The sequence below is a fragment of the Botryllus schlosseri genome, chromosome 4 (genome assembly GCF_051294905.1).
Source record: "Botryllus schlosseri isolate E-star chromosome 4, Bs_hap1, whole genome shotgun sequence".
NCBI lineage: Eukaryota > Metazoa > Chordata > Ascidiacea > Stolidobranchia > Styelidae > Botryllus > Botryllus schlosseri.
Genome location: NC_137239.1, coordinates 24,085,788 through 24,205,780, shown reverse-complemented (window position 1 = coordinate 24,205,780; position 119,993 = coordinate 24,085,788). Strand labels below are relative to the sequence as shown.

At 40.5% G+C, this 119,993-nt stretch overlaps 5 protein-coding genes and 1 long non-coding RNA gene across 9 annotated transcripts; 4 read left to right on the top strand and 2 right to left on the bottom strand.

The window, feature by feature from the left end:
* Positions 1–39,740: 39,740 nt before the first annotated feature.
* LOC145438323 (lactadherin-like) lies at positions 39,741–50,674 on the bottom strand. The gene is made up of 6 exons (XM_080315722.1): positions 50,526–50,674; positions 50,408–50,466; positions 50,204–50,345; positions 43,508–43,681; positions 41,929–42,095; positions 39,741–40,118 (listed from the first exon to the last, which is right to left on the bottom strand). Exons 1-6 carry the CDS (start codon positions 50,584–50,586, stop codon positions 39,951–39,953), a joined length of 771 nt encoding a protein of 256 aa, XP_080171848.1. The 5' UTR covers positions 50,587–50,674; the 3' UTR covers positions 39,741–39,950.
* Positions 44,141–48,111, top strand: LOC145438335 (uncharacterized). 2 transcript variants are annotated; one of them, XR_013914910.1, is made up of 7 exons: positions 44,141–45,559; positions 45,619–45,848; positions 45,910–45,984; positions 46,042–46,225; positions 46,540–46,682; positions 47,037–47,131; positions 47,965–48,111. It is a non-coding gene; the product is annotated as an uncharacterized LOC145438335 (long non-coding RNA). The 2 variants fall into 2 exon arrangements; XR_013914911.1 differs by having other exon boundaries at positions 44,144–45,553.
* A 5,202-nt stretch (positions 50,675–55,876) lies between the features above and the next one.
* On the bottom strand, positions 55,877–60,713 carry LOC145438307 (uncharacterized). Of its 2 annotated transcripts, none has more exons than XM_080315700.1 (7): positions 60,565–60,713; positions 60,372–60,494; positions 59,017–59,124; positions 58,496–58,607; positions 58,223–58,430; positions 57,444–57,582; positions 55,877–56,931 (listed from the first exon to the last, which is right to left on the bottom strand). In XM_080315700.1, the coding sequence occupies exons 1-7, from the start codon at positions 60,659–60,661 to the stop codon at positions 55,988–55,990; spliced, it is 1,731 nt and encodes a 576-aa protein (XP_080171826.1). In that variant the 5' UTR covers positions 60,662–60,713; the 3' UTR covers positions 55,877–55,987. The 2 variants fall into 2 exon arrangements, with proteins under 2 accessions (XP_080171826.1, XP_080171827.1); XM_080315701.1 differs by having other exon boundaries at positions 59,017–59,121.
* Positions 60,714–73,325: 12,612 nt separating this feature from the next.
* LOC145437518 (monocarboxylate transporter 9-like) lies at positions 73,326–85,066 on the top strand. 2 transcript variants are annotated; one of them, XM_080314782.1, is made up of 10 exons: positions 73,326–73,601; positions 74,078–74,133; positions 75,083–75,290; positions 75,725–75,868; positions 75,974–76,137; positions 76,606–76,834; positions 77,728–77,857; positions 83,511–83,649; positions 83,721–83,934; positions 84,478–85,066. In XM_080314782.1, exons 3-10 carry the CDS (start codon positions 75,101–75,103, stop codon positions 84,603–84,605), a joined length of 1,338 nt encoding a protein of 445 aa, XP_080170908.1. In that variant the 5' UTR covers positions 73,326–73,601; positions 74,078–74,133; positions 75,083–75,100; the 3' UTR covers positions 84,606–85,066. The 2 variants fall into 2 exon arrangements, with proteins under 2 accessions (XP_080170908.1, XP_080170906.1); XM_080314780.1 differs by lacking the exon at positions 73,326–73,601 and having other exon boundaries at positions 73,625–74,133.
* Positions 85,067–89,989: 4,923 nt separating this feature from the next.
* LOC145437517 (monocarboxylate transporter 14-like) lies at positions 89,990–100,010 on the top strand. The gene is made up of 8 exons (XM_080314779.1): positions 89,990–93,589; positions 93,790–93,933; positions 95,225–95,388; positions 96,637–96,844; positions 97,868–98,003; positions 99,161–99,299; positions 99,362–99,575; positions 99,646–100,010. Exons 1-8 carry the CDS (start codon positions 93,400–93,402, stop codon positions 99,792–99,794), a joined length of 1,344 nt encoding a protein of 447 aa, XP_080170905.1. The 5' UTR covers positions 89,990–93,399; the 3' UTR covers positions 99,795–100,010.
* An 8,700-nt stretch (positions 100,011–108,710) lies between these two features.
* LOC145438317 (monocarboxylate transporter 14-like) lies at positions 108,711–116,464 on the top strand. The gene is made up of 8 exons (XM_080315713.1): positions 108,711–109,005; positions 109,460–109,603; positions 111,262–111,425; positions 113,162–113,366; positions 113,961–114,096; positions 114,724–114,862; positions 114,927–115,140; positions 116,164–116,464. Exons 1-7 carry the CDS (start codon positions 108,816–108,818, stop codon positions 115,077–115,079), a joined length of 1,131 nt encoding a protein of 376 aa, XP_080171839.1. The 5' UTR covers positions 108,711–108,815; the 3' UTR covers positions 115,080–115,140; positions 116,164–116,464.
* Positions 116,465–119,993: the final 3,529 nt, after the last annotated feature.

The following is a 119,993-nucleotide window of genomic DNA, read 5'->3' as shown; positions in this document are numbered from 1 at the left end:
GTACTCAAATAAAAGTAAAAGTAACTTTTTATAAGTATGAAAAAACTAAGTATTCTCGAGTCCTAGTTTTTGATCTCAGTGTCAATTTATTAATCTTTTCTTGCTTTCAAAACGTCACAATACTGCGATACAATCAAAAGATAGGAAACCGTCGAAACGACTTGGAGTGGTCTTTGAAATCAGACACCCCCACTTGGGCCTGGGTGAGGTAAAGAAGAGGAATTCACAGCACACTGAATGACAAATAAAGCGACACTGAGGCTGTGAAGCATTTGAAAACAAAAATCTTTAGCATTTGTTTTGCCAAAGATTGGAGAAAGCCGCATGGACATGGATAAGATTGTTACTTTTGATCATGTGGTTTTCTTTAGGATTCAATGTCATAAATCAGCATAAAATTACATATCCAATTTGACTTGCGTAAAACGACCGATTCCTCATGGGCCAGATGTCACAATTCCATGGCCTTCAAAGGTCCTACCAACAGCAGAAGAAGATTCTTTCGATGAAGAGTCTTTATCTGAAGAATGTTCCCAGCATGAGTGTGATGGTGAACAGCAGCTATATGCAGTTGAATCAAACTGAACTAAATAATTTTGTCATACATATGAATTGCCAAATTAGGCTGTTCTTATTGTAGGTTTCAGCTTGAAAGCCAAACATATACCTAGCACTGATACCACTGTTACTTGGTATATGCATCGTGATATTGAATACACACGCTTTATTGCCTTCGAACCCTCTTTAGCCTATTGTGGCAATTTTCAAGGTCTCATAATTAACATTCCATTCGGAACTGTGAATTGCGCCTCTTTACTTATGCACCAAGCCTGGAAGCTGTTTTGTGCTTCTATTCCTGTAGCTGGTACAACTGGCATCAAGGGGTCTTACGAAAATATGAGACTTTTGATTTCAAATTTGGAATATAGTACTCGAACTAATCAAACGTGTAAACTTTTCGTTGATTTTGAATTCATAAATATGCTACTGGCTCATCTGTCTAGAACTACAAGGTATCCTTGTTTTATGTGTGAATGGGACAGTGGAAATCATTGAATTAAATGTAAGTAGCCGATGAGGGACTAGTATCTTACACGAGGCTTTGCAATGTTTCTGAGCTTGCTCTTATCGACAGAACTGATGTTGAATTTACACCATTATATATTAAACTGGATCTCATGAACAAGTTTTTGAAGGCTCTGATCACAGAGAGGGCATGTTCTAAATACATTCACGAAAGGTGTTACAGTATAGGGTGTATTAGTAGGACCTCAAATCAGAACACTCACTAAAAAAAACTATTTCTTATTAGGAAGGCGGATTTGGAAAAAAATACATATGGACTTTTTTCATTGAAGTTGCATCTAAATATCTTGGAAATACTAAGGATCCTAATTATTTGGATGGTTTAGATATTAACACCTCAAATCCAATAAAGTAAGTTAAGAGCTTTGTAGGGTGTGTTTCGTACGGACCTAACTGGGCATAAGCGCCCTTAATACAGCCGTTTTTGAATAAAAATTTGATTCGATTTTTGCGAAAAATTGTGACGTGATCAGTGAATTCTTACGGCAAATTCGGAATCAGCATCGTCAAATTAGGTAAACTCAATTAAACGTTCTAAAACAAAAACAAAGTTTAAAAATGTCGACCAGTGTTATCGGCCAACTTTTATATAAGCTGGTACGATCTCGTATATTCGTGGTGTTACTTTCTCGATCTCACTATACCCTTTTTTCAATCTTTCATCATTGTTCTAGAAAGAAGTCACATGCATATAAAAATCTAATTCTCAATATGTGTCAGTGCTTATTTGCTATTTATAGCTAGAGATAGTTCAATACATTAAAATGTACAAAAAATCCAAAATGCAATCTGACAAATGAGAAAAAATGAAGATTTTGCATGTATAGTGTGTCATGTCTCTATATTTGATGTGATGTATGGAAATAAAAAATCCAATTAAAAACGAAATGAAAAAAATATAAAATATGAAAAATATTTGAAAAATAATAAAGCAGGTAGATTATGAATTCCAATGTAAAAGTCAATAATTTAGGATTCTATATACCTATACCTACATAATTGGTCTTTCCCACATTCTGAGCTCTTTTGTTGTCTCGTTATTATCTGAAATCGCAATAACATGATATACTAGGACAGTGAACCCATAATATTGCACAATCTCAACACATAACAATTGGAATTTCTGATGAATAATGGTATGAATTTGATACGTTGTCTCTTTCCACTGAAATGTAATGATTCACCAATGGCAGTTTATACATCGTTGTTGTTGACAGAATCTCATCTACTTGACCCCTTGTGATTGATCTAGAATAACTCTGAGCATTATCCGCAGCTCATCATGATCCAGTAGAATATTGTGACTATTAATTACATTTTACCGTGGACCAATGTGGTTGATATTTTGGTGTTTTATTGTAGTTCACAGACTAAGGTTACCATACGTCCTCTTCTAAGAGAATCTGTCCTCTTTTTGAGTTATTTGAAAATGTCCTCGGAGGACGCCCTTTTGTCCTATTTTTTGAGCATTTATAGCAAAATCCGACTGAGATGCCGTAAATCAGCACCAAAGTGACGGAAGAAGATCTGAGCCAAAAGTTGACTTCTTTTTTCAGTCAACCGCCCGACAATGTGAAGGAAAAAATGGATTTTGGGTATCGAGCGAAAAAGATTACCCTTTGTTTTAGTCAACTGACCACCATCTTTTTAGAATACTCCTCCGGTTTTGCAAGTCTGAAAATTCTGAAAAAATGTCCTCTTTTTAGTTTTCCAAAATATGGTAACCCTGTAATGACTGCATTGTCATGCTGTGAAATGTGTAGAATTGAATTTTAAAAAAAAACATTAATCAGTCGTTTGAGTTGAGTTTGACGATTTCGTTGGGTTGTCGTGGTGTGAGCAGATTTTTATTTTACCTAGAACGTAGAAGGCCACCAGAGGCAACGTAGCAATACGGAGGAAAACATGAACAATGGTATGTGCCAGAAATCGATTCACAGTTGAGAGGTAAGGGCGTATTTCAGATGTGAGAATAGGTATCGCCATTTGTCAGTCATACAATAGCATATGTTAGGCATACGCATACCAACAAATTCAGTGAGTACTTAAAGTAGATAAATCTACTCAAGTATTCCGATATAGTAGATATACTTAACGATGAACTGAGCAAATTGCCGCGACGCGAGCTATTGGGTTCAACGTAAAAGATACGCGCTTTATCGTCTGTTATCATCTACTACGTGCATTAATTCTTGTTTGCTCCATACACCGGAAATATCGCGCAACTTGCCGGGATCCAGTATAACGCATCGTGCTCGGCGAGACAGCGTTGTGATTCACAGCTGCAACACCAATAGGTTGCGGGTTCGAGTCCGATCAAGGTCGACTCCATATTGGAGGTATATCTTTACATAAGATCCTATAGTAGGGTTACCATATTTCAGCAACCCAAATTCCGGACACTTTTTAGCGCCCCCTGGTGGATTTCAAAATGAGTTATGACGTCACACTAGCAAAGCTTTGCTCATAGACCATAGAGGTGGTCACGATCCGGTTCAGGAGTATGTGGTTATGAGTGTTAACGATAGGCGCCTACGAATCTGGTGGCACCGGTTCGATTCCTATCGGAGGCTCATCCGGGTCCCGCTTTCCCCGGCGTCGCGTCGCCGTTCTTACGGCGATAAAAAAGCCCAGAAAAAGACCCGACTAAAGAAAGCACTCACGAGGAATGGAAAGAACTAGAAAGGGCCGCGGCTTTCAAAGATCAACATCGAAAATACCTCTTATATCGGGCACTCTAGGCCGAGGTGGATGTCAGCCTAAAAAGGATCGCAACTGCGTGTCGTTTGATATCCTTCCTCCTATCTGTTCATTACATCGAATTCTGTCTTATCGCATTGTACATTGTGTGTGACTTGTTCAGATGAAAATTATAACCAAACGATTAGATACTACTCTCCGCCCACATGATCAGAGTTAGCGGTAGAGCTGGTGGAGGATAATGAGTTCGAAAATGCAGGGAGCGTAATTGCACATTAGGGTTGTCCAAAATTTGGAAAATCTTTCAAACACACCGTGATTGTGTCTTATTCTATAGATTATTGATAAAAAACAACAATGAGCCTGAAAGAAGCTCACAGGAAAGCCGTTAAGATTTCACTCAAAGCGTTTGAAAGTAGCTGCCCGGGAATAGGCGTTAGTAGTGTAATCGCCCGCTGGTGATTCGCAAAATACCGGAAGTCACAAATGTTGTATTTCGAAGCCAGAAACAGTGCATTTTGAGCTAGCTAGCGGTCGAAAATCGGCCTATGGAGCTTCGAAAAAGCGTCATTGTGCGCTTCATGGACGCGCATTGTGTATTTCGTCGAACGAAATTACATTGTATAACGTGCATATGGTTGATTTTCCGCGATCGGTTTTGAAAACAGCTGTTTTTAATGTGTAGTGACCTACATATTCCGCGGGGACAAATGACTATGGTATCCTGTCCACTGAATCACTATAGTGGTACCGCGAATTGTTTCCCGTGGAACAGGTTGGTCTAAAACAGGGGTGGGCAAACTACGGCCCGCGGGCCGCATGCGGCCCGCAACACCGTTCTGTGCGGCCCGCGAGAGTCTAAAGAAATTTTTAAAAAATATTGATAAAATGCATACTAGAAATCGAATTATTGCAGGGACTTGATTAACTTTTTCTTAGTATATTTCACCATGATAATTCTAAGACAGTGGTTCTCAAACTGGTGCGCGCGCCCCTTGGGGCGTGAAAGCATCTGAAGGGGGCGCGAAGCTGAGCTCAACTGAAAAGAAAATTCGCGATCCGCGCGATTTACATCCAATTCATTGTTATTGCTCTGTATTTAGTGTCAATTACATATTTAAAAATCTCTCATCCACAGCCGTAACCGTCCATACCATCAAACTACCCGCTAGGTTGGCTAGCATCCTGGTTTCACCATCATAAGGAGAGGGGCGTGTCCTAAAAAGTTTGAGAACCACTGATCTTAGGTAAATACTTAATAGTATATCACAATGGGATAGCTGCAGCGTGATTGACATAATTTGGATCATGAATGGGATTTTAGATTGGCCACTCCTTTTTTAATTATTTCAGTGATGTGCTTATAAAATTACGATTCGGGCGTGTCGTAGGTAGATTCGTTGTCTGTATGCGTAGAATAGGGATATTTATATTTTATCTGCACATAGTATAAGCGTATTTGAGGCTAACATGGTTATGATGCTGTCTGTCTGCCTTGTGCGTTCTGGGACTGAACCAAAAGTGGAATTAGTAAATCTATGAACAAATCGCTGCTCACAGATTTAAATTTCAATCCTGTTCTAAGGATCGGGCCAACCGACTTTCATCTCTACCGGTATAGTTTTGATAAATTGGTGATTATACACATATATTATCTCCATGTTCTTACTATAGAATCAAATATCAATGTTGCGTTTTGGGTTATAATCAGGCCACTTTAAATTGTACTTTTGGGTCTCAAAAGTACAATTTAGTATAAAATAAAATTTCTGTCGAGTATAAAATAAGGATTTTTTTGTTTACCGTTTTTCGGTGTTTGTCAGTTCACCGGAGTCTCTAAGAACGCATTGGCGGGTTTATCGCTTCTGTTCGGGCCCTACTGGCTCCCACAGGTGCTGCCTGGTGGTTGGGTGGGGAGACCGTAGCGGCGGGGTGCAGATGCCGCACTGCACTGGGGTTCTTCCTGCGCAGTGCTGTGTGTGTGGCTTTACTCGCACGGCGGGATTGATTTCCGCTTCATTTCATTCCACGCTCAGCTCCTTTTCATCTTCCTTTGTTCATTTTGTTTTCTGTTTTGTGATCTATCGCAGCTCAAATTAAATTGCCATAATAGGGTTCCAAATTTCATATTTCTCGCTCGCTATAATCTAAACTCTAGTGAGTGAGTGAATTATCTGAACTCTAGGTTGTAACTTGGCAAGGCTGACGATCCCTGCTGAACTGGACAAGACCGGAATATACTGTTGCAGTGTATATAACGGCAGTAGGTTGCTTGGTTGAATCAGTTCTTAAGGAGGGAAGGTCCGCCCAGATCATCAAAATGTTTCATACTTTTTTATGGCAGAATTACAAAGTATGAGACTGGCTCTTTCATAAAATATAATCATCTTGTAGGATTTCAAGCAATAAGTAGGTTATAATTCCATTTAAAATCTTTTATTTTCGTGAAAAATCGAGAATCCCCCCCAATTTTTTTTAACTAGCTCAAAATTGTCACCAAACACTCTGTCCTTGTAATCGCCGGAGAGGTCCTGAAAGTGGTCAAGTCCCTGCAAGGCAAGAAAACTCTGGTCACCGAGCAGCACGACAAGCTGATGAAGTTGCGTGACAACCTGAAGGACTTGTGTTCTGTAACTACAGAGCTTTGTGAGGAGTATGGCTTCCAGGGTGAATTAGAATACGTCAGATTGGAATCAGTTTCTGTTTCCATGACAAATGTTCAGGAATTCATCCTCGACTTAGGACTTTTTGTGCAGGCCAAACTTGATGAAATCTTGGAGGCTACAAGGAAAACTGTTCAAAGGGGAGTCGGCCTTCTGGTTTGCACCCTACTTCATGGCGTCTGTGATCTCCTGGCAAACAACGCGGACATCAAAAACAACGAGATACCACCGACGCTCCCAAAGGAACTGGTTAAGTTGCGTCGTTCAGCTGTCTCTATGACTTGGTTCGCGAACAGTCAGGACGGCTTCGAGCAGCTGGGTGGGCCGAAGAAAAACTCGAGGATGTCGAGACGGAGCACGCTCAACTGCGGGACTTTTACAGAGACCATGACAATTTCCGCATTACGTTGGAGAAGGAGGGCCCTGACAGCAGCTTCAGGGACGCTTGGGGTGTCCTCGAGGGTATGAACATACACCTGTCCACCCTAAAGGACTTCTGCGGAACGCTCTCGACCGTGTTTCCAACGACGGCACCAGTGGAGGTGGATTTTTTCGCCATCGGAATTGAAAAGGATGACTACCGGGAGAGCCTGACCGATTTCTCGCTCGAAAGCTGCCTTCATGCAAAACAGTTTCAAGAGCTGCAGAAACTTGTGTGATTTTTGGTTAGATCATTAAACTTGAAACACCGGTAGGTGGAGTAACGCAAAACACGAGCTTGTTTTCACATAAAAGTCTAAGTATGGTACCCTCCTATGCCAGGAAAGAGCCATTTTTCATAAAAGTATAATTAAAATTCTGTTCGAGTATAAAATAAGCTATTTTTGCTAAATTGTACTTAAGTTCCATTTATAGACCCCTGGTTATAATCCCAATTTTATGTAGTGCGGCCCGCGAATGGATTCAGATGTTGAATGCGGCCCGCGAGCTCAAAAGTTTGCCCACCCCTGGTCTAAAAGCAATCGTGAGCGTATACACAAGACACACCGAATACAATCGCTCAGCACCCAACTATCCTATCGAGTGTAACGAATCACTGTTGTAGTAAAGCCATGAATGTGGATATTGTTTCACGTTTCTATGTCACGTATAGATTTGAAACAGGCTCTCGACCGCTTGCGTCAACGGGGTCATAACTATATCTGATTATTGTCGTGTCGCGATTGAGCTTGGGTAAATCCTAACAGATTTGAATATCTGATCAATGACAGATTGCGTGAATTAATTTTCTGACAAGCGAATCCATGTATTATACTGCAAGATATCGTGATGCTGTACTCCAGAATGGTATTATGTCATTATCAGCAAATATTTCACAAACCTAATCGTTTACACCAGTGGTTCTTAACCTTGCCTCCAGCGCCCCCCAGGGGGCGCTGGCGATTTTGAAAGGGGGCGGAAACGCTCAGGGGGCGATATGGGGGGCGCTGGAGAAAAATGGCTTCGCAGTAGATGATGTGTTGGTAGGACATATCCTTAATAAGTATTCAGAGAAAATGAACACCGAAAACTTCGTTATATATAGCCTACAAAAGACATATAGGTTTAATTGTCCATGGGCGCCTAAATGACTGGCACCGAATATTCCTATGTTGGCAATCTGAACCCCAGAAAACGAGTTCCATCCGGCAGGGAAAAATTATATGCCAGTGAAGAAATACCAATTTGAAATCGGGTTCGTCTTTTAGTTTAGTACGATTGGGCGACAGGGATATCAAAAACTAGATATTCTTGTTGGGCGATATCCCTGTTGGGCGATTCTATATTTTTGATATAGCAGACAGGAGGTCACGAAATAAGATCATGCAACGAAGTCATACCAACGGGTTCGCCCGCCCGAATATGTTCAATTATTAGTTACGGGCCCTACAGTTTCCAAGACAACTAACATTGTTCGCTCCACGTTTTGATGAGTCTGCGCACACTCAATAACCTCACTGCGCAGACCCTTGGACAACAGTGCGTAACGACAAAAAAAAGGGTCAAAACTTCGGATTAGTTGTGCGCAACGTAGATTTTCTGTGCACAGATACCATGTCAGCACTGCGCACGTGAGCAGCTTAGACGGAACATTGCACCTCACTCAGCTCTACCGGTAAATCTGGTAACGTGAGCAGAGAGGACAAGAAATTAATAGCAATATATATGCAATTCCCGATCTTACTGACCGATTTTATCATGAATGATCGAAAGTTTTCGCACTTCGCACTGGCTCGCTAAACAGTACAGCTGATTTCGTGGCAAAACGAACAACGTGATGGGGGCGGTCGGTTTATCACCCTATGGGAGCCCAAGACCCAAGTTTTTTCGGGGGGCCTGACGAAGTGCTGTTTCGTTCCTGCCAACGAGTATACGCCCGAAGATGTATAATTATTATTGAGGGGTCCTACCTTTTCAATCACACATCACTCAGCTCTACCGGTAAATTTGTTTACGTGAGCAGAAAGAGGATAAAATTTGATATCAATATACATGCAATTCCCGATCATATTTACCAATTCAATCATTAATTATTGAAATTTTTCGCGCGTCGCGCATCTAGGCGGGAATACCTGGCTCAGTAAATGGACACCCAATGTAGATGACTAGTATCAGCAAATAGTGGATAGCCGAAAGGGGGTCTGGGGGCGATGCCCCCCGGAAGTTTGGTTTATCACCCGATGAGGGGGGGGCTGACGAAGTGCTGTTACGGCCCTGGTAACGAATTAATTGTATCTACGGGCGCGCCCGAATATGTTTAATTATTAATTACGTGCCCTCCATCTTCCCATACAACAGCTCAATCAGCGCTACTGGTAAATCTGATTACGTGGGCTGAGAGGATAAAAACTTTATTGCGACTTATATATGTAATTACCACCAATTCATTCATGCATTATAGAAAATTTTATTACCTAGGACGACCATGCCACACAAACTTTGCTGACCATCAAAATCACGCTACGGGGTTCTTGGGGGCGAAGCCCTCGGAAGTTTGGTTTATCACGCTATGGGTGCGCAAGGCAATCATTTTTAGGGGGGATGACGAAGTGCTGTTACGGCCCTCCCTCTTACTCATTGTCTTTATTACATTCCTTACAATATGCGGTTGGGGGGCGCTGGAGCACGATAATTTTTGAAAGGGGGCGCTGGAGGAAAAAAGGTTAAGAACCACTGGTTTACACGAATCAAAGCTAAAGGTTAAAAAGCATATATCTCGCAGGAGAATCCATGTGATATGATGTAAGATATCGTGATACCAGTATCCTGTCCACTATAGTGGTTGTATCGTGAATTGCTTCCCGTGAAACAGCCGCTACAGTATACTGAATCTATCGTAATATGGTATCGTAATATGGTATCGGAGTATTACAGTAGTCTGTCAAACCCTTTCATGAATTCAGCAGCGACACGAGAATATTCATGAAACATTGTGTATTGTGAAACAGTAGACACACATAGGCCTACCTATTAGGGATGGTGTGAACGTGAGGTTCACGTTCGTGTTCTGTGTGTGAACCTCGGAAATTTAGAGGTTCGCGTTCACAACAGAACCTTGGTAGGTTCTGCACTGTGAACCTTTTTGGTAAATTGTAATTTGCACCTAATTATAAGATCTTTTGTTCAAGTTTATTGCATTTCAACTGTGGGTCACTCTATGCATGGCGCTGGCAGCATAAAAAATCAACACCAAACGAGCATGCACCATGACAACCTTAAATGTTCTACTTGCATTTTTGTTACCAAAAATTTCTCGAAATATCCAGCTTTCCGTTTGTGAATAATTAGTGACTCTCTGCCGTGAGCTTGACCCGCAATCACACAACATCACGAGCGATATACGTAGTCAGCGAATGATGCCTATTAAACCAATCAATGACATTGATATCGTTTTCTGATGTAAAAAATCGAGCGGGCGTATGGGGTCAATCTCGACTTCATATCTTTACTGTATCATAAAATCCAAATCCGTGCGATTAAGGTGCTGGCTACTGCTATATAACTTGTTGTTTATGGTATCGGTAGCGAGTATAGAAACCCGTTTTATACTCTGCTCAATATCAATGTAGCAATACTCAGATTCCGAACACATTGTCCGGTCTGGCTAAGACCATTAAGGCGTAAGCTTATATTTCCTGGTAAGTCCTCGTCGAAATTGTTGGCAAAACGACGAATGTATTGATTTTATGAGATTATTATATCCTTTGATAACCGCGGTTGATACATTTAGCGACGTTTAAAACGCCAATATGTACTTCAGCAATGCGACATTATGTGGCCCGAGTCTTCGCTAGGCATCGTGTACAATAATATAGGCTATCACTTCATTGAAAGATAGGGTTGGAATTCGCAACATGACGTCACGAGGTTCACGTTCGTGTTCACACAGAACCTTTCAAAAAGGTTCGCGTTCACACGAACCCGAACCTTTCAGAGGTTCACACCATCCCTACTACCTATCATTCTTGTATTTCTAGAATTCGACAAGCCGAAATCAAGATGGTTTTATCTCGAGCGTCGCGGGTTGAATAATGCTTGAATTCTTTCGTACTATCTAACGTGCCCTCTGTAAAACATTCTGGGTCTACAGATTTATCAAAAACACTTCAATCATCGCAAAACCGATTCATAAAATGATTATTACATGCGATCTAATCAGGTGGACTTACCTTATATGTAGAATGCAGAACGGTAAAGTAATCGGAGATATAGACTCCACTGTATTTTGTCTCGATGTTCGTGAGTAGTATTGATGCATTTTTTCATTTCTATTCTCCAAAATAACTGTCATTACGAAATCTAGAACACTAAACAGCGTTGCTTGGATAATATGATTTCGAGTTGGTATTAAATTCCTAACATTTTACTACAGGGTAGGCTCAGGCTGCAACAGTTCTGATTTAGCAGACGCTGGTGACAAGGGTCTCGCCCACTCAACATAACACACGTATTTAAAAGTATCGCACACTCACACCGAAAGCACTGACAATAACGTTTACCCCAAATAGTGTTCGCCGCGTTATTATTTCCACGATATCACTCATTAAATATTACATTTATGTTTTTGTGTGACACGAGGTAGAATTGGATCACACCAAACTCGACGTTGCATTCTTTTGCGTCATGATATGGATACTGGCCCGCCGCGTATCATTGGTGTGGATCTATATCATACAAAATATATTGTTTTCCCCGAAAGCGGTGTTTACTCACTTGGTTGATAGCTGCGTGATTTGGCATACCACTGATTGGTTATCACTCAATTCCGTGCATCCTCTCTACGCCGCGCTGTTTCTCACAATCTTACCACTGTTTTTACAGAATGGCATTATGTGATTATCAAATAATATTTTACGAACTCAAGCGTTGTAATAGATCTTAAGATAAAACAGTAATATGGTTAATGTCGAATGCACCAACTCACACAAGTCATATTATCGGTACTTGTGATGGGAAGCTAAACAGATACTCGTAGCGTCGGTACATGGCGATGTGCATCGGTTCGTATGATCACTATTCGAAGCGCGTGAGATGTGACATATGGTGGCTTGATTAATGCTTGAGTCTATTCGCAGCACCATCCAACACGCTCAATGTAAAATATGGCGAGATACAGAGATTTCACAAAGTTTCATGATCATAAAACAAATTTGGATTATGCTTAAACTAGTTGGGTAAAGTTATTGCTTTATATGTTAAATTCGGAACATCAAAGAAATCGGAATTGTACACCGTAATATGATGAATCTGGTAATCTGGTGTTTTGTATCACTGTTCATTCGCAGCGATGGAACCAAATATTATCACAAAATCCAAATCACCGAAAGGTATTTTTCGGTTAATATGAATTTGAGTTGTGATTGAATTACTACCAATTTACCCACACATAGCTAAATTCAGCAATGCACAGGAGCATCACTGAGCTTTCAACTTAGCGTGCATATCCACAATAGCACTTACTCTAATAGTCTAATTCAGTGCTTTTCAACCTTTTTGCGCACCATTCGCACTTTTTTTTGAAAATTAATTTCATTCGCACCAGTCAGCCGAAATTTAGCACACGAAAAGAAAATGACGAAACTTATCACTTTTGTATTCGAAAAGCTTCTTGGAGGTACAGAGCTTCATTATTTTGTATTCAACGTATCGTATTATTGACTAATCAAGCACTAAAATCACAGATATCGCACTCTCGTTGTTCGCAAGAAGCTCGTTGCATTTTCCGGGGGTATCGTGCAGTGATTTCCTTGGAAGCTTGAAGGGCGAACCCAAGAACAATATTCACTCGCAACAATATCACTTAGCCACTAAATCCACATGTTGCGTCATAGCGTTGCGAATGTGTTTGTCCTCCTTTTTCGGGTTTTTGAAAATGTCCTCCGAGGACGCCTAAATGTCCTCCTTCTTGAGATTTTGTCCTCTTTTTTAGGAATTTTGGTCAAATTTATAGCAAAATTCTACTGAGATGCCGTAAATCAGCACCGAAGTGGCGGTCCGGAGGGTATTTCGGGAGCTGAGCGAAAGTTGACCTTTTTTTTTTATTTTAGTCAACCGACTACGAAGTGGTAAAAATTGACCAATTTTCAGGATTTTCCACCGGTATGCTGTGTTTGAAAATTTTGAAATAGTGTCCTCTTTTCCCGATTCCAAAATATGGTAACCCTAATGTTAGACGATTGGATGGTACGGTGAGCGTTAAAATCAGGAATGCATTGCTATACAAACCCACACAATCCGAGTAATTGATGACTGTTGTTTATGGATAAGCTTAGGCTTCATTCACTTCTTATCTATGCAGTAGGCTACACAAATCAACATATCTTTCAATAACAACGTTCAGCATCCTTGTTTTGTCAAAGCCAACAATTTCACCTTCTTGAATAATTATTACACAGATAAGATTCATGATTAACACACAGTTATATCGGCCCGGGTAGCCAACTGCGGGATGGCTCTTAGGTGAATCGTACAATATTGGAAGACTGACTGAAATAATGTCAAATTATCTTTACTATCCCACATATCCTTATACATAAAGAGTAATAAGGTTCAACAGTCTAATTAAGCTTAAATTAGGCTGCATATGGAATATCGTAAGAAATACGACTTGGTGGATTTGATTTTGCTCTGCAGAGGGTGCTCACTGCTCAAGCGAAACCGGTAGAGTTTGGAGTATTACAAAGTTTCTAGTACAAAGGCGGTACGAACACGAACCAGGCAAACTTTTCCTATGGATCAGCAAGCTTAGTGGAATCACCAATATGTTATATATAGGCCTGTGCCTTTACGATCTAAACTTGGCCTGAGATCATCAGTCCGAGAACAGGAAAGCGTGTCTAAGCGTAAATTGTGGAGTTCGCATTACAAACAGGCCATTGCACTGGTCAGTATAGGTAAACTGCCCAGTGACTAAACAATTCGATGTCATTCAAGATAAATATTCATTGGACGTAAGACGCTAATGTGCCTACACTAATTTTATTTACAACAGCCTCTAATCCTTGGTTAGGTACACGAGTAAACAACACTTGTTATAGATCTAATTTGCTAATTGTTATAGTTGAAGAAACGCTAAATTCAGCTGTTAACCAACATGAATGTGTGCCAAAATTCCAATATTTGGCATTCAAATATGCCAAATGTCAACACTGGCATCAGCTACTATTAACTACATTCCGAAAATAAGGTCCGTATACAACATCCATTATCCATACACGGTGGATGCTTCCGAGCAAGTGAGCAACTGATACCGATTGAACTCCTTCTTTTTTCCACGCAGTGACGTAATCCTCTCGCGCGGAAATATTATCTCAAACTTTGCATTATACACGCATCGGGAGCGTTCCTCACTTGTGAACTAGAAAAGCCTAGCTACCAACAAGTTTTTAGAATTGCTTCCAAACGACAAAATTTACGGGCTCACTGTACTTAATATCGTGTTTATTTGAATTATTCCACATCGGAAAAAGTGATAAACATGGTCAATTTTCATTCGCACTCATCCGGATTTTTCATTCGCACCATTCGCACCACGCTTGCCGTTCGCACTCATCTGGATTTTTCATTCGCACCATTCGCACCACGCTCGTCATTCGCACTGAAATTTTTTTCATTCGCACTAGTGCGAACCGTCACACAGGTTGAAAAGCACTGGTCTAATTCATCAATCAACACCTAAAGCACCGAAGAACGACCAACATAAATTATTAATCGCTGTGTTGTTATTTTTTCGATATCAAAATCATATAATACAATTGTTATTTTCGATATCGCACATCATATAACACAATAGGAATTTTTTCGATATTACACTTATAATATAATTGATGTTTTTGTGTGACGCGAGGTTGATTTTGGTCAGATCAAATTCAATGTCCGTTTTACTCACTCCCATAATGCAAATGCTTATCACACATTACCATTTTCATATTAAACAGTTATTTACAAGATACCAAAGGTACATAAAAATTTTGGTCAAGATAAATTATTAACTTGATTTTGCATACCACTGATTGATTAATACTTAATTCCGTTTCATCCTCTCTACCCAGCGTGCTAAAGTTTTAAAAAACACTTTGATCACCACGAAAGCAAATAGAAAAATGTTTGCAACTTTGAGCCTAGTCGGATAGACTTGAGTTATATGTAGAATGCCGAACATCAAATAAATCGTAATATGGACTACTCCAAAATCGGGTTAATGTGTTCTCGATCCACCGATACATACTTTTTTTTTCATTTTATCTACGAAAATAATTAACTTCACAAAATTCGAACCATTAAAATAACTTGATTTCCTAACATTAATTCGATTAGTTTAGCAACTTGTTGGATCCGCCCCGCGACGTGATTTTGAGCGACCCGCGGACAGATACCTGTTTTGTTTGTTTTGGGGTATGAATGGTGTTTGTCGACTACGATGGTCATTTACACCAGGCCGATATTCTTCTTATTTTCTGTAACTGCCGACTTATAGCACGGCTTTTGTAAGACACCGCTGACACGGATGTGGTGGCGAGGAGGAGCCTAGGTAGACCTCCAACACTTAGGTATCGAAATTCGGAAGTCGACCTCGGTCGGACTCGAACCTGCACCCACTGGTGTTGTAGCCGCGGATTATACCACTGCGCTATCTCGCCACTGACAGATACCTGTCTTGCATGACAATGTGCCCCGCGACACGAATCTGCATGGATTTGCGTGAAACATTTTCTAGTATAAACATTAACAAGACGTTCCAATCTAACTTATGTTCACGTACAGTCTAACATGTGTGCGTCTAACATGCAGCCAGAGTTCAAAGAACTTGTCCACAACTTTGATCGACCACAGATGTTTGATTGACTTCAACAGCTATTGAAGTACATTACGTTAATAATTTTATTGACTAGTGTCTTGGTATCTTAACCCTAACATTAAATACGATTCCTTTCTGCTATCGGTGGATAAATACGCGATTAATGTATCAATTCAGGAATCCGCCCCCCTACAGTAAATCGTTTTCTCATATCCACCCCGAAGACTGGATAAGTTACCCGACCCCTGTCTTACCCTATGGTTGTTATAACAACCTGGATTTGTTCCGAAAATAGCACATACAATTATACCTTTAATTAGTCGAGAGGTCTAATAGTGAATTCCCAACCCGAAACCGGACTTCGACCATTTACCCATTGTTTTTACTACAGTCCTTAAAATAGGGCCGCCAGACCCAGGCAATTTTTTGAAAGGGGGTGCCGGAGAGAAAAGGTTAAGAACTACTGATCTATACCTAAAGCACAAGCAAACGAATGACTTAAAGTATAGCTTGTTAGGTTTTTAGTTTCGTGATGCCGTCGGTAATTAATACAATTCATGTTTTTGTATGACATGGAATTAATTCGGATCGCGGAAAGCGCGTTGGAAATGACTTTCATACAAAACACGCTCAATGGCTAACGCTCTCCTCTGTATTCGAATGTGGTCAATGCATACTTCATGTATTCGGATTCATTTCGAAAAGGTTAAACATTCAACTGCGACAGATACGAATTGTCATACTCAACTGATTTTTATACCAAGTAGTTATTTAGGTCACAACAACGAAGGTACAGAATAATGTATGTGTCTCTAAATAGTCGTGTATACGATATATTACAATATTGCAAAACCGTTGCTTGGTTGGTTATGAAGCTACTCCGCATATCTTTCTCCATTCGCGTTTGACAGCTACCTTGTTCCCATATGAATAATATGTTCACTCTCCTGTTAAATAAAATCAACACTCTGCGTAAGACACACACATCCTGCCACTCACAATAATAGTTCATACTAACGACAACTAATACGCAACTTGATGAGTTGAAAACACTGTAGCCTATACCAGAATCTGTGATCCTACAAAATTTAGTTATCGTAATATTAAATTTTCATGGGGGTCTTTTTGAAGCATGGTTTTTGTGTGGATAAACTAACACCGACAACCATGATATACACCTACACGAAAAATGTGCTGTTTCAGGTTTAGCCCGACGGATAACATTCATGTACATGGTCCTAAAATTATCATTTTACATTCACGTCGGCATTTTGTGAAACAAAAGCCATAGCCACTGGTTGACAGATCTGTCAATGTAATCGGAGTCATCTCTACAAAAGAGTATAGGTATGTATTCGACTCATAACTTACAAACCTAACACACAAAACAAGTTACTTTACTAAAGGAAGGTAGAGAGTTATCGGATGATTGTCCTCGCATCAAAACAACCAGAAGACAGTTTCGTTTGAAAAAAATGTTGAGCTTCATTTACACACTCGCGATAAATCGTACAACAGTATGTAGTACAGTATTTATGTTGTGTTAATTGAACTGGTGAACAACGTGAAAGTGTTTCTTGAGCGTCAAGTCCCTATGTGGATTAAAGCATACATCAAAGCGTCACAGTCACAACCTAATTTAAACCACGAATGTATTACCTTTATTTTATCACAAGCTTTCACGATGTTGAATATTTAATTTTCTTCACCAACCTTGAAGCATATGTGTAATCCATCATTTTCATCGAACACATAACTCAATAAGAGTAATTACTCGTTGAAACCAATATTATGATTTTGTTGAACAGCTTCAGGTAATGATTATTTTTATTGGTATCATTATGACATCAATATCATCGAGACCTGTTAGTGATTTTAGTGTGTATGGCATACCCAGGAACCCGTATTAAAATTGTGTCGATTTGATAGAATGCATAATGAGTTGAGATATTTCGATTCTATTTACATGTGGTATTCTATGGAGTTTCGTAGAACGAAGTATACAACGCGATTTCCTAAAAGGTCCATCTCTTTTGCGTTGCTTTAGACCGAACGCGTAATATACACATTTGCATTTGAATAATGATCTTGTTTCATCACATGAACAATATGTTCAGTGTTCACCCACGCGATAAAGCAAATCAGTACTATGCATAAGACGTGCAAATCTGTCTCACACTCATAATAGTATACTAACGGCAACTGTAGTCGGCGATATATTGCAGATTTTGATGTGATCAGCAGACCAATAAAAATAGCGCATAGCACTCACATTCTGCTCAATAATTGGCTTCAGGTGTTTATAGGTATTTCATTTCGATGGAAGCATGTGAACCTAATTTTTAGTTGTGATTGGTAGTGACTGAGCGGTAAAATGGTGTGAAAACTGTGTGTAAATAACGTTTGATAGATGCTACCTCGTTCTGGAAATATTTTGATACTATCATCATGTAGGCCTATGCTAGAAGTCACCGACATTAGTACGAAATACTTGAAGTTGTACAATTGTTTTACAGTTGATAGTTTACTGTCTGTCATAATTAGACGATATGGTTGCACCTGAAACGATAGCCGCATTTCCACTAACAGTCTTGTTAAATGGTTATTCGATAAGATATATGCCATAGAGGCTATCGATACAGTGAACAGCACAAGAGCGATATATTCACAGTCAAATATGGGAACCATGAACAATAATGAACCCCGATTTCCGTTGAATATTCACAACACCGACAAATTGATACATCTGTTGAGAACGCAGTGTCTCGCTTATATACATCAGCATTACGATTTGGTAATGTAATCCAGGTCGGGGTGTTTCTGCGAGATGAAGACTGATATCGCGTTCATCATCATCATCATTGGTTTATTAGCAATTTTATCAGTTCAATACACCACAAAAAATGCGATACAATGAAAAGAAAGGAAGATATGTCGAAGCGACTAGGAGTTGCCTATGGAATCGGACACCCACCTTGGCCTAGGTGATGTAAAGAGGAGGCATGCACACTGAATGAAAGTAAAGAAGATAGTATAGAAAAAGGAAGCGACAAGAAATAGGGCGTCATGTCATCGGAAGCGAGATCGATAGGTCAGTCGTTAACGCCGCAAGAGAGCGCTGTCTCGTAATTTCACACAAAAAACAACTATAAAACCTGTCATCAAAAGTTTTGGTCTAGTTCATCCAGCAGCTACATTTCGAAACTAGTCATCACCACACATCTATCGAGTGAGTTAATCATATCAACGGGATCATGACAATACGTTATTCCGTACACCGTTTTCTCTGGCCTCACACGGTAGTGCTGAAACACAGGCATGATGCCTCTGTACAGATCCTGAAGTCAAGAAAGCACACCTTGGTGTTATTTGATTTGGATTTCACGCCTGATGAGCCTACCATTCGAACTGTGCATTGGGATGACAATTGTATCGTCGATGTCAGTGGTAAACAGATGTATCGATTTGTCGGTGTTGTGAATATTCAACGGAAATCGGGGTTCATTATTGTTCATGGTTCCCATATTTGACTGTGAATATATCGCTCTTGTGCTGTTCACTGTATCGATAGCCTCTATGGCATATATCTTATCGAATAACCATTTAACAAGACTGTTAGTGGAAATGCGGTTATCGTTTCAGGTGCAACCATATCGTCTAATTATGACAGACAGTAAACTATCAACTGTAAAACAATTGTACAACTTCAAGTATTTCGTACTAATGTCGGTGACTTCTAGCATAGGCCTACATGATGATAGTATCAAAATATTTCCAGAACGAGGTAGCATCTATCAAACGTTATTTACACACAGTTTTCACACCATTTTACCGCTCAGTCACTACCAATCACAACTAAAAATTAGGTTCACAGCATGCTTCCATCGTAATGAAATACCTATAAACACCTGAAGCCAATTATTGAGCAGAATGTGAGTGCTATGCGCTATTTTTATTGGTCTGCTGATCACATCAAAATCTGCAATATATCGCCGACTACAGTTGCCGTTAGTATACTATTATGAGTGTGAGACAGATTTGCACGTCTTATGCATAGTACTGATTTGCTTTATCGCGTGGGTGAACACTGAACATATTGTTCATGTGATGAAACAAGATCATTATTCAAATGCAAATGTGTATATTACGCGTTCGGTCTAAAGCAACGCAAAAGAGATGGACCTTTTAGGAAATAGCGTTGTATACTTCGTTCTACGAAACTCCATAGAATACCACATGTAAATAGAATCGAAATATCTCAACTCATTATGCATTCTATCAAATCGACACAATTTTAATACGGGTTCCTGGGTATGCCATACACACTAAAATCACTAACAGGTCTCGATGATATTGATGTTATAATGATACCAATAAAAATAATCATTACCTGAAGCTGTTCAACAAAATCATAATATTGGTTTCAACGAGTAATTACTCTTATTGAGTTATGTGTTCGATGAAAATGATGGATTACACATATGCTTCAAGGTTGGTGAAGAAAATTAAATATTCAACATCGTGAAAGCTTGTGATAAAATAAAGGTAATACATTCGTGGTTTAAATTAGGTTGTGACTGTGACGCTTTGATGTATGCTTTAATCCACATAGGGACTTGACGCTCAAGAAACACTTTCACGTTGTTCACCAGTTCAATTAACACAACATAAATACTGTACTACATACTGTTGTACGATTTATCGCGAGTGTGTAAATGATGCTCAACATTTTTTTCAAACGAAACTGTCTTCTGGTTGTTTTGATGCGAGGACAATCATCCGATAACTCTCTACCTTCCTTTAGTAAATTAACTTGTTTTGTGTGTTAGGTTTGTAAGTTATGAGTCGAATACATACCTATACTCTTTTGTAGAGATGACTCCGATTACATTGACAGATCTGTCAACCAGTGGCTATGGCTTTTGTTTCATAAAATGCCGACGTGAGTGTAAAATGATAATTTTAGGACCATGTACATGAATGTTATCCGTCGGGCTAAACCTGAAACAGCACATTTTTCGTGTAGGTGTATATCATGGTTGTCGGTGTTAGTTTATCCACACAAAAACCATGCTTCAAAAAGACCCCCATGAAAATTTAATATTACGATAACTAAATTTTGTAGGATCACAGATTCTGGTATAGGCTACAGTGTTTTCAACTCATCAAGTTGCGTATTAGTTGTCGTTAGTATGAACTATTATTGTGAGTGGCAGGATGTGTGTGTCTTACGCAGAGTGTTGATTTTATTTAACAGGAGAGTGAACATATTATTCATATGGGAACAAGGTAGCTGTCAAACGCGAATGAAGAAAGATATGCGGAGTAGCTTTATAACCAACCAAGCAACGGTTTTGCAATATTGTAATATATAGTATACACGACTATTTAGAGACACATACATTATTCTGTACCTTCGTTGTTGTGACCTAAATAACTACTTGGTATAAAAATCAGTTGAGTATGACAATTCGTATCTGTCGCAGTTGAATGTTTAACCTTTTCGAAATGAATCCGAATACAAGAAGTATGCATTGACCACATTCGAATACAGAGGAGAGCGTTAGCCATTGAGCGTGTTTTGTATGAAAGTCATTTCCAACGCGCTTACCTCGATCCGAATTAATTCCATGTCATACAAAAACATGAATTGTATCAATTACCGACGGCATCACGAAACTAAAAACCTAACAAGCTATACTTCAAGTCATTCGTTTGCCTGTGCTTTAGGTATAGATCAGTGGTTCTTAACCTTTTCTTTCCGGCACCCCCTTTCAAAAAATTGCCTGGGTCTGGCGGCCCTATTTTAAGGACTGTAGTAAAAACAATGGGTAAATGGTCGAAGTCCGGTTTCGGGTTGGGAATTCACTATTAGACCTCTCGACTAATTAAAGGTATAATTGTATGTGCTATTTTCGGAACAAATCCAGGTTGTTATAACAACCATAGGGTAAGACAGGGGTCGGGTAACTTATCCAGTCTTCGGGGTGGATATGAGAAAACGATTTACTGTAGGGGGCCGGATTCCTGAATTGATACATTAATCGCGTATTTATCCACCGATAGCAGAAAGGAATCGTATTTAATGTTAGGGTTAAGATACCAAGACACTAGTCAATAAAATTATTAACGTAATGTACTTCAATAGCTGTTGAAGTCAATCAAACATCTGTGGTCGATCAAAGTTGTGGACAAGTTCTTTGAACTCTGGCTGCATGTTAGACGCACACATGTTAGACTGTACGTGAACATAAGTTAGATTGGAACGTCTTGTTAATGTTTATACTAGAAAATGTTTCACGCAAATCCATGCAGATTCGTGTCGCGGGGCACATTGTCATGCAAGACAGGTATCTGTCAGTGGCGAGATAGCGCAGTGGTATAATCCGCGGCTACAACACCAGTGGGTGCAGGTTCGAGTCCGACCGAGGTCGACTTCCGAATTTCGATACCTAAGTGTTGGAGGTCTACCTAGGCTCCTCCTCGCCACCACATCCGTGTCAGCGGTGTCTTACAGAAGCCGTGCTATAAGTCGGCAGTTACAGAAAATAAGAAGAATATCGGCCTGGTGTAAATGACCATCGTAGTCGACAAACACCATTCATACCCCAAAACAAACAAAACAGGTATCTGTCCGCGGGTCGCTCAAAATCACGTCGCGGGGCGGATCCAACAAGTTGCTAAACTAATCGAATTAATGTTAGGAAATCAAGTTATTTTAATGGTTCGAATTTTGTGAAGTTAATTATTTTCGTAGATAAAATGGAAAAAAAGTATGTATCGGTGGATCGAGAACACATTAACCCGATTTTGGAGTAGTCCATATTACGATTTATTTGATGTTCGGCATTCTACATATAACTCAAGTCTATCCGACTAGGCTCAAAGTTGCAAACATTTTTCTATTTGCTTTCGTGGTGATCAAAGTGTTTTTTAAAACTTTAGCACGCTGGGTAGAGAGGATGAAACGGAATTAAGTATAAATCAATCAGTGGTATGCAAAATCAAGTTAATAATTTATCTTGACCAAAATTTTTATGTACCTTTGGTATCTTGTAAATAACTGTTTAATATGAAAATGGTAATGTGTGATAAGCATTTGCATTATGGGAGTGAGTAAAACGGACCTTGAATTTGATCTGACCAAAATCAACCTCGCGTCACACAAAAACATCAATTATAATATAAGTGTAATATCGAAAAAATTCCTATTGTGTTATATGATGTGCGATATCGAAAATAACAATTGTATTATATGATTTTGATATCGAAAAAAATAACAACACAGCGATTAATAATTTATGTTGGTCGTTCTTCGGTGCTTTAGGTGTTGATTTATGAATTAGACTATTAGAGTAAGTGCTATTGTGGATATGCACGCTAAGTTGAAAGCTCAGTGATGCTCCTGTGCATTGCTGAATTTAGCTATGTGTGGGTAAATTGGTAGTAATTCAATCACAACTCAAATTCATATTAACCGAAAAATACCTTTCGGTGATTTGGATTTTGTGATAATATTTGGTTCCATCGCTGCGAATGAACAGTGATACAAAACACCAGATTACCAGATTCATCATATTACGGTGTACAATTCCGATTTCTTTGATGTTCCGAATTTAACATATAAAGCAATAACTTTACCCAACTAGTTTAAGCATAATCCAAATTTGTTTTATGATCATGAAACTTTGTGAAATCTCTGTATCTCGCCATATTTTACATTGAGCGTGTTGGATGGTGCTGCGAATAGACTCAAGCATTAATCAAGCCACCATATGTCACATCTCACGCGCTTCGAATAGTGATCATACGAACCGATGCACATCGCCATGTACCGACGCTACGAGTATCTGTTTAGCTTCCCGTCACAAGTACCGATAATATGACTTGTGTGAGTTGGTGCATTCGACATTAACCATATTACTGTTTTATCTTAAAATCTATTTCAACGCTTGAGTTCGTAAAATATTATTTGATAATCACATAATGCCATTCTGTAAAAACAGTGGTAAGATTGTGAGAAACAGCGCGGCGTAGAGAGGATGCACGGAATTGAGTAATAACCAATCAGTGGTATGCCAAATCACGCAGCTATCAACCAAGTGAGTAAACACCGCTATCGGGGAAAACAATATATTTTGTATGATATAGATCCACACCAATGATACGCGGCGGGCCAGTATCCATATCATGACGCAAAAGAATGCAACGTCGAGTTTGGTGTGATCCAATTCTACCTCGTGTCACACAAAAACATAAATGTAATATTTAATGAGTGATATCGTGGAAATAATAACGCGGCGAACACTATTTGGGGTAAACGTTATTGTCAGTGCTTTCGGTGTGAGTGTGCGATACTTTTAAATACGTGTGTTATGTTGAGTGGGCGAGACCCTTGTCACCAGCGTCTGCTAAATCAGAACTGTTGCAGCCTGAGCCTACCCTGTAGTAAAATGTTAGGAATTTAATACCAACTCGAAATCATATTATCCAAGCAACGCTGTTTAGTGTTCTAGATTTCGTAATGACAATTATTTTGGAGAATAGAAATGAAAAAATGCATCAATACTACTCACGAACATCGAGACAAAATACAGTGGAGTCTATATCTCCAATTACTTTACCGTTCTGCATTCTACATATAAGGTAAGTCCAACTGATTAGATTGCATGTAATAATCATTTTATCAATCGGTTTTGCGATGATTGAAGTGTTTTTGATAAATCTGTAGACCCAGAATGTTTTACAGAGGGCACGTTAGATAGTACGAAAGAATTCAAGCATTATTCAACCCGCGACGCTCGAGATAAAACCATCTTGATTTCGGCTTGTCGAATTCTAGAAATACAAGAATGATAGGTAGGCCTATGTGTGTCTACTGTTTCACAATACACAATGTTTCATGAATATTCTCGTGTCGCTGCTGAATTCATGAAAGGGTTTGACAGACTACTGTAATACTCCGATACCATATTACGATAGATTCAGTATACTGTAGCGGCTGTTTCACGGGAAGCAATTCACGATACAACCACTATAGTGGACAGGATACTGGTATCACGATATCTTACATCATATCACATGGATTCTCTTGCGAGATATATGCTTTTTAACCTTTAGCTTTGATTCGTGTAAACGATTAGGTTTGTGAAATATTTGCTGATAATGACATTATACCATTCTGGAGTACAGCATCACGATATCTTGCAGTATAATACATGGATTCGCTTGTCAGAAAATTAATTCACGCAATCTGTCATTGATCAGATATTCAAATCTGTTAGGATTTACCCAAGCTCAATCGCGACACGACAATAATCAGGTATAGTTATGACCCCGTTGACGCAAGCGGTCGAGAGCCTGTTTCAAATCTATACGTGACATAGAAACGTGAAACAATATCCACATTCATGGCTTTACTACAACAGTGATTCGTTACACTCGATAGGATAGTTGGGTGCTGAGCGATTGTATTCGGTGTGTCTTGTGTATACGCTCACGATTGCTTTTAGACCAACCTGTTCCACGGGAAACAATTCGCGGTACCACTATAGTGATTCAGTGGACAGGATACCATAGTCATTTGTCCCCGCGGAATATGTAGGTCACTACACATTAAAAACACCTGTTTTCAAAACCGACCGCGGAAAATCAACCATATGCACGTTATACAATGTAATTTAGTTCGACGAAATACACAATGCGCGTCCATGAAGCGCACAATGACGCTTTTTCGAAGCTCCGTAGGCCGATTTTCGACCGCTAGCTAGCTCAAAATGCACTGTTTCTGGCTTCGAAATACAACATTTGTGTCTTCCGGTATTTTGCGAATCACCAGCGGGCGATTGCACTACTGGCGTACCACCGACCATAGAATGGCGAGAAGACTAGTAATCACATAACCACGGCTCTTGATTGGCTATTCGGCTATGATTCAATGATCATGATATCAGCAGCATGCTGGTTAGGTGTTCAAAGAGTCTGCTACCGGCGGGGATTCTGAAAGCGCATTGTTGGTTGGTTGACAGGTGATGATTTAAGACAGTGCTCTTCAACCTTTTTCGACGTGGTACACCCTTTTAACGTTTGCTCAAAACTCGTACACCCCTGTTCATTAGGGGTCTTCAAACATGACTATTTTTCTCAAATCGTACTGGCTACTTGATAAAATTGTTAGGTTACCTAACTTAAGCCTACACACCAAATTTGGTTCAATTCCAACTAGTAGCCGCCTTGCTACGGGAGAGGAAAGTTTCTATTTACTATACAAAAATAAATAACGAAAAATTTGAAATTTTTCTGTTCACCCTATGAAAGTATTAGGTTGTCTATAAAAACTATGTTCTTCAAATTTGGTTCAATTCCGACCAATAGAAGCGGAGTTATTGCCGTCAAAAAAATTGGATTTGAATAAAATAGTATTTGGTCACAGAGTCGCAGCCAGTTAGGCAGCCCGCCATGCAAATTTAGGCTTACCATATTTTGGAAATCTAAAAAGAGGACACTTTTTCAGAAATTTGAGACTTGCAAAACCGGAGAAGAATTCTAAAAAACCGGTGAATTTTTCCCACTTGGTGATCGGTTGACTGAAATAAAAGGTCGTCTTTCCGCTCAGAGCTCAAAATACCGTTTTTCTCTCCGCATTGCTAGGTGCATGACTAAAAAAAAGGTCAACGTTTCACTCAGAGCTAAAATCACAGTTTTTCACTCCGAAATACCCGCCGGAGCGTCACTTCTGTGCTGATTTACGGCATATCACTCGCAATTTGCACTAAATCTGACCTGAATTTTCAAAAAAGAGGACAAAATCTCAAAAAAAGGGGACAAAAGGGCGTCCTCCGAGGACACTTTCAAAAAAGTCAAAAAAGAAGACAAATCCTCTTAAAAGAGGACGTATGGTAACCCTACGCAAATTGGAATTTATTTCGTGTCAGAGCAAAAACAGCATGATATAACGAACGATAATCAACCTAAATGTAACAGTATTTGGGGGAGAGTAGGTAAAGCTAGTGCTGCAGAAACGGTAATTCAGATCAGCGATGATAGCAGGCGCACCAGCCTACTGCGCATCAGGCCTGCCACACACCACACAGAGTCGATAGTAGCACATGGGCTGCAAGAGATGTCAGTGACCTCAGAATCGTATGCCGCTACACACAGTCCATTGTCGCTAATTTACATCACTTATAACAAAATACTAAATTGCTAATGTGTGGCGAAAGATTGGACAATGGACATACAGTCGGCATTTTAAAACAAAAGGGTTTCGATTTCAATGTGGAAGCTGTTTCGACCCTGGCTGGCTACGTCACTTCATTTATGTGCATTGCGGTATTTATTAGCGTCGGGTAGGAAGCACAGATTCAAAAAGTCTGAGCTATCGCGGCGGTTTCCTCAAAAATCCCTAAAATACAAATGACTAGCTGAAAACATGTTTGTTAACTGCATACTTTACAACACCAAACGGAACCATTGGTCTATTGCCGACGGCTAAATGAAGAGAAGAAATATTTGCTTATGACATCACAATCAAGCGGTGTACAGTATTACACTTGAGATAACATTGTACCATATTGCTCGTTAACCTGTGCGTCAACCCGTCTGTACTGACCTATAAACCTGCATTTGTGATAGCTAGCCATCGGCTCATTGTTACTCGGATCTGGTACACTCCTGTACACCCCATCCGAGTGGTACACCCTTTGCAAATCCTGGTACACCCTAGGCTAGGGTGTACGACCACCCCGGTTGAAGAGCACTGATTTAAGATTAATTCAGGACATGTTAAGGTCAGACATGGGGTAATCGCGATTAGTAATCGTAATCGATTACGACGATTACAGCATTTTGAAGTAATCGTAATCGCAATCGATTACATTCGAAAAAAATCCGAAGTAATCGTAATCGTAATCGACTACTTCCCATATCTAATCGATTTTTTTGTGAAAGAACGATTACTTTTTGTTTGTACATAGGACTATTACATAAACTGAATATTCGTGAACAAGAATGAGATAATGTACCACGTTAGCGATAGCATAAACGTCTGTTTTCAAACGCCTGTGACTCATTATTACGTCAGAAGTATTAGTTCCGCTCGTCATTGCGTAAGAAGTATCCACACATAGTAAACAGACATGCGGTGGACATTGTAGTGTGATTGTAAGAACACCTCCCGTGGTGTATATCATGTTATCAATACACTACAGAAGCCGCTACCTCGCAGCAGGATATTGATCACCACTCTGCCTATAGTTTCAAATAGTAACTTATGTATTGATGTTTGGTTCTGCTTAGTTAAACGCAGTTTACCATTGCTGCTTGGCGAGCAGGAAGCCTACGTACGCACGTGCACCTGACGAAGATTCGGAATTTTGTACTCGTCGAATAAAACATTGCTGTTTCCACAACGAAACGTTACAAATAAACAGCTGCTGATATATATCGTAACCGAGCCCTATTTAGCCGTTTCTCGTAACAGCAGCTCGCAGTATATGCATTAAGTTTAAGGCAGAATTTTTATGTTAACTATATCTTATTCTCATATAACTACTTGAAACGGGCGTCAATCGTTATTTCAAAGTTCGTTACTTAGCATTTGGACCTGCCGCCATAACCATCCGCTTATATAGCCTGACATGTTAGCGTGGGTTGTAGCTAGAATCAGCAATTCAGCCAAAACAGCAATTCCCCTTTCCAACCGTTGGTCCATTTTCAAAACTGAATTTCGTCAATAATATTGGTAATTGCATTATATTACTATTCATTTATAACCTCTCTGAGCCCCGAGTGTCAGATTTACCTGTAAAGCTGGGGCACGTAATTCATATTCATAGCATCTGGTATGTTGTTATAATTACTGTATGTTGTTAATTCGCGACCTCCAGTCCGTTGTATTATCAAAAGATATTGTTCTCGCCCAAACGTAGCAGACTAAAAGAATATCTTTTGCAAGACGCACACACAAATTGTCATGGCTTTATTCCTTTGTGGATGCGCCGGGTGACATTTGCATTGTGGGCCCAGATTGGAGGGACAGGAGTTATCAGTCACGCCCACCCAGCGCGGCTATTGACAATGAACGAATACCCTAAGTTTCGGCCAAGGTATTTCTTTGGTATCACATCCCGTTGAGTTGCGTGTTGGCCGAAACTGCATATGTCTTTTGGTGTGTTGTGGGATCGTGGCACGGTAATGACCGGCTCCGAAATGCCTGTTCCTATAAAATAGCCTATGCATGTTTATTCTTGAGGGGAAGAGGTATGCATTTCAAGCCCAGCTACTGGAGCAGGGGTCACCAACCGTTTTGAAACAAAAAGCTACTTCTTGTGGAGTGTACTGATTATTGCGACGACCGACGGGTTAAACCACGTACTACCGTCGTTTATCCGTGTTCAGTTGGATTTCTTCACTTAAAATAAGACAATCAGAGCACTGGGCCGGGTTTCCGCCCCTTATCAAGAACAAAAAACGCTCACTCGCAGGAACTCACACCACCTCCTCCAAGCTAAATTGCGTTGCTGCAGTGCGAGCAGAAGCGCCAATCTCCGCGTCGAGACTCGGGAATATTAACTATAGATTCCCGTTGAGCCGCCGCGTGGGCGAAGACAAGCAATGCCCCGAGCGACTGCGTTCGTATGTTCCTTGGGTTCGGCCGACCCATGTTCAACTGCTGGGCGGAGGGGCTGGGGGGCTGGGCGAGACTTACCGGGGCCCCCTATAAGTATCTATCCTTAACTTATGGGGGGCTTCGCCCCCCAGACTCCCCTTTCGTATCTGTTATTATTATCTATCTATCACGGTTTGGCCAGGTGCTGGATTCGGCCATGTCTATTTTTTCATGTGTGCAAGGATAGACTACATTAAAACTAAGTAATTCTACCGCATGCAGAGACGTGATGATTATCGGAATATGGTACTTTTCTAACAAATGCAGAGATTTGATGATGATCGACACATCTGCACGGAATCCTATTCTTGCTTTACACGGATTTCCATGTTTATTCGTTATTATTCTTGAAGAAAGCGCACAATCCAAATAGGGGAGCCCTTCGACCAGGGCGACTGCCCACCTCGCCCACCCCAATAGCCACCACTACTACAGGGATTGCAGGCGACTCATTTGGTCCGCGTTGGTGACCCCTTTACTAGAGACATTTGAATGGCAAAGCTTGAAGAACATTTTCAAGAACTAATAAATTCTCGAAAATACTCTATAATTTATGTTGGTTTACGAAATACTTTTGAGTCCCGTTCGAGCACGCTCCCCACCCTATTAAGGAATTTGGGGTGCGGCAGGTAAAGACCTGGCAATAATGCAAATCGTTGGATGCGATAAATCATGCACTATAAAGATGGGCAATTGGTATATTATGGCGTAATAAGCAAATGACGCATGATGTATGGAGAAAGTTGATATCTCATTAAGCCTTTTAATCGCAATCCTTGTATTGTCTTCCAATATCTCATTTAAGATTGTAGTCCTAAGCAAAACAAATGTAATCGTGAGTAATCGTGATTACTTTTCCAATGTAATCGTAATCGTAATCGACTACTTCCTGATTTTGCTGTAATCGTAATCGTAATCGTAATCGCGTGATTCCGAAGTAATCGTAATCGCAATCGATTACATTCATAAAGTAATCACCCCATGTCTGGTTAAGGTACGAAAGATGAACAAACAACAGCTGCTTCACAAAAACTTTTAGAGCATGACTGGTGACTGCTCTATTATGAAGGAAACGGCTGTAGCGTACATGCCGTGTTTTCATATAGGGAAAGCAAAGTCGCTTATGCAAGTGGTGAGTGAACGAGTTCCCCGTTTCAGACGGGATCCATCATCAGTGAATACAAATATAAAGCTTGACTATGACACCATACCTTGTGTGATCTTATTGAACCTAAGCTGTAGCATATAGTTGTAGTTTCGAATGGTCTTGGGATCAACTGAATCAGCGCGTTATGCTTGGCAGTTATACTTACAGCAAATTCAATTCACTTCCACTTGTAAGTGTTGTCAAAGTCCTTTATCATAACGCAGAAAATAGGTGTAAGGTAAGTAAAGACTGTGTTGGATATGGTATCTAAACTATGCTGGATACTATGCAGCATAGTATGGGCTTTTCTTTACACCACTTTGCTGCGGAATCAATAAGGGCTTTGACATACCGTATCAAGCATAACCTGGGTTAGGGTTGTTCAGAATTGACCGACTTTCAAAATGTCGTGGTTTTCAGTCCGATTCCCATGCCTTATACCATAAAAACATATTCTAGGTACTTTTTTTCGTAATTCATCCCTTGCATCCGTGTGCACATTGAGCTGGAAGAATATCGGCTAAAATAGGGGATTCCCCTAAAATTTGAGTGTCGCTATTCGGACTAGGCTAGTAAAACGTCATATATAAGCTGGTTTTATGTAGCTATTGCGGTTGGAGTGCTACATAACCTCACTATAGAAAGTATTGTCAGTTCAGAATACCATTTTCATGTACCACACTGCCTTAGAACTCCTCAAAACTGCCTAAGACTGATAGTCATTTTGTTGGATCACCTGTCCTACACTCCTCAACCCTACCCGAGATTGTTCATCAATTGCCGCGATCACCACGTGCAAGAATACAACTGTAAATGTATCATTCACTCACAGCCACATTATAAACATCACATTGTTCAAAGGAAACGAAACAAAAAGACAAAGAAACAGATCAACTTGGTAAATAGCCTACTACTTGAATCAGGTCCGGATGAAATGGTTGCTTTAGAGCAGTGGTTCTTAACCTTGCCACCCCAGGGGGCGCTGGCGATCTTGAAGGGGGGCGGAAACGCTCAGGGGGCGATATGGGGGGCGCTGGAGAAAAATGACTTCGCAGTAGATGATGTGGAGATAGGACATATCCTTAATGAGTATTCAGAGCAAATTAACACCGAAAACGTCGTTACATATAGCCTTCAAAATACATATAGGTTTCACTGTCCATGGGCGCCTAAATGACTGACACCTAATGTTCCTGTCTTGGCAATCAGAACCCCAGAAGACGAATTCCATCTGGCAGGGAAAAATTATATGTCAGTAAAGAAATATCAATCTGAAATCGTGTGCGTCTTTTAGTTTAGTACGATGGGGCGACAGGGATATTCCTGTTGGGCGATATCCCCGTTGAGCGATTCTATATTTTTTGATATTGCAGACAGGGGGTCACGAAATAACATCATGCAACGAAGTCATACCAACGGGTTCGTCCGCCCGAATATGTTTAATTATTAGTAACGGGCCCTACAGTTTCCAAGAAACCTCACAATGTTCGCTTTAAGTTTTGATGAGTCTGCGCACACTCAACAACTCACTGCGCTGACCCTTGGACAACAGTGTGTAACGACTAAAAAAAGGTAATAGCTCCAGATTTGTTGTGCGCAACGTAGATTTTCTGTGTGCAGAGACCGTGTCAGCACTGCGCACGTGCGCAGCTTAGAGGGAACATTGCACCTCACTCATCTTTACCGGTAAATGTGTTTACGTGAGCAGAGAGAAGATAAAAATTGATCTCAGTTTACATGCAATTCCCGATGATATTGACCAATTCAATCATTAATTAGTGAAATTTTTCGCACTTCGCGCGAATAGGCGAGAATAGCTGCCTCAGTAAATGGACACCCAATGTAGATACCTAATAGGCTATCAGCAAATAGCGGACAGCCTAATGGGGGTCTGGGAGTGAAGTCCCCCGGAAGTTTGGTTTATCACCCGATGGGGGCCCAGGACCAACGTTTTTTGTTTTTTTTTGGGGGGGGGGGCTGACGAAGTGCTGTTACGGCCCTGGTAACAAATAATTGTACCTGCGGGCACGCCCGAATATGTTTAATTATTAATTACGTGCCCTTTATTTTCCTATACAACAGCTCACTCAGTGCTACTGGTAAATCTGGTTACGTGGGCTGAGAGGATAAAAAGTTTATATAGCGACTTATATATGTAATTACCACCTATGCATTATGGAAAATTTTGGTACTTAGGGCGACCAGGTCACACAAACTTTGCTGACCATCAAAATCACGATATGGGGTTCGTGGGGGCGAAGCCCTCAGAAGTTCGGTTTATCACGCTATGGGTGCGCAAGGCAATCGTTTTTAGGGGGGTTAACGAAGTGCTGTTACGGCCCTCCCTCTTACTCCTTGTCTTTATTACTTTCCTTACAATATGAAGTTGGGGGGGGGGCGCTGGAGCACGATAATTTTTGAAAGGGGGCGCTGGAAGAAAAAAGGTTAAGAACCACTGCTTTAGAGAAATCGGCATATCTGTTTCGTGATCTTCCACGGCTTGTAAGAGGCTCGCTCGCTGTTCTTTGTCATCTGTTTTGAAAGCATCAAAGTCGGTATTCAATTTCACCAAACGCTCTGCTGCGCCGTTAACTATTTCAACGCTACTCACAAATTCTTGAGCAGTCACGAAATGCGAATCAGTATGCGGATGCCACTCCGAAACTGGAAGACTAAACCAATCATGTTCGACATGTATAGCATTGAATAGAAACCATGATTCCGGTTCAATGTAAGCAACCATACTAATTGACTCAGAGACAGAGTCAGAGATTAGACTCAGAGGTATAGCCTACCTCTGCGAAATTGTTCAAGGATTGGCATTTGCAACAATTTAGCAGCCATCGCTTCCTTCACTTTGTCAGGAATCTTTGGTTTAGCCGAGAACATTGTTGATACCACCGTTTCCTAGGTGAGATGCCAATGATGTTCTCGCATCTTTTTATATGCCACATCAGCAACAGTGAAATCGCACAATGAAAAGTATGTCAGGCCATGAAGGAATTTGAGATCAATATACCGTGCTTCACATGCATTACTAGTTTTCAACCAAGCTGGGACATAAAACAGGGCAACTTACTAATGAACTCTTCAGAATAGCCCATTTGCTCTCTCCACATGAACATTTTTGACAGTACAGCACTTGAGTCATCCATCCAGTGCTATTAGTAGCACCAGGCTTGCGAAAACGATTATCAATATATTGGGCAGCTACAATCGCCAAGGTGCCTGTTGCACATTCTCTGTAGTCATTTCTTATCAAGACTTCTTTCTGCTTTCCATTATATGGCTTCATCATTGGAATTATTTCTTGCTTAGCTTCATCAGCTTTGATCGCCAACCAGCTGCATTCATCAATCTGAAGTGTTTTAGAGCTTCTTAATTGATTAATATCTTTCCACTTCTTGGAAGGTATTAAAATCTGTGTTTTCAGGGCCTGTTGTCGCAGATCCAAACACACTTCACTTCCAGACCTCCCCGGATGACCAGTTCATGAATATGATGGCGACAAGCAGAAGTAGAAAACTTTCCTGTTTATCAATTCTTCAAGTAACAGAACCGCACCTTTATTTTTTCCATTGTTTGAGGGTGTTGTGTCAAACACAAGAGCTCTGACATTATTTGTTAAATTATAAAGTTCCAGCAGTTCAAATGACAGATCAGCCTGTGCTTTTCCTGTAGCACTCTCCAGAGTTCGATTGCCAAGTAGTTTGCCTTTCTCAAATGCGTTGGAATACGCAGACTCTATGCCAGCACTGCCAAGGGCTCAAATTTCCCTCCAAAACGACTTTTAGTGAGCTTTGCATCCCAGTGCAATGCAATGTGCTTTGGTGGATCGTTTGCTATTTTTTCAAAAATAGACTTAGAAATTTTAAAACGATTTGCAATGCGTCGTCGATAGGTTCCAGATCTTGAAAGATGAAAGTCAATAGAGTCACCATCGCAAGCTTCAATCAGTGCTGCAGTTATCATGGTAGTAGCATTATCGCTGACTTTCAAGCGATCAAAAACCTGGCATAGGTCTTTGTCGTTGTATAGGCTTACAGGCGCTTTCAGAGTCACAAATTTAAAGGAATGACCAGATGTCGTCTGTGCCACTTCAAAATCACTGCTGTGGGAAGTGTCAGCTATCTGCGAAGACATAGATGAGCTCTCTGTAAATTCACCTTCGCTACTTGATTCTGGTGCACTCTCTCACACTCATGGTACGTCTTTTCTGTTACATGATTTTCACTTTCAACACGGTATCTTTGCCACCAATCGTTGCTAATCACGGACCCCTTTGATCCTGATGAAATGTTATGTATTCGCGGGAAAGAAGTGTACTTGCTTCAATTGTTGCCATCGCGTCAGGGGCTCCTATGCCTATAGCTTACTCGGCTTGGCTTCAAAGTCGCTTTGTTTTCTTGATACAAATTGCTGACCTGCAGATTCCTTTAATGACAGCCATTTGTTTTCTGTTTTCACACTGTCTCTAATCTTTCAATGGCATTGACTTGCGTGATGGTCTTTGTGGCAGCCAGGAACCAAAAACGTATTACTTCATCTCCTACGTCCAGGATGTGTAACTTTACTGGTTCATTTTTCGCATATGAATGCTCTCTTAGGTGTAACAAATACTGCATAACTTTCCTAACAGTAGGTAGCTTTGATCCCGTAATGTTTCCTCAGATGGCCCAACTACGAAACGTTGTGTCTGCGACCGTGATCTTCTAGTTTTCTTTGATACTATTGCACTAGATGACAATTTTTTTTTCAGACATTTCGCACTAGAGCCAATCCTAGAAAAATAAATATACATCAACTCAATCAAGCAACAAAGATTAGTTGGAAACATTTCAGTTATCTCAGGTCAAACACATACCGTACTGCACAACTTGTGCAATAATAGCCGGATTAGATCAAGTTATTGATTCTGGAGGATAAATATTCCTAAATTGGAAATACTCCTACCAGTACATTGCTTTCTTAGGAACTAACATAAAAATCCTAGCAACCGATTGGCTGTTTTGCACAGTCACTGGAAAAGACATTTACAAGCTTTGTTTTCTATTCCAGTAGACAGGAAAGAGTATCAGGTCCATTAGATCGAATAATATAATACTGCTACAATACTATAATCACTAATCCTGCGCTAGACTCGCTAACAGCGTGAGTCAAAAAGCCACCGGGCAAGTCCTGCACCTCAATCGTAAACACAGTTCTTCAACAACAAAGCAGCAAAAACACCTGACTAATCAATGATTCCCATTTCACTGGCGTGCCTAGCGCGCCAACAACGCTAGCACATACGCTTCACGTCAATGAGAACACCTGCAATTCCTGTCGAGTCACTCACAACGGGGGAATCCCCTAATTCAGAAGAATTTTTTGGGTGCATGAAAAAACGGCAATGTGCACACGGATGCAGGGGATGAATTACAAAAAAAAGTAGCCAGAATTTGTTTTTAAGGTATAAGGCATGGGAAACGGACTGAAAACCTAGACTTTTTTTAAGTCGGTCAATTCTGAACAACCCTAACGTACATAACCGTGTGTTTGTATACTTTGTTGCAGATATCATCTCATCATCATCATCATCATCATTGGTTTATTAGCAATTTTATCAGTTCAATACACCACAGAAAATGCGATACAATGAAAAGACAGGAAGGTGTCGAAGCGACAAGGAGCAGTCTATGGAATCTGACACCCACCTTGGCCTAGGCGATATAAAGAGGAGGCATGCACACTGAATGAAAGTAAAGAAGATAGTATAGAAAAAGAAAGCGACAATAAATAGGGCGGCATGTCATGGGAAGCGAGATCGATAGGTCAGTCGTGGTCCGGTAATCTTGAGGATGGACTGTATTTATTTAGTAGTAATTGCTTGTATTTCGACTTGAATGTGGACTTCCTGTACGGCGAATTCCAGTGACTTCTTCTTCAGTTTCAGACCTGCTAAAAGGATCCTTATCGGAAGAGGAGGACGTTCGTGGATACGCTGAGCCTGCTGCGATGAATGAATTCTTATAACAATAGTGATCAACATATGCAACATGTACAAAGTACACTACCACACATGTTTTATTTTCAAATCGATATAATTCTGTAACCAACACAAACAAATGAAAAATATATAGGCTGTAGGCAGTGACGGCAACCGGAGAAAATGTTGCTTTCGGGGTTCTCTGATATTCGTTTTTGTGTTACAGCATGTGTCTGTGACATCTCACAACCAACACCACCAATCATTTATCTGTCGTTATATGTTCGACCTACGCCCGCAAAAAATTATCTGAAATCGCTGGGAATTTCCAAGTCGCAACTGCAACCAACAATATTTCGACGTAATCGACCATCGTCAACGAAAGCCAACATGTTTATACTGACAGCACCCAAGTCACCCCGTCGGTATTTTCGCCCCCTTGTTTTTCAAAATCGCCCACTGATGGGTGATATCGCCCGTTTTGGGAATCACTGGTCTAGTATAAGCGATAGGAAATCCTTGACTAATAGTTCTTTCTTTATAACTAATAGTTAAACACCATCACATTTACGTAGTCAAAAAACCAAGTTACATGGACAGACAAATTTCTTGGTTTGTACAATGTCAGTTGGCACGAATATGCTTTAAAGACAAATAGAGTGACACGTCCACAACAAGATGCATAGTCTTAAAGTCAGCTGTAGTCATGGCGTAGTGATAATATATTGTATCATGTTATCATGTCAGTCAGTAACACTTTAACAGAAGAATAAATAACAAAACGCAAACGCAAAACAGTAAAAGTAAAAAAAAAAAACAGCGACACCAGTACAAATAAATACCAGATCATACTCTCAATATGTAGAAATGGGTTGAAACCTAAATTTCCGGCAGAATGACGCAAATGGCAAACCTCTGTACTCTATTGATAAGGAGTTCCAAATCCTTGCAATATAGGAATATGGAAGATACGATCGCCTTACACATCGACTGTCCGCTATAGAGGCGATGTATTGGGTGAACGCTATGTCCTCGCATGCAGTTGATGGTCATAACAAGTCAGACATGGGACTGCATCTTCTCCATGAGGTGAGGCGTTGAGCGAGCAGAACTTCCACTAGTTACAATGATTGACGGCGACAGAAATCTGCAGGTTTTAGGTGACACTCGCTATATATATATTGCATATATGTGGATGGATGGGCTTTGATGACTACGGCGGAGAAAACGTGTAGGGTGGGACACAATGGGCCCAAAACATATTTTCCAGGACCGTAACAGCACTTCGTCTGCCCTCACCCCAAAAAAACGTTGGTCTTGGCCCCCCATAGGATTATAAAACTAACTTCTAGGGGGGGGCTTCGCCCAACACACCCCCTCAGCCTGTCCGCTTTTGCCGCTACTTATCATCTATGCTGTGTGTCCGTTTAGTGGGGGAGCTTGTATCGCCTATTCACGCGAACGCGCGATAAATTTTTCATAATTCATGATTGAATCGGTCAATATGATCAGGAATTGCATATATATTGCTTTCAATTTTTTTCTCTCTCTCTGCTCACGTAATCAGAATTACCGGTAGAGTTGAGTGAGGTGTGTTGGTAAAGGTTGGACCCCAAATAATAATTAATCATCTTCGGGCGTATCGGTTGGTATAATGACTTCGTTACAAGAAACGATTTCGTGACCTCTTATCTGCTATGTCAAAAGATATTGAAATCGTCCAAACGTACTAAACTAAAAGACGTACCCGATATCAAATTGGTATTTCTTTACTGGCAAATAATGTTTCCTGCGGAATGGCATTTGTCTCGTGGGGCTCAGAACGCCAGGACAGGAACATTCGGCGCCAGCCATTTAGGCGCCTATGGACAATTAAACATATATGTCTTTACATCTAAGTTTTTCGTCGGCACAAGGGCAGTCTTTTTCGGCCAAGGTCTTCACGCTGCTGATCGTTCTGGAACAATTCTCGCGGAGTCGAATGTTACATGGCCTATAGATTCATATATCTTGGAGCGTCGTGGGGCGGCAACCGCCGACGCCAAAGTGCCCATTTCTATAAATCATGCATATTTTTGTTGGGGGAAGGGCACCAAATATTCAAGATAATAGACTGCACTAAATCGCGCTCATCGCGATTTTTTTTTTAAAGTTGCATGAATTCCCAAAACAATACTCTGTGATTTATGTTAATTCACGAAAGAATTGTCTTTTTGTCCCATTGTGCCCACCTTTGGAGCGGCGGGGAAAGGGTACTGTATTATAAAATATTTACCACCTAATTTATTAGCAAAAATATTGAGAAATCTTGAAGAAGAGTACTGATGAACAGGTGTCACCAGCCGGTTTTCGTTTCCCTACTTTAAAATAAGTGCATCAATGCACCTACGATGAGAGTTGTAAACACGCATTAACGTATATATGATCATACAGATAGATATTCGTATTTTACTGGAATAGTGTTTGGGTGCCACTTGTCATACCAAATTATGATTGATGTAAAAATATTAACTCAGTATTGAATTTTGACCTACTAATATCAACGAGACTTGATGAACTGGTACAGTGAATGTTAGTGGTTTTTCCCTAAAATGACATCTGTACAGTGAATCGAAGTTAAAAAGTGACAGGATGACGACACACGATAGGCGGCCCTATCGACCCTTGTTCAAGTTATGTCAAGACTTTGGGGTAGGCTTTACCGATGCAGACATTGACATAGTCTACGTTGCGTTTTCCTCTGCTCTTATCATATAGTCGATTCTGCTCATGAGATTCCCGCAGCTATACTTCCTGGTGAGTCACTGTTTGGAGACTACTATGTTTTAAGTACTGTACTGCACAGTGTACATTGACCTCATGTAAAGCGTGTGGCGTACCACGATGAACTAAACTATAAACACCCCTTTCGTGAGTTACAATTAGAACTTCTTCGCGAACTGAAATATTTGTATGGCCGCAATCTGTTTTAGGACATTCTGTCTTACATCGCATCAACCTGCATTCTTACGTAGGCTACTATATTCAGTGCAAATGAACCATTTTAGATTAAAACGCTTTGCCAATGCTTTGCTGTTCTGGACTGAAGGCTTTGGCGCTAAGGAGCATTTTATAAATTTCTGCCCGTCATTTCCAAGCCTGTACTATATATATTTATTGTACACGGAGCTGGATTCAAACTTCCAATTGTGTCAATTAGCAGACTTCAATGTGTACTGTGCAGTTGAGTATCGAGTTATATTACTTGGGGACAGCGCCAAGTACCTCGTCGTATTGATTTTTTATATTCTTGACGTTTGGGCATTAGTTATGATTTGATTCGAATAAATTCGATGAATGTCCGATTCTGTTTTTGTAGGCCTACACTTGATCCAATGCGACAATTCCCCCGCTTGGCATAGGCACGGTAGAGCAGGTCCTTCATTCAACAAAATATCACATCATATGAATGGATTCACTGAATCAATGCATTCGCCGGATACAAGCTCCACTCTCATAGACATCCATTCGCGGTAGGTTTGCGGATATATCCGAACGTATCTGCATGGCATAACAGTCGGAAACTTGTTATGCACTTTGGTGTTCCTGTCCCCATTTCCTCTGAATATCTGGAATATGAAATATACACCACCATCCGCTTGACCGCACATTAAGGTATAGCATCATTAAAAATGTTGTTCGTGCGATCTGATGCCAACTTTTATAATTGTTTTATCCACGCGCTAACACTACATGAATTAACTGGATCACGATCGAATGAGGCAAAGATGACAAAAATAGATAACTTTGATTCTAGTTGTTGTTGTTGTTGTTGTTGTTGTTCTTGTTAATCTTGTTATGGTATTCATGGTGTTTGTCGACTACTCTGGTCACTTGTAGCCAGTGTTGGGATCAAGTCACTATCCCTTAGAGTCACCAGTCGTCTCGAGTCATTCCACATTTTGACTCGAGTCAAGTCAAGTCAAGTCACTCGATTTTGAAGGTGACACGAGTCAAGTCGCAATTCAAGTCATGTTGCCTTTTCGAAGTGCGAGGCATGATTACGTCATTGCATTATGCTAACTGTTCAAAATAAAGATTGAGTGGTCGTTTATTTTAAATTGAGGAACGATAATACAGTTTAGTATACATGCAAAACGGCGTTGAATCGTTCACATATACGTAGAACTGCTAAACTATGTAAGTAAGTGATAGCAACAGTCTCGAATTATAAGCCAAAATACGAAATAGAATACGAGACCTTGGAAAGTAGAAACGAATTGATATCATGCAATACACAACTCCTCCCCCCTCACACAGAGGGCTGTTCAAAAATAACCTTTTTTCCTTAATCTTGCGGGTTACTTGATTAAATCGTTAGGTTGCCTTAAAAAATGACGCACACCAAATTTGAATTCATTCCAACCAATATTCGCGGATTTCGTAGAGTTTAAAAATTTTAAATTTGCCTAAAAATGCAAAAAAAAATTTTTTCCAATTTTCCTTCCAACCTTATGAAATTGTTGCACTGTCTTCAAAAACGATGCAAAACAAATTTGACTCAATTCCAAGCTGCAGAAGCTGAGTTATTCAAGTTTTTTGATGATAATTCTGGGATGATCCACCAATCAAGGATAATCCCAAAATTATCAAAGAAAAACTGAAATTACTCCACTTCTACGGCTTCGAATTGAGTCAAATTTGTTTTGCATCGTTTTTGAAGACAGCGCAACAATTTCATAGGGCTGGCAGAAAAATTTGAAAAAATTTTTTTTTTGCAATTTTAGGCAAATTCTAAATTTTCAAGCTCTACGAAATCCGCGAATATTGGTTGGAATGAATTCAAATTTGGTGTGCGTCATTTTTTAAGGCAACCTAACGATTTAATCAAGTAACCCGCAAGATTCAGGAAAAAAGGTTATTTTTGAACAGCCCTACCACACACACACTCACACACATTCATGAGATACAATTCCACACCAATAGAAGACTGTAGTGATATGATATCATCGAATTCTATTTAAATCAAACAATAGGTTTGGTTAAGGCGAGAACATAGCACAATGAGCAGGGTGTAGAATAGAGATAGATATTTTGCTATTAGATTACTTTACTACTAGTTGACGACAACGTAAGCTGTAAGCTCCGATCACTTCGTTTGCGGTCAATTTATTTGTGAGAACAATGGACGGCAGTAAAACGCACGATCATTGAATGATTGGTTGTTCTCACAGGCTATGCAACAGCGTTTCACGAACAATCCGAACATATACAACAGCGATATACTGAGATATTCTTTAGAAATCAATGCACGGATCTCTGCTACGCAATTCTGATTCAACCGATTCAACTCATAGCGCTGATCTAACGAAATTAGCAATATCCTTACAGCATCTGATAATTTACGTGGGGGCTTTTTCATCATTGGTTAATTCTCACAATCGATTTTCCGTCATTCTTCACAGTGGCGAGATTACCCGCTTGACTACCACACGATATGGTATACGATGTAACCCACTGATCCGCGGTCGGTCTTCCTTGGGAGACTATCCCCGCCACTGCCCTGACAGCACCCAAATCAATTTGTAGCCATTGACCAACAGTATCTGGAAATAGTAAGGATTATAGTGTGAGCGTGTTAGGCTTTAGCTTTTCAACAACGCGTGAATGAGTGGAATGACCATGTGAATTAATCTACGTTAAAGTGGTGAGAATCTTATTAATACACTACCACCAATCTACACATCCATGAGAGACAATGCCAGCCTGCCCCAATTGTGACGAGTTTATTTAATACGATATTCTTTATTCGCTGTAAGAAACTGGTAAATGCATACATAATCCGGGGAGCAACCTGCCCCCCAAAGGAAAATGGCGAGATTGGAGTAAATTTTTAAAATTTCAGTAATACAGTCAAATTGTTATTCCTATGCAATACATGGAGAAGTCAGTTTCAAGAATTGCAGTAGATGAAGAACTGGAAAGGGTTACAAAGCGGAGGCAGAGATGATTGAAAATGAAGAATATAAATTACAGAAATTATGCTGTGATTCACAAGTGTAATTTTAGTCCAGTGGTGCATTCAAGGCCTTCCGAAGAATATGCACAGTGCCCAATAACATGATTGTTTGGATCATGTCGAATCGAACGTTACCCGGAATATTTTGCATATGTTATATGAGTTTTTTGCTAACGACCCCTGTAGCACCAATGACTATCGGTACTATGTTTATTTTGCATCGGCACATTTTCTCATCTCTGATTCTTTTTGCACTATGTTTTGATCAGCTGGGACAGCCAGTTCAATGAATAAGCATTCTGTTTTCTTTTTTTAGTTTAATGATCATATCCGGGCGGTTGCTCCTGATTTCGCGGTCAGTTATAACTGGTACATCCCACATAAGTTTGACTTGGTCCTTTTCTGTCACTGGTGCTGGGCTGTGTTATTAATAATATTTGTTATTATTATTTGGATAGTGGCACTTATGACCAATTAGTATCAACGGTACGCGAGAACGGGGAATATGTCTTTTAAGGGTGCCTTAAAACCCAGGAGTCAATATAACTATATGGTTTCAGAAGGAAAGATGATCAACATGTCGATGATGTAGCATCGCATCATGAAAACAGAATGTATTGCCATAATTACACGGGCTTGTTGCGACGGCAGGTATGACTTCTTGGCCAATTATTGGACCATCAATAAATCTACGGTATACATGCTTACGAAAAGAAACCTTATTACTTCTGAATCCCATTATTGTACGATGTTTCGATTTTCACGATGATTCTTCACTTCCGCGAATATTTTGCAAATTGAAAATTAGTCCCCGGGCTAAATAGGTTGGAAGCCACTGTTCAACGCACTGAGCGTAAACGCTAGTCTCAAGCAATCATAAAAGAAAAGGTCAGAAAATGCATGTCGTTTCTAATGGCAGTGTTATTATGAAAGTACCAGTCAAAATCTTTAGTGTCAGCGTGAATATTCCAAGATTGAAATTTTATAATAAATCCATACTTGAGACTGGTGACCACGATCCAGTATTATGCGTGTGGCCCTGGTTGTCTAACCGGGCATTACGGGCTTCATGCTCACGCTGACTCCCGCCCCATTCGGATGACGCAGTTATTGAAGCATCAGGAATTGCGCCAGACTTCATTCCCATGTAGCACTCCATCAGGGACTTTTTCGCTATTTGCAAATGAAGAGATGAAATGTGTATGGTGTATAGGAAGATGGGCCTCGGCTTAAAAGGACCAGTGAATACCGACATCTTGCATATTTTATAATAGGCTACTAGTTTTGCCAGCGTTCCATGCGGAGTGAATTGCGCAATTTACAATTGAAGAAAGCTTTTCAAGTCCAGTGAGTAGGTCGAGGGCTTGGCCTGCGCGTTCTGCTCGCATGAATCGTGAAATATCATGGTACGACCCAGCAAACACGAGATATATTCAGGACATGTTCGGATATCTTTTTGTTATCCTAATTATCTCAAAATTGTGTTTATGCATATCTTGTGCGGAAACGTATCTTGAATACATCTTTTTCTTATCCAACAACTTTCGTCAAAATGCCGAAAATATATTTGTGAGGAATCTAATTCGATTATTGTCATCATTTTATGGTATAATTTACTATCAATTTTATTGATGTCTCACTCTTATGGGGTGATATGTCACCGTAATTGCCACCATCGAATCATAGCAATTTACATCGTTGCTATGATCGAATGTTTTTCCTTTTGTCACACGCCGCTTTCGCGTGATTTTGCAGATATTTTGATTCTTGGCCATCCCAAATTTTGGAATCCGAATCCATTACGGCTCCAGGCGGCAATTTGAAAGTCTTATGAATTTCCAATTCTGGGTAATCCGAAAAACTGCTGCCAAAATAATGCTATACTATTTGAACGTTCAATAGAAAAATCCTGCTACAATCCGACTGTCAAATCAAATTAAGAATCCGGATCCACTCCGGTTACGCTGAAAACCATCTAGCCGTCTAGCCGTCGGAGCCGAGTGACTCAATGGCTTGAGGCACTTTCTCCCACGCGAACACCCGTTTCGGCGCGCAGGTTTCAAATCGTCAGACAAAAGACAGAAGCGCTCTGATAATGGCGGCTTGCAGTGCAGATATCGTTGTCGTTTTGGTTTTAGTTGCGTTCAGGGAAATCGCAGTTAATTGAGGCTAATCCAAGCATATTTCTATAGAAGAATAACGAAAACTGCACTGTGCAAGGTAATTTATATATAGGCTATGCTTCTTATATAATCATAGTTAAGGACTTGACTTGAGGTAATACGATATAACTTCATAGAACTAGTCTAGTCTTTCTGGTAATATGGTGTCCATATCATAACTGGGCGGCTATATCTGAATATAATTCTTTGATTCATATCAAACCAACTAATAAACTATAGAACTTGTGCGGCTAATCATGAGCACATTTCCTGGATATCAACTTACTCCAACCTTACTTTAAGGATTTGCTGTAAATGAATATAGGTCATTAGGTGGGTATTAGTCGATCAATAAATCGAGCAATCATTTGCTGTTGTGCTTTTTGTTGAACAAGAACAATCGGTTGCTGTTGCTGTAATACATAAAAGCTGGAAAACCGATGTAGAAGTGATCTCATTGATTCAGACTAGCTTATATCTTATGAATTGTGAATTGTGTGAAATTGTTTGTATCTATAATAGTATTGCATGGCTGGTGGTTGCGTAAGAATGCAAATAGCACGGTAAGGCTAAGAATAAAAAGCAACCATAATATGATAATCGCAATCGGTCTCTGTATAAAAGATACAGATGAAATGCTCATCTAGTAAGTTATAAACTCAGAATTAGCGTACTGTTTTCCAAGTGGGCCTACCTTTGCCATCTACATTATCCATATGTTTTAGATGTATTGAAGGTAGCTTTTAGTGATATAATAAACGCTGAAGAGAGTAGGGGCTTGCTCACGTCTTTGTCATTGTCTGGACTGAAAATCAAGCGCAGCGGCCAAAACGAAAACGTCAGCTGAACAAACAATTTTTGAATAATTCGGCGTCAACTGATGGTCAAGGTATACCCTTTTATTCCGTGAAATATGGTACATATATGTAAAACGTTTATAATTTGTAGATGATGTTTTTCCTGCACTGCAAGGAAGAAACATAATCCAAGTATTCAGATACAAGACATGCCAATTTCAAGAATGCGGTCATCTTATGATTCTGGCAATGAAAGTGTGGCAAGCAGGAGTGATGTCAATGATGCTCGCAATGCAAGTTTGCCATCATTAAGCGAAAAGAGTGTTCAAGAATGGCATGATCCCAACATTGAATGTAACGGCCAGAGATCTAAGTCCTGCAGTAAGTTCCTAGCACTTTGATGCGTTCTCGAATTTGAGAATAAAGTCTCTCTGTTTTTCAGATGCTCCTTCATTTAAAATCATCGTTGAACTACAAAATTTTGACCATCAACAATCTGGCCTGTCATAAAGTAATGGTAAGTTTATCACATATGATGGTCAATCCAACTTTCTTGTAATCGAATCCTTTTTAGCTTGTGCATCAAAGACATAAAGTTGCAGAAAAACCAGACGATGGATTTCCTCAGACATCATATCGACAATGACTCCAAAAGACCTCAATCGAGTGCCCCAATTTTGCTGGAAGATATAATTGAAGATCCCTGTGAAACCTTGTCACAGCTGGAACACCTTTGAACAACGGCAAAGTCTGAACTGGTATGTTTTTGTTTCTCATTCGAACAAAGCGATTGACAGTCTAAATTAGGGGTGTCCGCCGACACCAAGGAATCATTTTCAGACACAGCAGGGGTCCTTTTCGAAATTAGTTCTATTATCAAAAATTGAATTGCCAATGTGATTTATTGCGAAATCGCAAAGTCAACCAAGCCTTTGATTAGCGTGACCATGAAATTTATGGTGTGGATGGTTTTATCTAGAATGCCCATAAATGTTATTGTTAATTCTGGTGCAAACCATTCATGCAAGGCAGCACCATCTGTATTGTGCACCACTAATATAATGTTTTACAGGTAGCCGCTTTAATGGGAATCCGGGGTGTACAATTGCCGGAAACTGTCGGAAATATGATGACCCGCATAGCTGTAAAGAAAGTAGGAAAAACCAGTCTTAAGGGTCAAAACAACAAGAGTGACACTTGAAAAGACTATTAGACGTAAGTTATCAACGGTTATTGACGGAAATTAAACGTAATCAACGTAAAAAAAAGTTGAGCCCTAGCCTCGATTTTTCAACATTTTAATCGTTTGACGTCATATTCGGTAATACGAATACTGATGTCGTGATGTGCTAAGTTACCTATTTAGTACTCTAGTTGTTAATGAGTTTTAGCAGAAAATATTCAGCTGCAATTGAATATATTATTGCAATATGAATATATTATTCAATAGTATATTGGAATTCTGTACCTCCAGGAGTCTCTTATATCAATGAAACTTGTTCGTTGTCTGATGTATAATATGCCATGACTGGACAGTGGACATCTTCATCTAGTTATATCTCTTTTTAGGAGCATGCAGATCGGCTCATCCTGACCTCGAGATCCCAGATAAAAGAAGTAAAGATCAGGTTGCAAGATCTCCAACTGTTGCTGGATCTTGCAAGGTAATTCTGTTGTTAAGTTAAGCCTGTGTGGTGTGACAGTTGTGTCTTTGATGATATTATTGAACTGTAAGTGAATTGTTGTTACCGCTCATCTTCAGAACATTGTATATCAGTGGTCCCCAAACTTTACGAGAAAATTTACGAGACAGACCTTTACAATTTCCCTCCACGGGTCGCATTTGTCTCGCACGGGGAGATTAAAATTTAATTTGAATAACTCTACTTTGTGTTGATTTACAAAATAATTTTAAGCAACTTCGATTTTGGTTTAGACAATACCCTGTCTAAAGATTTTTATACTCAAGTAATTAAAATCTCTGAAAATTTCTGGATCGTGTGAATTTCTGGAAGGTACTACGCAGTCACAAAAATTGTCTCGCAGACCACAGTTTGGGATCCACTGCATATATTTGCTGTGTCGTGCATGGAAGGAGCGATCAATATCACATCAGCCTCTCACAGGCAACTATTACCATATTAATATTAAAATAATAATGTGGAGAACAATCTTCACCCCGTGCCCAAACTATAGGTTTTGAAATCCGTTTCCAGCAGCAGCCACTTCATGACGCCAATAGCATGAAAATCATCTCTATAATGACAGGCATTATTGAACAGGTTCTGGTGTCTCATCTTGACAGCGTAACTGCGTTGATCTTGATTATATCTTCAGTGTGAAAGTAAAGGTCATGTTGCTTTTGAAAGAGGACTTCAAGTCTTTTGGTGAATGTGACTTAGACCACCATCCCACTTTACTCACAACCAAACACAGAACAACTTTTATTCTACAGTGATAATAATCAATTGTACTAATCTACTCGTTTATGTTATAGGGTGGCGATAAAGAAGATAACAGGAACAAGGCTGTCATCACAGAGTCTGACAATTCCGACAACGATTTCGAACTTATGCTTAGGCAGCAATATTTGCTGGAGTGATTGCGCAGTTCTGTGCTGATTTAATACACGAACAAAGCCATGCATGATTTGTAAAATTATCAGTCAGTCTTCCTTGATAAGGGCATTGCAGGATGTGGCAGGTCCAGGTACCTAACTAGGGTCAGGGGTCACCTAGGGTCAGGGGTCATCTAGGGTCAAGCAAGATATCATGACAATGTCATACAGGTATCATTGAAGATATCCTATATATGTGCAAATGTGTCGACAGATTTATATAAACAATACATATGACTAGATATATTTTCAAGTAGTTGAGACATATACACAATATATATGCAATATATTCTGTGTTTGCTGGGGAGTGATCACTTACTAAACGCCAACAAAACGTTTACATAACGACTTGCGACTCAAATAGTTCATAGTGCTATAGGTGATGAACCCGCAATTGTAATGTAAAGAATGCAGAAGCAGCTTCGGAAAGCGAACATTAAAGTTAGAATAATTTCTTGGTAGCCGATATGTTGGTATCCTGAAAATGAAGGAAGTTCATGTAAACTTTATACACGTTGTACATGTAGTACCCAAACCTCCGTCGCAAAATTTCTCCGTATGGATAGAATATAACCCTGCTAGTTTAGGCGCAGATATACGAGACTATACTTTCAGCGAAATAAGGGTGTATTTCCATCAGTGTGCCACCCCTGATATACGGTTGTATATATACATACACCCATGGCACGCGAATCCGGAATCATAGCTCAGACTTATACCGCGGTATAAATTGATTACAACATTTCAATCCGAATTACGCATGCACGTAGGAAGTTAAAAGATTTATGATCGCGATATATTTCAGAGTTAGATTCTGATTTCGAGTGCCACCCGTTTCGGCGCTTTGGATGTGAATATACAGTAATACACTATTTTCGCTAAGAGTGTAGGCTATATACATCGGGGTCATTTTATTACCATTTTTATCAATACACGGAACCGCAAGAACCGCAATAGAAGAAGAAAAGAAGTAGTCGAAACGACATGGTCTAGTCTGTCAATCAAACTCACACCTTGGGCTACCAATACAGTAATTGAGCAGTGTGTAACGTGTTGGAAAACCGCAAGTCTAGCACACTTATTAGAAGGGTGATTTTTTTGACATATCAAAATAAATCAAAATTTTGTCGATATTGTAGCGTTGGGTCAAAAAATTGTTAAAATTGTTAAAATTGTTTACAAAGTCAAAAAAATCTCTACCTACATTTTCTTTGGTTAGTAGATGTTTGCATTTTCGATGAACCATGGCCTATCTATATCCAGGCCATGAATGAACTTATCGTTTGACATTTTACAGCTTGTGGCCTACTTTATAGGCCTATCGTCGTAGACGGCCCATTGCCCACTCATTGTGAATCATAAACGGCCAAATGAAACAAATAGGATGACGCAAGACTGCGTGGGCATTGGTTTTCATATATAGAAGCGCATGATGAAAAATTGTGATGTCGACAACATTGTCAGAATGAAGCAACACGGTGTGTCACCAGCAGTTTACGCATAACTTCAGTGTTGCCAGCAAACAGCTGCTGCTGTTGAACGTTCTTTCTCCATTCTTGGCAAACTACTCAGTAAGAACTTACACTTTCTACCCTAGAAGGTAACAAAATATCTTTCGTTGTGCTACAATAAATTTTAATTATTTTTACTATAATGAGTGATGTAACTACTGGAATTCTTTATAGATTTCGTTAAAATAAAGTTTTTTCGTGTAAAACTTTGTCAGTTTTCAAGTCAAAAACTTTTTTTCAGATCAAACTACTTCGTAAGGACAGACAGTTGCAACAAGAAATGAAGATAAGTATAGTACAATTCTAAGATTATGTGGAAAGACACCTAGTTTACATGCATGAGGTCAACCTTTGATCAAAATTAGGTTTTTTAAAGTCATAAAATGTCAAAATTTTGATTTTTTTTAAAGGTGAGACTAGTCTACGGAAATCATATAAGGCATTGGCAATAAACTCGCTTAAAAAGCCTGTTTTCTTCACAGAAATCGAAATTTGGTGTCAATGACACCGACTTGTTCCTAATAGAGATTTGGGTGAAAACACAACACTGCATCAGGATATGGTTGGATTATTATTTGAAAGAGAATGAATTTGCCGAAATTCCAAACCTTTCATTGCAGTGGTTTTTTCAGTCGGTTTAGCAGTCGATTTCTCATTCGGTTTTTCAGCCGGTTCTGCAGTCGGTTTCATCTTTTCATCTTTTGCTCGATCTTTAAGTTCCCACATTATGTCCGACATCATTTCCGGGCCCTACATTAAATGTAAACAGAATAGAACGTCCGTCTGTGACGTAAAACTATTTGCATACCGACCCCACAATCTCCCACTGTGATCCATTTACCGCCGACGTAACTTCTGGAGCAAAATTGAGCTGAAAAAGAGAAATATCAATCCGATCCGAATCGAAATCGAAACACAAATTGTTCGTACCTGACGAACGCGAGCAGATCGCGATCCCGAACATAATGAGAATCCAATAATTGAGTGACATTTTCTGGTGGTGCGTACGTTCACAATATAATGCGACCAACTTCAACTAGGCCGCGCACCCACATGTTTATCTCGGTTCCGCGTGCAACATTTTCTTACGAACCATATTTTTCCATACACCATGAACTTTGTATGAATTGCAATATGTGTGCAATGACGATGTGTTGTGTTCCACTTACCGTGATTTCAGGAACGTCAGATCATCGACATCGTTTATGAAATACGTTGAAATACGCGTTTGCCAGGAAGTTGACTCCGTGAAGCATCAGATCTATTGTTTCAACGCAAACAAGGAAGCCTTGGCTTCCGAAGAAACTAGGGCTTTGGGCGACATGCAATTTTCCACGACCATAACAGAACATACCACAATTAATCGTATCAATAGGGCAGGGATGTTCAATTTTCCATGCATAAATGGCAACATTTCAACACTGGATGCGACGGGCCGGAGAACATTATTACCATGTTTTGCCATTGTTAATTCACTATCTTAACAAGTACTTTGGTGATGTTGAATTCATTTAAATGCAGTTTATGAATGGCGCAATATACTGGTGTCTGAAACTCGAGATCGTCGAGCTCAGTTCAGTTTACTAAGAATTTTATTCAATTCAAAACACCACAAGACTGCGATACAATTAAAAAATAGGAAGGTGTCGAAATGACCTTGAGTAGTCTTTGAAATCTGACAACAACCCGTCTAATCTAAATAATGATCAGTCGGTTCTAGTCGCCCGTTTAATCCGAGACAGTCTCCTCCTTCCGAAATTAGGGTCGATGCAAGTGCGGCTTACGATTGGCCATCAATTGCAAGGGCTGTTCAAAATATACATTCCTAATCCGACTTGTTAAACGATTAAATCGTGGGGTTACCTAAATAAAAACATGCTCACCAAATTTGAATCCATTGCAACCGGTATTCACCGAATTCATACAGATTGAAAATCTTGAATTTATTAGATATATTTGAAATAAAAATTCAATTTTGACTGGATACCCCATGAAATTGTTTTCACTGTCTAAATAACCGATGCATAACAATTTTAGATAGATAACAACCGTACAAGCGACGTTATTTGAGTTTTAAATAATTCTCGTACTGTCCTCCGAAAATACTATTTTATTCAAATCCTAATTTTTCGACGGTAATAACTCCGCTTCCACCGGTTAGAATTGAGCCAAATTTTTTCAACATTGTTTCTATAGACCACCTATAGCTCATGAGGTGAAGAAAAAATATTGAAAAGTTTTTATTTATTTATATAATAAATCCAAAACTTTCTTCTCTTGTAGCGATGAGGCTACAAGTTGGAATTGAACCAAATTTGGCGTGCATAGTTTTCTTTTCCAACCCAACAGTTTTATCAATTAGCCAGTAAAATTTGAAAAAAAGTTATTTTTGAACACCCACCTGTGCAATGACGATGTGCTGTGTTCCACTGATTGTTATTTCGAGGAGCTAAACTCATCGATGGTTTATGAAATCCGTCGAATCGCGTTTGCAACTAAGCTCACTCCGTGAAGCATCACATCTGATGTTTTGACGCAAACATGGAAACGTTAACCATAAAACAAACTATGATTTTGGCGACATGAAATGTTCCACGAGCATAACAAAGCCGACCACAATTGGTCGTATCAATAGCGTCGGGGTTCTCAACTTTCCATGAATAACGGACCACATTTTAATAACAGATGCTAGGGGTCGCAGGACAATTTAACTAAATCCGGGCAAAATAGATTCCCTGGAGTGATTCGACTCTGAACCGAGTACCAGTTTCTATCACTCCATGATGAAAATGCAAAAACGAAAGCAATATCTCGACATGTCATAGCAAAGCGGAAGATATTCTAGCTAAAACAGTGGGCTACTTTGTCTGCACGCTCGATCCAAATCGCTGAACTACGGAATCTTCACAAGTCGGGGTATTACATCATCAGAAAGCGTACAACAGGCGAATCACACAAATCGAGGTTGGTACACACACGCCAGTTAATGTTGTTAAAAACCGGTCCCCTTCGTCATTAACTTCTTTGTCTTCAGTCGCGAACGCGAACCTCCACGTTCATGAGGTTAACACACAGAACGCGAACATGAACCTTACGTTCACACCATCTCTAGTGTGCTGTCATTGCTATGGAATAGAATAGCGGTCTGCAATGTTCCCTCTAATTCTTCACGAGTCTGCGCAAATACGCCAACTCACTGCGCAGGCCCTTGGACAACAGTGCGCAACCAGGCCCCCCATAGGGTGAAAAACCCCAGACCCCCCTCAGGCTACAAGCTTTTCACCGCCACTAATCATCTATATCTGGTCTTCGTTTAGTGGGCGTTTCGCCTAAACGCGCCAGGCGCGAAAATTTTTAATCATTCATGATCAAATCGGTCAATATCATCGGGAATTGCATATATTGCTATCAATTTTAATCCTGTCTCTGCTCACGTAATCACATTTACAGGTAAAGCTGATCGAGTGAGATGTGTTGGAAAAAGTAGGACCCCTAAATATAATTAAACATATTCGGGCGTACCCGTTGGTATAATGACTTCCTTACATCATGCTATTTCGTGACCTCCTATCTGCTATGCCAAAAGATATTGAAATCTGGACATAAGTCACTTTGATTCCACTCCGACGATATGGTAGGGTTACCATACGTCCTCTTTTAAGAGGATTTGTCCCCTTCTTTGACTTTTTTGAAAGTGTCCTCGGAGGACGCCCTTTTGTCCTCTTTTTTGAGATTTTGTCCACTTTTTTGAGAATTTAGGTCAATTTAGAGCAGGGGTTCCCAACCTTTTTGTCTTCATTCCCCACTTCAGATTTATTCCAAGCCTTCATTCCCCACCAGGACCGAAACAGCAGTTTTTTTAGCCCCGCCAAAAAAATTGGCCTTGGGCCCCCAGCCCCGCTGAGCCTGTACGTATTTCCCTGCAATTTATCAACTGCATTTGGTCTACTGCTAAGTGCGTCGTTTCATTTGGACTAAACGCGCGAAGCGCGAAAATTTTATTTAATTTGTGTTTGAATCGGTCAATGTGATCGGAAATTGCATATATTTTACTATCAATTTTTTATCCCTTCTCTGCTCACGTAATCAGATTTACCGGTAGAGCTAAGTGAGGTGTGTTGGAAAAGGTAGGACCCCTAAATAAGAATCTAACACCTTCGGGCGGACCCGTTTAGCTAATGAAACATATATGTATATTCTATATATATCGAAGTCCAAGGTCACCACAAGGGCATTCATTCTCCGTCAAGGTCTTCTCGCTGCTAATCGTTCTGGCACACTTCTAGGAGTTACGCGGCCTATAACTTCGTATGCCTTGGTGCGTCGTGGCGCAGTAATGGCCGACGCCGAAGTCTTTATTTCTCTAAATTCTACGTATTTTCATGGAGGAAGGTTACCCAATAATCAGATATTCGGCAACAATAAATCGCGCACATAGCGCAAAAATGTTTTGAGAAAGTTGCATAAATTTTTAAAAATACTTCAATTCATGTTAATTCACGAAATAATTTTGGGCCCCTTCGAGCTCCCTCCCTTCCCAATTGGGGGGTTTCGGGTGCAGCAGTTACGGTCCTGTTCCCCACTACCCAGCACTGCTGTCATCACAGAGTTCCTGTTTGCTTGTTTGACTACACAAGACACACAACCACACCAGTACGCAAGACAATCGCCTATAGCTGCAACATAAAACGAACTGTGAACCGATACCAATAATGGTCAAAATTTCGTGAAAGCGTTATTTCATGGCAAACTAATCGTGTTGGATGCGTTAGTGACTCCATGATTGGCCATCCAGAGTTAAAAATTGGGTTTTGTGAACAACACACAACATAACTTTCGATACATACATTCCACAGCAGTTAACTCGTAACGGTAATTGCGCAGGTGTTTCTGTGAATATGTAGACTGTCCTGTCTATAATTCTGAACAAATGCGTCTATTCCGCACCAGAAACCATTAAATTCCCCACCAGATTCCCCACCGTTTGGGAACCACTGATTTAGAGCAAATTGCGAGTGATATGCCGTAAATTAGCACAGAACGGACGCTCCGGCGGGCATTTCGGAGTGAAAAACGGTTATTTTAGCTCTGGGCGGAAAGATGACTTTTTTTTTTTTAGTCATCCACCTAGCAAAGCGGGAAGAAAAACGGTATTTTGAGCTCTGAGCGGGAAAGATGACCTTTTTTTTTAGTCAACCGATCACTAAGTGATCACCGGTTGGTTGGTAATTCACCGGTTTTTGAGAATCCTTCTCCGGTTTTGCAAGTCTCGAATTTCTGAAAAAGTGTCCTCTTTTTAGATTTCCAAAATATGGTAAGCCTACGATATGGTGACATACTATGGATTACTAGAAGACAGACATACACGCGCATGAGAACGCACTTGAAAGCAATACATGCGATCGATGTAGGCCTATCGCGTTAAAACACTGATGTGACGTCTTAATACCGGTAATGCACTCATTACTATCAAGACATACAGTCCGATATAATGATACGAATATTCAAGTCTGATTGAAGCAAGAACAAGATCAGCGTATGACCTTATCGACAGAAGATACGTGTTCAAACGAATCGAATAAAATCACAAATTTGTGCTGCTGAGAAGCTGATCTAATGCAACGCCCTACAGTGCATATAGTTGCTGCATTTCCCGATCAACGTTTGCAAAGGGATGGATTTTTCAATAATATTGGTGCTTGTACTTGCATATTCTGCATATTATCGTATATCACCATGTCACCATACGTGATCAGATTCGCCTGATGGAAGTGATGACTTCGAAAATTCGCGGCATATAATTGTACAGTAAATCTTACACAATATTCATGACACGCGGAGAAGACTGTTCGTTAGTTTCTCGCAGTTAACTTCTAGCTAGCCCATTGTTATTTATAATTTTGTTAAACCACGGTATTTCGCCATTCCCACAAAGGATTGCGCTATTGATATGATATCAGTATCGCTCACGCGTGCGATACCATAGTAAAAGAAAAATCTCTTTCGTGAGTTGCACACGATTGAAAATTCTCACTGCTTCGCGGAGCGCAATATTCGCCTTTTCGGGCCGCACTTGTAGGCCTACCTCGGTTTCAGACTTCAGCGTTGCATTGCATTTGAACTCCAAATCCAACTCTATTATTCGTGATTGGTTAGTCATAATAAAATAACAGGAACATCGTCGACATGAATAATTCAAAACTGGGTTTCAATCGGCCCTATAGGTTTCTCTAATTATTATAACTATTATAATCGATGTATTCAATGAAAAGAGCTGGACGTTTTCCGTGATACACTTCGTATTTATTCGCACCATTCGCTGAAATTAAGTGTATGTCATTGAGTACGTATTTTTCCGTGAATTTAATTGTCATGCGTCGAGTGCATTTTCATTATTTCTTTCCCCAGCAGTTGCAGAGCTGTTGCTCACTGGCAATGCCTTTGCAGTCGGAATTAGTCCCAGTGCTGCATTGCCTGGTTCTCACTCGCCTCTGACAGAATCCGGGGCATCGGCTCCAACGGCCCCACCTCTCCCAGTTTCCACATATTTTCGTTTCTTCTTCGATTTCGGTACACAGGCTCCTGTCTTGACTTAAGCACTTCCGAATTCTTTTGGTAACGCCGTTTCCAGAGTTCGTGGAGCAAGGACCGTACGCACTCCATTCGGTGTAGTAGTATGATGGTCCGGAATGCATTTCTCGTATATCAGCCTTCGAGAGGTAGCAAGGATTGATATCGCAACAGTTGTCAAAGCTACCTTTCAGTGTTTTATATTGAGGAATTGGTTTGAATGGACAGGACATTGATTGCGGTGGCGGGCTGTATTGGGGTGCGCAAGGGCGCAATCCGAAAAGGCGACGTGTCTCTTCACAGAAATTTTGGGGAACACCCCGAATTGGAATAGTCGCTTGCGTTGGTTTGAGTGACTCGAGCTTGAAATTTGCCGGGAAATTGTTGTTCCAATTCCATCTGATTCCGTCGATTATGTCTTTCGCGTTCAACTGTCCCGATTGAACCTGACGCCAGTAATCCCAATGATCCGTGACGGCCGGCATCTTCTGTCCTATTTGGAACAGCAGCGGATAATACGCCAGTTCGTAGTCTCGGGCTACAGAACATCCCGCTGCTAAGCACTGGTGATAGCTTTTAAGAATTTCGTATGGATTAGCCGTATTGAAGACCTGGCATCGCGGTCGGCCGTATTGCATTTCGAGAGGGTTGACTCCAAATCTCTGGCCGGATTTCACGTTTACTTTGTTTATTTCCGCCGGGTAAAAGCATCCTTGGCCTTTTCGCCAGCATGCGCCAATCAGACTGCAGCTTTTGGAGTTTATGTCTGAACAGACAAGTAAGCTTATATATAAAATTGGTATTATTTTATAACTGAGTTAGTTCTTGAAAAGTCAAGAAAAATATATCGGTTAGTTCAGAACGCCCTGGCTATTACCAAAAGCAAAAAAAGTGGAATACAGAAAAGCAAATACGATAATCATGGCAACGATTCCCTGAACAACGATTCCCCGAAAGGATAAATATTAAAACACATGATAACATTTTGTTTCCAATTCGTCTACTGCGTTGGAACATATCATAAAGGCTATATAATCAACAAAAAATGCGTATGGTAAATCTGTATGCATTAGAAATAAAATTAATATAAACAATATATAGTAACGGACCCAAGACAGATCCTTCTGTTATATGCCAACATTGACACCAATGCGCACGTGACAAAGACGTATGATTATATACTGCTGGTGAAAGTCGTCTTCAACTGCACCCTACTGCCTACAGCCTACTGCCGCATCGATTCCTGGCTTCGAAAAAGTTAAGTTTTACGATCCTCACTTTTCCATCCCGCCATTTTTGGCGAAACGCTGAAAGCTTGCATATACGGAATGAATTTGCATCCAATCGGCTCTTCTTCGATTTCATCCTTGAACTGTTCGAGCGTGCAGCTCGTGAAATATGGATTCCAAAATCCGAACTTGAAATAGTATAGACGTTGTCGTTACACAAACGTTATAAATTGCAGGATAGCTACTATCAGATGAGAACTAATGATTACCCTAATTATCCGCTTCCCACGACAGAAGGTAAAATCCATCAGCAAATTATTGAAACAGTTTCAAATCCCCTGTTCTCAAAGTTCAGAATATTTCTGATTGGAAATTCATGGAGGTGACCACGCGGTTGTCGACTCTCAGTTCAGATCATGTGTTATTGGTCTCGCTTGCATGTGATAGTTTAACCACTTCTCTGAGTATAATTATTGCTTGTTGGTAATAAAACGGATTATTGGGTATTGCTATAGATGGCATATATCTCCCAAAGAAATCTGTGTAGTACTAGATTGGAGAATTACAAAGAATTGGGCGATAGAGTATTATGATCATGGGCGCACCAAATCAAAATATCATTGAAACGGTATATTGCCAAATTACCAAAATTCTGAAGTCGCGTTATATACAATTTTGAAAGGCACGTATAGCTCTAATAAGAGAGACATATTTCTGATGTTAGATTTTCGTTTATTTTAAGACAGTTCACGAGTGACATTCCCAATTCATATTAGGTTTACCTATACAAGGGTTATATTATCTCATCCACTCTCTTTTTTTCCATACCTTCTCCACGACTTTGAGGGCGTGTTTGTGAAACGTCGGATTCCTGATAGCGAAGTGACAAATTGGTACGCCCGGTAACACGGAATCCCCGTACTTCTCGCGTAACTGCGCAAGCTCCCGGTCAAAGTAACATCCTGGCTGGATTCCGCATTCCCGAATGTTACTGTCGTACTTGGCTTGATCAACAGAGTCCAAAGAGCACGGAATTCTGTAACAGTCGCGTACGGCAATGCTAAGAAGTAATTGAAGTCGCAATATGTGCAGTGCACAAACCTGAGACAATAAGGAATGTCGACGGGCGGCTCCAGTACATAAGGTATTTTGACGCCTTTTGGAAATTTGCATGTACTCGGAAACTCTTTCGGTAACGTCGGTGGTCCACACGCTGTAAGAAGTTTCAAATGGGCTAATAACGAGGATAATTTAAATGCTGTTCCCGGTCGTGGACTAAATCTTAGTACATGAACAGGAGCGTTTAGGCGCGAATGCAATGTGCATCTCGGAGAATTTCCTACCCCGGAGGTAAGAAATTTTTATTCCCATGACTGTACAGTGTGCCTGTACGCTGTTGAATTTAATGCGGTGACATCGTCAGCCAACATGATTGGAACGAATCAATTCATGCATAAGGCCTACGCCCTACATGCATGCTCTGTTAGTTCGCCAATGTCCATGGAATTTATCGCCGCGAATTAATTTGGTAATTTATCTATAAATGTCTGCGGCAACCTATTACTTCAATTAGCATGTACAGAATTTTGCCTTGGAATAGTTCGATACTGTTATCATCTTACTTCCTGAAATTGCGCGACGATCTCCAATGACCTCTTCCTCTTCAGTTTCAGGCCTGCTGAAAGGATCCTCATCGGAAGAAGAGGAAGTTGATGGATCTGTGGAGCCTGCTGCGATGAATTGAAGTTTAGAGTAATATTGATCAACACATGAAGCATTGTACAATGGACTGGACATTGTACAAAGTAGGCTACACCACTGTGTACATGTCTCGCATTTCAATTCGATTGACGTCATTATCAGGGACAAACTATTGAAAAATATATATCAGGGGTGGGTAGAACTGCTTCATGCGCGATCTGCATATCACAAATCTTAGTATTAAACTAACCACAACACAAAAATTCAAACATACAAATTTATTCCGTCGCAGTGAAATGTAGGCTATGGAATGAAGTTTATTATTGTGTTGTGTGGTGATACGATGCGTCTCTACCTGGTTTGCAAGGTGTTTGAAATCGGGCTCATCTGTCTTCGTTGGGTAATTCGTGGACAAAATTGGTGTTTGGTTTCGTACTGACGTATCAAGTTACTAGCTTTGTAATTATTGAGCGAATCTTGACACATGAGACACATTGGTGTACCTTCATTATCACTGAATGCAAGCTCTTCGTCCCATTCCGTTTTAGAAGTTCAATCTTACTGCTCAGACTTTTGTTTGTTGCAATAATCGCTCAACGACTTTTTCTTGGTCAGACTCTGCAGTTATTGCTAGCCTTTACAATACGAATGGAAGAGCCTATGTACCATTGTCAACACGAATATCGTTCCCTGTGCTACCGTGATTGATTTTATCAAGTTTATTGTTGAACACAATGGTTTATACTTGATTTATGACCATGCCCCATTGTGGAGAGTTAAATTGCAAAGTTCTAACCATGAAGTGCCACCTTCTCCTAAATTTTACAATTGTTACGTAAACAATAAGGAATGAAACAACACGAAAACAGCACGCTATCTCGTCATGCAACAATTTATGATCAGGTGAAACGTCTCAAGCAAAATGGCGAAACGCATGTGCAATCATTAAAGAAGACCCGCATGCGGCTCGCAAGCCGCAGTTTGCCCACTCCTGATACATATGCTCTGGGCAATGATGTAGCAACCGCAGGTAAAGTGTTATTTTCGTAGTTGCGAGATTATGATTTTATATTCGTTTTTTGTGTTATAGTTAGTGTCTGTGAAATATCACCACCAACACCAAGCAATTATCCGTCGTATTAGTTTCCACTTCTGTCGAGCAAAAATATGCAAATTCGCTGGTGTTCCAAGCTCAAATTGCAAGCAACAGTATCGCAAGGTAATCCGCCATTGTCAACGAAAGCCAACATCTTTATACTTTTCACATTTTGCTTACTTGGACGTAATTTATTGTAGCATCTTGTCCCATCGGAGCAGCAGTGCGTGTCGAGATAGAGCGAACAGTTGGCGAGAGGAACATTCAGTATATTCCCTTCCTTGTCATTGAAGGTGCAGATGTCTGAAAGAAAGACGTATATTCCCAATATTCCTAATACAAGTTTAAAGATGGCAAAACTCCATGTCTTTACCTGGTTGAATATCCGAGTCAAATGGTGGACAATCATTACACTGAACTACAGATATGTAGGCGGAAACGAAGCACAAGATGTATTTTATATACATCATTATATATATATATATTATATTTCTGGATAGAAACTATTCCATGATTATATGGATGTATCCGGCAACTAGATAATAATAACCTCCGGAAGGTTTGAGGTCCCATCAACTAGAACTCAAATGAAACCATATCATGATTGCGAACATGAATGTTGCAGATATTATGCATTTCGACTTGTAACGAGAAAAGCAGAGTGAACTCTGCATTGCGGGAGGATGGGAAAGTGAAGAATTGGAGAATGCTAAACAACATCCCTATTTTGCATTTCTTTAAAACTGCTGTTTATGACCACTTTGATGTGTGGACATCTATACAGGAAGGTTGATAGCGATATAGCCCCATTGCATTGTATAGCAATTAATCATCTCTCTAGTTAGCGGTTTTCGGTATATGTCGCCTACAGTCCGTTAGATAAACTAAATACACTGAAAGGCATTGCTACAGTACATTGGTGTCATATCATATTATAGCTATGACACCAATGCCTACTATATCAACAAACGTAATATACCCGTGTATTGTATGATATTGTATTGTAAACAGCCAGCCAAAAATAAACGAAAAACAATGCCCAATAAACGCTAACAAAGGTGCAAAACACGGCAAAGACAACCAAACAGGATGGGAAGCTGAATCACGGCCTCTAACACCATTTGAAGAAACTGGACATGTAGAGGCGGAGAGTTAGCAATATCAATTCACACAGGTATATTTCAAGTGGTAAAATAGTCACAGGATAAAGCTTCTCGGTTTGGCAGATTGTTCAAAATGGCAACTAACCGAACTGCAGAAGAGTACTTACGACAATCACGAATTGTCGAACTTTGATAAATCTTGCTCTCGTTAAATCGATTGCAAGATACCGGGCCTTAGTAGAGAAACATATAGGCGAAAGTCAATTAGAGCTGTTGATAATTTCATAAACCATTGAGAGATCTCTCAAGATACTTCTTCAATCTGGAGACAAAGAATCGAGAATAGGGAGAGTTCCCGCGAAAACTATGTTATTCGCACCATTATCGATGTTAGTATTTGTTCGATTCAAGTTATTTAAAGAGCTTGTTACCGTTCGTGTGTTGTCCTTGTCAGTTCAAGTGCCATGCGCTGCGCCACTATTAACGTTTCGAGATGTCACGTTACATTTAATTAAATCGGGTGGGTCTTGTCAACTAGTTGTTGTTGTTGTTTATTAGAAGAAGAATTTGGTGCTTATCACCTGGTGGCCTCACGATATAATACCATGAGGTGCTGGAAATGGAATGCCTTTTTATGACATAGTACATGTCACTATTGTTTTAAACGTTGAATACGTGGAGGCTATAAGCTCCTTACAGATGTGAGCCAAATACAATTACTGATTAATATGATCATGTCGAACGCGGCCTTCTGACGCGTATGTTGTGTTCGTTTCATTCCCATCCTTATCACCAATAAAATCGAAATTTAAAACGGCAATCCGTGCCATCAAATGCCGCCAATGACTGAAATATTCTATAATAGCCAGCAATTATGGTAACCATCTTTAGTTTTTATATAGACTGACTTTCCAGAGACCTACTAATAACATTTCACAGTGGTTTATACGCCAATCAGTCCCACGAATAATGTTTTGGTCTTTACAAGACTCCACTATTATAGCAAATATAAGTCACGAGGTTGGAGCGAACATGTTATCATCTCTTTGACTTCAATTCGTTTTGTCAACTTGAGCAACTTTCCCAAACGCCTTCCATTGCTGGAAGGCGTTCACTACATTCCGATTTCTATAACTGCTTTTACATCTATTCGATTTGTCATCTCTCTTCCGTTGGTATAAAATCAATGAAACGTCTCAAGGCTACAGCAAATCAGTGTAAATTCTGCTGTATGATTCTCGTATGTGTCTTGACATCTGTCGAGCCCCTCTAAAAGCATGGCTCCACAAATTCGAAGGGCTCGTTTGAACCCTGGTTATGAAACACTGCCATAGAAGCAATACATTTGCGTTAACGCAAATTGCAATTTGGGGCATCCGCCGGAGCATGGGCACCATGGTAATATATATCTCTACAGCAATTGCTCGCTAAATATTCAGGTTCTATATACGTGACAATTGGGCATTAGTTTACCTATCCCTTCAAACTGAAGCAATTCTAAGTGTATATCTAAATTTCCATCTGGCTGACGCCAAACTATGTTAGCTCAAAATTAGGACATTTCCGGGTAGTATTCCTGCCAAAGTCAGACTGCGCTCGGAGATTGCAAATCAATTCTTTAAATCATACTGTCACATGCTCACTACATAATCTTCCCCAAAACCCTCGACGAACCACACTACTATATAGGCAACGTAATTCTGATCACTGTGAAATCTATTTATGATATTTTATCGATGATCCGTTCTAAAACGGTGTCTGATAAGGGGTATGAAACTATATGCGTCAGGGAATAGAGCTGCAAAAGTCGAGTATAGATCCCGACGGCCCTCGGGCCAATCCTAATTGTCAACCGCTATCAAATTCATAGTGACGCAGACCAATTATTATCAATTACTCATGGCATAGGTTATGTGTTACTGCGATTATGTTATTGAGATTACAACGATGTAATGCGATAATTCATACGAATTTTATGATGCGTTTTGGCAGGTAAGCCTATGCTTGTATTGACGTGTTTATGGATTATCTATCGATAAAAGTATTTTCTCCATCAGATAAATGACAAACATACTGACAGCTGCCCTAAGAGTTCATTTTTCGAACATTCATAATGGTCCGTACATACAATTGAAAAAAAACTCATCATTTCAATGACTGTGATCTGACCCGCGCCGATTATAACCGAATGCAGGCTGAACAACATTGATGGGGTAGAATCATCGCTATTAATTGTCGTTTACGAGAGTTTATACCCTTTTGAATTGGAACCAGACATGGGGTGATTACTTCATGAATGTAATCGATTGTGATTACGATTACTTCTGAATCACGCGATTACGATTACGATTACGATTACAGCAAAATCAGGAAGTAGTCGATTACGATTACGATTACATTGGAAAAGTAATCACGATTACTCACGATTACATTTATTTTGTAACTTAGAACTATAATCTTAGTAGATACATTGAAGACAATATAATGATTGCGATGTAAAGGTCTAATGAGATGACATCTTTATTTATAAATGATGTGTCATTTGCTGGTTACGCCATAATGTACTATTACCCAACTTGATAGGGGACGATTTATCGCACCAACGATTTGCATTCTTGCCATGCAGGTTCGTAACTGGATCACCCCAAACTCCCCAATGGGGTGGGGAGTGAGCTCAAAGGGGACGCAAAAGTATTTCGTTTAAATCAACATAAATTACAGCGCATTTTCCAGAAATTTGATAAACTTTATACTTTTCTTCGAGCTTCGCGATTCTGTGTCTCTAGATACCTTGATTTTGAAAATGCATACCTCTCCCACTCAAGAAAAAAAGCATGCATAATATATAGAAATAGGCATTTCGGTCCCGGTCATTACCGCGCCACGACGAGGGTTGCCTTTAAAACAAATATCGATTTAAAATAAACATGTTTAAAAGAAGGCCCGACGTCAGGAATATTCAAATGTGACGTCGTAGTGGATTGAGATTGACAATTGAAAATATAAGGTCAATAGAGCTCCTTTGACGAAATATCTGTACTATTGCTGTTGAACTGACTATTTTTAGGGTTCCGACCCTCCCATATCGATATACGTCGGCTATATCGGGTGGTAATTGTCCGTAGGCTCATACAACATGTTTTTTGGAAAGTATTTGTACAATTATGGCCTAATTTTACAACTTAAAAGGCCTAAACACTGTTTTATTATATGCAACCCTAGCCACGACACACCAAAACATATGTAGTTTCGGCCAACATCCGACTCCACGAAGTGTGCTACCAAAGAAAGACCTTGACCGAAACATTGGGTATGTGTCCATTGTCAATAGCAGCGCTGGATGGGCATGACGAATAGTCATGTCCTTCCAATCTGAGCCCCACAATCCAAATGCCACCCAGGGCACCCACAGAGGAGTGAAGACATGACAACTTGTGTATAGTCTGCTACATTTGGGCGACTCCCCGAATACAATATCTTTCGATTAAATAGCAGACGGGAGGTCAGGAAATAGCATTAGCAACATACAATAAAGTAATTATAACAACATACCAGATGTTAGAATTATGTAATACGTGTCCCCAGCTCTACCGGTAAATCTGACCATCGGGTCAGAGAGAGGAATAAAAATGAATAGTAATATAATGAAATTACCAATATTATTGACGAAATTCAGTCATCAACTTGAAAATTGACCACCCTATGTGAGGGGGGTAAGACCAACGTTTGGAGTGGGTGGTTTTGGTCTTGATTCTTAGCTACAACCCACGTTAACATGGCGTGTAAGCGGATTGCTATGGCGGCAGGTCCAAATGTTGAGTAAAGAATTGCGAAATAACGATTGGCGCCCGTTTCAAGTATATTCATATAAGAATAAGGTACAGCGAACATAAGATTCTGCCTTCAACTCAATACATATATTGCTTGCTGCTGTTACTAGAAACGGCAAAGAACAGCTAGGTTAGGATATATATCAGCGTCTGTTGATTTTTAATGTTTTGTTGTCGAAATCCTAATGTTTCATTTGACGAGTACAAAATTTCAAATCTTTGTCCGATGTACGACTGTACGTACCTACATCTACATATTCCTACTGCTCGCCAAGCAGCAACGGTCAAACTGAGTTTAACTGGCGGTGGAGATAGCGCAGTGGCAACGATAAGAGCCCACCAATCTGACGGCCTCAGTTCGATTCCCGTCAGAGGTTTATCTGGGCTCCTCTTCCCCCGCCGTTGCCGTTCTTACGGCGACAAAAAAAGCCCAGAAAAAGACCCGGCGAAAGAAAGCACTCCCAAGAAATGGAGAGAACTAGTAGAAAGGCCTGCGGCTTCAAAACAGATCAACATCGAAAAGAACTGTGACATCGGGCACTCTAGGCCGAGGTGGATGTTCGAGTAAAGGATCGCTACTGATGCGTGTCGTTCGACATCCTCCTATCTGTTCATGATATCGCATTGTGTCTTATCGCATTGTACATTTTGACTTATTCAGATGAAAAATATAACCCAACGATATTATATTATTACTAAGACTAACCATTAACCAAACATCAATACATAAGTTACTATTTGAAGATAGCCAGAGTGGTGATTAATATATCCTGCGGTGAGGTAGTGGCGTTTCGAGGGTATTGACAACCATATAAACAGCAAGTCGGGTGTTCTCACATAAACACTACAATGTACTGTACATCGAATATATATTTACTATGTGTGGATACTTCTTACGCAATGACGAGCAAAGCTAATACTTCTGACGTAATAATGGGCAATGGCGTTTGAAAATCAGACGTTTCTGCTATCACTAAGCTGGTATAATACCTCTTCCTTGTTCAGGTTCACGAATGTTCAGGTTATGTCATGGACCTCGTACGAAAAAAAAAGTAATCGTTCTTTCGCAAAGAACTCGATCAGATATGTGAAGTAGTCGATTACGATTACGATTACTTCGGAATTTTTTCGAATGTAATCGATTGCGATTACGATTACTTGAAAATGCTGTAATCGTCGTAATCGATTACGATTACTGATCGCGATTACCCCATGTCTGATTGGAACGCATATAACTAAACCGTCCTCCGCGTCTAGTTTCATCGTGTAACCTCTTCAACATTGCCAACCACCAACAGGAAGAAAAGCAGGCCTGCTGTTGTTGCAAAATACATGACGCAAACTTCAGAGTGACGTTATAATTAGTAGCAGGTTTCCAGAATAATTTGCTTTCAACGTTCTTTCTTTTGGAACTAGTTTTGTATATTCCTACAGCATAATGTACTATATAGAAAAATTAGCACCGATATGTTGAGTGCTTAGCGGCTTACATTCAATTAAATGATGGCGCTTTGTTTGTATGTATGTATGTATGTATATGTATGTATGTATGTATGTATGTATGTATGTATGTATGTATGTATGGCTGTATAGCGGGAGTGGGTGCTTCTCGGCAAAAGAGGCCTTTTGCACCATTATTGCTTAGTGCTTACTCATGGAACTATATATCCCTAGTGGACAATATAACAAAGTCTAACAGTGATTGAACCGTGTAAGGACTTTTCCATAGCGAGCTAAACGACAGTGGAATATTGTGTCTATGCGAAGAATGAACTAGATCAGTGTTTCCAAACGTGGGCGATTTTGAGAACTAAGGGGTAAAAATACCAAAGGGGGCGAAAGGGGGGCGAAAATGTTAGGACGTCCAGTGAGATATATTTAATTACCACAGCCAAAAAATCGAGGTTGTAATGACTTGACTTTAGTCACGATTTTTTAGTGACTCGATATGACTCGCGTCTTTTTTTTTTCAAATGCATAAAATGACTCGACTCGACTCGAGTCAATTTGTGTATGGACTCGAATTGTACTCGTGTCATTGGGGATGGCTCGAACCAAGTCATATGACTCGAAACTAGAACGGCCAAGACAGACATTTCATTGTAATTTTGAATAAAAGTCCCCACATTATTGGTATTTTATCTATCAGTCGTGATACTTTGAAAATAGGTTCAGAAACTGTTAGGACTGAAGAAAATCGCGATATTATGAATGTGAGCCATTCTATATCACTCGAGCAAAGTTTTTAAAAAGTGGGTTGAGTCGGATTGAACTGAAAACTGAACAGTGGACATAATGACTTGGACTCGGATCAATCAGTTTTTTTTATTAATATTTTCATCATTTCAAAACACGATACAATGCGATACAACGAAAAGATGAGAAGGTGTCGAAACGACTTGGAGTAGTCTTTCGGATCAGACACACACCTTGACCCAGGTGAAGTGAAGTAGAGGCATGCACACTGAATGAAAAGTAAAGCAAAGAATAAAAAAAGAAAGCGACAAAATGAGGTAGCGTGGGGCGGAAGGCGAGAGCGATGTTAGGTCGTGGTCCGGTAATCCTGAAGGATGACTAGTATTCATTTAGAAGAAATTGCTTGTATTTCGACTTGAATGCGGACATGCTCGACGACTGTCGGATAGCCGGCGAGATGCTGTTCCACAATTGGGGTGAGGCATACTTGATAGATTCGAGTCACAACACTATGACTCGGACTCGACCCTCTACTCAATGACTTGGACTCGGACTTGACTCGAGTCAAAACTATAAAATGAGGTTGGCTTGTGACTTGGTCACAGTGACGTGCGGTGAGGTCCATGGCTGGCGAGGCACGCCCCCCCCCACATACACACACACACACACTAACAAGCACGTAACAATGGCAGCGGGGATAGAGAGCATTTTCTTTGCACACTGATAGCCGTTGCAATTCCATATTCTACAATACATGTAGGACTGTTCGCTATTGTGCTAAATAGGCTAGTTTAGACGGATAATAATCACTCTCTTCAAGTACCGGTATAAATTATTCGAAGCACATGAAAATAGCATCCTCAGTTACAAATTTATTTCAGTAAAAAACACTAGATTTGCCGAATCTCGAAAGAAAATGCACTAGGACACTAGGTCAAGTCAAAATACACTAGATCTAGTGTAAAAACACTAGGAGTGGCACCACTAACCACAAACAACGACAACGCATGCTATGTAAGTAGGCCTTATCAAATACCACAAGTAGGGGTTATGGCTATGGGTATTGCAGTTGAATACAGCATAAAGGACACAAACGATGACAATGCAGCCTATGCAAGTAGCTATCACATACCAAAATTTAACGTAGCTATGGATGGAAAATACATAACAGCTACGTAAGTAGGGGAATGTATTGGCTCCGCATTACGTATTGGCCGTCGCTATCATATAATTCCTACAAGACGATTGGATTGCGAAATCGATAGAGCGCTTCACTGCGCTTCGATTGTCCAATTGTTAGCGAATAGTGCATGAGTCCGATTCGTTTGTGCATAGTGTCCTATATGGTGTCGACACAGGCAAATCTCACGCCTCAGTGAAATTGTATCACGTCACAATTTCCATTTGGCTACAGGCAATTTGACGGTCATTTTTGACCGGCTTGCCGAGCATTAAATTTGGTAAAACGGGTATCAGTCAAAAGCTGACTCTCCACTGATTACGAAAATATAAATTTTATTCCGCTCGTGGCCCTGGAACTCCCACAATCAGCCTCGTATTTTTCATTGTTATGGAGATTGGCATTGGGACGCAACAATGCTGTCTGGCGAAACGAGAGAGTAGCTCAGGACGTAACAATGCTGTCTGGCGAAACGAGAGTGTAGCTCAAGAGAAAAAGAGCCAGACACCATTGTTGCGTCTCAATGCCAATCTCCATAACAATGAAAAATTCGAGGATGATTGTGAGAGTTCCAGGGACACGAGCGGAATAAAATTTATATTTTCGTAATCAGTGGAGAGTCAGCTTTCGATTGATACCAGTTTTACCAAATTTAATGCTTGTCAAGCCGGTCAAAAATGACCGTCAAATTGCCTGTAGCCAAATGGAAATTGTGACGTGATACAATTTCACTGAGGCGTGAGATTTGCCTGTGTCTACACCATATAGGACACTATGGTTTGTGCCTAACCTGGCCATTGTTTCTCTGAGAGGGCATTCTCTGTAATAAAGCCGAATGTCACCTTCATTGCCGATTTTGGGGGGTTCTGGTGCTCTGACACTGTTAATATTTGGATTTTCGGAATCAGTGTGAGGATAGCATTTGATTGATACCAGTTATTATATATTCCGAGCTATTTATGATGAATTGCATTGTCGCAGGTGAGGCACGACCCGCCCGTGCCTCACCTGTGCCTCACCTCTCCTTTCCCGCTGTATTTTTGAATAATAATGATGCAAATTGATGATGTTGGTTAAAAAAAATGTTCAAATTTAGTTATTTATGAACATCGATGTAAAACAGGGGTTGGCAACCTTTTGCTAGTCGCGGGTCAAATTTCGAGTGTAGAACTTTTTGGCGGGCTGGAATTTTTCTAAATGCCATATTTTCCGCTCATTTCGGTATATTATCCTACATTACTGCAATCTCAATCATACCAATCATAAAACACATGTATTTACACTTCAACAACACAGAATAAATATGACAATTGACGCAGCTTGCTTAGTGAAAGGTTTTCAACTTCTGGTAGCAGTCAGATGAAGCAAGAATCAGACCATATTCTAAATGAGCGTCCGAGATACGTGATCTTGACTTGCTCTTCGTGAATTTCATTGTTCAAAACTATTGCTCACATGCGTACGTGCTACCAAAAATCGATGCGATGTCTTTTGCATCGTTTGATAAACTGCGATAAAGATCGATTTCAAGAACGTACTCTTTGTCAAAGTCATGCAGCGATATGCTCTTTGTATGAAATTTGTCATTCAATCCAACTGCATCGCATTTCAAAAAGGCCCATTTGGAATTTTCAGACAATGGTATTGGCGTCCACATTAAATTGAGTACTGAATAGTCAGAATTTATTTTGTATAGAAGGAATGTCGGAAAAGCGGGTGAATATTCAGTAATTAAATTTCGTATCACAGTTACAAATATAGTGTTGGTATTAGGTTTTCTCTCCTCCAGTATACGAAAGTGAGCATAATTACTCTGTTGACATTCCCCGCGTCGCAGATTTGTTTCAAATGGGCCTCAACATCTCATGTATTCAGTTGTCCCCCCTCCCCCCGAAGTTGCAAATTCAATTTGTTCAGATGTGACGTTAAATGTACCAGGAGAGCAAGATTAGATACCCATTTTCGATTATAAGATTATGAGTCGGCGATATTTGTATTTTCGAGGAAAGTTGCTATTTCTCAGTTCATAGACTCGTGCAAGCACATAGCTGCTCGACTTGATGCGCGAACATGGCAGATATACATTAAATCGCCATATTGATTCTATGCTTCTAGTTATCTGTCGTAACAATGTTGGTGATTCAGTTTGTGAGACAAAATCATATTTATAGTTTTAATCATTGTGGCCAAAACACTTTAGAGGTTTGTTGTATTGGCGCACAATGCCTTCGGGTGAATTAAACTATGAATAACTAGCCTACGGAGGCTAGTTATCTGTAATTAAACAGTTTAAGTTTGAGATTTTGTCATTGCGTCTGAGATGTTCCAAGCGTTTTTTGAGCAGAGGAAGGACACCTTTATTGTCACACCCCATCGGTAAGCCCTTCAAAAAGTATGGTACACCTTCGGTTGCGAGATACACCCGGTTGATAAGCACTGATCTAGTCTACTCTAGAAAATCACCATCTCCTACCGCTTTCGTTTTGTGGCGACACAATAGACTAATACGATGTGGGCAACTTCTATCGTATCAATGCCGCATTCTTTCCAAGCAGCGCTGCACTGCTAATTGAAACTCATTGTGAAACGGCGGGACGCATTCTTGTGAAAACTAATTATTATGTCGCGGGCCGGACAATTTCACTTGGCGGGCCGTAGGTTGCCGACCCTTGATGTAAAACATCAATAATCATCGACTCATCGAGGGTTTTCACGATTTTCACTTACTCGCCCAGACGACAGGTGGGGCACTGCCTAACCTGCCTCATTGGTCCGCGCGTCACTGCTTTGTCACAACCCTGTAAAAATGCACGTGAAGGTGGTTTATTCTGATTATGTTGCGAAAAAAGGACCAACTCAACAGAAAGTAGACGCGGAAACCGGTTGTCCGAGCACCTACAACCTCGTAAAAATGTCATTTGTTATGTAAATTCACCAGCGATCCGAGTTAAGTGAATAAATTTCCCGTTTATACGTCCTCTTTTCCGTATCTGTAAATTTGGGGTGCGAAAATTTGTTTCGAGATTGATAGGGGGTCGATGAGTCGAAAAAGGTAGGAAGCCACTGAACTAGATGAACCCTGGATCGATCGTAGCGATTACATGATGTAACAAAATGCTAAAGCGTCTCTGGTTGATTACATGTGTCATACAGTCCCGTTTCAATGAAGTCCAAGTCTATACAGATGAGCGTGTGGTCTACAATGCCCCGTTTGCATTCGGATGAGAATGGACGATTCTCCACGGGAGAGCGACGGCATGGCCGTTTGATCATCGATGCTTGGAAAAATTGGCCGGTTTTTGCTCCGTTTGTAGATATGTTATACTTTTCCGTGTTGTCTGATAGATCGTTGGCTGCGTCTCGCGCTAGTTGATCAGCTGGGATCCATACCATCAAAACTATTTTCTTATTGCTGACCAAGGCGTTGTTGCGTTGTTGCCGTGTTATTGTTGGCATTTCGAGAACCAAATGCCAAAACTGTCAAAAATTAAATGTAAAATGCAAAAATAAGGCTTTTTGAACATATAGATTTTTATGAAAGTTTTAGATAGAAATGTCAACAAGCATTGAAATGAGTCTGCATGAAGCGACAAGATAAGTGTGTAACGCTAAATTATTAAATTAAGCTCTGGGAACCACGCGGAAGGTCGCGGTCGCATCAACGCATCTATGTATTGCGAATGAAAATCGTAGGGTCGAGGCTAAAAAGTTGAGGGCTGAAATCTGGATTCACAATATACTGTTGATTGATCAACCCGGGTAGTAAATGATATCCAGCAATTAGGGATGTAGCTCAGCGACTAGGCATTTTCTTGTTGTCACCACTCGTGCATTTTGTTACCTCATGTGGCCGACACGCGCGACCCACGCTGCATTTCGGCCAATGCGTATAGGCCTATATATAATTCCATTTACTGTCATCTTGTTAATGAAAAGCTCAGCATATGGTGCAATCACTGATAGACTTTGCACCGTTGGACATTGGATAATAGCGATATAGTTTCATCAATGAACAAACGAACATTAACACTTACACAGTGCAAAATGCCTCAGTCGCCAAGAAGTAACCCCATCAATACGTACCATAGACAGGCTTGCAGACATTCAGTCCTTGACTGTTTGTTTGTTTGCCCGTTCGATATATTTTCATATTATATTGAAAATTAAAGCCACTCGCTATTTCTAAGCATTGGTTAGCGAGTGAAGGGCTGTGATTCAAACGTGTCAGCAACGGTTTTGAATTGTTATCATAAGTGGCATTGTGATCCGCGTGAATGCAGGTAATTATGCACGGATATCGAATCGACTATTCAGATTAGATATTGCAGTAGCAGTCGTCGGTTTTTTATTTGGTGAATTGATTCTCCAACACCGTTGTCAATTCGGTTTTACTCTCGCTGTTTGATGACACAAAGTGGATTCGGCACGAAGATTAGACTATTCAGTATTTTACATCGTTAATTCAAGTATACTAATACGAATTCCTGGCTATGCCAAAACTGCCAAAAATAAAATCCCAAAAAAGCCGATAAAAAGCTATTTTTGGTATTTTGAGCATGTGCGAAAATTATCACGGCCTGGTTCTTGTGTATCTAAGACGATGCTATGGCTACTGCCCATCATCTCATACGAGTAAGCGGTGTCTTATAAAAGCCGTGTTATAAGTCGGCAACTATGGCATAAAAGGAAGAAAAATGGTCTGGTGTAAATGACCATAGTAGTCGACAAACACCATGATTACCTGAAAACAAACAAACGACGATGCTATTCGTTGTGTGGCGCTTTGTAGATGCAGTTTGCTTAGCAAGTGATATGTGGTGATCGTTACAGCACACAGGAAATACATAGTCGGATTGGGACGTTAACTTTATAAGTCTTATACGCTCGGAACGTACAGGAGAGTAAACTCATTACTGCGGTATTCTTCCGGATGTTATTACGTTTTGGTCGATTCAGCTGTAGGTGCATTGTATACAGCGACCAATTTCATGGCGTGTGTATTACGATCCTATATCGAAAGCCGGCTGGTGCATTTTATATCATGTTGGCATTTGTAGAATGATTGAAGTCGCCTGAACTCAAAATCGCAAGAATCAGTCAGGTATAGTTGAATTCTATGCATTTCCGTCGCCATATATTTGTAGCCGTGGTAAGTTGCATTAAGGTTGCACTTAATAGAGGGGTGCAAGACTTATAGAAAGTCTAACAAGGCTATTTTTGCACCTTGCTTGTACAGAGAAATATGCACACCATGCACATATGCATACATGCACGGATAGGGATCGAGCGTATGTGTATTATGAGTCGATGTATATGCCGCATAAACATCAAGGACCAAGGACGTTCTATTCCTGACAAACAACAGTCCATTTCAACAGTCTATCCCATTGACACGGTTGCCCTCTAGAATAGCTACTGACTTGCTTAGTTACTTGCGAAATCGCATTGAGTATGACACATAGATATGACAAAGTTGTTGAATTCAAATGTCTGCCGGTTTGCTTTCGTTGCGGACAAGTCAGTTCCTAACGCGATGAAGTGAAACTTAAACTCATTTGGATCTTGACTTTTCAGCAGGAATTTTATTTTAATCGCCCACTGATGCAGGATCCTGGAATTTCCTTCATACCTCCGTGAGTATATCTGGCGCTCTGCATTTGTGCGTGATATTCTTTCCGGCCAAGTTGTGTTGCTAAAGCTAACTTTGATTGCGTGTATATAGTAAGCATTATCATTATTATATTCTTTATTCACAGTAGAACTGGTAAATACACACATAATCCGGGAAGCAACCTGCCTCCAAAGGAAAATGGCAAGATTGGAGTAAATTTTTAAAATTTCAGTAATACATCAAATTGTTATTCCTATGCAATACATGGAGAATTGCAGTAGATGAAGTATTGGCAAGGGTTACAGAGCAGAGGTAAAGATGATTGAAAATGAAGAATCGAAATTACAGAAATTATGCTGTGATTCACAAGTGTAATTTTAGTCCAGCGGTGCATTCAAGGTCTTCCGAAGAATGTGCACAGTGCCCAATAGTGTGATCTTTTGGATCATGTCGAATCGGACGTTACCCGGAATTTGTTGGATATGTCTCATGAGTTTTTTGCTTACGACCCCTGTAGCACCAATGACTATCGGTACAATGTTTATTTTGCATCGCCACATTTTCTCACATTCCATTTTGAGATCTGCATATTTGGAGTGTTTTTCTGATTCTTTTTGCAGTATGTTGTGATCAGATGGGACAGCCAGTTCGATGAAGAAGCATTCTCTTTTCTTTTTTAGTTTGACGATTATATCCGGGCGGTTGCTCCTGATTTCGCGGTCAGTTATAACTGGTACATCCCACAGAATTTTTAGTTGTTCGTTTTCTGTCACTGGTGATGGGCTGTGATCGTACCAATTTTTTTGTCGAAGTAGTGATGTTGAAATGTTTGCATAATTCAAGATGAATGTAGTGACCAATCCTATTGTGTCTCCATGTGTATTCGCTAGCTGCAAGTGCACCACAGCCGGACATGAGATGTGCTACAGTTTCATTTTGGTTGTGGCACATTATTATTATTTGCGTTGCAGGGAGCGGGAGTTTGCATCATGAAAAATGCTGATCGATATATGTACAAGTGGGCGGTGCTTGTATTTTCGACACTCACATGTTCGTTAACTTGGGGTCTTGCGTACACAATTGGCGTGTTTTACATCAGTTGGCTCGAAAAGTTTCCGGAGAGTAATAGCAAAGTAGCAGTAATCGGAGGAATCAACACTGGAGTTGCGTGTTTATTCGGTATGACTTCTACTTCCCACATTCTCTACCGTCACTTACGTGTTCTTATTAGAATCATTGATAGAGAATCAATATTTATGAGTATAAGACCACGCTGTGATGTTGGAAATGCGTCTTTTTCTCGTGACTGAGGTTTTGATATGTTACTTCTTCAAATATTGTGAATTGAAATTTCGCATGACATGTCGATATCTGTTGTGAAATATGCTGGTATACACTTGATGTGTATGGAAAGAGTCTTCCTTGTTCATTTGTTAGTGTACAAACTAATTTCAAGTCCTCGATAAACGACATCGGTGTTGCGAGTTGAATGTCAAAGACGAAATCAACTTGACGCTTGCATCAGCACAGTGTACATTGATAAAATCTTTGTATTTGCATGACCCAAATGCATCAACTAGCTCGTGAAAATTAACACAGTGTCATATTCAAAGGTCCGCTGTATGATGTTATCAATACGCATATTGGATATCGTAAAGCCGGAGCCCTTGGCGGCATTTGCATGGCTGCTGGATACATAGGTAGTTCCTTCGCTACCAATGTATTCATGTTATGTTTCTTCTATGGAGGCCTAATGGGTAAGTGAATATTATACAGTACTTATATTTAATGCACCAACACTAAATAACTTATTAAGCACTAACTAACATCTTTGCATCCATATAAGTTGAAATGCATTAAAGGTTTTGGATTCGGATTGGCCTTTTTTGGAATGTCGATAGCCATCAACAACTACTTCGGTGAACAGCGTACCTTAGTGGAAGGCATGGTAACGTTTGGTGCTGGTGTCGGGGGATTTGGATACACCATGCTCAGTCGATATTTGATAGACATTTATGACTGGCGAGTAAGTAATTAAGTATACGATAATTTACTTCGTATACCATTTCCTTAAATAAAACCAATCCCAACTATCTCATTGGCAGTGAGTAATGAGAAATTCATTTTACGATACCGCTTCGGGAAAGTGCGTGCTTGTGAAACACAGGTATGGCGGGGAGCTGATGCAACCGCGACAACGCCACATCCATATATCTCGAATTCCTCTGCTATGGTCGTATGTCATCATGCCCTGGCATCTACATTTTATTGATTTCTGCATAAATCGTATTCAGACTGGGAGGGTAACGCTCCGTAAACTATTCATTTATTCGTGCCGAGTTTATATAGGTTTCAAATTGTTTTCAATGACTTAGCCGCACGGCACCATAGCATATAAAGAAATACCAAAGAATAATATTATTCTCCAGGGCACACAAGGCCGGAAACGACGGCAGGCACCACTTAAAACTGACTATAGTAATAATTCGTGCAGGGAGCGTTGCTTATACTCGGCGCGATCACGCTGCACTTGGTGCTGTTCGCTCAATTGTCATTCTCGCCCGATGATTTGCATTGCGTGAAACTCGACTGGATGAGCGAAGGCAGGGAAGACCCGACCCCAAAGGAGGACGCTACGCTGACAAGTGACGGTGGTCAAGACGGAGATGACAACGCCTCGTCGCTCATTAACTCCCATGGTGTCGATGTTCGAAACGCATCAGGTAGTATAGTTGTTTCAGTTCGGCATTGGAAAATACTGTGCCGTTACGGTCATGTGGCAGCACGCAGTTCGCGGTTACTTTTTCAGAATAGAGCGTGTATATCGGCTTTTGTCGTGTGTGGACTGCGATGATGCCTTTTATTTCCAATATCCACTTGAAGTAGTTTTGACTTGTCGTTGAAATTACTACTTTTATTCATCATGATATGGCTAGAATTCTACGACGGATTTCCTTTCTGCCCTTCACCTGGGTTTGGGATCAGACCAGCTCAGGTTTAGATCACAGCTGGCCGGGTTTTGGGGTACAGCCACGATTAGATACGGGAGCCTTCGCTGCATCCAGTGAGCTACGGCGGCGTACTCGTATTCTCACTCGTTTGAACATATATATATTGCTGCTAATCTGGGATTTGATTAAGGGGATCTCATCAGAAATGTATGCGTCATTGTCAATACTTTAGCTGGTCTCGTGTCTAACTACCGTTAGGATGTAACACGAGTATATATGATACTGCATTGTTGTATTAATCATCAGTATTTCATTAACCGTAACCACCCTCAGAGATGGTCAAAGTAGTCACCGTCGCTACTCAAGTAGAAGTAGAAGTAACGCCGGAATTTCTACTCAGGTATAAGTAGGAATGGCGGTTTACAAGTAAGTAAGTAGGTTTCTACGTCTATTTTTGCCTAAAAAACTGAAAACTGTGAAGTAGAAGTAGTCTAAAATCATAACTACTTAATAAGTAGTGCGAGTAGGCAAAATCTACTTCAAGTTCTTAAAAACGTAGAAGTACTTCGTTACTGACCACCTCTGACCACATTATAGGTCGGGTCATACTTACGCTGGTATCTGTTAATGCCGTTTAGCATTTAGATAGTTTGAAATTGCTTTAGAAAACATTACATGGATCAGGCGATGCCTGGGATTGTTCAAAAATCCAGTATTTCTGTTAATGGCTTTCGCGGAGCTGTTTTGCTGGATCGGGACGTATGTACCTTTCGTGCAACTTCCAGAAAGAGCCAGGTTTGTATTACCATGCAGTCGGATTAATATCTGCCCGATATAGCAGCATCAGTAGATATCACCCGCATATTCTCCGCGCATGCATGCATGCATGCAAACTACACAAACAACGGATATAGAATATAACCCCATTCTCCAGTTTTGAATGCACGAATGCTCGAAGAATTCACAAGCGTATACTACTTGTATTTTTATAGCATATATACGCTTGTCGTAGATATATTAGTCCTTTTCATCCGTGGAATGATTGGCTGTGAGTCCAGACATGGGGTGATTACTTCATGAATGTAATCGATTGCGATTACGATTACTTCCGACTGACGCGATTACGATTACGATTACGATTACAGCAAAATCAGGAAGTAGTCGATTACGATTACGATTACATTGGAAAAGTAATCACGATTACTCACGATTACATTTATTTTGCATCTTAGAAGTTATGTGTGAAGACAATATATGGATTGCGCTGAAAAGGTCTACCTTCCTTTAAAAAAGATGCGTCATTTGCTTGTTACGTCATAATATACCCATCGCCCATTTTTATAGAGGACGATTTATCACATCTAACGATTTGCATTCTTGCCAGGTCCATGACTGCCGCACCCCAAATTTCCCAATATGGTAGGGAGCGAGCTCGAAGGGGACTCAAAAGTATTTCGTAAACCAACATAAATTATAAAGTAATATCGAGAGATTTAATTAACTCGAAAATTTCTCTCTAGATCAGTGGTTCTCAACCTTTTTCACCTCGCGGACCGGTAAAATTTCAAAAAATGTCTTGCGGACCGGTGAACTTTCGAAAATTTAAATGAAGCCAAAATGAAAATATGCAACCGTTTTTTGCAATTATATGGTGCTAGAGCGTGACTTTTAGAAGGTTTTGATCGTAATAAATTATTATCTTCATGAGTCTATGCTGAGTCAAGGTACAATAGCCTTGTCCAAATAAACGTGCTACTGCCGAGAGTCGTTTACAGTCTTTCGCGGCGAAGGTCGTTGGTTTAACCGACCATGGCAACTCGAATAATATTCTTCTCTTTGACAATATCGAGAGAAGAAGCGTTTTGGAGTCGAACCAAGCACCTTGTCGTGCTACCTTGCTCATTGCTCCCTATCACCAGACGCAGGCTACTCTAGCAACTAAGAATAAAATGTGCTGCACTTACGGCAGATATACCGGCCATCCGCAAATCCGGGCCGAAAAAGCACTTCGTACGCCCACCACAAAAATCGTTGGTCTTGGGCCGCAACAGGGCGATGAGCCAAACTTCCGGAGGCTGTTTTTACCGTACTTGTGAGCACATTCCTTCTACTCAGTGTAAGCAGAGAATCTATGTCAGGGGTGGCCAACCTTATTGACATTCAGAGCCGCATTGCGACTGCTCATGTAGTCTACGGCCGCATTCCAGGGCGTAGTCATAATGAACTAGCTGGACGCCATATACCCATGTTAAACTGTCTATGTGTATTTCCAGTACACTCAGTACCAATCTCTTTAATGACATAGGCTTACTCTACGCACCGAAATGCCGAGTGGTCAGTGGTCATGCCACGGGACCGTCGACAGTCGCGCGAAGCGTGAAAAAATTTTCAGATTCGCTGATGAATTTCGTCATTAATATTAGTAGTTTTACATATTACTGATCAAACATTTATCCTTTCTCAGCACATGTGATCTGATTCACCGGTAGAGTTGATGGAGGGGGTGTTTTCGAAAATTTAGGGCAAGTTATAAATGATGATACATCTTCGGCTGAGCCAATTGTTTTTAGTCACTTTGTTACATGCTTTTATTTTTTACCTCCCATCAGGATTGTCAGTATAGGGAGGAGAACACGATTCCGAGCTGGTATTTCTATATGAGGCGCATCATTTTCCTCTACTGTTCGCTTCTGTAGTCTGTACTGTAGGGATCTGATTGCAAAGGACGCTACTATATTTAAAAAGAAAATGATGTCTAGGTGAATCGCGCGGTTCAAGATTAATTAAAATCTCTCAAGAAACCGGGAGTTAATTCGTAAATTCAAATTGCATGTCGATGGCCGCCAACACATACTAACTGAATTGCGTGTCCACGGCCGCAGGTTGGCCACCCCATGTCTACGTAGCTTAATCACGCCAATAGCGAAAGTTTTCGCTCATTCATAACTGAATCGGTGGTCTCGCTGGAGAGTTTTCGGCACACATTGTTGAGTCCCGTGTTAGCTAAAACTTCATTATGTGTTATTACGCCGTGGCGCGGTAATGGCTGACTCCGAAATGCCTATTTCTATAAATCACGGAGTAGGTCACCTAATAAGCAAGACGTTTAGTGACGCTAAATCGCGCTAAGTGCGAAAAGAAATTGAAAAATGTTGGAAAAAGTTTTAAAAAAATATGCTATGATATATGTTCACTTGCAAAATAATTTTGGGCCCCTTTTAAGTTCGTCCCTCTCCGATTGGACGGTTTGGGATGGTCGGGGTAAGTTATCGTAGGCCCCGGGATGGTCCTGCACAAAACGAATGATCGCGCAAACTGCGCTGTTTAGCGGAGAGTCAGCTCGTATATGTTTTGTACTTGTCGCTCGCATGTAGTTAAAAGACATGTCTTGAACTTCAAGTCAAATCGAACATGTTTCTAGCCCTAATCTTACCTCACGAAGTTCTAAATAAGATTAGAATTTGATGTTTTATTTATTTTACCAATGGACAAGTCTTCAACATTGCATCTTGAGATAAAGGTATAAAATTGCAATATGTCTGGCGGACCGGCGGGAATGTCGTCGCGGACCGGCACCGGTCCGCGGACCGGCGGTTGAGAACCACTGCTCTAGATAACCTTGATTTCGAAATTCATACGTCTCCCCCTCAACATAAGAAGCACACATAAATTATAAACATAAATTATAAAGTAATATCGAGAGATTTAATTAACTTTAAAATTCTCTCTAGATAACCTTGATTTCGATATTCATACGTCTCCCCCTCAACATAAGAAGCACACATAATTTATAGTAGGGTAGCATTTAAAACAAGTGGTTGTTTAAACACTTTGTTTAAAACATGTTTTAAACAGTGTTTTAAACAAAGGCTTTAAAAAACTACATAGTGTTTTTTAAGTCGTAAAATTATGCCATAATTGTGTAAAAAACATGTTGTATGGGTCTACGGGCAATTACCACCCGATTTAGCCGACGTACATCGATATAGGATGGTTGGAACCCCTCAAAATAGTCGGTTAAACAGTTATAGTACAGATATTTCGTCAAAGGAGCTATATTTACCCTGTATTTTCAATTGTCAGAGTCAAACCCCATTGGTGACGTCAGGGCTTAAAAAACAAAAACAAAAACATGTTTTAAACACGGGGCTTGTTTTAAACATGTTTGCTTTAAATTGATTTTTGTTTAAATGCAACCCTGATTTATAGTATTAGGCATTTAGGCTCCAGTCAATACCGTGCCACGACACACCAAAAGACATATGCAGTTTCAACCAACACGCGAGTTCACGAAGGAAAAAGCGTGGCCGAAACTTAAGGTAGCCATTAGGTATCCATTGTCAATAGCAGAAGCTGGGTGGTCGTGAATAATAGTCAGGTCCTTCCAATCTGAGCCCACAATGCAAATGCCACCCGGGCACCCACAGAGCATTAAAGACATTACAATTTGTATGTGCGTCTCTAGAAAGTGTTTCATATAGTCTGCTACGTTTTGGATACAACAATATATTTTGATTATATAACAGACCGGAGGTCATGAATTGACAACATACACTAAAGTAGAGGTCTCAAACTCAAATGTGTTCGCGGGCCAATTTCCTAGTTTTTGATGACGCCGCGGGCCGCAGCATCAATTATAGGGATATTTGATGCAAAATTTTCAAGTAGGCCTTATTTGACGGACGTTGTATACAGACATTTCACAAACATCGTGGAAATGTAATTGACTATTGTATTATTCACTTGACACGGAAAAATCACGTTTTAAAATATTTGAATAAAATTGATTTTGTGGCGAGCGTAATCTTTTTAATTAATGAGTTATAGACATCATACGAGAGGGATGCATCATGACATTGTAAAACTGTCGGGTTATTATATTGCAGCTAGTGGAACTTTGACCTGCCACGATTTCATGTACAATATTTAAAAATATACTGGAAATTGATCTGATATCAGAGCATTTGAGCGGTGTGGCCTAATCCCGGTTTTGATATAGTCGTGATAAGTATAAGCTATTGTTATTGCCAAAGTCAAATTACATAAGCTGATTTAATTTGTCTATTTTAAACAAGATTGTTGAGATTTCAGTGATTTTTATAGTAGTTTTAAGATGAACTTTAGGTTATTATATCTAAAAAGGATATGCCACTTGAATATATTGTTTATTACTTAAAATTCTAAAATGCCGCGGGCCGCGTGTTTGAGACCTCTGCTCTAAAGTAACTATAGCAAGATACCAGACGTTATAATTAGGAATTACGTGCCGCCAGCTCTACAGGTAAATCTGAATATCGGGGGCAGAGAGAGGATAAAAAATTAATAATAATATAATGCAATTTCCAATCTTATTGACGAAATTCAGTTTTCAACTTGAAAATATCATCCCATAGGTGCCAAAGACCAACGTTTGGACTGGGGGACGAATTGCTGTTTTGGTCCTGATTCTAGTTACAACCCACGCTAACATGATATATCTCTCTATGACGGCAGGTCCCAATGTTGAGTAAAGAATTGTGAAATAACGATTGGCGCCCGTTTTAAGTAGAGTCATATGAGAATAAGATGAAGAGAACATAAAATTATGCCTTCAACTTAATACAGATAATGTACTGCAAGCTGCCGTTACAAGAAACGGCAAAAACGGCTCGGTTATGATATATATCAGCCGCTGTTGATTTTTAATGCTTCGTTGCGTAAACCGTAATGTTTTATTTGATGAGTACAAAATTTCAAATCTTTGTCCGGTGTACGTACTACATAGGCGTACTGCTCGCCAAGCAGCTACGGTCAAACTGCGTGTAACTAAGCATAACCAAACATCAATACACAAGTTACTATTTCAAACTAGGCAGAGTGGTAATTAATTATCTTGCTGCGAGGTACTGCCGTGTGGAACGTGTTGATAACCTGATATACAGCGCGGGTGTTCTTGCAATCACACTAATGTACGTACATGGAATATCTATTTACTGTGGATACTTCTTACGCAATGACTAGCAAAGCTAATAGCCTACTTCTGACGTAATAATGAGCAATGGCATTTGAAAATCAGACGTTTGTGCTATCACGAACCTGGTATAATATCTATTCCTTGTTCACGAATGTTCAGTTTATGTCATAGTCCTGGTACAAATAAAAAGTATTCGTTCTTTCACAAAGAAATCGATTAGATATGGGAAGTAGTCGATTACGATTACGATTACTTCGGAATTTTATCGAATGTAATCGATTGCGATTACGATTACTTGAAAATGCTGTAATCGTCGTGATCGATTACGATTACTAATCGCGATTACCCCATGTCTGGCTGTGACGAGTGAGACGCGACCAGCGTTCACACCAGAATAGTGATAATGCTGCGTTAGGTTTGATGTTGGAAGTATGATTTGCTATTGATATCTTGAGCTAGCAAGTTTGGGATGAATATGAAATTGTTTTTTGTTAGACTTCTAGGCATAGACGGCACCACGGTAGCATGGATCGCTTCGTCATCGAGCCTGGCCATGAGCGCGGGTCGTCTCGCTGTACCTGTGACTTGCAGTCTGTTCAATATACATCCTTTTTACGCGTATGGGTTCTCAAATGTATGTGTGCAACCATTCTGTAATTAGTGAACACCATGAGTTCGATTGCAATTCCAATCTTAATATTTCAGGCAGTCGCGGGTTTGCTGACTGCACTGAGTCCGCTCTTCAAAACGGATATTGCACTACTGTGTTACGCGATATTTTACGGATTCTTCAATGTGTCCGTCCCGCTCATTCGCGCCAGTGCTGCTTTACTTCTGGGCCCGGAATTATTTTCCGTGGCCTATGGCTGGTTAATTGCGATCAACGGCGTCGGATTGTTCATTGGACCCGCTTTGGCAGGTAAATTCCTCCGGAATATGTGGAAATATCCAGGCAATGACGTCCCAGTCATTCAGAATCGTACGAAAATCATAAACGAATGGACAGTTGGGCACAAGCGCGGGTGGAGTTGTCTCCCATATTCCAAAGGTTGCTATTATGACGTATTAGTCGTTGGCTACGTCACAGTGGAGCCTAGTCACTATTAGCTAACGTCATTATTGAAGTATTATTACATTCAAGTTTTGTGCTGGCTGTTAGGCGGTTAGGCCTATATACAGGGTTACTATAACGTCCTGATTACGCAGATTTGTCCTTATTTTGTCCTGACTTTCGGCAAGTTAGCCTGCTGTGAGGCGCGTGGTAGGAGTCAAGTGAAATAGAGCTGGTTAATCAAGACGGTATTGCGGATGGTATACCTCCCACGGCTACTGTCAATGATAACTTGGTGCAGCCTTACACAAAGTGTATAGGCAGCCAACATTTAACACACCATTATAATAATTAATATATAGCCTACTCCCTCCCATATTTCGGCGATAACTTTTCTCGGATTAATTTCAGGTTTTCTCTGCGATATTACGGATACATACGACACGTCGTTTTATTTCGCCGGTGCCTGTCTTATGACAAGCGGGGCTTTAGTTACTCTCCGGAACAAAGCGGAAGGCTACGCGAACAAATCACCGTGAATGGAAAAGGTGTCACAGTTTCTACGCGGATAGAAGCACGGTGCGAAACATGGAACGTCTGGATCAAAAAACTCGGTTGATAAAAATCTACTGACACGTAGGACATGCCGCGTCAGCATGCCGATTGATGCATGTTATCCTGATTGCCTACATTACATTATGAAACAGACCTTGGATATTTATAAACGTGTTCAGTTGGACGAGGATGGACAACTTGGACACGCAGCCCTGCCTCGAAACACGTTCAATATCAATATATTTGTGGGGACGTGTCAATTTCGAAGCCCCTCAATTTTCATCCAAGCTCAGCACATACTCACTGTGATATGGTAACCAGCCAGACGTAACTCAGTGATTAGTAAACTGTGTACCACATTCTCTGGTGAGTCGCGGATACTATTCGAATTACAGTACTGAAGGGACGAGCGGCGCGTCAAATAAATAAAAAATCATGTCCGAAATGTCTTTATAACGATTGAGGAACAGGCGGCTAATGTAGGCAACGTCCAAGCGACCTCAACCAGTTGGGAGGCACGAAGAGTTGTTCCAAAGCCTCACATACTTCATAGACGACAAGATATTAAAAGAGCCCGTGACAAAATGGTCACCTAGCGATCCCAGTGGCAAAAGACGCGAACACGTCTTCAACCATCGTCCTTATATTATTATTCATCAGAGATGGACCTTTTGCCAGAACGCTCGATAAGTAGGGCGATTTATTTTGACCTAAGAACGGAAGATTTTTATCTAAATATCGGAAAAGTTTTACCTAAAATTCAAAGTTTTGACTGTTTTTGACCTACAAAACTTATTTTGACCTCACGTATGCAAATTAGGTGTTTTCGCACATAATGTGAAAATTGTGGTACTTATCTTCATTTTTGGTGGGAATTGTCTGTCCTAACGAAGTAGTTTTCCTCAAATAACGTTTTTGACTCAAAAACTGACAGATTTTTAAACGGAAAAACAAGTATAACTGATTGGTGGTACAAAACTTGAACACGGCTTTTAACAGTAAATTCATATTTATTGACTCGAAGAACTTTTCGCGAAATCTGGCCCCATGAAGAATTCCAGTATTTACATCACCTATTATGGTAGAAATAATTGAAATTTGTTGTAGTACAGCGGAAGATACTTTCCTGCATTCTCTGGTACAAAGCGTCTGTCTTTACGAAGTAGCTGGCCAAGAATGGAGAAAGAACGTTCAACAGCATCAGTTGTTGGCTGACAACGCTGAAATTGTGCGTACACTGCTGCAGATTAACATTGGGACGCAACAATGCTGTCTGGCTGTTTTTCTCTTGAGCTACTCTCTCGTTTCGCTAGACAGCATTGTTGCGTCCCAATGCCAATCTCCATAGCAATGAAAAATTCGAGGCTGATTGTGAGAGTTCCAGGGCCACGAGCGGAATAAAATTTATATTTTCCTAATCAGTGCAGAGTCAGCTTTCGATTGATACCTGTTTTACCAAATTTAATGCTCGGCAAGCCGGTCAAAAATGACCGTCAAATTGCCTGTAGTCAAGTGGAAATTGTGACGTGATACAATTTCACTGAGGCGTGAGATTTGCCTGTGTCGACACCATATAGGACACTATGGTTTAAGATTCACAATAAGCAGACAATGTGCCGTCTACAACGGTAGGCCTATAAAGCAGGCTACAAGCTGTCAAATATCAAATGATAAGTTCACCGACAGTGCAAAATCTATGATACAAACGAAATGCAGAGGTCAAAAAAAATCGACTTTGTGAACAATTTCGACAAATTTTGACCTAACGCTACAATTTTGACAAAACTTTGACATATTTTGACAAGTCAAAAAACATCGCCCTTGTGATGAGAGTCTATAGCACACAACTACTTAGCGTCACACTTGCTCAGCAAAACCAGAAATCTCGTATGCACAATAGTGGTTAGCAGTGATGAGCGGAGTCTGCTTTTCCAGACTCCGAGTCCCTCCGACAACTTTGGTCTGTGAGGCAAAGTCCCTCCGGCTCCGGGCAGCTCAATCCCAGACTCCGAGATAACCCGAAGAATCTTGTCCAGTCTCCGAAACATCCATAACGGTAGAGGTAGTTATTCAAAAACATTGTCGAAGAATCCCTATGATAGCAACTCTTGATAGCAACTCTTAGTTCCTCTGACAGCTTCCGCTTCAAAGATGAAGCCTCCTCATCCAACTTAGGTTTCACCGTAAATCTGGATGGCAAAACGTCGTCTGCACTCACTTTGCCATGCATTGCCCCAATTTCGATCAAGGCATCAGCCATCTGCTTGAGGTCCTTCCCCTCAACAGAGCTCAGTGGTCTGATATCATGGGATACAAAGGAGACAACACCACGGCAAAACTTCTCCTTTGATTTCTCGCTTACTTTTTTGTTGGAAGAAAGAAAGGAACTTATCTTCAACTGCGATCTATTCTTCTTACACGCTTCGATATGTCTTCGAAGATGCGACGTACCACATGCCAACTTGTGATGCTTTAGCTAAACATTGCAATTTTGACATCTCGCAAACCCAGTATACTGGCCATTATTATCATGCATCAGAGTGAAATCCTTCCACACGTCACTCTTTTTCTGCCTCTTTGTGGGTAACCCACTTGACGTCGACGGAGGAAAACCAGTCAGTCCGAACTAACTACCACTTACATCGACGACCACATCACAGGTTTCAGTAAATTAAGTTCCGCATCGCCATGAAACAGTTGATGGAGCTGCACTAAACAGACTTGATGCATCACTGACGCACCGATCGACGCTCGTTGGAGTTGACTAAATGACTATTGACTTCCAATTTTAAAGCTGCTACATGATATCTGGAATTTGGAGTTTGAGACAGACCTGCAACAGAAACATGTTTGCGGTGCAGATTTTTCTTATCACATCAAAGTCATTTCTCAATCAAACCAAACATTACATGACGAAAATTCAGAAGAGTTCTGGATGACTGATTACGTCAATCAATATTGAAGGAAGCGTAGTTGATGCGAGCTGCGAGCAGAGCAAAGCAGACGGTTGTAGTTATTTAGTGTGGCTGTTCAGAAATTCGGAATATTTTGTTTTTACTGGGTAAGGTCAGCTTACCTTAGTGATTTATGTATTATTGAAATCTTTGAAGCGGGCTTAGATGCTGGTATGCCCCTGTAAGCGGATCTTACTAGCGAAAATTCGTCGCAACGTCATTCAATCATTATAACACATTGTATAAGTTATTATTGTTTCAATCCAGAAACTTGCTTGTTATTTGTATATTTCTCACAGATTTAAAAGTAATATTGATGTAACACTTATTATCGATATCTCTCACTGCAGAGTAGTAAAGTTGCAAAGTCTGATGAAAGTTGCGAAAAGTTCTCACAAAAGTGGTATCGCATATTATCTTGTTTCAACTGATACCAACGTTATGAATACATTTTCACAAAATGGACCTATTACTACGTTGATATCATCAGGATAATGGGATATATTCCGTTATGATCATGAACTTGCTGGAAGAATCAGGGTAGCTAAAGGTTGTACCATTGGGAAGCCCCGCTGTATGTTGCTGATTGTAAATGTTTCGCACAATTAATGGCGTAGCATGAAAATCAGTCACGAAACAAATACGCAAGGAGGAATGTGACTATAGAAGACTGCAATGACAGCAACGTGGAAGATTCTGGAGATCTTATCTCATAATATGGTGACTTTCAGCTGTGGATTCAAAGACTGCATCTCAAGGCAGGGAGCAAATGATGCAATGCGGATGATATTGGGCGCCTTTAATTTTGTGAACTACAGACACTGCTCTCCAGTCCCCAATTATAGTGCAGATGGCTGATTGCTATGCACTTGGCAATTATTTTTGCATGTTACCCGTCATATTACAACTTTACAAGGTGTCAACTGTCTGTGTTTTGGTTTGTAATCAGTAGTGTCTTCTGGTCAGAGCTATCGAAAGATACCGGGGGCAAAACTTTACAACACTCCGGTAAACTCCAGAAAAATATCTGTAGTAAACTCCGAGTCCACTCCGAGTATCACAAAATTGGCAAAACTCCGCTCCGGATACACTCCGACTCCGCTCCGATGCTCATCACTGGTGGTTAGGGGACATTAGGCTACCCAGCGGATGGAGTCATCGGAGAGATTGCACGAACTAAACTAGCGATTTAATTCCTATACTATCCCATGCCAATGCGGTCTAAATCATCATGTGGTACAAATAAAGTTTGGTTAAGGCTAGGATTGCCATACGTCCGGATTTTCCCGGACATGTCCGAAATTTCACTGTAAAAACTGCTTCCGGGAGTAAATGATAATAGATCGCACGAAGTGCAAAGAAAAATAACAAGTTAAATAAATCTGCCACGAAATATTCTACTTTATTGTCATAAACGAAGATCTACGAAAAATGTGGGTGGCCAATACGTCAATACGCCAAAACGTCGGAAAGGATATTTTAGTCATCAACATCCCAAGAGTTCGCGGTCAGGCTAATCAAATTTTCGGTTTTTCTTAAAAGTTCACGATAAACTTCGGTAATTTATTTTTTTGATAATACAACTAATTTTGAGAATTGCCTCGCGGGTAGGGCTGAGCACAATGATTCGAGTACTCGAATCTGAATCGAGTATTGATTTTAATGATTCGAGTCGAGTAGCGAAAGACGATTTTTTCGAGTACTGAAATTATACGCTCCTCGCTACTGGAAGTTAATTTATCAACAAGAATTATAGTTTCGATACTAATCTTCACTGTTGCAGCCTTGAAACCTTGATTGGCCGTATCGTAGCATACGAAACATATAGTACAAAGCAATGAACGTTGATGGAAACTGCACATTTCCGAAGTCATGATCATCCCACAACATTGTCACCAAGTGCAATGAAATCGGTATGGTCGAAAAAATACCAAAGTATCTTTAATGTGATGGATAACAGGCATTCTATTCTTTGTGATCGCATGAAAGGTACATATTTGAACTTTGACATATAATATTATGTTATGACGTCATAATCAGTAATACTCGATTACTCGACTCGACTTGAAGCATATTACGTGATTCAGAATCGAATCACTCAGCTACTCGATTTTGCCCAGCCCTATTCGCGGGCCACGGGTTGGCCGCCCCTGCGCTAAAGAGTGACTGGACTTCGAGCCACAACAATATGGTAACCCTAGTTTAGGCTTAGTTGAGGTTTAACTGTGAAGCACTATATTAAAGTCGAATAATTACTTCGAGATTGGTCCTGTGTATTCCATAAGCTTTTATTCTACATACGAACAGTATACGAACAAAGGATCGGCGGTTGATGAATAATGGATTACGATGCGAATGTACGTAGTACAGTCGTACATTGTACAATGTGGTGTAGGCCTAGTGACGCGAAGGATTTTGACTCAACTGCTGACAGTAATCCCTATTGAGAGCAGGCTATGTAGTTTTGAGATTAGAATATCTGCTGCCAAAAATGAGTTACTGTCCAAGTTTTCCGTATTTTGGTCAATTTCTCATTTCGTGTAAACAATATTTGCAAGAAGCTTGAAACAAGTCAAACTGAGCTCTCATAATAGGCATTATAGATATCAGCTCCCGATGGACGTTTAGATTGTCGGATATGTACGATGTAAGAATGTACGTACATTGTACAATTACATACTACGTATACTCAGAAATCAAGCCACAGCCATGAAGTAGTTTATTAATAAATGGTATTTATTAGAATATATTATTAGAATTATTCTATATCATACATTATATTGCTGAATGAGTTACTATTCAATATTAATACTCTGTTGCAATAACTGTATCGAATCCAAGGCTCGGCGTTTTAGCTAATCCTGGCGAAACATATCATTTCATTGCCACGGTACCTGATAAATTCCTGCGAGAATACTAGGCTATTACGATCCCATCGATGCGTTGCAATGTTATACAAAGGATGTGCTTAGCCTGCAGCGATTCCCTCTATCCGGTAGGCCTATGCAGCGAAGGCAGTTCAGCGTGATTAAGTTCAAAAAAGGCTAGTTATTCACAGGTCAAAAGTAAAGCACTTGTGGGCTTACGAACTAAAATTAGTTACATTCCAAGGTGTATTATCATGAAATTATGCCTACAGAAACTTACTTGAAGCATGTTATTTGGAAGCGTCTAGCACGAACTTAGGTAGAACCCGATGTGATTAACTGAGTAATATGACGATGGCCAATATATTAATTACCACAAGTCGAAGGTAACTATACGATTTTGTACTGATAATAATAAATATTTGGTCGTACCCCGCTGTTTTATCAGGTAGACAGATAGGCGATGGTCGTTATACCAGCCTCAATAGCACGATAGAGTGGGCAATAGGCATTGACCACTGACGTATACCGTGAAGCTGTAGCATACGATCTGCGGCCACGTTGAGATTTCCGGCTGTATAGGCCTATTGATGCAATCTGAGTCAGGAGTTAATATTTACAGTGATCCAACATGGATATGACACCAAGTTACTTGTCCGCTGCAAAATCGTATTTAGCGAATTAGCGAGTAATTCCAGGACTTGGCCTTGGATTGGTGCATAATTTATGTAGGCTACTACAGAGACAACAGATCGTGTATACTTGTCTCGACTGTCGAGCGTGACAAATATTCGATGATGGGTCAAGTTCGCGTTCGAAGTGTTGTCAATGGTTACTATCGTTATTAAATTCATACATTTCTGTACCGTGTTGCCGTATACACGTACGTACAGACATGCTGAGTCAGTCGGCTGAGAAAGAATGAAATAATAGATGTACTGTATACGTAAAAGTAAAAACAAATAGTATTCGCAGGTATAGCAATGCTATATAATATTGTTCCTTACCACAGCAGTCCCCAAGCTTGTTGTCTCCACGAGCCGATTCACGGATAACAATTCTGCTGCGGCCGAAAGAAGCAAAGGTTATAACCAGCCCGTGTTATTTTTGACATATGCCAAAAATACCAAAAATAGCTTATTTCTGGCATTTTTCAGATTTTATTTTTGGCAGTTATAGCATCGCCATGAATTCACATTTACAGACTCGAATCAACCACGTAAAACGCTTGAGTTTGGTCTTTCTTATGAAACGGAAGTCACAAAACATGCAGTATGCACACTGTTCCATCAAACATCAAGATTTAAATCCGAATTGAAAACGATGTTGGAGACCAAATTTACCCGATACAAACCGGATGCTTCTGCACAATATATTCTCAATGGGCGATTCACTATGCTACCGGATTTCACAAAGGTCACAATACTTATGATAACAATTCAAAAGGGTTTCTGACACGTTTGGATCGCAGCCTTCACTATCCAACCAATTGATAGAAATAATAAGTGACTTTAATATTTATAATATAAAAAATTATCCAACCGGCAATGAAAAGGACTGAATGTACAATTGTACATATGTATGTTTGGTACGTATAGATCTGGAAGCCTTTTGCACCATGTCTGTTCAAGTGTTCATTGATGAAAGTATGTCTCTACGGGAATGGAATTTGGCATAATGCACAATGCACCCAAGTTCGCTCGTGGCGGCTACATGATGTAACAAAATGCTTGAGCGTTGACAACAGGAAAATTCCTAGTAATGGTGCTAAATTTTAAAACTAGGACCCGCTATTACAGATTCCAAGATATGCTGATTACTACTTCGGCGTGCGGAGATCATCTACTTCCTACTCGCTTAATATCATCTACTTCCTAATCGCTGGATAGAATCTATTTCCTAGTCGCTGGATTGATCAATCCACGGATTGGTCGTATATCCAGATTTATTCACTGGACTTTTTGACCTTTTCATTCACCTTTCATGGACCCCTTGGATAGTAGTCTGAGGCCCCGAAGGACCCACGAACCCTATAATTCAAGAATTCTACTTTACACACTTGTTCTGTCGCTTCATACAAACTCCTGCCGATTCTTGTAGACGTTTTTATCAATATCTTTCATAAAAATCTATATTTTCAAAAAGTCTTATTTTTGGCATTTTAAAATTTTTATTTTTGGCAGTTTTGGCATTTGGTTCCCGAAATGCCAAAAATAACACGGCCTGGATATAACGGCAAAGTGATCATGCGTTCAAATCGTATAAGTTGTGCGAAAACGTGTATCAAGAAATCGATATTTGAAATATGTGTAATCAATCGCTTCGCTTGATAAACGCTTGCTTTTCGTGGCGATGTGGTTCCACCTACAAACATGAGATGATAAGTGAAGGTAAACACCCGCGAAATGTTAGAGTGCAACGAACTCGAACTTTTATATAATCTTCGTTGTGAACACAAACGAAATGAACCGATTCACAAGTTCTCGAGGATGGCAATATGATTTTAAATGATGTGCTGGTAATTCATATATTTTCCGTCACAAATTCAAACATTTAAGCCGTAAAGCGTGAGCTGTACGCCTACTAAGGATTCACGATACATTAATTATGGCCTCTAGCCATGTCTACAAGCTTTCTTGTTCAGGTATAGACTATACCAAGATCGCGTCAGATCGCAACTTTCTCGCCTCAATAGTTAATGAATTGAAACATTACCAGATTTCCAAATTAGTGTGGCACGGACGCGCGGTACATTATTTAACAGCACGTAGGCTAGGTGTCGTTGGCCAATATCTGAATGACATATTTGAAACCCAAATCAAGGGTGGTACGAAACGAACGTATTTCCACTCGAATTTATTCCGTGTTGATTCGCGTGTCCGGGTTCGGGGACCGTGTGATACGTTAATGCACTACCGATATCATTTGGTTTTCTATCAAACAAGGAACTTGCTATTATGAAAGATGCAGAAACTTATCGATACAGATGGGTGGTGCTGCTATCAGCAAGTTTCGTTTGCTCGCTTACTTGGGGCCTTGCTTATACCATCGGTCTGTTTTACGTCAGTTGGGTCAATGAATTCAATGCCGGGAGCGGGGAAGTCGCTGTGATTGGAGGGATCAACACCGGAATATCATGCATATTCGGTAGGGTGGACCAAATTAAACGATTGGTATTTAACTAATATTATGCCAAAGACTTGGGATTATCTTTGCTACCGAAAGCTACTACTACCACTACCACTACTGCTAATGCTTCTACTACACTAAAATATATTGGGCCATCTCGATGACCACCCGTGCATAATATACATGACTTACTATCTCCATTTCTATCTTCATCTAAGGTCCAATATATGATGCGATCCACAGACGATTGGGTTATAGAAGAGCCGGGGCACTCGGGGGAATTCTCGTGGCGGTTGGAAACATTGGCAGCTCGTTGGCTACTAATTTATATGTGTTAGGCTTCTTTTACGGAGGAGTACAAGGTATTCTAGAGTTTTGGGTGTACTTTCAGTGTACTTTGTGTTGATTAATGTGTAAAAACGCATTGAGCTACCATTATTGTCTCTTCACTTATTGAGTACTACAGTATACCATATATATACCAACGACAGTATACAGCAATTTGCCACGCTGGTGGTGCAATTCATATGGCGTAGCATGTCTGTAAACATAATAACATACTAGTGTTGGAAAAGGGTGAGGTTAACGCAGGGGTGGGCAAACTACGGCCCGCGGGCCGCATGCGGCCCTCGACACCTTTCTGTGCGGCCCGCGAGAGTTTAATAAAATCATCAAAAATATTGATAAAATGCGTACCAAAAATCGAATTAATACAGGGACTTGATTAACCTTTTTCTTAGTATATTTCACCATAATAATCTAAGACAGTGGTTGTCAAACGGAGGGGAACACCCTCCTTGGGGGTCGTGAAAGCATCTGACGGGGGCGCGAAGCTGAGCTCAACTGAATTTTTTTCGCGCTCCGCGCGATTTACATACAATTCTAGGGTACGTACTTCCTATATTACTTTTATGTTCAATTTCTGGCGCGACAGCCCGATCTCAAGGCCCACGCAGTTTAAAAGGTTTCAACTGGTAAACATCACAGAAATCCTAAACGACATTGACATAATTCGGATGATGAGTGTGATTTCAGATTGGCCAGTTCAGTTTTAAATATTTCAGTGGTGTGCTTATAATAACGATTCGCGCGTTTCTTAGATAGATTCGTTCTCTGTATGCGTACAATTAGGGTATTTATATTTTGTCTACACATAGTAGAAGCGTGTTTGAAGCTAACATGGGTATGATGCTGTCAGCATTGTGTGCCCTGGAACTGTACCAAAAGTGGAATTGCTAAATCTATGAACAGATCACTGCTCACAGATTCAAATTTCAATCCTGTTCTAAGAATCGGGACAACCGACAAATTGGTTATTGAGGTCGACCAGCCTATGCAATCTCGCCACTGTTTCTCACGCTTGTCCGATATCATCAAAGTAATGTTTGGTTTGCATTGAATAAGCATAGGCTATATATTATCTCCATGTCATCACTATATGATATAATCAAATACCAATACTGCGTTTTGGTGTATAGTCCCAATTTTATATAGTGCGGCCCGCGAATGGATTCAGATGTCGAATGCGGCCCGCGAGCTTAAAAGTTTGCCCACCCCTGGGTTAACGTCTTAACCTATACTGTCGTTGGAACTCGATGCCGATCTAGTTCATAAATGCAATCATTATTTCCAAGACGCATGCCTCCATTACAGGATTCGGATTTGGACTCGCGTACTTTGGCGCTTCATTGGCCGTCAACGAATATTTCTTTCGACAGCGGACCCTAGCGGAAGGAATGGTGACGTTCGGATCTGGTGCTGGCGGATTTGGCTTCACGATGCTGAGTCAATATCTGATTGTCAGTTACGGATGGCGAGTGAGACCTACTCAACGCAACGCGTAGCCGTAGACGTGCCAATGACGTTGTATACTCTATGTCCTGTAATGAGGTCGACTGGAAAGTCCAATGTTGGTACTGAAATGCTTGAAAACAGATGGCTGTGACCAGATTTTCCACCACCTTAACGTAATGTCACAATCAGAAACAATAAGTGTGGCCTATAGTTGCTGCGAATACATTATATGTGTTAGGGCACGAGTGTGCGACTTCTCCTGTCGGTGGGTCTGATATGGGAAAATGAAGTACTTGGTGGGCCGGATTCCTTAATCGATACATCAATCGCTTATTTATCCATCTATATAAGGAATAAATCGTATTCAACGAAAACTTCAATTTTAAAGCATAATTACCAAAAACAATATTTAATGAATTCATTAGCATGATGTACTTCAATAGCTGTTCAAGTCAATGAGACCTCTGCGGTCGATCAAAGTTGTCAACAAGTTCTTTGAACTCTAGCTACATGCCGTAGAAACGCCTCAGCGAAGACTGCACGTGAACATCAGTTATATCGGAGCGCAGCTTTGTTTTGTTAATGATCGAAAAAAGAACTAAAGAATAACCTACAGTCACTACCATTTGACGTAGCAAGTACGCAGTGGAGGATTACGGCAAACCGGACACTGTCTGCCGGCCGTTCGTTGCTCACACCAGTGATAGAGTGTCTGTCACGTCGCGATATAGTCCGAGTGACCAAGTATATAACCCGATCTCATTGCGTGTAGTCTAATTCTAATATTTTTATCTGTCTAAAAAAGCATCGCAAGATTGCGATACAGCTATCCTTTATTCACATCGCAATCTCGCGATGTATGGTTATATTAAGAGTCGAAAGTGAAGTGATTGAATCGAACACTTAGTCGACGAAAACAAAGTAATGAGAAGCGCGATCGATTGATTCCTGCTCACTGAATGAGAACTAGGAAAACCCGCAAAATAAACGACACTCATCAAATTGTTGGACTCTATTTAATGACACGTACCTACGCCTACTACATACCTATCGCGATTGATGAAATGGTTTAGTATAGATTTCGCAAATCAACAATATAATTTATGATTCATTAGTTTCCGTCTACTTTGACGACAAGTCGGGTCGATATCATCGCTCGGTGTCGGCGTTGAAAACGTAGGGTAGCGTTAGCGACAACCCACGCAAGACATGACGGATCTTTGCAAGGTTTAATTATGATTTACATGACCAATTGAACTTGAATATTTCAGGGTGCGCTGTTGATTCTGGGTGGGATCGCGTTACATGTCGTTTTGTTATTCCAATTGGCTTTCACACCCGATCAGTTACACTGGTTGGAACTTGATTGGGAATCGACCGCTTCGGTAAAGGACAGAAGGAGAGTGACATTGGAAAATGGCCAGCGCGATACAAACGACGATAAATCAATGGTCAGCGACGAATACTCAGAATCAATAGGTGAATAACTTAAAGTTGGCTTTTTGCATTGTAAACCAGACCAACAAAGTCATTCTGGTACAATAAATGGCCAGATGGCACAATAAATTGTATTTTGTGGGACGATATAGCCTGGTTCATATTCACTGCTTTTAGAGAATTGATCGCCGCTGGTACTGCTTCAATAATTCTTCCAATTGTTTGTCAGTCTATATCTACTTTGGCTGGATGCATACATGATAATTTTACCTTTTAAATATTAATGTAATGTATACCTCTCCGATGGTGGACTATGGTTGCTATAGAAAATTACATCTCGTTACGCGATAAAATGCGACATCGAGAGCATAGGACTGCAGGGTGGTGATGTTGATCTAACACAGTGGTTCCCAACGTGGGCGATATCGCCCCCCCCCCCCAGGGGGCGATTTGGCGGCCTAGGGGGGCGAAAATGACGAAGGGGGCGATAGGGGGCGAAAATGGACAAAGGGAGCGACAGGGGGCGAAAATAGCGAAGGGGGCGATGACGCGTTAAAACGCCATATTGGAGTCAAGTCGTCGGAAGACCTTTTTTTTTTTGGTCAACCCACGGAAATTTAGTTGCAAAAGTGTAAAATTCGACATCGAGCCGAAAAGTTGACCGGTTTTTTTTTTTTTTTTTCAGTCAACTCGCCGATGATTACAGATTGTATACCGATTCTTCGGTTCGCAAAATCTGGGGGGCGATGATCGGCGTTTAGCTTGAAAAGGGGGCGATAAGTCGAAAAAGGTTGGGAACCACTGATCTAACATGTGTGTGATGAAATTGACTCATCGCGAAATGATCACATCGTGGGAATCGTCATTAGAACTCCTACCTTAAACAGCAAGCCGCCAGTACGCGTGCAGCATGATATAAGAAAAGACGCATTCCAGCATTTCGAGTCCGTGCGACATCCGAAACAGCCTATCATTTTGTTTAGTAGATTGGTAATCCGGGTAGCGCGAAAGACACGAAATATCTAACGCATCACTTTCGTGACCCGAATCGAATTTCTCTTTTAGACCAGGAAAATCGTATATGGATTCGCCGATGCATAAATTTGTTCCGAAATCCTTTATTTCTGCTGATGCTATGCGCGGATCTTTTATGCTGGACCGGGATATACGTGCCGTATGTGCATCTACCTAAGCGTGCCAGGTGTGAGTTTTTGTTCGTCAACTTTGTCGAGATATTTGTTGTATTTCCATCGGTGCACGTCCAGTTAACAGAAGAATATCCTTGAACAGAACATATATATTGTCACATCCCACGTGAGCAATGATGAGGATTTGCAAAACGGATTTGAGGATTTTGGTCGTAATTGAATTGGATTTGGTTTTGCAATATTATAAGGGTGGGCAGTAGGCACGTCAACCTGTCGATCGGATAATACTTGAAACCACCGCAGCGGCCAACACATATAGCTAGGGTTGCATTTATAACAAAATCAATTCGAAACAAACATGTTTAAAACAAAACCCTTATTGTTATTTGTTTGTTTGTTTTTAAGTCATGACGCAACAACTATTCAATTATGACGTCATAGTGAATTAACATTAGCAATTGAAAATATAGGGTAAACATATAGCTCCTTTGACGAAATAGACTTCCAACCCCTGTCATATACGGACCAAAAATATCTTTAACCATGAGGACTACATCGTCATCGTCATGCAGCATTTTTACGGTCGGCGGTCATCATCATCAAAACATTCATTCCGTACCAATGATCTATATCTACGTAGTACGTACTATAGCTGTTGAACCTACTATCCCATATCGTATACGTCGGCAATATCGGGTGGTAATCGTCCGTATGGCTCATACAACATGTTTTTGGAAAGTACATATTTACACAATTATGGCATAATTATTCAACTTTTAAAAAATATTCAAAAGGCCATTGTTTAAAATACTTTTTAAACACTTCAAAACATGTTTTAAACAAAGTGTTTTGAACAACCAATTGTTTTAAATGCAACCCTACATATAGCACATGGCTGCGCACGTTGACGGAAGCGACGCTTCTGTGAAATAGCATTGTCACAAAATAGCTAGGAAACCGACATGGACGAATATTTCTAGATTACATTTAATGTAATGTAACCAGCATTATTTTATTGGTGGTGGAATAAATGTTACATGTTTGAGCTTTCCAAGATGTTCATACTGTTATGACGAAGTGATGAGTGGTACCGGAATGCTCGATTCGATTCTGTGCATTCGGATATTCATATACTCGATTTTACATAGTGCCAGCTTAGTAACTAAAGGTTTAACGAACACTTTTTATTGACATGAGACCATATTTACAGTCTTTTGGGTATCGAGCCCACTAGCATAGCATGGATCGCGTCATCAATGAGTTTGAGCATGAGCGTTGGCCGGCTCGTGATACCTGGGATTTGCAGCATGCTCCAAATCGACCCATTTTACGCATACGGATTCGTGAATGTAATTTCTGGGATTATAAAACATGTATTAAATAGTAATCATTAGTGTATTATGTGCTTTAGGGTGTCGCTGGATTGCTAACGGCACTGTGTCCCCTTCTGAAAACTGAAATCGGTCTCTACTGTTACGCCATATCCTACGGATTTTTCAACGCAGCTGTACCACTTATACGTGCCAGTGTCGCATCACTGTTGGGCCCGGACGCATTTTCCATGGTGTACGGCTGGATAATATCCATAAACGGCGTCGGGTTATTTGTTGGACCAGCTTTGGCAGGTGGTATATCTTACTAGCTTCTGCAATATCATGGTAAGTCCAACCACGAGCCAATTTCAATATATTTCAGGATTGCTATACGACATCACTCAGACGTACGATGTGTCGTTTTACACCTCTGGAGCTGCCTTAATCATGTGTGGCCTCCTTGTATTGTTGCGAAAGAAAGTGAAAGGCACGGAGAAAGCGTTCAAGCTTTCAGAAGAGGCGATAGGGTAATGATTGGACGCATCGTCGTGAATAACAGTCTGGGATATATGAAAATATGTTGAGTCGTATGACTCCAGTAGTAGGAAATCTTGTTTCTCCACGCAAATTGTTGCTAGGAGCACGACCGGAAACCGACCCTGCGCGAGTGGTGGATAAACATATAAAGGCGCTTCATAAAACAGCTAGGCTACTTATTTGAGAAATAAAATACATTTCAATTTTCTACTTCGATGTTGCGTCATTGTGCATCGGCGGGGTCTTTCTTTATTTACGCCACGGGAACAGCAGGATTATTCGATCTTTTCGGATTATTTTCCAAATGCTGCATTTCAAAGTCCTCGAACACACCGCATGATTTCGCATCATATTACACTATCTTCTTCATCATCATCATCATTGGTTTATTAGCAATTTTATCCGTTCAATACACCACAAAAAATGCGATACAATGAAAGACAGGAAGATGTCGAAGCGACTAGGAGTAGTCTATGGAATCAGACACCCACCTTGGCCTAGGCGATGTAAAGAGGAGGCATGCACACTGAATGAATGAAAGTAAAGAAGATAGTATAGGAAAAGAAAGCGACAAGAAATAGGGCGGCATGTAATGGGAAGCGAGATCGATACATCAGTCGTGGTCCGGTAATCTTGAGGATGGGCTGTATTGTAACTCATGTATGTATGTATGTAACTCATGATTATAGTATACTCAGTCTCTGTGGGCTTTTCAGAATCTTCGCCATCCGTAAATTATATTACGATGATGATAAATAGGGCAATTCTTAGGACGTTGCAAAAAAAGATTTTGTCAAAATTGTAGCGTTAGGTCATAAAATTGGTATATCAAAGTCAAAAAAAATCGTAACGACATTTCGTTGGTATCGTAGATGTTTGCTTTCTCGGTGAACTTATCATTTGATAATTTACAGCTTGTAGCCTGCTTTAGAGGCAGGGTTGCCATCGACATGGATCCAAAAAAAGGACAGTCGAAAAATTAGATTAGGATTTTAAAAGCGGTATTCTACATACTCTGTGTGAGTTGAAATAGCGTTCTTTCTAATGGCCTCCAGGTTAATGTCACAATTGCAGATATTGTAATGTGCGAAACACTCGCCCGTAAAGGTTTGTTTGATACCTTTGAATTCTCTCTCATAATCGTCACAAATTTTATGTTTGCTCATTTTAGCTAATCAGATTTAGCCTTATTAGTAGCATTAGTAGCTAAAACTATATGGCCAATATAATTTAGATAAATTTATCAATGATAGCTTTACTACTTTTTAACCAAAGTGTCGACTGCACTGCTCCTTTTTTCACTACGCAATAAATGCTGCCATCCCCACACCTTATTCTGCTATAGGCTAAACAGCAGAAACCTGGTACTGCTGTTTAGTGCTAAAATGACGTACGCTGCTAGAGATTGGTATAGCAGAAACTGCTATACCACTCACTGTCGCCCTACATAATTTTAGAATATTATGCAACACAGATACCAGAGGAAAACGATCAAAGTTCTGTAGTTGTGGAAAATAAGACAAAATAAGGACGCAAGTCGAAAACAAAGACATTTCTTATAAATAAGGACAGTTGAGTTTTTTAAGACCTGGCCTTTCAAAATGAGGACAAATCTTAGAAATAAGGACGGTATGGCAACCCTGTTTGTAGGTCTACCGTTGTAGACGGCCCATCGTCTGCAGATTGTGAATCATAAAAGGTCAAATGAAACATGGTTAACATGGTGTTCTGCTCAACGTACCGCAATATCCTAACTGATTTTGCGGCAACTGTAGGTACGGTGCAGCTCTTGCCTCGGTCATGCTCTTCGACATGCCGAAATTGTCAAATACACCCGACAACAAAGTTTGCATTGATATGCGAGAGTTTCCAAAAGAGTTTCGCAGGCACCCAAATGGCAAACTGTTTTGTGTCTTGTGCAGTCAATTCGTGAACTGTGACAGGCGTGGAAAGCCATCGGTCGCCAGCAAAGCATTAACGACTGCTTACAGCAGCGATATCTGTACCATAATGCGTAATGTAAGTACTGGAATTCTTCATAGGTCCAGATGTAGTTAAAATAAAGTTTTTTCATGTAAAAACTGGTCGATTTTTAAGGCAAAAAGTTTTTACAGGCCGAGCTACTTGGTAAATACAAACAGTTCCAACCAGAAATGAAGAAAGGTAGTGTCCTACAATTCTAACATTATGTGCGGAAACGCCTAATTCACATAGGCGATGACAAAATTTTGTCAAAATTACGTTTTTAGCGTCAAAAATGTCAAAATCGTATTTTATTGTGCAAAAATGCTCCGTTTACAGGTAAGAAAAATCGCCCCAATGATAAACTATCCTAAAGCCTCTGGTATTCTGTGTACTTCATTTAAAACACTGCTAACTTTAACCGCTATAATGGTTACGGTTATAATATTAATTAGGGTTAGTGACCAGACCGTGCAAGGAATACTGCAATTAATATCCAAATTGTGGAAAGTCGGACGCATGGAACGAATTTGGCTTCATTTAAGCAAACGACCAGGTAAGGTATCACTAGGAGTTTAAAGAAAAACGATCACTCGACCTGGCTGCGATTGCAAAACGTCACTGAACAGTGTGAACAGTGAAAATCTGCCTGTTCACAAGCATCACAATTTTCATGGCAGATAACTTTTCTAAAGCCAATGACGAAATTTCTTCGTGTAAACCATTGGAAATCCCAGTGGCGGCTCGTCCTATAGGGCAACTGGGGCATTGCCCCACCTAAAATTTTGTTCAATAACAATTTAACCATTTATAGACGCACAGCAATCAGTATATACCGAGATCACGGCGAAACCCGCATTATTCTTGTGCTTTCGCTAACAAATGCCCATACATAGCGAAGTCTCTGCGAAAATCGAATTATCTTCTGTGTTTTCGCTTTGTGAATGCCTAGCCGCCGGGGCTTGCCCCGGTAGCGCTCATAACAAGCTTTCACTATCTATTCTCTCAAAGCCGCGCACAATAAAGAAACGGTGATTTACTCTCTCCTATTCGTAAAATGGCCGAGCAAGTGGGGCAACTATGCCTGTCGCCCTTAAGGTGTGATGTAACAATCGTATCTATATCTGAACTCGGTTACCGTGATATGCGTTGACTCGACCTTTGCTGGTATATGTCGATTTTGACGGTGTTTCGCACCATGATAATTCTTGAAACTTGGTACTATATGTCGTGAAGGTAGTATTTAGCACTGCTCCAAGTTTCAGGCTTGCTACTCAAAGATAAGGGTGGTAATTTCGTTTCCGAAGTTCAGTGTGTGCTGATCTATCATGTACATTGTACAGCAAACAGATTTTACTCAAAAGCCGGTATTGGTCTCCATTGATTTTGACGATGTTCCATACCGAGATCGGTCATGATATTTGGCACAGTAAGTCTTAATGTTAGTATCGACCGCTGTAATAAGTTTTAAGTTTGTCACTGAACTATGTGGGTGGTAATTTCGTTTCCAAAGTAGAGTGAGAGCTGACTCTTCATTTATCGCTAACAGATTTACGCAAAAGCCGTTATTGGTCTCTATTGATTTTAACGATGTTCCATACCTAGATCTGTCATGAGCTTTTGCACGGTATGTCTTGATTTTAGTATCGAACGCGGTGCCAAGTCTTAAAGTTGACGCTCAATGATTGAGGCAGTTATTTCGTTTTCGAGGTCGAGTATGGTAGAGATGCGCGCTGATCTGATACTTAGCCTACCTACATCATTGCGGATCTCACGGAAAAGCCGGTGTCTGTCTGTGCTAATCTAGTCTGCGTTCCATAACGAGATCGGTGATGATATTTCCAATGGTATATCTCGATGATCGCATGAAACAGCTAACTAAGATTCTCGGTTTGCATTCAAATATTCACATAATTTTATGTTCGCCAATGTGCATTTCACTGTGAAATTGTGGCCTTCAAACCATTTGCTTACAATCCCCTGTCAAATGCGATAGCTATTTCATTTTCGATGTCGGCTAACAGCTGATCATTCGATCAGCCTATTCCTCGATCTATTTTACTCAAAGTTCGGTGTTCGTCTGTTTGTATTGATTTTGACAGTGTACCATGCCGGAATGGGTTATGAGATTGCGAATGCTACTTCTCGATGATTTCATGTAACAGTATATGCTAAGTTTACGGCTTTCATTCATGTATTTATTGATTAATATATTTTCCAACGGCGATTTGGCAGCAGACAGTAAGCCGTATGTGTTGCGTCACAATCTCCAGTTTCAAGGCCAAAATGTACTATGTTGTTCCGAGACCGAAGTTCCGAGGCTGCTGTCCTTAGTTCTTCAAAGACCATTCAAATTGATGTTCTGGATTCAATATGACAGGCCCAATCTATGAGATAACAATTGCGTATGTGTCCGAAGTCGTTGACCTTTGCAGTTAGGCTTACGCAATCTCTCGAGCTCTAGTCATTGGAATTAGTCTGGTCAAGTCAAGTGCGAACATGAATCGTATTGAATCTTTGCTCCGTACGTAGGCTAGTTTACGCAGTTGCCTTTAGAGCGAAAATTAAAGGTCTAGAAGACTACTCCTTGTCGCTTCGACATATTCCTGTCTTTTCATTGTATCGCATTTTTGTGGTGTATTGAACTGATAAAATTGCTAATAAACCAATGATGATGATGATAGAAATTGTCCAGTCCATTGATCCAATCGTACGCCGGGTACCTCCGCTTTGGTTGCCTATCACCTGGTCGTAACTCGTAACCACCAGCTCAGTGGTCGTAACACACCAGGATCGTGTACGAAACACTTTCGGACGGCCTATCGATTTGCGTAATCTCTAACTCTACCATGAAATCATAACGCATGCTACTAAGGATGACCTGATAATTGATTCGTGGCATAGGGACGATTCTTAGTTCACGTACATTATGTAAAATAATCCTTTGATTAAAAAAATGAATAAAACATTTGTTACCACACTTCAAGTCACGGCTCACCGGCAAACCTCTCGCGGCACCTACGTTAAAATCACTGTTGTCGGGAAATTCATGTGACCATCATATTAAAGTTACTTTTTTACGTTGGAAAACGCCATTGTGACGTCATGTTGATAAAAGTCGCTCGCTGCCCTTGCCCCACCACCCGATATTGTCACGAGCCGCCACTGGGAAATCCCATCACCACATTTGCCTAATTGTTCTTCAGAGATTTATGAAGATATGTACCAAGACAACGGTATGGTACACAACAGCGTAGTCGCACCTATGTAGTGATAAAACCGGAAATCTAGTAAGAAATAAGCTCATTGGCGGGATGAAGTCAATGATGCGAACGCAGCTAGCGTTGTGAGTTATTATTGCTAATGCAATGGCTTATATCAGAATTACTCTCGTCGATAAACTGACATCAAAATGTGACATATTTTAAATGTAACTTCCAATTGGTGGCAGTAATTTGAAAATTATCTTTCATATAATATGCATTTATTAACACTAAAACTCATGCTTAGTTGAAAAGTATTGCCGTCCGTCCAACAGACATACTTGCAGTCCAGGATTTTCTAAACGCGTTCTCGGACAGTACTGATTAACTGCTTACCCCAAACGATTTTAGGAGTGATCTCGTCATTGGACATGCTGATAAATAGGGGAACAGTACATCCATTACAGTTGGGCTAGCCATGTATTATCAGCTGTTATTCCACTTGGATTGAGTGCTAACGCACAGCGATTGTAATTGGAATACTACACGAATGTAGTGATGCGGAAGATTCTGAGTTCACGCCTTTGTGCTGATCGCAACCACTGACGAGGTCGTAGTCCGCGTGTACTTTGGAAAGCCTTACAGGCATTTCCGTTGTTACATCCGGTAGCACAAGGAATACATGCAGACAAAACAATGGTACAGCTGTCTTAGATAACAATATCGAGGTCATAAAATCTCGTTCAGCTTTAAGTGGTGGTTGTAGCAAGCTTGAACTTAGCACCGCTGGGTTTGACTTACATCTATTAAGAATTGCGATTCCCAATTGAAGCGCATTTTGTCAGTTAGAATTTTCATGCAGATGCACAGCACACAGGATATCCGGAAATCAAGTCACAGCCGCAGCCAGATGATTCATGTACAGATTGTACACTGTACAGTACACTGTACACTACAGGTATACTATGAACGCCAGAAAACACACATATATTATACGGGCGGGTTAGCTGCTATGCAATCCTAGCACCGCCGTGTAGCATTAGGATCGCGTCCATTGCTAACCGTCAAACCCACCAAGGCTTAAGCCAACATTTCATGGACTCGGTACTTTATAAATTCCTGTGAGAATACGAGTCTCGCGCAAACCAAGCGATGCGTTGGATCGACGAGTATGCTATGAGCCTATGACAATTACAGTCTGCGATAGGAATCATAGGATAGCCACAATACAACGGCATGTTTGTAAGCAGAAGTCCGCTCAGCCAAAGGAAGAATCAGAGATGGGCGACGTTAAGAAATATAGATAACCACTGAGATATATAGCTCAGCATTTGAAAGCTTTCGCACTAAAATTGCTGGTACTTCTACGTGTATCATCCAATCCGCGAGATGAAGCCTACCTACGTGATTCATATTATTTGCAAGCGTTCAGTTTGAACTTAGGCAGAGTGAATACTTAAGTATGACCGTGAGCAGTTGATCAGCATTGTATGAATAATTATAACATTGAACTAATGCCAGGTCGCAACCGTAAATAGACGATTGTATACTGGCAATACTGAACCTTCAATCACAACACCGCTGGCTGCAGATCATAACGTTCACCCTGCTGCGTCATCAGGTAGGCAGATGACCAGGCCGTGTTATTTTTGGCATTTCAGGAGCCAGATGCCAAAACTGCCAAAAATAAAAATTTGAAAATGCCAAAAATAAGCAATTTTTGGCATATGCCAAAAATAACACGGCCTGCCAAATAGTGTATTTCGTTCATGGTGTTGTGTTAACAGGATCGCGTTACAAGCGAGAAGAGCGTTTGTGGAAGGCAGGTTTCTTAATCTGGGTCCTGCCCACCCATTAGGGGTGCAAGCATGGTGTCCTAAATGGTGTGGGCACAGCGAGATTGAACGGCTGGCTGCATTTGGTTTACGTCATACTTTCCATTTGTCCAAAGGCAATTTTACGACCATTTTCACCGGCTTGTCGAGCACTAAATTTGATAAGACGGGTATCAATGAGAAGCTGCCGCAGTACTGATTATTAAAATATAAATTATTTCTGCTCATGGAACTGGAACCATCAAAATCAACCACGATTTTTGCATTGTGATCGAGTTGAGCATTGTGACGCAACAAACTGTCTGGCTATTTCTCAGCTGCATAGTCTCGTTTTGCCAGACCGTCTTGTTGCGTCAATGTTCTTAAACAAGCTAACCTTCCCAGGACTCTGCCATGCGAGTTGGTAATATTAAAGCCACCTGAAGTGACAAAAGTCCTCCGAAAATATATCGGTAGACTGAAGGAGAAATGATAGAATGTGTTGAGAGACAACACAGGAAACTCCTGGAAAAGGATCGAGAAGAAAATTCTTTCCGCGATGAGATCGATGGCACCGGCGAAGTGATCTCTTTTCATGATGCATGGAAGCCGGTTCGGCCCTCCAAAGATTTTAAAGCTCTGAAAACCTTTTGTGGATGACTGGCAACATTCTTTCCCTCAACGGCTACTGTTGAAGCCGATTTTTCCCAGATTTGCTGGGCGAGAAATTAATTTAGGAGAAACTTAGCTGACCTGAGTTTGGAAGCACTGTTACAGTGCAAATGATTAAGTCTATTCAACAGCTGTAACAATCAGCTGTTGAGCGTGTTTGTTAGGCTTTTCTTTCTTTTTTTGCTTATTGGCACCGATTCCGATGGATACTGCACATTTTGTGGTTTCGTTTGATATTATTAACCTATGAAATCGTTAGGTTTTTTCTTCTTCTTATTGTTTGTTGGCACTAATTATACGTGGATGCTGCACATTTTGTGGTGTCTTTTGACAAACTAGCCCAAATAAAGCGTTTTTGGGACTAATTCGAGGCTGAAACTATCTATTTAGAGGACGATGCCAAAACTGCCAAAAATAAAAATCGAAAAATGCCAAAAATAAGTTATTTTTGGCAGTTTTGGCATATGCCAAAAATAACAAGGCCTGCAGATGACTGAACATGGCCTGATCAGGTACGTTTACATGAACTGCATATAATAGGCCGGCCGATTTCGCGGGCGTTCCGTGCAGCACACGAAGCGAACCTTGACGTCGTGTTAGATTCCGAGCCCCATTATGATCGGATAATCTGCTATTTGCAGGACTTAAGTCATGTGATTGGTTGCGCGTAGCAGCGATTGACGGGTCAGCACTCAGCAGCTATTCACTTTTGCGTCTGTGATTCTGGATGAGTTCTCATTTTCAATCTTTGTTGCCAGGTTGCGAACATATCAGTTATGTGCGGCGAAAGTAATTTTGAAACTTGGCTACACTACGACTCTGTTTACTGTTAACTTTGGCAGTTGCGTAATGCGTACATGTCATTTGACAGTGACGACAGATAGGGCTTGATTGCTGCGGTAGATGGTGGTATGAAGGAGGTGTGTCCGGGGAGCGGGAATCACACCCACTGTCTCTTGTATAGTAGACAATCGGCATTGGATATACATTATACAATACAAGTGCTTCCTCAATAGCGTGGTTTGTCTCGCTTGGCTTCAACGCAATGGAATTAAATCGCTAGCGTTACAGCAGCGTCGAATCCCGTTCCAAAACATAACAACTCGGCGCTTGTGCAGCTACAAGAGCGAGTGCTTGTCTTGGGATTGGTAGATATTCTTTGTTTTTAAATATAACTTGCGCGATGATACAGTTTACTTTTTATTCCACGTTTGCGAGAGGATGTACAATTCATTGTTAAGAGAAGAAATACAGAAATAATATGGACATGGTTATTTTCAGGCGTAGCAATGTTAATATCGCTCTGTATCGCACTGCACTTGCAATATTCTCTGATAGCCTGATCGAAGAAGCAACTTGCAAGCATGAAAGATGCCGAATCCTATAAATACAAATGGGTGGTCTTGCTGTCAGCAAGTTTTGTCTGCTCGCTTACTTGGGGTCTGGCATATACGATCGGCGTGTTTTACGTCAGTTGGGTTGATGAATTTGATGCTGGAAAAGGCGAACTCGCCGTAATTGGAGGAATCAACACAGGCGTAGCAAGCTTGCTCGGTAGGAAATTGGATTATGTTCCAACATTACGATGGACGTAGAAATTGTCTGGATTCATTCGTATTAACACAGTGGTCATTACGGGTACATTCGAATTTGTGAAAGCAGTAAGTCATATATTGCTGTTATTATGTTCACATGTCATGGCGTCAACAGTCCTTGAATTGAACTGAGAAAAATTATTCTGTGTGGCTGTCTACATTTCACGTTACTACACTTGCTCAAATCGATGCGTGCTATTTCCCTGTATAACTCACACCACTACTCCGTCCGATAGATGTCAATTCCTTGCGCATAGTGTGATGCATCTTGGGCTATAGTGTATGACCTTACTTGTTTGTGGCACTGACTGCGGTTTTTGGAATAACAAATTCAACATCAACGAAATCCGATAGGCAATATATTGGCGCAGATGCTTCGTACATTGATATCACTTTCCATTTTTGTTTCAAAGGACCAATATTCGACATACTTCACAGTCAGTTAGGCTATCGAAGAGCTGGCGCCCTGGGTGGACTTCTCATGGTGATTGGATTCATCGGCAGCTCAATAGCTACAAATTTGATTGTGCTGTGCGTCTTTTACGGGGCCGTACAAGGTATTGTGGTATCTTGAAAGTTTGTGTATGTGCGTGCAATTGTGCAATGTGCATCGTGTAATGTGCCTTTCTACGCATAAGCTTGGGTAATGAGTGTATTTGAATATGCGTTGATATGACACCTCATGCGAATGTCCAAATTCTATCCTTGAAATCCCTGTTTTTCCATGTTTCCGATTAACAGCTCGTCGCTATCTGTAAACATTGTACCCTAATTATAACCTCTACTACGTTCGTGTTATGACGAAATGCAGACATGCTTCGTATTTTGTTATTAGTTGTTTTGCTCGGCGCTACGATTAGACACTCACCGTCTGGAATTCATCGTTGCATTTTCGATTTCACCAATTTTAACCCGCTTGGGGCAGCGCACGACATGCCACCGTAACGATTAATCATCGTTACAATCGCGTGCGATGTATGGCAAATTAATTTTTATACCCGCTGTTAGTTACCCTCTACAAAAAAAATTAGAGTTCAGTGTATATAATGTGCATTGTGCAATTGTGCATCCACCACGTTGGTTCAATACAAACGTCCGGTCGGTTATGGATGGTAGAAGCTAACAACGCTTCCGCCTAATCGGCCATCTAGTGCGGCATCAAGACGAGCAACCAGCCGCCGCCATCATTAATCACATTCCCACGGAGCCATGGCGCAGAGGTGGCTGGAATCGGAGAACATGGCGCTCGACAATGGAGACTGATCTAGCGCAACGCGAGCTGTCGCTTGAAGACGCCCACGACCGCCCACGTTGGAGACGCTTAACACGAGCCCAAAACTGATTATCTCGATGTTCTTTTTGTCTCCTGTTTTCTTTTGCCCTTTTTTATTTTATCTAATTGAAAAGTCGATATATATATATATATAAGCTAATAATCCAAGATGCTCTAGTACAACTTTTCTGATCGCTTTTGTGGCATTGTAGCTCCATACTAGACTTCAGATTCATACGGATTCTTTGTTTTCGATTTAACGCCGCATCAATTGAGACTTATCGCTGTGTACAAGTATTTAATTCACGAACAAATCGAAGAATGGTTTTTCCAATCGCTTTATTCGAATTCGCCATACGTGACGTTTATCCCTGAACTAGGACATTGTTACTTCAACGCCCTCTTAAAGTGTCGTTAGTATCTCTGAAATCACGGCAATATTTTGTTGCATCAGTTACGTAGAATGACGTTATTATTCTTCAGTTAGGGCTCCTAGTTCTTAGTGGAGTTTATGACCTCGGCAAACCAATTGGCAAGTATCACGGTCATATCACCTACAGTCCTACACCCTTCCCCTATCATGTTAAAATATCATTCCAATTGTTGTTGTTGTTGTTGTTGTTGTTGTTGTTGTTGTTGTTGTTGTTGTTGTTGTTGTTGTTGTTGTGAATGAACGGTTGATGCTGGAATGTTCGTCTTCGGCAACGGCAACCAATATGATGATGTTATATTAGTTTAGAATTAATAATATTCCAGCATCAACAGCTTATATACTATAATACTAAAATGTTTGTAAGCCGATTAGTGATGCCTAGCTGTTATACCATGCAAACGCACATGCACCCCCCCCCCCCCGGCGAGATTGAGTGTAAACCAAGCAAACCCAATGCTACTGAGACGCATTCACAAAACGAAGAATTACTAGAAGCTCCTACTTTGAAGGTTTCGGATTTGGTCTCGCATACTTCGGCGCTTCGCTGGCCGTGAACAAGTATTTCATTCGACAACGCACCTTAGCCGAAGGAATGGTGACTTTTGGATCCGGAGCTGGCGGGTTTGCATTCACGCTGCTGAGTCAACACCTGATAACCAGTTACGGATGGCGAGTGAGACCATGATCCGATATTGAATTACGGCACTAATAACTTGAAAAGGGAGGGACTTGCGGAAAACCACTCACGTAGCCAAAATCCTGTCAGGTGGGACTGCTGTGGGTTTTTATCTGCGTGACTTCACTCTGGCTCTTAACCAGCCATGGCAAGATTCGGACAAAAATGAGTACTAAGGGTGGTCGATAGCGGGTCCAGAATTCTTATACCACTTAGCAGTGTTACTCCAACTTTTTCCGACCGCGTACCATCTATTGTTTTTTACTAAACGGCGTATACCACCTGGCTAGTGAATCATTTATTTTACTCCAATGCACCGGTATTTAGTAGGTATTATAGCGTTATTACTATGTAATATCACCAAGGCATGGCAACAAAACCCAATTTAATGTGATTGATGTAACTGTTTCTTCTGCACACGCTTGTATAGTTGTATATCCAGGGTATAACATTACTCGCAGCACATCCGAGTTCATGTCCAGACCCAATTAGACGGTTCGGGCTCTTGGACTTACTGGACGTTGAGACTGAGCAAGAACCCTTATTCACATACTTCCATGTCGAGGCGGAAATATCGATTCGACTTTTTTGCGTGTTCCGAATCAATGTGCCGTTCTGACAGGCTGGGTTTCATGGCCGTGCTGGAAAGTTTCATCCGAAACGCACACTGTGGAATACATTTCCCTCAGTTGTCGATTGCGATGAATCCATACTTATGTATTCTGAGTTCATTTCGACATTGTTAAAAAAAATACCCTGCTTACTCTACTCATTTATTAGTTCATTACGCCCTAGTAGCCTAGTTAGCCGATGCCACTAGTTACTTGGTAATCTTTGTTGTGAATATGCTGCGATAATAGCCCCAACGAGTAAACGTTGCACAAATGAAGTAATTGTTACATTGTGTATTTACAGTGGGCCTAGCTAATGCAACGGGGGCAATTGTAGACTAAAATATATTTAAAAACCGCCGAACTCTTCGCGTATACCACTATGAAACGTCTTGCGTACCACAGTTTGGTAATATATTAATAATGAGAATTACGCCAAATTCATTTTCTCATAACAATAGTTATGTATTTGTAGTTTGAGAAAGCTAATAACTTATAAGCAATGCGTAATTACGACAGAACGAGGATTTATTTAGTTGCTACTGTAATCTGCGCCTCTGTGTCCTGTACTTATACCGAGATTAAGCCACGTTGCTCATACCAACAGATCACCTTATCAGTGGTTCCCAAACTTTTTGACTCATACGCCCCCTTGGCAAGCGCTTCTATTTTTTCACTTAGACATAAGTAGTATTGTTGTCATTCTACTTCAACAGTTTTTGATGCTGAAACACTAATTCATGCATTATTGGTGTTGTTGACTGGAAAGCAATTTTTGGATGCATTGCAACAACACGTTGCTACGAAGCTCATTCGGTGTGAAACAATTTCTCAGATTTTATGGCCACATATCTAGCACCATCCATATTATATTATAAATTGAACTTAATATGAAGCCAATCCCTTAGCTACATATGATCGAATTGACATTTTAACGTTTTGGCCCCTTCGTACGATACCTCCCTCCCCCTCCCACCCAGTCTCACAAAACCACTCATGAGGCAATTTCGCCTACCCCGTGAACCAGCGATCTCTACATTATATTCGCTGGTAAAACGTATACGTACACATTTACATGTCGACCCCGTGTGTCCGAGTATAACTGACATTTCGCTTCATCAGGGAGCCTTGCTGATAATTGGTGCGATCGCACTGCATCTCGTCCTACTGTTCCAATTGGCATTTTTTCCTGATCAGTTGAATTGGCTGAAGCTTGATTGGAAATCGACAGCACTAGTCGACAGGAAGAAAAATGCTTATCAGAAAGATCGCCACGCTGCAGCCAACGATAGTCCGATCGTTAATACGGACAAGGCAAATGAGGCTGGTGTGTTACAGTTACATGATTACGTCTCATGCTTGTGCTACGAATTGGTGTGTAAATAAATAGGCGAAATATGGGTGTGTCTACCAAGTCATTTCGACCTTTGCACCCATAAATGACATAAATGAGCCAAATGCACCAGTTCAAATTTAAATATTCCAGGGGTATAGTGGATTATGTATGCCACATCTTAGCGCAGTCTTTGGTGGTACATGAAAACATTACCTATGCTACATCAATGAGATATATCTCCGTAAGAAACGGTGCATATGACTCATATAAACGAACTGTAACGGGTGGAAAATCGAGTTTTTGAACCAATAAGTGCTGTTGACTTCCCTGAGCTTTCAATGGGCGATTGGTTTTTGATCGATGCCCGTGAGTAACACCTTTACTGTCGCACTTTTCGATTAATGTTCCTGAGTAAGTCTGTATCTGGTCGCTTTACACCTATAGACCGTTGAACATCGTGGGAATCGCCATTTATTGTGTGCCCACTCTATAATCTAACGCGAAAGGGGTCTTAGTTCAATTCTGCGCTCGACCAATATGAAAAATAAACCGGTGCAAATGGATTTCTTGACATATTTTCCATAGATCAGGAGAATCAAACATGGATACGTCGATGCGCGAAACTGTTCAAAAACCCTCTTTTCCTGCTGATGTTATGCGCTGAGCTTTTATGTTGGACTGGCATCTATATACCTTACGTGCATCTTCCGGAAAGGGCCAGGTTAGAATTCTGAAATTGAAACCTCCAAGAAGCTATTTAAATTTTGAAATTATGAAAATAATAATAAACTGATACTGATAGATAATGTGCAATGTGTGTATAACTCCTGCAGCTGGAAGGTTAACAATCGCGACGAATGAATATTCAATATCAGTCAATCATATTCAGTTTACTAGATGTAGAATAGATCAGAGTTTCTCAAACCTTTCATTATCAGAGCCGCATTCGAGGCCTCAAGCTTTATGGGTGCCACTGGCGAGTATGTCATAGGCTATATTGCAATTATTTATTAACACTGGTAATAGGTAAGTTATAGAGATAACCATTGAACAATAAGTCCAGGAAATATATCTGTAAGGCTCATTCACCCTCGTCCAAACATCCAAGGTCAATTGGAGAATCACTGGAACACATGATTATGATAATTTGGAATTGATTTAGGAATATGATCCACCAGCATTAAGAGCTGAAAACGGTTTCGGAGCTCGAATGCAGGTGGATAATTCGTCAATTAAAGGAATTAGTAGCATTTTTCAAAACCCAATGGACCATAGGACCATCATCTGTTCACTTGTCCTAACCAAAGTTTCTAACAATAATGAGTTTCGCTTATGATTCAATTTCCAGACTCTTGGGCATTAGCCCTACCTCCAGAGCATGGATCGCTTCGTCAATGAGCCTGACCATGAGCGTGGGGCGACTTGTCATCCCTGCCATTTGCAGCGCATTTAAAATCGACCCGTTTTACGCGTACGGATTCGGAAATGTAATCCTTGCTATCACAAAACAATAGCGGAGAAAGGGTCCGAGTCACCCGTGCACTGTTTCAGATTATCGCCGGATTGCTGACTGCTCTGAGTCCTTTTCTTAAAACCGAGGCAGGTCTTTACTGCTACGCTATATCGTACGGTTTATTCAATATATCTGTGCCGCTGATTCGGGCCAGCGCCGCGTCGCTGTTGGGGCCGGTCGTCTTTTCGTAGGCGTACGGCTGGATAGTGTCTACGAACGGCGTCGGATTATTTCTTGGGCCAGCTTTGGCAGGTAATATTTTCAAAATTGTAACGTGGCGAACTGCCGTTTATGATGTGATGGTATGTACAGTTGTATACCCGCTGTAGCAATTTATTGACAACTCTGAGATATTCCACCTTACGAGTGCAAGGTTATGAGCGGCGCTTACATCGTGTGCTTCTGATGTGAATTAAACCTCAGCGAAGCCAGTTGGTTTGTTGAGAGTGGGATTGGGAGCTAGATAATTGTTTATTCTATTCCACAAAAAATACATAAATACGAATGAGATCAACTTGATTGAATGAAATGAAAACTCCGTGGTTTATCGATATCTCGACGACCTATTATATAAACATAGAATAGGCTTACCATATTTTGGAAATCTAAAAAGAGGACACTTTTTCAGAAATTTGCAACTTGCAAAACCGGAGTAGAATTCTCAAAAACCGGTGAATTTTTCCCTCTTTGCGATCGGTAAACTGAAAGAAAAAAAAAAGGTCATTTTTCCACCCAGAGCTCAAATCACCGTTTTTCACTCTGAAATAACCGCGGCAGCGTCACTTCTGAGCTAATTTACGGCATATCACTCGCAATTTGCTCTAATTCTAACCTAAATTTTCAAAAAAGAGGACAAAAGGGCGTCCTCCGAGGACACTTTCAAAAAAGTCAAAAAAGAGGACAAATCCTCTTAAAAGAGGACGTATCCTCTTAAAAGAGGACGTATGGTAAGCCTAACATAGAACGTACAATCGTACATGCACATTGCACAAAGATAGAGATGGGCAAAATGAATCACTAATTCTAAATCGATTCGTATCATTTCTCAAGTCTAAATTGGGGCATGTCGTATCGATTCGACAGTAATGATCACAATGTGGACAAACCGGTTTTGATTGACAGATCCCAAAAACAGTGCTAACTGTTACTTGACCTGTGCCAGTTGGGTGCGGCGATCTCGTGCTGAGAGATCATTGTATGCGCAAGTAACGCCATGTGCGAGTGCGTAACGCGCCTTGTAACTCCAATCAATGACTGAATATAAATATTTTACAGGTCTGCTTTATGACATCACCCAATCATACGACGCGTCGTTTTATAGCTCTGGCGCTGCGTTAATCGCGAGCGGGACCATGGTGTTGCTGCGCAATAAGGCGAGAAATATCACGAAAAAACAGTTCCAAGTCGCGGAAGAAGCCGTTGGATGTTGAGATGAAACAGCGGATAGCATTCGTGACTACGAGAAAATGAAAATGTATGTTCACTTTCGATGCAATGATATCGTACTGGAGGTGCTGTGTCGACCCGGAACCTCAATGGCAATTTGAGACTGAATAAAGTGAATGTATTTGTATTATTCGAATCGTCGGCAATATTGCCCACGCCTTTTGTCGAAAAGACACAGGCCTGGGTCAAGTCAGGTGTGAGTTAGAAATGAAGAAATAGGGAGGTCGAAAAGTGCTGAGTGAAATCAAAATCTATACTCATAAGATCAAGTACTCTTGACAATTTAGAAGTGGTATGATTGACGTATGGTGTTCATGACAACCAAAAGTTGAGGCAATGCTGTTGCTGATCGAGCTGTTTATGTGTCATTCAATATTATCAAAACATCGTTTACCACATATTACGCAGTAGAATGTAGCATGACCCGGATCTCTGCGGCGTGAGGCATTGGAGAGAAATGGTGTACAGCCAGAACTTGATTCCTTACGAAATATGCTGATGTGAGTGGGGTAGAACTCAGCCAGATCATTTTATGGATCCATTTAAATTGCTATGGGTAATGCCATGGTGCAATGAATACAGCAAATTTTCCGTCAGCTGGCGTTGCCGGAAAAAATTGTAGGCGAGTTTCCGCTGCGACGCTAATAATGATTGCATTCACGCCCTTCGCGAATACTGACTGCTATTATGTTTACCAGCTTTCTCAATCCAACGGATTGTGAATGCTAGGGTCGAGAAAAGCGAATCATTGATTCGAATCAACATCACAGGACAATCGAAATGTGGATACATGACAGGGGCGGGCAACTTTTCCAGTCGGCGGGCCGGATATAGGAAAATTACGTACTGGCAGGCCGCTTGCTGAATCGACACATTATTCGCCTATTTATCAACATATACAAGGAATAAATCGTATTTAATGAATGTATTTTAGCGACAGCAATGTCACTTCACGGCCATTTCTCGCCGATAATGACGAAGACCATGTGGAATTGAGAACAGCATTGTCATACAAGCGGCGCCATGTCTGCTTCTCTCTGATCATTTAACACACGCGGTGTTGTTGTTTGTGGTATTCATGGTGTTTGTCGTCTACCATGGACATTTACACCAGGCCGATATTCCTTGTTTTTGATTCCGTATCTGCCGACATGTAGCACGACCCACTTCTAGGCTTTTTGTGAGACTCCGCTTACGCGGATGAGACGGCGTGGATGAGTATAGATAATCCTCCAACGCTTAGGTAAGAATTTTGGAGTTGACCTCGGTCCGACTCGAGCCCACAACCCATTTTTCATGTAGGTGCGGATTATACCACTACGCCATCTCGCCACATAGACGGTGTAATCCTTAATTAAGATTTCAAGGCGTTCGTTCGATAAGCCCGGTACCCCAAATTTACCAAGATATGAATTCATTAGGGTTGAGAACATGGTAAATGCCGATAATGCAGGCTACGTCTTCTCGCTTCGACGAACTTACGCGCAAGCACTACTCTTGCACGCTGCGCAGTGCGCACACACGGATATAATAACATAAAGTCATTAAATTTTTATGTTTAAGCAAGTGGTGGGGAATCTCAGCAGATTGGGGTGGGGGGCCACATTATCATGTAAGACGGGAAACTATCCGCGGACCGGACAAAATCCCGTCGCGGGCCGTATGTTGCCCGCCCCTGTTACATGATATCTGTCGTCAGGCAAAGCATTTTTTATGACAGATTCCAATAACAGTGAGCTGAAATGTATTCACGCATGTTCAGTTCAGTTAGGTTTATTAGTAATTTTTATCAGTTCAATACACCACAAAAATGAGATACAATGAAAAGATAAGAAGGTGTCGAAACGACTTGGAGTAGTCTTTGGAATCAGAGACCAGCCTTGGCCTTAGCGATGTCAAGAGAAGGCATCCTCACTGAATGAAGTAAAAGAGGATAGCATAATAAAAGGCAAGCATCAAAAAATGGGGTGGTATGTCACGGGAGGCGAGATCGATACGTCATGTCGTGGTCAGGTAATCTTGAAGGCGGACTAGTATTTATTTAGTAGAAATCGACTGTCGAGGCGAACTCGCACCCAGAAATTTACTTTACGCGTTCGTTCAAGAATCACGAACATATAATGTTGAATGTGAAGGTGTCGAAGTCAGGGATCCTCTTTCAGTTGATTTCGGTCATCTGGTAGAGTGTATCGTTCGCAATCTAGAGCAAGAGACTGTGGCAGGTATAGGAATGATGAGGTAGCAGTGGATCGGCAATCCTTTGAAATGGCGAAACTCAAATCAGCATAGCTTTTCTTGATAAACCGATCATTTTAATCGACCAGATGTAAGCTCCAGCTACCTCTGTTCCTGTAAAAACAGTAATAGCCCATTCCCGCTGCTGGAAAGTTGGAATCGAACTGACTGTGACGCTGATAGGTCATTTAGGGTCCAGTTATATATATGAGTTCTTTAATCAGTTGGTCCATGCTTCGTCCTGCAAATCTCCTCGAATTTCGCTTATAGGTTGATTAATATCAGCAATAAATTTTGGTTGATAAACTGGTTGGAAATTCGACTCGAGAGGAATTTTCAGTATCTGATTCGCCACGGCTATCATTCGATTTTGCCCATCCTTAGCTTTTATCCTCCGGCTATGCTGGTTATTCGCTGCAATCTACGGCGATATCCGTGCGGAAAATTACGGTTTTTGCGGACGTAAAATGCCTGTCACTCGAAGCGTTACAAAAAGATTCCGGTAATCCCTACGTTTCGCGAACTTGTTCTGACTATTTGGCGTTTGGTTGACTGTTTCATATATACCATCAAGTGATTTTTAGTAGCGCTAAGCGGATAAAGTATCTGGTATCGATTAGCAAAAAAACGCCACAAACTCGGCAATCAGGAAGCGATTGATTTTATGTATTGTCAACCGTGGATGAGATCTCATATTAGCAGACTTCATAAAGCCTTGTTCTATTAGGCTTCGAAGCACTTCGACGCGTAAAGACTACGAATTTTTAATTTCAAAATCAGGTATGAGAAATGGTATGCGTTCTGCATAATGAGTGCTGTGAGTTGCCGTATTATCAGTTACGTAAATGTTGCAATGCTGGAGCTTATAGATATCAATATGCAATATCATGGAACGGGAGGTTATTGTCGCCGAATCCTATACGCCAAGTTTTGGTATCGGGTTAAAGTTAAAGGATTAGGGGTTAGACTAGAATAACTCTGATATAACATGTCAAAGTGTCGCTAGAAATATCTTTGCTTCTAAAGCATCACTACCAAATCTGTCGCTCAATTCCCCCTATTTACCAGAGCGTAATTTGCAGCGCAACCCGATTGTGTTGTTACTCAACTATTGTCCGTTGCTGCAGAGCACCCAAATTATGGGCCGCGAGATAAATGGGTCGCGAAGGATGTATGCTTGGATCATCGCCGCACCAGGGCGATCGTTTAATTTACGTAACAAATACTTAGTACCATTCAAGTCGAAATACAAGCAATTACTACTAAATAAATACAGTCCATCCTCAAGATTACCGGACCACGACTGACCTATCGATCTCGCTTCCCATGACATGCCGCCCTATTCCTTGTCGCTTCCTTTTCTATACTATCTTCTTTACTTTCATTCAGTGTGCATGCCTCCTCTTTACATCGCCTAGGCCAAG

What these genes read in the sequence shown, in the direction of transcription:
- LOC145438323 (XM_080315722.1), bottom strand. Translation starts at nt 50,586, where the DNA reads ATGTCACTCAATTATTGGATTCTCATTATGTTCGGGATCGCGATCTGC. An exon ending in GATCTGCTCGCGTTCGTCAG is followed by an intron (nt 50,467 to 50,525) that starts GTACGAACAATT and finishes TCTCTTTTTCAG; the next exon opens with CTCAATTTTGCTCCAGAAGT. An exon ending in ATCGTGGTCACCAGTCTCAA is followed by an intron (nt 42,096 to 43,507) that starts GTATGGATTTAT and finishes TACTATTTCCAG; the next exon opens with ATACTGTTGGTCAATGGCTA.
- LOC145438307 (XM_080315700.1), bottom strand. Translation starts at nt 60,661, where the DNA reads ATGATGTATATAAAATACATCTTGTGCTTCGTTTCCGCCTACATATCT. An exon ending in TGACTCGGATATTCAACCAG is followed by an intron (nt 60,495 to 60,564) that starts GTAAAGACATGG and finishes TCTTTCTTTCAG; the next exon opens with ACATCTGCACCTTCAATGAC. An exon ending in GACATTCCTTATTGTCTCAG is followed by an intron (nt 58,431 to 58,495) that starts GTTTGTGCACTG and finishes CGACTGTTACAG; the next exon opens with AATTCCGTGCTCTTTGGACT.
- LOC145437518 (XM_080314782.1), top strand. Translation starts at nt 75,101, where the DNA reads ATGAAAAATGCTGATCGATATATGTACAAGTGGGCGGTGCTTGTATTT. An exon ending in CGATGTTCGAAACGCATCAG is followed by an intron (nt 76,835 to 77,727) that starts GTAGTATAGTTG and finishes AAATTGCTTTAG; the next exon opens with AAAACATTACATGGATCAGG. An exon ending in CAACTTCCAGAAAGAGCCAG is followed by an intron (nt 77,858 to 83,510) that starts GTTTGTATTACC and finishes GTTTTTTGTTAG; the next exon opens with ACTTCTAGGCATAGACGGCA.
- LOC145437517 (XM_080314779.1), top strand. Translation starts at nt 93,400, where the DNA reads ATGAAAGATGCAGAAACTTATCGATACAGATGGGTGGTGCTGCTATCA. An exon ending in CGAATACTCAGAATCAATAG is followed by an intron (nt 96,845 to 97,867) that starts GTGAATAACTTA and finishes TTTCTCTTTTAG; the next exon opens with ACCAGGAAAATCGTATATGG. An exon ending in ACGCATACGGATTCGTGAAT is followed by an intron (nt 99,300 to 99,361) that starts GTAATTTCTGGG and finishes TATGTGCTTTAG; the next exon opens with GGTGTCGCTGGATTGCTAAC.
- LOC145438317 (XM_080315713.1), top strand. Translation starts at nt 108,816, where the DNA reads ATGAAAGATGCCGAATCCTATAAATACAAATGGGTGGTCTTGCTGTCA. An exon ending in AGGCGTAGCAAGCTTGCTCG is followed by an intron (nt 109,006 to 109,459) that starts GTAGGAAATTGG and finishes TTTGTTTCAAAG; the next exon opens with GACCAATATTCGACATACTT. An exon ending in CTTTTACGGGGCCGTACAAG is followed by an intron (nt 109,604 to 111,261) that starts GTATTGTGGTAT and finishes CCTACTTTGAAG; the next exon opens with GTTTCGGATTTGGTCTCGCA.